General features: G+C 42.3%; 5 protein-coding genes and 1 long non-coding RNA gene across 18 annotated transcripts; 5 read left to right on the top strand and 1 right to left on the bottom strand.

Annotated features, from left to right (window-relative positions):
* Window positions 1–12661: 12661 nt before the first annotated feature.
* Window positions 12662–21078, top strand: nsfl1c (NSFL1 (p97) cofactor (p47)). The gene is made up of 10 exons (XM_072713087.1): window positions 12662–12727; window positions 12973–13110; window positions 14067–14164; window positions 14369–14443; window positions 16503–16668; window positions 16914–17009; window positions 18834–18943; window positions 19143–19280; window positions 19643–19819; window positions 20262–21078. The coding sequence occupies exons 1-10, from the start codon at window positions 12677–12679 to the stop codon at window positions 20422–20424; spliced, it is 1212 nt and encodes a 403-aa protein (XP_072569188.1). The 5' UTR covers window positions 12662–12676; the 3' UTR covers window positions 20425–21078.
* Window positions 21079–24728: 3650 nt separating this feature from the next.
* On the top strand, window positions 24729–41032 carry LOC111839605 (sodium-dependent lysophosphatidylcholine symporter 1-like). Of its 2 annotated transcripts, XM_023803665.2 has the most exons (14): window positions 24731–25087; window positions 25652–25771; window positions 26392–26516; window positions 28232–28364; window positions 28911–28989; window positions 29599–29762; window positions 30372–30462; window positions 31606–31727; window positions 32056–32139; window positions 35107–35190; window positions 35366–35478; window positions 38382–38525; window positions 39382–39558; window positions 39911–41032. In XM_023803665.2, exons 1-14 carry the CDS (start codon window positions 24995–24997, stop codon window positions 39981–39983), a joined length of 1602 nt encoding a protein of 533 aa, XP_023659433.1. In that variant the 5' UTR covers window positions 24731–24994; the 3' UTR covers window positions 39984–41032. The 2 variants fall into 2 exon arrangements, with proteins under 2 accessions (XP_023659434.1, XP_023659433.1); XM_023803666.2 differs by lacking the exon at window positions 25652–25771 and having other exon boundaries at window positions 24729–25087.
* Window positions 41033–41265: 233 nt separating this feature from the next.
* LOC140591697 (peptidyl-prolyl cis-trans isomerase FKBP1A-like) lies at window positions 41266–48996 on the top strand. 2 transcript variants are annotated; one of them, XM_072713086.1, is made up of 5 exons: window positions 41266–41553; window positions 41691–41738; window positions 43287–43399; window positions 43707–43867; window positions 46216–48996. In XM_072713086.1, the coding sequence occupies exons 1-4, from the start codon at window positions 41517–41519 to the stop codon at window positions 43833–43835; spliced, it is 327 nt and encodes a 108-aa protein (XP_072569187.1). In that variant the 5' UTR covers window positions 41266–41516; the 3' UTR covers window positions 43836–43867; window positions 46216–48996. The 2 variants fall into 2 exon arrangements, with proteins under 2 accessions (XP_072569187.1, XP_072569186.1); XM_072713085.1 differs by lacking the exon at window positions 46216–48996 and adding an exon at window positions 44538–45318 and having other exon boundaries at window positions 41275–41553.
* Window positions 48997–51457: 2461 nt separating this feature from the next.
* Window positions 51458–81129, top strand: sdcbp2 (syndecan binding protein (syntenin) 2). 3 transcript variants are annotated; one of them, XM_023803659.2, is made up of 9 exons: window positions 51458–51616; window positions 72673–72724; window positions 73114–73210; window positions 76244–76344; window positions 76605–76769; window positions 77138–77313; window positions 77819–77990; window positions 79839–79930; window positions 80303–81129. In XM_023803659.2, the coding sequence occupies exons 2-9, from the start codon at window positions 72674–72676 to the stop codon at window positions 80355–80357; spliced, it is 909 nt and encodes a 302-aa protein (XP_023659427.1). In that variant the 5' UTR covers window positions 51458–51616; window position 72673; the 3' UTR covers window positions 80358–81129. The 3 variants fall into 3 exon arrangements, with proteins under 3 accessions (XP_023659427.1, XP_023659426.1, XP_023659425.2); XM_023803658.2 differs by lacking the exon at window positions 51458–51616 and adding an exon at window positions 61766–61831 and having other exon boundaries at window positions 76608–76769; XM_023803657.2 differs by lacking the exon at window positions 51458–51616 and adding an exon at window positions 61809–61831.
* snphb (syntaphilin b) lies at window positions 80612–109247 on the bottom strand. 7 transcript variants are annotated; one of them, XR_002837131.2, is made up of 8 exons: window positions 108426–108641; window positions 94729–94828; window positions 91543–91608; window positions 89765–89872; window positions 89248–89349; window positions 88839–88988; window positions 83973–87968; window positions 80612–83364 (listed from the first exon to the last, which is right to left on the bottom strand). XR_002837131.2 is itself a non-coding variant. In XM_023803653.2 (7 exons), the coding sequence occupies exons 2-7, from the start codon at window positions 94770–94772 to the stop codon at window positions 86675–86677; spliced, it is 1764 nt and encodes a 587-aa protein (XP_023659421.2). In that variant the 5' UTR covers window positions 94773–94828; window positions 108689–109247; the 3' UTR covers window positions 83832–86674. The 7 variants fall into 7 exon arrangements, 5 of the variants coding, with proteins under 5 accessions (XP_023659421.2, XP_023659420.2, XP_023659422.1 ...); XR_011991985.1 differs by lacking the exon at window positions 80612–83364 and adding an exon at window positions 83382–83687; XM_023803653.2 differs by lacking the exons at window positions 80612–83364; window positions 108426–108641 and adding an exon at window positions 108689–109247 and having other exon boundaries at window positions 83832–87968.
* A 3275-nt stretch (window positions 109248–112522) lies between these two features.
* On the top strand, window positions 112523–126626 carry LOC111839602 (uncharacterized). 3 transcript variants are annotated; one of them, XR_002837132.2, is made up of 4 exons: window positions 112523–113166; window positions 119587–122509; window positions 123078–125750; window positions 125851–126626. It is a non-coding gene; the product is annotated as an uncharacterized lncRNA (long non-coding RNA). The 3 variants fall into 3 exon arrangements; XR_011991984.1 differs by having other exon boundaries at window positions 119587–125353; window positions 125446–125750; XR_011991983.1 differs by having other exon boundaries at window positions 119587–125750.
* The last annotated feature ends 5318 nt before the right edge of the window (window positions 126627–131944 follow it).

Here is a 131944-nt window from a genome sequence, read left to right as displayed (position 1 = left end):
TTCTTGATGTTTCTCTTCCTGCTCACACATGTGCTATGGTGGCAAACAGGCCCCACATGTACACAGCCCTATGACTGGCATATGCCTCTGCACATGGCCGTTTGAATCAGGCTGCCCCACGCCAGCCGCTAATTTTTATCGCACTTATGAATTATGGTTATTTTTATATACACAAAAAGAGATATCAATCAATAGACCAGAAAGCAGGCAGGGGCCTGGGTGACTGTGGCATATGAGGCATGGAGATTCTTCCTGCCTGCCTTTTAATTATCATGAAAGATCAAATAACTGAAGTGTATGAAAAAAATGTTACCCTGCCCCTCCCCCACCTCCAGATCATCAGCTTGTAAGTCAAAAGCACTGCATTTTGAGTGGAATTATTCAGTATTGATGAACGTCCATCTATCCCGTGATCAAGGCCCTATCAGACTGCTTGGAAGCCTATGGCAAAAATCAGGTGAGTGCAGCCCACAGGGGAAGGCTGACGTCACACCCTGCAAAGATGACACTTGTGCATCTGTGCTCAAATGTCACCTTATAGACTACTTCATGGTAACAGCTTTTTCAGGTCAGGTTTCATTGCATCTTTAAGGACCTGTGCAAAAAATATGCCATTTTCAGGCCTGAGAAGGAACGTAAATAAGTTTTTGGGCTATTTTGTTGGTTCTTTAAAGGTACATGCCACATTGTGGTTTTCTCTGTGGTGACATTCTTCTTTCTTATTCTGATGTGTGAGAGAAGGGCTGTGGCAGATATTCCTTGGACATGAGACCAGAACCAGTACTCCAAGTGAGACACCAACCCAACTTAGTCCATTATATTCTGCCTTGGATGAGAAACGCTAGCTGTCATATTTATTGCACTCAGTAATAAATGGACGCTGCCAGTGGGACTGTTGATCCATGACAAACAGTTCTCTCCATTGTAGAGGATGGCATGCAGTCCACATAGTTTTACTGACATGTCCTACGAGGTACAGTAATGATGTGCAATGCAGAGCAGATGGCTGTGTAATTTGCACAACTGCATTTGGGATGAAGACAACATTTTGCCGTCATCAGCTGCAGAACAGAGCATGAGAAAGGGGTAGGGCTGCAATCTGTGAGAGAGGAAACATCGGCCCAATTCACAGTCTTCACATACACCACCTCTCTGTCTTCCACAATGAATAGTTGGCACTCATAATTACAATTTGACACTAGAGGTCGCAAAATTTTGTCTGATTAGAACAAAAGCTGACACAACTGAAATCCTGTTATGTAAAGTTTACCCAAAAGTGAAAGTGAAAATGCTTAACAGGGCAGAGCAGATAAATTAACAGGAACTAGACAGTCAATAGGGCACTAAGAACAAGCTGTTAGGTTCACCATAGGAGCCCTGCGGGTGTTTTCTATATATAGAACAATAAAGTTTCCATCCAACCATTTTCTGTACCTGCTCGTCCTATTCAGGACTGGAGGGAGTCTGGAGCCTATCCTGGAAGCTACAGGTACAAGGCAGGGAAAAACCCAGGATGGGCACCAACCCATTACAGGGCATACTCATATAAATATAAATATATATACAGTAAATCATTCATATAACGGGGTAATTTAGAACTCTGATTAATCTCTGCATGTTTTTGGACTTTGGAGGGAAACTGGTGTACCTGGAGGAAACCCCACAATGACATGGGGAGAACATGCAAACTCCACACACGGAGCCATGGTGGAGACTCAAACCCTGGTCCCAGAGGTGTACGGCAACAGGGCTAACCACCACACATTCGTCCTGCCCTCAATGAAATTTTTCCCCCTACATTTGATTTCCTGTATGTTCTCATTTTTGAACATTCCGCATTTTGAATATTCTGCAGATCAGTCTCTCACGGAATTTTGGCCTGTGCACAATTTGTACTATCAAATGGCTTTTATGAGCATGAAACACTCATTTCAGGTCACCTCTCAGTGAGGTTTAGGTATGAACTGTTGAATAAAGCTAGTTTGATTTTCTACAATTTTAATACAGACTTGATATTGTGGCTTTGGATCATTGTCGACCTGCATGATGCAGCTAGTCTTCAGCTCCAGCTCACCAATGGATGGTCTTGCACCAAGTTACAGTTCTTTACTGAAAGTAAGTCATCCACATCCTAGTGCACAAAAGCATCCCCAGTTCTTGACACTACAATCACCTTGCCTGACCATTGGTATGAGCTTCTTACTGTGGAATACACTACACTGTTTGGTTTTCTTTAGGTAAAATGTTCCACTTTTAACATCCATCCATTGACTATAGTTTCAGCACTTCAAAGGTTCATGTAAAGATTATGACACAAACATTTTTACTGAGCAGTGCTAGGCTCATTTGTCTACTTGCTATGATTATTAACCAAAAAAAACACATGGAAAAAAAGTGTGAAAACTGTAAATGCTAGTGCAAATATTTTAAATCTGAACCAACACAATATTTTTAAATTCAGAATTAAATATAAAGTACAAATCCGGGTAATGTTTATACCAGGGGTGGCCAATCTTATACGCAAAGGGCCGGTGTGTATGCGGGTTTTCGCTGCAACTCCCTAATTAGATTACTAATTAGAGGACTGATTGGCTGAAGAGTCCTCACACCTGGGTTTGAGCAGCTGACCTACAGGTTATCCGAAAAACTTGCATACACACCGGCCCTTTCCGGATAAGATTGGCCACCACTGGTTTATACAGTGTTTGTCTCCATCTGGCGGTTAAAAATTGTGATAAACAGTTACTCAAATGCATAATAAACATCTTTTTAAAATGTAATTTGCATTTAATATCTTAAATGTACAAAAAAATTATGGCGATAATGCTTATTTTTGCTTGATTATATCGGATACACACACACTCACATCGGGTAAACATATCTTTATGGGGACCGCTCATTCATTTCTATGGGAAAAATGCTAACGGGAAACACGGGTATTCATCACGTTGTGGGGACATTGTATCCCCATAAGGTAAGATATACCCGCTCACAAACACACAAACACACACACTCGGGTAATATGCGATTATTATTTTTTTGCTGGTGTATGCACCATCCATCCATCATCTGCCGCTTGTCCGGGGTTCGGGTCGCGGGGGCAGCAGCTTCAGGAGAGGCACCCAGACCTCCCTCTCCCCAGCTACCTCCACCAGCTCCTCAGGGGGGACACCGAGGCGTTCCCAGGCCAGTCGAGAGATATAATCCCTCCAGCGAGTCCTGAGCCTGCCCCCGGGCCTCCTCCCTGTAGGACATACACGGAAAACCTCTCCGGGTAGCCGCCCAGGAGGCATCCGCACCAGATGTCCAAACCACCTCAACTGGCTCCTTTCAACATGAAGAAGCAGCGGTTCTACTCTGAGGCCCTCCCGGATATCCGAACTTCTCACCCTATCCCTAAGGGAGAGCCCAGACAACCTGTGGAGAAACCTCATTTCGGCCGCCTGTATTCGCGATCTCATTCTTTCGGTCATTATCCATAGCTCATGACCATAGGTGAGGGTAGGGACAAAGATGGACCAATAGATCGAGAGCTTTGCTTTTTGGCTCAGTTGTTTCTTAGCCACGACGGACCGGTTAAGCGCCTGCAAAACTGTAGACGCCGCTCCGATTCGTCTATCCAGCTCCCGATCTCGCCTACCCTCACTCGTGAACAAGACCCCGAGATACTTAAACTCCTCCACTTGAGGCAGTACGTCTTCCCCGACCCGAAGAGGGCAAGCCACCCGTTTCCGGCTGAGAACCATGGTCTCGGACTTGGAGGTGCTAATCCTCATCCCTGCCGCTTCGCATTCGGCTGCGAACCGCCCCAGTGCATGCTGGAGATCCCCAGCAGATGAAACCAACAGGACGACATCGTCTGCAAAAAGCAGGGAGGCAATCCTGAGCCCACCAAACTGGACACCCTCAACACCCTGGCTGCGCCTAGAAATCCTGTCCATAAATATTATAAACAGGACCGATGACAAAGGGCAGACCTGGCGGAGCCCAACACGCACCGGGAACACGTCCGACTTATTACCAGCAGTGCGGTACAGGGACCGAATCGCCCACAACAGCGGACCCCGGACCCCATACTCTCGAAGCACCCCCCACAGAGCACCTCGGGGAACCCGGTCGTAAGCCTTTTCCAAATCCACAAAACACATGTAGACTGGATAGGCAAACTCCCAGGCCCCCTCCAGTACCCTTGCAAGGGTATAAAGCTGGTCCAGTGTTCCACGGCCAGGACGAAAACCGCATTGTTCCTCCTGAATCCGAGATTCGACTATCGATCTCACCCTCCTCTCCAGTACCCCGGAATAGACTTTCCCAGGGAGGCTGAGAAGTGTGATCCCCCTGTAGTTGGAACACACCCTCCGGTCCCCTTTCTTAAATAAGGGGACCACCACCCCGGTCTGCCAATTAAGCGACACCGTCCCTGACCTCCACGTACTGTTGAGAAGGCGTGTCAGCCACGACAGCCCCACAGCATCCAGAGCCTTCAGGTACTCCGGGCGGATCTCGTCCACCCCCGGGGCCCGGCCACCACGGAGCTCTTTAACCACCCTGGCCACCTCAGCCCCAGTGATGTGCAAGCCCCCCCCAGCACCCTCGGGCTCTGTGCCCTCAGATGTCTCAAAGGCAGTGTGCGTAGATGTATCTGAGGCAGGGTTGAGGAGGTCCTCAAAGTACTCCTTCCACCTCCGGGTGATGTCCCCAGGTGAGGTCAACAGCACCCCTGCCCCCACTATAAATAGTAGGAACCAGGAGCTGCTTCCCCCTCCTGATACTCCGGATGGTTTGCCAGAACCTTTTTGAGGCCGACTGAAAGTCACTTTCCATGGCCTCACCGAACTCCTCCCACGCCCGGGTTTCTGCTTCTGCGACTGCCTGAGCTGTATTCCGCCTGGCCCGCCGGTACCCGTCAGCTGCCTCCGGAGACCCCCGGGCTAATAATTCCCGGTAAGCCTCCTTCTTCAGCTTCACGGCCCCCCTCACCTCTGGTGTCCACCATCGGGTACGGGGGTTACCGCCACGACTGGCACCGACCACCCTGCAGCCACAGCTCCGTACGGCCGCTTCCACAATGGAGGTCCGGAACAGTGTCCATTCAGACTCAATGTCCCCAACCTCCCCCGGCATGCAGTTGGAATTCTGCCGGAGGCACAAGTTAAAGCTCCAGCGAACAGGAGCCTCTGCCAGACGTTCCCAGCATACCCTCACTATGCGCTTGGGTCTACCAGGTCTGACCGGCTTCCTTCCCCGCCACCTGAGCCAACTCATCACCAGGTGGTGATCAGTTGACAGCTCTGCCCCTCTCTTTACCCGAGTGTCCACGAGTGTATGCACGAACCTACAATTCCCACAAGGTGATCTAGTGGCAGTTGTAAACGTTCCTCTGGCCGTAGTTCCACGATTTATATGTAGGTCTAGTAACGGGTCATTAATATGTATTGCCCTTCAATGTAGTGAGGGAATAATTAATAAAATAAAGGGAATGATTCTATAAGGCTGTAACTAATCAAAACAAGAACTGACTGGCGCGCCGGCAAGGCAAGGCTACCTAATCGGAACAGATAGGGGGGGCGACAGAGAATATCAGCGGCCCCTACTTATCCTTTAGCCTTCCAGAAGGACAACTACTGTACGAGCCGGCTAGAATCACACATGTGGTTGTCACGTAGACGGAAGGTACTGAGAAAGGGGGGGAGATGCCCAAAGGGCTTTAAAAGGGATACAGCTGATACATATGGCAGAGCCTCCTCCTGTACATGCTGAATGTATGTCAGACGGCCGCTCCCGGATTGCAATCTGTCAGACAATAAACCGGTGATTTGCAACTTCTCCCCGTGTCAGCTGTGAATCTCTTCTCATCCACGGACCCGGTGGAGACGCCGTGCTCCAAGAATTTGGGGGCTCGTCCGGGATCCCCAGGAGATTCGCAAGATTCGGCTAAGGGTTGACGCGGCCTACTTGGACACAGAGAACTGCAGGGCCCAACCAGAAGAGGTAAGCAGAGCCTGTTATATCAAAATCTGCACATTGGATATGCCAAATCGGTAAATTAAGACAGAGGAGAGGTTACACGCACTGTGTTTATACAGTATACTGTGTTGTCTATGTATTGTGTATGCATTGTGTCCAGGTATCGTGCGCAGAGAAATAGAACCTTAAGGAGCGGAGGGTACGGGACCCACGCAGGGAAATAGAATTTTAAGGAGCGGAGGGTACGGGACCCCTGCAGGGAAATAGAATTTTAGGGAGCAGAGGGTACGGGACCCCCGCAGGGAAATAGAATTTTAGGGAGCAGAGGGTACGGGACCCCCGCAGGGAAATAGAATTTTAGGGAGCAGAGGGTACGGGACCCCCGCAGGGAAATAGAATTTTAGGGAGCAGAGGGTACGGGACCCCCGCGTTGTCCTTGGTGTGGCAACCCCACTATTTGCTGACGAGCGGTAGAAAAGCTGGGTGGGAGACCCGGGGAATTCAGGACCCCGAACTCTAGATTGGGAGGAGGGAATAAGGTCCCCCTCTATAACAAAAAAAGAAAAAAAAAAAGGGGTGAATCAAAGCACCAGCTTGGGTGCAGTTGGACTGGTTTAGTCAGGACAGATTAAAAATGGACCGTGAGTTTGATCGGGAGCTAAATGACGGGGGATGGCCGCCCCCGGAAAATGCAGTGTGGAAGCCACTAGTAAAGCAGATCCAGGTGGTGAAGGAAGCTATAGAAGGGGCAAGTGGTGAAGAAGATAAGGATAAGGAGGTAGCTGACGCCTGGGGGCGTATGTGTGCAGTGGTCCGGGGTGCTGGACAACAGATAGGAGACAGGCACTCATTGGGAGAGCTATTGTGGAAAACGGAGAGAGAGCATGCTAGGCAGAGGGACGAAGCAGCACGCCAGAGAACGAGCGCTAATTTGATGCAGAAGTGGGGAAAATAATTACGTACGCAGTTTTGGGCTAAATCGGGGGAAGCCCACGTATATGTTCAACAGATAAGTTGCAAGTAAAGATGTATAAAGCAGAAATAAGTACAAAGTAGAAGAGATCAAGTTAGCAGGGGTCTGGATAGAGCATTTGTGCATTTCCATAAAACGTCATTGACAGTAGTGGAAGTGCGGGTTGGTAAATTTAGAACTTTGATAAATCTTAAAATAATGTAGTTGAATAAAATATTGTGATTAATAGATTTTATGGATTATAGAGACTAAGTTTAGAGATAAAGGGTATTAAAGCACATCTTTGGGAGAAAAATAACAGTTTATAGACAAGAGGTTTTAGTATATGTGTGCCCGTAGATAATTGGGTGCAGTGTTAGGGATTTTAGTTAGGAGAGAAAATAAGTAGAAAATAAATAATAATAATAATAATAATAATAATAATAATAATAATAAATAATAATAAATAATTTAGAGCCACACATAAAGGTGAAGTAGCTACAGTCAGAGAGAGAATTCAAAAAAAAAAAAAAAAAGGAATAGAGCACGGGTTGACTGTGAGAAAATTTTTAGACAGGAAAACAGTTCAAGTGACAGTAGAGTGCAGAAAAGCATTAAAATGCAGGCCCCGGTAAAGGCAGCAGAAACACCAGTACAGCAGTTGGGGAGAGAGCACCCCCTGCTTAAAGCGAGGATAGAAAAGATGTCTAAAAAGTGGGGGAATAGAACAAAGGCCCTGGTAACTAAGTGGCCTAAAGGGGGCACATGGGATGTGGCAGTGTGTGAGGAGATGGAGACTCTGATAAAGTATCATAAGGCTAATAAGAACACAGAAAGGCATAAATTGAAAAGGAGTGAGGAAATGGAGGTACTGAGGTTATTTAAAGCAAAGGGAGAGGCCTGGAGAAGGGAGCAGAAAGCCATGAGAAAGGCACTAAATGAGAAGAAGGGGGGTGAGAAAGAAGAGATGAGGCAGGAAGAAATATGGCCACTGTCATATCAAAGTCAGTGTCCGTTAGTGGAAGCCCCCCTCCTTCATACAAGGGTCAGTTTCCAGTAATAGAGGGGAAGGTAGAATTCAGAGGTGAGGTGACACAGAAGGATGAAGGAAGTAGGGAGCAGAACGGAACGGCAAGTTGTTTAGATGGATACAGGGAAGTGAGTGCATTGCTGCGGCAGGCAGTGCAGGAAGGACTGCGAGGGAGTGAGAGAAGAACAGAAGGCCAGGCATGTGGGCCTGAGAAACAAGGGAGTGAGATAAAGGTGGGGTACGGAGCAAGTGGTAGTAATGCAGAAGGGCTGGTGCATCTGCTGGACACCCCTAACCCTCCATCTAAAGGATGGAGTCAGTTTCAGGAGAAGGAGAAAGAAACAGAGAGTGAGGAAGGAGTAGAGGAGGATAATGCAGATCATAGAATAGTGAGAAGCAGGGGGGCTGTGAAGCCCCCCACCATGGACACTCCGATGCTTCCGCTGAGGGTGAACGGAGCACAGACACAGTATGTGCCGTGGGCAGGACAGGATCTGGAGGGCCTGATTCTCAGACTCCCAGTTCTGGCAGAAGGGGCCGGAAAATGGATAAAAGCATTTGAGGAGGAAACTATGGGTCGGCTCCTGGTGATAGGGGACATAAAGGTGGTTCTGGCTTGCGTTTTGGGGGTAGACGGAATGGAGAGACTGCTGCGAAGCAGTGGCCTGGCAGCGGCGACAGGGACTCCTGTGAATGATGCATGTCACTTTGACGGTTACCGTGCTAACTGCTGGCATCAGCTGCGACTAATGTTTCCTCCACGGCTGAGTGTGGTTGAAATGAAGGTGGAGCCCATCAAGGAGGGGGAGAGCCCAGCTGCCTATCTGCAAGCTCAAGAAAAGCGGTGGCGCACTGAGACGGAGCAGGACCTGCAGAATTCGGCATTCAGAGAGAGGAGGAGGACTTTGCTAAAGAGCGTGAGAGGGAACTGACAAAGAAATGGAATCAGATGCAGCTGGAGGAGCTGACCGCTAAAAAGAAAAAAGTCCAGGCACCAGTGGTCTCTCCGGACCCAAGTCCCGGGGGCAGCCTGTGGACAGCCAACAGTCTCCTGTCGCTGGGGCCCCCCATGATACTAATTGGCCTCAGGTCCCTAATTGGAACAGAGTGAGTAGATACAATGGATGGGGGTTTCCTCAAAGGGCACCCATTTACCCACAAATTTGATGATCCCAGACTCTGGAGAGATTGGGGAACAGGCTGGTTCAGCTGGTGTGCTGGAGCTGTGATCAGCCAGGACACACCTGTATGTTCCAAAATCTTGTTTAGTGGAAGTTCAGATAGGTTACAAACATGTAAATATGCCCATACTAATATTAGAGCATATCCCAGTGAATTTGTCAGGCAGAGATGCTTTGTGTCAGCTGCAGATAGACATAAAATGTACAGAGGGGGGCGTAGAGGTGCTACGTACAGCCTTCTGCGACAAAATTTGTTGTTCAATAGGGGACAGCATAGTTCATACGGGATTGAAGATGTTACTGATAAAGTTGGGGAAATTCTAGAACAGTGGGGCCCATTTATACAGGAACAATATAGCAATAGGCTGAATTGGACATAGAACAAACATACTTGTTTGTTGCGATGGAGAGATTTCAGTGTGAGGGAATGCAGGCTGCTACCGAAGGTGAGTTGGTGAGAGTCAGTGGAGTGAGCAGAGTATGTAGGAGACTTAAGAGGTTTGTGGCTGTGGAGCATGATAGGAGTGCAGTGTGAAGGGAAATAAAGTGTAGAGGAATGTTGGCAGGAGACAAAATGTGGAGGTTAGTTTATGATTTGTGTGCAGCGAAATAGTTAGTGGGGGATCAATCAGTGGGAGATTCCAGTCCTCACACCCTGCTAACAGATGTGCCACCCAGTGCAGAGTGGTTCACAGTTGTGGATTTGTAGATGGCATTTTTCAGTGTGTCCCTAACACAACAGTCACAGTTTTTGTTTGCGATCACCTATAGGGGTCAGCAGTTAATCCACGCGAGGATACTGCAAGGATGTGAACACATGCTTAGGGCAGATTTGGATGGATTGAATTTAAGAAGCACATTGCTACAGTATGTGGGTGATCTGCTCTGTGTTATATGCACAGGCACTGAAGCTGCCGTTGCTGAAGGTCTTAGCGAAAGGGGGGCTTGAGGTGCACAAAGCTAAGCTGCAATACTGATAAGAACAGGCTGCATGCTTGGGGGGTGAGTTCAGCCACGGGAGGGGCCCTTATGAGGCCTCTGTGTGGACACAAAGGGGATGCTAAGGACTCTGATGGTTGACACCTTAATAATGCATGCGCATGGTCTTGACCATTGCGCAAGGGGGGAGTGCTATGAAAAGAAAAGAAAAAAAAACAAAGTTTATGAGTTGAAGTTGTACATGGGGTGTCTAACTCAAATATACAAAGTTATTTTCAAGCAGGAAGAGGGGAAAGCAAGAAGGCAAGAGAAGAACAGACACAGGAGGTTTGCAGGCAGGGTATGCAGTGGTGGCCAGACAAGGCCAGGATTATGTAACCTTGAAGGCAGACAGACTGGGGGGAGCCCAGTCAGCCCAGAGAGCCGAGGTGATAGCGGTTATCGAGGCCCTGAAATTAGCAGAAGGGAAAGAAGTTACCATAGACTCAGACTCAGCATATGCTGTAGGCGCAGTGCATGTGGAACTCAGCCAATGGCTGAGGGCAGGATTCTTGACCGCGGGAAACAAGCCAATAAAACACGAAGCAGAAATGAGGGAATTAGCAAAGCCCTTGATGCTTCCCAAAAAAGTGGCAGTGGTCAAGTGCAAGGGACATGAAGGGTTAGGAACAATGGTAGCGAAAGGAAATCAGGCTGCAGATGAGGAAGCAAAGAGGGTCACAGGGTATGTGGTGTCCAAACAGATGATCACGGTAGAGGAGGAAGTTCACCCGAATTACAGACTGACCCTAGAGAAAGCGTTGGGATTGAGACATGCGTTTGGAATTGTGTATCATCCGCAGTCCCAGGGAAAAGTGGAGCGAATGAACCATACCATAAAACAAAAATTGGCAAAAATCTGCGCGCAGACCAAAATGAATTGGGTTGACGCTTTACCACTGGCAACGATGTCAGTGAGGTGTTCCATAAACAGGGGGACCGGGTTCACCCCCTTTGAGCTCCAGACAGGCAGGCAGTTCCTAGGACCCCAGAAAGGGTTAATCTGGACCCCCGACGAGGAGGGGGAGCAAAATCCTAGAGCATATTATGATTGTTTGCAAGGTCTCGTTGCAGATTTCTCTAAACAGATCCAGGAGGCGAGACCAGAGAACCAGCCAGCCAAACCACACACGGCGGAGTGGGTCCTCCTGAAAGTCATCAAACGGAAGTGGTCAGAGCCCAGGTGGACGGGCCCCTTCCAGGTTACGGAGAGGACGTCACACGCGGTTCGTCTGAAAGGCAAAGGCGACACGTGGTTTCACTGGAGCCAGTGCGCGGCTGCAGAGGACCCAGGGAGAACCACAGCAGAGATCCAGGAGGCCCTGAGGGAAGGAACCTAGAGCGTCAGTTCGGCTGAACTAGACGCAACTCAGGTCTCAACAGAAGGGGCAGAATAATCCCCTGACCTGAGCAACCAGAGCAGGGTAGTCCACCCCTGCTCCAACGACCAGAAAGAACAAAAGCACCTCATCCACTGCCAGACAACACTAGGACCAGGATGAAGATCAAGATAAAGAGGGGAATGTTGGGGGAAACAAGTGTGTTATGTGTGATGCTTAAAATGCTTAAAGTGTTAATGATTAGTGGTTTGTGAGCCATGCCAGCCATGGACCCCGAAGGGGGGGCGCGCCTGTGGCGGGCTGGGAGTGGAATTTCCCTGAAGCTCAGGGTTTTTGCCCTCCTTCCTAGGCTGGATGGACAGGATTGTGTGTGGAACTCTTTGGAGTCCTAAAGGGGGGAGTGTGCGCTATGTTTGGGGAAGTATGCTGTACTTACATTCCCAACAACACAGCACCAGACGGCTCAGTGACCAGGGCACTCGAGGGTCTCCGGACCCTCTCCAAAACAATGCATGCACACTCCGGGATCAATAACATTTGGGATGCTTGGCTGACCTCAGCGTTCGGACAGTGGAAAGGCTTAATGGGCTCGCTTTTATTATCCTTTGCTATTTTTGCTGCGATTTTAGTTACTTGCGGGTGTTGTTGTATTCCCTGCCTGCGCGCACTGTCAGTTTGTTTCATCACTACCGTGATAGAGAAGCGGGATGGCACCTATGCGCAGATGATGCCTCTCCTGCCTGTCGGGCCGGAGAGGGGCAAAGGTCATTTGGACAGCTTTGAACTACAACTCCCCCGCCAATAGGGTGATCTCCTTGCGGAGATCAAAAGGGGGAATGCAAAATTTCATAAATAAGGGAAAATATTACTAATCAGCATAATCAGGGTGATCTCCTTGCGGAGATCAAAAGGGGGAATTGAGGGAATAATTAATAAAATAAAGGGAATGATTCTATAAGGCTGTAACTAATCAAAACAAGAACTGACTGGCGCGCCGGCAAGGCAAGGCTACCTAATCGGAACAGATAGGGGGGGCGACAGAGAATATCAGCGGCCCCTACTTATCTTTTAGCCTTCCAGAAGGACAACTACTGTACGAACCGGCTAGAATCACACATGTGGTTGTCACGTAGACGGAAGGTACTGAGAAAGGGGGGGGAGATGCCCAAAGGGCTTTAAAAGGGATACAGCTGATACATATGGCAGAGCCTCCTCCTGTACATGCTGAATGTATGTCAGACGGCCGCTCCCGGATTGCAATCTGTCAGACAATAAACCGGTGATTTGCAACTTCTCCCCGTGTCAGCTGTGAATCTCTTCTCATCCACGGACCCGGTGGAGACGCCGTGCTCCAACAGTAGTAATGAAGAACATTACTATGTTGTTTTTGATGTAAAGTGTTTTATCCTATAATTAAGATTCAAATTAGTTTAAGCGTGTACATAAAGTCTGATTAGACTTACAATGATCGAATGACAAAATGACTGAAGCGGAACTAAGAAGCGAATCGTCGTTTCCCTTTAGGAGCGGCGGACCGTTTTTGCGATAACCATTTCCAAGATGGCGGACCAAGAGGAAGCTGTGAGGGAATTTGTTGCGGTGACTGATGTAGATGAAGAGAGGGCCCGCTTCTTTTTAGAGTCTGCAGGCTGGGATTTGCAGGTACGGCATTTAATGTGCGAGAGAACAGTAGGACACTGAATGCACGAAGACGTTGTTTGGATGCCAGGAAAATACGATTTACTGTATCCTGCTTTATTTTGCTTTGTAACTCGCTAATGTTACCTGTCATTGTTGCAGCACTGGAGTGTTTGATATCTTCGGTTAAACGTTATAGATATTCTACTTGTTTTATTTTTATAAACATTAACGATTGTAGTTTACCTTTGTGTCACTGATGACTAAAGTGCAAGTCACAGGTATACCGATTAAAAATAGGTAACTATTTTAATCGTCACTAGTTATGCGGGAAACGAAACTGACAATAAGCCAAGCATGCCGTTTAACGCGTTTAATATATGTATTAGTCAACAAAAAATATGAAACTAACTACAAGGACTAGATAAATAAGAGGTGTGTTTATTCTTGTGTAGCAACAGTAGTTCGAGTAGCCAGTTATTCAAATGATTAAGTTTACCGACAGTGAAAAATGGCAGCAACGGAAAATGACAAGGGCAAGCAAGGCATGGATACAGTTTTAAGGACAGTCACTCATGTTTTCCATTACAGTTTCTGAAAACTTTATACGATCAGAGTCGGGAAGGTATTTCACATTTAAGTATGCTCCTTCTTAGCGCTGTTTTAGTTCTTTAAATAGACTCAAAAGTCGTTGTATATACGATTGATAAATTTCAATAATAGTAATGACAATAATGCTGATGATGATGATGATGATAATTTTGGATTCTTATATTGTGAACCGCTGCCATTTAAGACTGTTGTGCGTCTGTCTTTAATTTTTCTGTGCTGTGTACGGCGGTTTGTTTACCACATGAAGATGCTTTTATTTTCCCTAGCATATTACTGCTAATTTCGCCAATTTTATCTCACAATCTGATAATCTTAACAGCACGTCCGAGGACTTTAGGGTGCTGATTGCATCTCTGTCCCCCTTTTAGCTCGCTTTGGGCAGTTTTTATGAGGATGGTGCTGAGGATGACATTGTAACCTTACCGCAGCCAGATGGGGGATCTGTTTCTCGCTCTGCAGGACCAAGGTTCACCCTCTGCTTACACTGTTTTTTCTTTAAAATAAGGATTTGTATGTTCATCAGTTCAAATTGTAGTACAAAATACAAACAACTTCTGCTAACTGCATGTACAGTGGTTTGGTTATTATGTTTGCAGATTATTGTAATAGCGTTATACTTTAGCAATTTTTGTTGCTGGTAAGTTTCATCACACCCCTCACCCCTTGTCAGTGAACACAGAGTAACCTCCTTCAGAGATCTGATGCACACCGAGGAAGAGGAGAGTGATGAAGAGGAAGGACAGAGGTGAGCCACAACAAAATCAATACTAGCGTTTGTCTCTCTCTGACCTCGACTGTGTTTCCAATTCTTCAGCTTGGTCTCTGTATACCTTAAGCTAACAATGCTTTTCGCAATTTTATAAATATGTTTAATATATGGCTGACATAAATTATAAACCTATCCAATCCAACGTTGTGCTTTTAGGACAGAAAGATAAGTGACAGTGGTGAGTAGTAATGCACACATTTAACTAGTAAAGTACTAATTAACAGGAAATTGCTATAAAACATCATGGTGGAAGGAGAATTGTGTTGTTAATTTCAGCTAGAGGACAAAACGGCAGACTCCACATAAGTGGTTGTCTCTCTATGAGCTCTATTCATTCCTGCCCACCTTCTGCACACTGGGAGAGTTTGGCTCTACTGGCAAGGGAGGAAAATCAGATAAAATTGGCCACATGATTGACTGTGCTACTACACACACACACACAATTTAAAGCATCCCATTGTGGATTTCCATTTTGTTTTCATTGAAAAAAAAAACACAGAAACAGAAAAGTGGAACAGTGGCATCAGCTTACTTCAGAACTGTTCTGTTCCTGTAATGACTCTACATTTTCAATGCTCATCTCGCTTGCTGCCCCCTAAATGGCTTCTTAGTCTACATTTTTCTTGCTCACTGTGCAGAGTCCATGTATTCATATCTTTATGGAGACTCTCCATTCATTTTTTATGGGCATAACCCTAATTCCAGCTCTGACGACCTTAACCCCTACCCAGCCCTAATCTTACCCATAAGTAACCAAACAAATTACTAGACTTTCGGCATTTTCAGTTTTTTGATTGCATTAAAATATTGATGTTATCCTTGTGGGGACCGGAAAAAAGAATATCCCCACAAGTTAAAAAGTTACTCGTTTTTATCACATTGTAGAGAAATCTGGTCCCCACAATGTAATAATTGCAAAAATACACACACTCTCATGGCCCCTTATTAGGGTTATTATAGCTGATATTCTTTGACAAATGTTTTGACTGGATACAGCAGAGGTTCCTAAAAGGGGTCATCTGTCTATGACCAAAATCCAAAATACCATTACATAACCGTTACATATTATTGGTATAAAAAGATAAACACAAAGAACCAAAATTTGAAGTATACAAACAATATTTATTCTTCAGTAAAGTATTTTCTTTTTAAAAATTGGATTTAATTTTATAATTTGTATTGCTCTTGAATACAATTAATGCTCCCCTTTACAACCCCCTACTTCATCTTTCAGAAAACAAAACAGATACAGTGGAACATCTGACATAACAATGAAAATACTATTTAATTCAAGACAAAACTTTGACAGCATCAAATAATATTATCATTGTGTAAGTTTCTTCACGTTCCATCCCACCCCTACTAATAGCTGAACTCTCCAACTGTATGTTTAACTGCTATTGACATTATCAGTAAGACACACAAACATACACAGTTAATATACCCTTGACACTAACTTAACCCCGAACTTCCACCATCAAAGCATTGTCTCTTGAAGTTCTCCTCTTTTAAACGGAAAACCTCTTGCCTTGTCCTTAAGCTGAGGGTGCCTTGTTTTGAAGTTGTTGATCTAATTTTGCTCATTTTAAAACTCTTTACTTAGTACCTCTCCACACAGAACACATTGAAGATGTTACAATGAAACCAGCTGAAATAAATTTTATATTTCTTTATATTTACATTTGGACGACTATTAAACACTAGCTATTCTGACTGTTTACACACATTGAATTAAAATGAGGACTTGAAACAGACCACTCTGATTGGATAGAAAGTATCCAATACGATGAGGTTTCAACATGACAATGACAAATTGACCAATCATTGACGCGTTCACAGGCTTGTTGACAGGAAGAGAAGTGTTGGTTAACGGGTGCGTGGAAAGACCCACCACACCGTATATACTGATATATTGTTAATTAGATTTCTTATGGTCAATCAGTAAATCCCATAGTTTGAGAACCCCTGAGATACAGTAATTCTGTTGTCTGAGGAACACCTTTGGAGTCTGAGCTCTGTCACTATCTGCCTTAAGGTTCTATGCAGGAGGCTCGGAGCGCAGCGGCCAGCAGATTGTGGGTCCCCCCAGGAAGCGGAGCCCCAATGAGGTGGTGGAGGAGCTGTTTAAGGGAGCCAAGGAGCATGGTGCTGTGCCGGTGGACCGCCCTGGCCGGGGCCCCGGGGAGTCCAGCAGGGCACAGGTTCGAGGGCCATTTACTGTACTAACTTTATGGACTGGCTTAATTGATTTTAAACACCCGTTTGCTGTTGATCTCAGTAGGCTCCTTGTTAAGTCTGTATTACAGTGATGTCAGACCATTGGGCTCACATGCCCTCAGACGGGATATTGAGTGCCATGTTCTGACTGTGTGGACCCTGGAGGAGTAGGTCAGCATTTTCACCATGATCGCTTTTTCTTGTGCTCCTCTGGCTGACTGGCATACAGGCCTTTGTTGGGGGTGGCTATCGGCTGGGGACAGCGCCTGAGGAGCAGTCTGCTTATGTGGCTGGAGAGAGACGGCCCTCTGACAGCACACAGGACGTGAGACTTTTTCCTTTACATAAGAACATAAGAAATTTACAAACGAGAGGAGACCATTCGGCCCAACAAACTCGTTTGGGGAGAACTTAACTAATAGCTCAGAGTTGTTAAAATCTTATCTAGCTCTGATTTAAAGGAACCCATGGTTTTAGCTTCCGCTACACTAGCAGGAAGACTATTCCATACTCTGACTACACGCTGTGTAAAGAAGTGCTTTCTCACATTCATTTTAAAATGTTCTCCCGCTAATTTCCGCTTATGGCCACGAGTTCTAGTATTTAAACTAATATTGAAATAGCCATTTGGCTGAATGGCATCCAGACCTGTTAGAATCTTATATACCTGGATCATGTCCCCCCTTAGTCTCCTTTGCTCGAGGCTAAACAGATTCAGCTCAGCTAACATCTCCTCATAAGACATTCCTCTAAGACCAGGAATCATTCTTGTAGCCCTACGTTGCACCCTTTCCAAGGCAGCAATGTCCTCCTTAAGGTATGGTGACCAAACCTACACACAATATTCTAGGTGGGGTCTTACCAAGGAATTGTATAATTGTAGCATCACCTCCCTTGACTTAAACTCTACATACCTAGAGATGTAACCCAACATCCTATTGGCCTTTTTATGGCTTCCCCACACTGGTGAGAGTGGGACATGGAAGCATCAACATACACACCGAGGTCTTTCTCATAATCAGCTACCTTTATTTCAGTGGAGCCCATAAAATATCTGTACTTTATATTTCTGCTCCCTGTATGGATTCCCTTACATTTATCTATGTTAGATTTCATCTGCCAGGTATCAGCCCAGTCACTAATTAAATCAAGATCCCGTTGTAGCCTCTGTGCTGCTAGATCAGTATCTGCTACACCACCCACCTTGGTGTCGTCTGCAAATTTAACCAGTTTACTGTATGTATTGGTGTCAATATCAATGTAAATTGGAACAATAGTGGTCCTAAAATGGAACCCTGCAGTACCCCACTATGAACGCAGGTCCACTGCGACATTGTGCCTTTGCTTCCTCACGGACTCTTAGTTGTAGTTCCTTCCAGGTTTGTTTTCTGTTCTTGCAGAACCTAAAACCTGTGTAAACACAAGTCTTTTGTCAGATGTTTCTATTTTGAGGGGCGACATGGTGCAGTGGATCCCACTGCTGCCTCATACCTCTAGAACCAGGGTTTGAGTCTCTGCCTTGGCTCCTTGTGTGTGGAGTTTCCATGATCTTCCCGTGTTGTGTTGGGGTTCCCTCTGGGTCCTCTGGTTTCCCAGCACAGTTGAAAAACATGCTAAGATAAATTTGAGTTGCCGGATTTCCCATAGGTGTGCATGTGTGAGTGAATGGTGTGTGAGTGTGCCCTGTGATGGGTTGGGATAGGCTCCAGACCCCTTGCGATCCTGCATAGGACATGCAGTTACAAATGATGGATGGATGGGTGTCTGTTTTTAAGAAATTCACATTGTGCATGCCCTTTAGATGTAATAGGGGAAGTTTGTTTCTTAACTTCCTTAATTTTGAGTTTGAAATATTCCTTTGAAATGTTTCAGGGAGTTTTTCAGGATTACAGTTAAAGCACTAGGTACTGTTTTCATATATAGGTGGCACAGATGCTCAGTGGGCAGCACGTTTGCCTCGCATCAACAGCATAGAAGGGTTTGGATTTGACTTCTTCCAGTGTGTAACATAGCCCCGCGCTGCCTGGCATAGGCTCCATGTCCCCCTACGGCTCTGACCAGGATAAGCGCTTGGAGGCTAGATGGATGTTTTCTCTTGGAGGTCACTGTTAGGGAAGGTAATGTAATGTGGATCTGTGTCTGGATGCAGGTGCATGTGGTGCTGAAGCTGTGGAAAACTGGGTTCAGCCTGGATGACGGGGACCTCAGGAACTACTCTGATCCCAGCAACGCTCTCTTTCTGGAGTCCATTCGCAGGGGGTAAGGCTGTAGCTCTGGAGAGGGCCACAGTGTTTTTTTCCCTTTTCTTTACTCTTTACTTTCATAGGCCTAGTGGCAAGTGTGTAGCTCTCTGACCAGCCTTGAGGACACATGGTGCTGTCCAGGACTGACCACTGGCAACATGCAGTTGCTCCGATAGACCACTAGATGGCGAACATGTTTTACTTCCTGCTTTTAGGGAGATTCCTCTTGAGCTGAGGCAGCGGTCCAGAGGTGGCCAGGTCAACTTGGATATGGAGGACCACAGAGATGAGGACTTCTCCAAGCCCAAGGTAGCCTTCAAGGCCTTTGCAGGTGAAGGCCAGAAACTGGGCAGGTGAGTGAGCAATTTTGTACTGTGATTTGTGTTTATGAACTCAAAAGCTTTCCTTTTAATATGTATTTTAAGGAAAGTAATTCTCAGTAACCCAACAGTTGCAGAGGACAGTGTTGTTCTGTCATTCTAATAATAATAATAATAATTATAATAATTGGTACTGGAGCTGGGGGTTAAGGACTTTGCTCAAGGACCCGCGAATGTGCTGAAATGTATGACATAACGCATCTTGTAGAGCAATAGTAATAAAGTGCAAGTAAACATGCTAACAGACTTGGAAAAAATCATTCCAAAGAACCAGAAATGGCAGACAGGCGGTGTAATGAGTCTCACATTGGTTTCCTCCCTTTCCTTGGGCCCAGTGCAACCCCTGAGCTGGTGTCAGCCCCTGCAGCGATGGGCGGGCAGCGGGACCAGGAGGTTACGGAGGCCGAGGCCAGCGCCTCCGTGGCCCTCGACTCTGCTCAGCCAGTGACCAGCATTCAGATCCGGCTGGCTGATGGAGGCCGGCTGGTGCAGAAGTTCAATCACACACACAGGTGAGCTCTGCCCAGCCAGCCCTCCCTCCTGCCCGCCTGCATGCTTGTCTTGCCTTCTGCTGCTGGTTTGATCACCTCAAATGCCCCCCCCCCCCCGGCTGGGTGCTGTGACCTCAGTTTGCTCAGAGCTTGTGTGAGCAAAAGGTGTTCTTTATAAGAAGGTTGCATTTAAAAAAGATTTTGGCCCGAAATATTAAAATAACAAATAACATGAATCCTTATGCTTTATTACATTGGCTACCTCCCAAAACAGGAAATGGATCATATTAATCCAGTTTGCCATGCATCTCTCTCTCCCTCTTTATCCCATATCTCCTTCCATCTCTCCATCTCTTTTTCCCTTTCTCTTTCTCCCTCTCACTCTCCCTCCCTACCCCTCTTTCTCCCTATATGTCACTCTCCCACCCCCATCCATACTGCACCTGTCCCTTGCTGCTCCCAGGGTGTCTGACGTGCGCCAGTTTGTGGTGGGGGCGCGTCCAGCCATGGCAGCCCGGGAGTTTGTTCTCATGACTACCTTCCCCAACAAGGAGCTCATGGACGAAAGCCAAACGCTGCGAGAGGCCAACCTGCTGAACGCTGTCATCGTACAGAGGTTGAAGTGACCCCGGCACCACGCAAGGACTGGAGCTTTTATAGTTTTTGTTTAGTGACATATTTTCCCTCCGGAAGTGTCTGACCTCCACATCAGGGAGCGGCAGTGCTGTCCGTTACTGGCCTTCAGTGGTGAGGGGGAGTATGAGGAAGGAAGCTGGGTTTGATTTAACAGACTGCTCTGCAGTAATAAGGGAATAAAATCATTTTTAGGAAAATAACGCCCTGACTTCAAGGCTTATTCTGCAGTTTTCCATAGTTTTTGCTGTTCTTTGACTGATAATATGCTGCCCTCCCCACACACTACTACTGTCACTGAAGTGCGATGTCCAGCACAGACCAATTGCAGACGAACCCCCACTCCACAGGAAGTGGAGGTTTATCTTCTTAAATCTGCTGCAAACATGCGATCAAATTAACCTTTTAGAAGAATTGTCTGTCCTCAGGTGTGGGCTGAAAAAATTCCACATGATGGATGAATAGAGTGTTTCCCTCCTAAAAATGCCCACACAGCACCTTGAAATGTTAGTGTATAGTAACACAGTTTACATTGAAGAAGATTTACATAAGTGCATCTATAACCTTGGATCTGTAATCCTACTCACTGTGTTACTATTTGAGGTTGTGTATGAACTGGAAACCGATTAAAACCTGACTTTGTCTGATGTTCTGAGTTTTGAATTCTTTCACTCTTCTGTGTGCTGAAGTTGGTTGCGTGACTCATGTTTTAGCGTTCTTTCAAAATCATACGTGTGCTGCAGTGCACAAGGCTGTTTGCCATCTAATGTTCAAACTGTCACTGTATTTCTCAACGTTTTATGACGCTCGTGCCTTGCTAACATGCAAAGTTGGGAGCACTGTTGTCTCGCCCAGTTTTGTGGGTTTAAATTCCGCCGTCGCTCTTTGTACGTAGTTTGTATGTTGTGCTGCTTTCTTTTGGGTACTCCAGTTTAGGTGAATAGCCTCTATTTTGCCTGTAGTGTATGAGTTTGTGTGTGTCCTGCAATGGACTGACATTCCGCCTTGGATGGACCCTGCTTTGTCCCGTATGTGACCTGGGACAGGCTCCAGGCCCATATGAATATACCTTAGTAAAATGTCATTCATGTTAATGTTTTTTCCAAAAAAATTATGCCCACTTTTTCAGAAAAACATTATCCATACTGAGACTGGCAGAAATATAACTACGCATAAAAATGTCATTATTTTAAGTGCAACATATTTGATGTCACAGGTACATCTGAAAATCTGTAGAAGATTTTAAAGTTTTTCTGCCTTACACTAGAAAAAATTCAAAAATCTATAAATATCTTTCACTTAATCCTTTGAAATTTGCTTTAGTCTCTGAGTCAACAATACAAAGTTTTGTATTTTTATGTGAAATACCCAGAATAACACAAATCACAAAGCACAGAAAATATATATTATCAATTAAAAACTTAAAAAAAAGCCTGCCAAGATATTTGAAATGAACAAACTGGCTGAACTTCCATATGACAGAAAGAGAGAGAGAGAGAGAGAGAAATGACTCTTATGCAACACACATAGAGAACATGGGTTTTACTGTGCAACATAGTTGAACTATATAATGTTGTATGATTGCAATAATACAATCCATCACTTATACCTTAAGTGCAGTGCAATAAAACCGTACAGTGTAATTGTGCAATTTAATGTGAAGTGTTACCCAACCAACTATTGTATTATCAATTTATCCTATTCTTTTGCTGACAGCAGCATGAAATCACGAAAACAACACATTTCTCTTATTCTAGCAAGTCTTTCCTGCCTAGCAACTGGATCTTTTGTCTGTTCCATTCAGCCCTCTCCTTATTAGACAACATGCTTTGAAAAACTTAAAAATAAAACATAAAATGGTTTCAAATATCACTAAATATGAATATGTGATATAGTAAAAGTGAATTGCAGTGTTGTAAAATATAGGACAACAAAGCTACTGCCATTCAGCAGAATAGGTGGCATTGTGGTATAACATGAAACTGTTGTGCTGAATGACAAAAGTGTGATGCTTAAGGACGGATTTCATAAATAATCATATTTAACATGCAGTTCCTTGGTCACCTATATAATGTGATGACCTTGACATATTAAGATTATCCTAACTTAATACATAATATAAAATATACAAGTCAATAAATTAAATTAAGATCCCACTGTAGCTGCTGAGCCGCTAGTTCAGTATCTGCTACACCACCCACCTTGGTGTCATCTGCAAATTTCACCAGTTTACTGTATATATTGGTGTCTATATCAATATATACAGTAAACTGGTGAAATTTGCAGATGACACCAAGGTGGGTGGTGTAGCAGATACTGAACTAGCGGCTCAGCAGCTACAGCGGGATCTTAATTTAATTAGTGACTGGGCTGACACCTGGCAGATGAAATTTAACATAAACAAATGTAAGGTACTCCATGTAGGGAGCAGAAATATAAAGTACAGGTATTTTATGGGACCTACTGAAATAAAGGTAGCTGATTATGAGAAAGACCTTGGTGTGTATGTTGATGCTTCCATGTCTCATTCTCGCCAGTGCGGGGAAGCAGTAAAAAAGGCCAATAGGATGTTGGGGTATATCTCCAGGTGTGTGGAGTTTAAGTCAAGGGAGGTAATGCTAAGATTATACAATTCCTTGGTGAGACCTCACCTAGAATATTGTGTACAGGTTTGGTCACCATATCTTAAAAAGGACATAGCGGCCTTAGAAAAGGTGCAGCGTAGGGCCACAAGAATGATTCCTGGTCTTAGAGGAATGTCATACGAGGAAAGGTTATTTGAGCTAAATCTGTTCAGCCTCGAGCAAAGGAGACTGAGGGGGGACATGATCCAGGTCTATAAGATTCTAACAGGTTTGGATGCTGTTCAACCGAATAGTTACTTCAGCATTAGTTCAAATACAAGAACTCGTGGCCATAGGTGGAAATTAGCGGGAGAACATTTCAAACTGGATTTAAGGAAGCACTTCTTTACACAGCGTGTACTGTAGTCAGAGTATGGAATAGTCTTCCTGATAACGTAGTGCAAGCTGAATCCTTGGGTTCCTTTAAATCAGAGCTAGATAAGATTTTAACAACTCTGAGCTATTAGTTAAGTTCTCCCCAAGCGAGCTCGATGGGCCGAATGGCCTCCTCTCGTTTGTATAGTTCTTATGTTCTTATAATTAGGATCAGAAAATGAGAATAAGCCAACTTGTACATCCATGCACTAGCTCTAGTTTACTCAAGTTTAGTACAGGTTTCAAGATCCTGATACCTATAGGCACTGGGCAAGTGCCACCATATTTAACTGAATTTATGAATACTTACAAGCCCAGCAGTACTCTGCACAATATAAAGAAACAAAACTATTGTAGGTTTTAGAACCTTCTCCTACTGGCCCAACACTGTGAAATAGTTGCAAATGTGGTGCATCCATGGTCTTAGTCTTAAAATATTGACGTAGACCCATTTCTTTGGCCTAGTATACAATGCTAATGTTGTTGATGCTACATGTTGTGGCCCAGGTGCTGTTTGCATAGCTTTATTGTCACTGTATTAATTTCCTGGCCTTTCCACTCCTCTGCTTTCTACGGGCATCTGGTGCCTTAGTTCCACTATACTGAGCCTATGGGAGCTTAAAATAAAACCTTGGTCTTCACTGCAGTGTTTCCTTACCTCTTGATGGAAAGCCTTAGTTAGGAAGAGCAATGGAGAACTGGAACAGATAGCAGTAGACTGGAACTAAACAGCTTGGTCATCTAATTGCAATTGTATGGTTTGTCAGTCAATCGACCGTTGACCCTCAGAGGTTTTTTTCCATGGGTGTTTCTCAATACCAAGAACGCAAACACCATACTTGTGGTCTTGGCAAAATTGGTCTTGCTAACTTGCCTTCTAAAAACAAACTCGGGACGCAATGAATCATGGGATTGGTCTCGTTTGGTGAGGATGTATCTGATGTATCCAAGTGGGATGGGGCAAGACGACATCACGGGATTTTATTACCGTCCTCTGTACTTCTGTCCTGGAGTATTGGAACTGGTCTTCAGCAATGGAAGATGACGTAAAACACAAGTACGGTCAATTGTGTCATTACCAATATTGAGAAAACCCTCATATCTAAATAGCCTTATCTAAGAAGTTTTAACCCAGATCCTGATGGAACATTAATAAAAAGAAGTACTTCAGATAAAATTGTCCATTGAGTTAAAGTTTTCTTCACAACCGTCATAGAATTATATTATCCAATCAGCACTGCTCCCCGGGCGCTGAATAAGATGCCCCCTGCTATGTCACGATGTCACATATGGGTTAAATGCAGAGGACACATTTCCTTGTTGTGCATTGTGTGCTGTGGTGTGTCAGCAATGACCACTAATCGCTAAATTCCCCATGCTTGCCTGCGCTATTCGTTAATAGCAGTGCAAAGATGCACATAACTAAAACATAAAGTATAAGCGGCGCTCAGCTCCACAGCTATTGGAACAACGAAGGCAGGCGTACGCCTACGTTTTGGAGGCACGCCTCACACCATACACTTTTGCTTTTAGTCGCTAAAAGTTATTCAGTAATCAAGAGGACATGGCTCAGGACTCGGTGGATACTTCAGCTGCAATAACAGCGGAAGAGTTGAAAAAGTGCATCGCCGAAGGCACGGATTGCAATGCGTCTCCCGTAAGATTAAAAATTTTTATGCAAGATACCGGGTCGATTTGTAAAAGATGCGATAAGGGAACAGAAGTAATGTTATCTTGTGAAAATATTTAATAGCTGTCTTGTATGTGTCTGCGTTTAACAAAACAGTTATCAGTAAGGTAATTTAGTATTTGCAGTTGACAATAAAATGTCACTCAGTATAGCGCACCGTCTTGGACTATAACCGTTAATTATTCAGGTGGAAGTGTAAAAGCAGGGTAGCTCAGCTGCGCACCTCCACGATTGAGGGTTAGAATCCCACCTCCTCTGTGTGTGCCTGTATACAGGTTGTAATGTGACGCCCCATTAGCTATCATGCTTATTTTGCAATCCTAGTAGAATTCGAGTTTATTTGAATACCAGCCGTCCCCTGGGAGGGTCTTAGAATGTTTCATGTTCAAACTTTAACTTACCAACTTGGAGTTCCAGGGCAGTATGGTGTCCGTTAAATAATACATGCATCCATTCCTCGGCTTCTGTACTTTGTGCCCAGTACAGGTCTTAGTAAAAAAAATGTAGGAAGTTTGCCTTCATTAATTGCAGAAGCCGTCAGGATTACCTCTGTCCAGGAAAATATGTTATGCGGTTGGAGGTGCCCCATATCAGATGACAATCAACACTAAGGGTTTCTTTTTGCAAATTTTTCTGCTGGATGTCGTTCAGGTGAGCACTACTCCTCAGTGACACAGCAACTTCATTTGTCTTGTAAGCTGATGCACTTGTGAGCTTTGGGGAATTGGTGTGATGTTTGTCTCTGACACATTTTCTGACCCAAAGTGCATATTAGTGCAAGATACATTTCCCAAATGGTATAACTTACAGAATTTGCAATGTTTACCTGTTTCTATAATTTTTGCAGCCTCTATTGCTCCTTTCACTCATCTTTCACGTTTTTCCTTTTACAGGGTCTTGGTGAGTGAAATAGTGCTTTTGAATGTTAAAAAAAACATAATAGTAACTTGATGACCTTAGTAAGATTTCAATAAGAGTAAAAAGAGAAGGAAGTGATGGTTTTGTGGCACTTTGTGAAACTTGTTCTTCAAATCTATGGCAATCAGTCTGTTGGAGTGTGATAGCAGAGTACTGTGCAACAGATCTTGTCTAAAATGGGGTTTGCATTGTCCCATGATATGAGGTTATCTAACTGTAAAGATGGACAAATATTCATTTATTGCTACATATAAAAAACAACAATTTTATTGGCATTCACGTTGTTGGGTAAAGCTAAAAAAAATGGATTCCACATGCTTTTCATATTCAGATATTTTGGGTCTCATCTCCAGATGGGGGCATTCTCCACCTCTATGATCCTGTTCCTTGGTCGAGCCTGGGATGCCATTTCTGACCCCCTGGTGGGATACATTGTCAGCAAAAGTCACAAGACTCGTATTGGAAAACTTATTCCCTGGTAAATGACCTGCCATTTCTTCCATTTTTATAACCTTCTCCTTCTCCTCCCACCCACATCTGATATAAACAAACACATATATAAAGTAAACATAAATAATTGTGTATATTTTATGTATAAGATATCACTTTCATATTATCCTCTGTTGCTTTTTGCTGGAACAAATTTTCAACAATGTATGGAATCTACCTGATTGACTGCAATTTTGCACAGAACCTTCTCAATACTGTAATCACTGTTGCACTTTGCATCACTGTGTCCTTGTTCAACTGCCCAGTGTACCTTAATTGCCCCTCGGGGACAAATAAAGTTTTTTTAATTGAATTGAATTGGAACATTGAAATGCTTATTGTCCTGTCTAACTCAGCGGCATTTGCCCAGAGGTGATTATTGAGGTGCCTCTTTTAAACATGATGATCCTATGCACAAAAATGTAAGGAAATGCATGCAAAAAAGCAAGTTTTTACACAGGGTTTGTCATTCTAAAATGCCAAATGCAAAACATTTAATGGCCCAGCATAGTTTCCTACATAGCACAAGTTCATTGCATTGGTTAAGCAAATCTCCAGTGCTGCTTCTCATCCATGTGCTTTATTTGTTAAAGATTATTTTTGTGTGTAGCATGTTTCATGTAAATACAGTTGTCTATGTTATTAACAAGTTATTACAACATTTCATGAAATTTATGCAGTATGACACGTGACTTGAACCTGGTCTTGGACCTGTGGAAATATGTCCACCCAACATGCGGTCAGCCTCTCTAGGAGCATTGTGATATCAGAGCATCCCTGTGGAATCTAATTCAGGCAATTTGTTAAATCTTCCAGAACTTCTGCATGTTAAATTTGTTCAGCATTTACAGAACCTACAATTGTAGTTTCTGGAAGCACATAAACTTGTGGTAACAAAGTGGTAACACAACAATGGTTTACTCTTTAATTTTAGTTTTCAAAATGCAGTATACACTGTCCTCAACTTATGACTGGGTTCTGTTCTGACAGACAGCTTCTGCGTCGAAATGGACGTATGTCAGAATAGGATCATCACACTGACTTTTAGGTGTGAGAATTAGACTGGAAGATGTGTATGACGCTGGCTTGGCCATGCTGCAATACAGTATAGTATTTTCCATGGCAACTGTCATACAGCGCTGCTGGGTGTACTGCTGGGCCATCCAAAATGTATTTTTGAAAACATTTACATATATTTTTTTAGTCGTATGTTAAGTCATTGTAAATTGCATAGGATGTAAGCTGGGAAAGTCTGTGTATGTTTTTTCCAGCTTGGAAGTGGGAGATCTGTGATAAGTTTCCCTGTATCCAAGTCATGGACGGAATCATAACATGATGTGATAACATAGCACAGCACAGCAAGGAATGTGGAGGATAAAACAATGTGACTGATAGTCAAGATTCCATCCTTATTTTCACACGAAGTCTTGAGGAAACAGATGTTTCCTTTAAATCAGAGCTAGGCAAGCTCTGATTTAAGCTATTAGCTATTAGTTAAGTTCTCCCCAAACGAGCTTGATGGGCCAAATGGCCTCCTCTCGTTTGTAAATTTCTTATGTTTCAGTGACTGCAGTTATATATCTTAAAGACCTAGTAGCTTTTTGTTTATGCAGCCAAAAACCCAGAATTTAGCTTTATCTTAGAGCAGAGCTTCTGTATGGATGGGACATAGTTTTAATTTGGTTTTATTGTGGTTGCTTCCAGGATAGTGTTCTCCACACCCCTTGGGATTGTCTCCTACGTTATGCTCTGGTACACACCTCAGCAAACCATGTCTCCAACATTCAGCTTCATCTGGTATTTCACCATGTGCTGCCTCTTCGATACCTTTATGAGTGTGAGGCAATCACCGTCCATCGTCTTCTGTTTTCCACATGTCCCTATGTAGAAGACACTTAGCCCTATTTATCAGTTACTGACTCAATAGATATCCTTCATAAAGCTGAAAAATACAGTTTTAGTGATACAACCACTTCTTCTTTAGCGACTACCTTGGTTAGTGACCATTCACAAACATGGTGGTAATAAAAAAAATATTCCAACCCGTGCACACATTTATGACCAAATTTTGTATGGCTTCCAACAATGCAAATCGGAGTGAGAGAGGTCTTTGAATTAGTTTGTACAAAAGGTTAAAAATGTCCAATTTATAAAGAATAAAAGAAATTAAGTATGGAAGGCTGAAGTCGTAAGCACAATCATGGTCACAGCTAGGCTACCGTAATTTTCACTTAGTGATCATTTCGCTTAATCAAGGAGTGGTTGTATTCCAATGGTTACCACATTGTTTTGCATCCTAATTTACAAATGGTATGTTATTATGTGTATACATTTTGTTGGTTTTACACTGTCAGTCTATTGTGTTTTACTCTTATCTTCACAGTGTTACCATGTCCCTTACTCGTCCCTCAACATGTTCCTAGGGGGGAGCCAGAAAGACCGAGACTCAGCCACGGGATACAGTATAATGCTTTTGCTTTCTTTTCATTTCACTGTTACTTTTTGGGACGCCTCCATAAAATAAGAGCATTAATCCACATCTGTGCAATGTGAGAATTACGATAGAGGCTGACAGATGTTTGACTGGCCTGATTTAATGTTTATTCTTTGGATAGCCTATACCTTACTCCACCCCTGAGACTAAGGTTAGTTTTGAATTTTTGCATACGTTCCTTTAATTGTGTTCTACCTTTATGGAGCCCCTAGTTTTTCAGGACCTACTTGCCAATTTTTTGCTTAGTTCATTGTATCATCTTTGAACGTTTTATGCTAAAATGGAGTAATGCAAACATAAAGCTGTAATTATGCGCTGTTTGCCTTGTTATCAGGAGACAGTCCTATGTTTGCCGGGCCCCGTCCTCAGAGTCTCTTCCCATTCGCATTACCTTATCATGGGAAGGTGGGCCAGCTCCTGTTCACGAAGTGAGAGGAACAGAGCCATCAGTTGTGAATGATCCTGCATTAGCCTGCATTTCTGCAATATACCTGAAAGTCTGTTTTTATTGAATTCACATTATATTTATTGACTGTTACTTTCCTTTTCGAAAAGAGTATTTTCTTTTACCCAACAGGAATGGGTGTGGAAGTGTTGTCCGCGTTAGCTGGAGCAGGCATTCAGGGTCAAATTGTGGGGGTTTATCACGCCAAGAAGGCTCACGCTTGCAGCCAGCTGAACCACAGCGAACCTTCACAGCACAACATATCTTCAGGCATCAGTGATACTCTGCAGGAAACAGTGAGGGGCCACCATCTTGGTCTGAGTGAAGGTTTCCAACAAATCCACACAAAGAATCAAAGCGACGCATAAATGTTATCTGATATCAGACCTAATGATTTTCTGTTTTGTTTGGCTAAATGTTGTAACAAACAAATGACAGATACTAACACAAATGGCTTAACACTAATTGTAAATAATACATGCCATCTTTCTCTTTATAAAAAAATATACTAATGGAGTTGGTCGTTCAGTTATGACTGTATTAAGATGTTAAATTGGTTGGTGCAATATTGAATTTGCTGTAAAGATCATTAGTGATTTTAATGGCTAATTTGCTGGGGCTGGGACGGGGACGGGGGGGGCTTTGTAGTTGTTGCTTCACAGGATGTTGGAACTCCCAGAAAGGGATTGATAATTGATGATTTTTATATGATAAGACCCATAGTTCTCACCAGTTGTACTTTTTTCTAGTGTCAAACAGTTTCAAAATGACACTGTAGCAGCCAAGTGTAAACTATTTGCATTTATCGCAAGCATGTGGGTTGTTTTTAGATTTGAATTTTAAATTTGACTTTGAATTACATACCAATTTCCATTTTGTTTTATTCTTGCCCCTGTGACATTCAGAGGAGGGCCTATGTGATTGCTGCTGTAATCATGGGGATGCTCTACCTCCTGTGCTGCATGGTGCTATTCCTGGGTGTCAAAGAGCAGCTTGGTAAGTCTGGGGGGTGGGTGATAGGAAAAGGGTATGAGGGGCTGCTTGTGCCTTTGGGGGAAGGAGTTAAATGAGGCACGTTTGCTTACGAGGTGCAGGACAATGCTGGGTTTCCTAACAGCCAGCTCGGCCTTCACAGTGTTAGAGTGCAGACCTGTTCGAAAATTGAAATGAGTGCATCTGATTCTGCTAGTCAGTCACATTGCTTTGCTCAGATGTGCTGCTGGAGCATTAGAAATGTGGACTGATCTGGGAGGGATATTTTATCGGAAACTGTAAACAAAATCTAGTGTAGTCAAGTATGTCCCATAAATCAAGCAAAATAAAGTGCAATAAGGTAAAAATAAAAACTTTGGATGGATGTAGATTAACATGGTGAATAATTTTTATTTTGAATCAAGTCTTCTCCAGACAAATACAAAAGTGTAACAAAAAGTATGTCCAAAACTGTCATGACCTGCTCGTATGACCCTCTCATGTGCTAGAGGCTTCTTACTTGGTCCAGCTCCCCTATTCATTTTTATACCCTTTCTTAAGTTTAGTAGAAATAAATTGGAGGCTAACTAGGCGACTCGGTAGCTTGCAGCAGCTGGCGCGGTTGAACGCGTCATCCATCCTCTATTTTTTTATGCCATACGATCTACCCACACTACCTTTGCGATCGACCAGTAGATCGCAATCGATGTATTGGGCACCCCTGGTGTAAACCATGTATACGTCGGAGTGGAACATGAAAACAATACTGGAACAGGCCAGAAAAGAAAAATGCATGTATTTATGCGGTCACATCGATGCATCGGATCGTTTGCCGTTGAATCGATATATCGATACAAATCGATGTATTGTTACACCCCTAGTCAATATCCAGGTATTTTAACAGGTAGTCAATGGATATGCACATTATTTTACTCAGTATTAATAAAATCGTGTTTTTTAAAAAGTCATGTTTTTCCTTGGGCAACTTATATTACCTTATAAAGGTAAGAAAAATAACAGTTTTGTTTATTTCTATTTTTATTGCTGCTTATTTGTTTTTTCTTCAATATTTCTCTCACCTCACGCCAAGTTGTGTGACCTTCAGTTCTAGCGCAGTCGAAATTTAATACTGCAAGTCAGTATGAAATCTGAATTCTGTTGCTGCAGCTCCTCTCAGCACCCTGGGCCGACTTCGTATGCCATACTTGACCTGCTTGAAAATGGTGGTGAATCACACCCCCTACACCTGGCTTATTTTTGGGTTCCTTTTTTCGTCCCTGGCTTTTCAGGTAATTTCGTACGAAGGAATCAGGTGTGTAAATAGAGCCTCTGTTAAATCCTGATAGTTAATACAGAAGGAGGTATTAACACAGGTAGGAAATTGTAATAAGAGTCAAGTTGGTTTCCAGGTGTAGTCAGTGGATTTCGTTAATGGATGTCTTACATGTTTAAATCTCTATTTTGTCCAAAATAAACCATAAAAACACCTTACCCTGTACTATATCACAGTATGGTGATGAGTGTGACATGCTAATGATGAGTAACATAATGATCAACATGATAACAGCATCCTATAATCTTCCTCTGCCTGCTTTTAACACTGTGGCCCCTTTACAGATGGCTCAGGGGAATTTTGCTTTGTTCAATACCCATGTTGCTGGTCTGGGGGCCTATTTCCAGCACCTTGTCCTCATCCTGCTGGTAAGTACTCTCCAACCACAGTGGTGTTATCTGAGATAGCTTTTAGCCAAAACTGCATTGTGGTCACCCTTCATGTGTACTGTGCTTTAGGCCTGCTGCTGGAGCATTGCTTTTACTTGTAGGACCAGTATTCTGCTTTATGTTGCATGGTGGTGATGGCTTAATGGAAGGCTCTTCAAATAATCAAAGTTAATGGATAATTTAAAAGCGATTGAAAATGACTCAACTCCTATCTCTCAGTTTGACTTCCCAGAAGTTATTGTACTATGACAGTTATAAAAAGCTTATTTCTGTGAATTTGCTTAGCATATCCACCGACACCTAATGGCACGTCATTGAGGGAGGTGGTATAATACAGAGCTTGTTGTGTGTAGGACATGATATGAAAATTGAGTGGCCTTACCGTCACTCATTCCTGGTACAGTACTTCACGGAAGGTGCAATGTAAGGCAAAAATTGTCAGACACTTATAACACTGGCCTATGGTCTTTTTGTATAGCTTTCTCTCCTTAGAAAATACATTACTGCAAATTTATCTAAAATAATTGAGAGTATTCATTGTTTTAGGTTAGCTAAACAACAACAGGTACTAAAACTCTTCAGCCTTGAGTAACAAGAGAGAGAAATATATTAATTGCTTAGCAAAAATGATTCGGTGACGTTACCTTGAAATATGAAGCTAATATGTATTTTGGCAGGTGTTGGACTGGAGGAATCCCATTAATGTGAAGCATAGGTACAGGAGAGTGGTTTTATATAAAACGAATCATATAATGTTGTCTTGGCCCCCACAGAACAACAAAAAATATGTCCAGAAAATCAATGGTTATTGGTCTCAAAGAACCCTCTACTAGAACTCTGCATGAAGGAATTAGACCTGGAGATAAACAGACTTTTTGTGTGCGTGTGCATGAGCTCCAGCTGGAGGCTGGAAGCCCACACGGGTACCCCCAGTATCGGTAGGCCTGGGCTAATTTCCCCTCCGAAGATATACCAGTCTAGACAACATCAAAACATACAGTCACACTCACACTTACATGCACACTTACATCCACTTTACATGGGCAAAGTAATTGAAGAAGGCCTACAGGAAGAGACTGGAATAGAGACCTGACAGGGTATGTGAACTCATATGATTTCCCTCATCTCATGTGCCAGTAAACTTGTGTTAAAGATCGTCCAGTGCAGATTACCACCCTACATAGGAAGTGAATTGTCCAGTGCAGATTACCGCCCTACATACAGTAGGAAGTGAATTCTCCCGTGCACATTACCACCCTACATAGAAAGTGAATTGTCCAGTGCAGATTACAGCCCAACATAGGAAGTGAATTGCCTGATGTATGATTCAGGAAAAGCTGAGGAACGAGTGTGTCAGTACCTGATGGATAATCAAAAAACAAAGGAATAGTGGGAAGATGTCAAAATTTTATTAGTTGCAACAAATCCTATAACTCTTTTAGTTTAAGGAATGTTCATAGGGAAATGGGTGTACAAGGGCATCTTACTGTCTTTATTAAGAATTTCTACACTGGACAAGAAGCTACAGTTGGAATGGAATATTAAGAAACTGATTGGTTTCAGATCAGTGAAAGAGATATAGAAGCATGCATGCTATTGCTATGCTCCATTTAAATTTGTATACAGAACATATAAGGAAAGAAGGGAAAGAAAATTGTGTATCACAGAAGAGAAAGAGGATCTGAAGATACTCAAAATAAAAGTTACAAGATGAAACTACAGCAAGATACAGCAGGAAGAAAACAAAGGTCATGACCCATGGGATCAGCAGCTAATAGTACTAATATTCCCAGAATTTGTTGTGTAAGACCTGTTGGTACATCCTTATTGTGAAAGTGGATTGAGTGGCAGGGAATGGTTTGTTTCAGATATTCATACACTGTATGGGCAACTGTATGCGAATACCAGCTTTTGAAACGTCTTATTCCAAAATCAACGGTATTAATATGAAGTTGGTCAACCCTTTGTTGTTGTAATAGCCTTTCCATTAGATTTGCCATTCAGGTTAGGGTGACCAGACAATCCATGTCAGGGAGGACACTTTGAGCTACTTCGGGTTTTACAAACTACTTTCTAATTGAAAGGCTCCTGTGCTCGGCTAAATAGTTTAGGTCTTCTTGTGCTTTGACTGGTTTGTTTCCTTGACTGAAAGACTCATCCAGCTGTTTCACATTAGCATTAGTGACACATGCATGATTATAGGAGACTGACCAATCAGCACACAGCAAGAGCTGAGTGCTCAAGTGAAATCCAGGTCCGCTTAATTGAAATGGTAATTTACAATTCCTGTCCTAGCTCAGAGTGTCCTCCCTGACATGGATTATCTGGTCACCCTAATTCAGGTTGAGTATTAATATTGGCCTATCAGGTCCCTTTCTGGGAGGTTTTGTGGCTGCCACTTTGCAACTGAACTTGCTCCCAGATATTACGACTTCATAATCACTTAACTTACGGTTGAGCAGAACTAGCAGGACAGAAATGTGGTAAACTGACTTGCTGGAAAAATGGCGTCTTAGGATGGTGCCAAGTGGAAATTCCTCTTCTGTACAACCACCCATTCTGCTCTTTATATTTCTTGGAGGCATTGCGTGTTAGTGTGCTTAATAATAAATATTACACCTCTGTCAACAATAGGTGTAGCTTAATTAGGCAATTCCTCCAACGAATACGAATGTCCACATACATGCAGTCTGTGTATCAACAACATGTATTTCACGCTAGGCCAAATAGGCTGTATAATCAAATACAAGGACGTGGGGCTTGTGCCAAAACATCTATTAATATCACAATAACTGTGACTGATCCATTTTTTGAAAGGAACAAAAAAAAGTCCTTTCCAGAAACATGCAATTTTTTTTTTTAAATTTTTAAAAAAATGTGTATATTTAGGTTCAGATAGTTGTACTGTTTGATTGTAGCCCGTTTCCACTGTTCTTTTGTATGCAGAGTGCCTCTACACTGTCTATTCCAGTATGGCAGATGCTTCTTCTGAGACTTGGCAAGAAGACCACTATCTTTATTGGGCTGTCGGTCAGTTAGTCTTTTCTATAGCATGAGATCTTTATAGAGTTATTCTATTACACTCAAAAATTTTAAGATATTTAAGATACTTAATTCAATAAAGCATGATTAAACTTATTTCCATGCTGGAACTTCAGATATTCTCAGCCACCATTCCAAGCTTAAGCCTTGATATATTCTGTAGATATACATCCCAACTCTGATCATCATTGCCTCTGTGAAGACCCACCTCCCAACCTACATCCTCATGTCCACCCTAGCTGGATCCAGTCTTGCAGCATTATACTTGCTTCCCTGGTGAGTTCTTCCTCTTCAGCATTCACTGTCACTGAGACACTCCTCCTGTCTGGGCTACATGAAAATGACCTGGGAATTTCCCCACATCTGATATTTACATTCACAGTCACTTATTCAGATTATGGTTTACCCATTTATGTTGCTAGCAGTTTGCATTCCTTGCCTAAAAACATAATTGAAGTTTCCTTATTACATTTTTGGATTTTGATTCTTTTTATTCTTAAGTTTATTTTGCTTTATTCTCTAAAGTATGTTAAAAATTCTAGTAGTGTGTTTCAAGGTTGGGTTATGGATTCATCAATCCATTTTCTGTACCCCCATGTCCAATTCAGGGTCACGGGGCTTCCAGAGTCTATGGGTAAACCCAGGAAGGGTGCCAACCCATTGTAGAGTACACTCACATACCATTCTCATCTAAGGGCAATTTGGTAACTCCAATTTAACATACCATCACAACACGGGGAGAACATGCAAACTCCACCTTAGTCCCAGAGGTGTGAGGCAACAGTGCTAAACACTGCGTCCCCAAACCACCCCTGTTATGGATTGAAATAACACAAATACTTGAAGTAATTAAGCGGGAAGAATTGGTTGGATTGAAAGGAGTCAGATATGCTTTTAAAATTTTAGAAACATTGGGCCTCATTCACCAAACGTTCTTATGAACAAATTTGTTCTTAAACCCCACGTATGCACTTTTTAACGAAGATTCTGACATTCACCAATGTTTTCTTATATGAATTTGTTCTTAGCTAAGAACAGAATCTAAGCACACTCAAGACCATTCGTACGCACATTTGAGTAATGATAGTTTGTTCAAAATAATCGGTTATAGCAGTTTTGTTCATTCTTCAGTTGATAAAATTATAGTATTTGAATAATTTATAAAAGTAAAATATAAAAAATAATTTTAAAGTGTAAAAATTATTTTCATGGTAGTAACGGCAATCATGCGGATTTTAAATAGGCCTGTTTCTGCGCATTGGCCTTGCTATCAAAATAGCATTTCTGTTACTTCTTGAAGAGCTTGACAATCGTGCTCTGAGAAGGGAACGCATGTTATTTAGATTTATTTGGTACACAGCATTCACAGAGAAGGTGATATCTTTCCATGTGTCAGCTTTCTTGGGGGCTTTATATCCATTGGTTAGGCTACTAAATAACGTGTGTCTATTTGCATTTACCTCCTGTACAGTAAAATCCAGTTATAACGGACTTCAAGTGACCTGGCAAAACAGTCCATTATATCCAAGGTCCGTTATATCCATAGTTGCTGTATGCCCAGAACACAAATAAAGGACATCATTTAATCATGCCACACCCCAGCAGACATACTTATGATATAGACTATTATATTGTACATGTAGTAATCCAACTTTACCTGATCAGATGCGTGACTATTAATAATCCCGACTCCGTATCTGCGCTGGATATCACCGGCACGCCACGCGCCTTGTCGGCGGAGCTGCATGTCCGTTATAGCCGAACAAAACTACAGCTAAAAGCGGCGCTGGGGACTAAATTGTTTGTCCGTTATAAGCGAAATTCCGTTAAATGCGAGTCCGCTATATCCGATACTTTTTCTGCATGTTCTTAAATACGCACGGCCGGGACCAGCGGACCTCGTCCGTTATAGATGAGATTCCGTTATAAGCGAGTCTACTATATTGGGATTTTACTGTATTAATACTTCTACTTCAGCATTACTGAAGTTTTTTTTCCCCTCTTATTGCCAAGCGGCTCACAACCTGCGTGCCTCTTCGCCATTCCTTGCACACGCTGCCTACAGTCTCATGCCCTTTTATGGGAAATTGCAGGGCGTTTCCCTATTTAATTAGGGCAAATTGGTACGCGCTTTCAGTTACGAAGACGTGGGATTCACCATTCTTAAGAACAAAGGTGTGAACAATTCTGCTACTTAAGAACACGTCATGAATCCGACGTAGGTTGTTCTTAACAAATTTCGCAGGAACAAATTTAAGAGAATTCTTAAGAAAATATTGGTGAATGAGGCCCATTGTTACTTGGTTCATTTAGTTTTAATAAATAGTTAAAAATATCGTAATTTAGTACTTTGCAAATTTGTTTTATTTCATGGTTATCAGGCTTCTGATGTTAGAGCCATTTACCAAATAATTTACCAGATTTGTTCATAAATATTCACCTTCTGTTTTGAGAGCAATGTCATAAACAGAGAAAAAAGTGTTGGTGGACATAGTGGTGTGAAAGTTGTTTGAGTCATGTTCAAAAGAAATTACATATTAATAAACATTAAGAAGTACTTTCCTTATTGCAGAAAAAAAGAGGTTGAAAAATAAATATATTTTTAAAAATGGTAGTGTCATAACCATTGCAGGCGTAGAGGAAACTACACCAGTTCCCGTAACATCTAAAAACCAATAAAATGGGGAAGTTTGTGCATTTTATATTTAGTCATTTACAAACAAGTAATGTGTGGAAATCTAGATGTTACTTAAAGAGGAACTCGAAACAATGCAGCTTCAACTTGCGCATTTTCAAGACTATGGGAAGTTTTAAGCCATATACAGTTTTACACATCTTACAACAACCCTGCAGTACAGCCTATTCCTTTTAGTTGTTGAATCTGGGTTATGGAGGCCCCTAAAATCTGGGTGCTCTGGTTCTGTCTAAGCTCCATGCATTAGTGGATCATTTATGTGGTAGTTATGGACAACTGGGAAACCTGCAGGGCTGCTGTTATTAAGGGCCAGGTCTTATGCTTAGGCATTTATGTAACAGATGTCTGACTCACCATGATGATGTAATGGACGTGTGCTGCTTTTTTTTAAAGCACTGACTCATTTCAACTTAAGGATTGAAGACCCAGCCTCCAGGCATCTAATTCAAGAACCCTTCTGATTTAGAGTGTCTCTGCCTTTCAGGTCAATGCTACCAGATGTGGTTGATGACTTCAAAGTGAAGCACCCAACCTGCAAGGACCTGGAGGCCATGTTCTATTCCTGCTTTGTGTTCGGCAATAAGTTTGGAGGGGGCATGTCAGTTGGGATTTCCACCCTGGCTTTATAGTGAGTTGAAATTTTTCTTTTCATTTACATCAGTCACATTTCCTCAGCTGTTTTGAGTATGACCGAAAAGAACACTGAGGCTTCAAGGCACAAGGCCATCAATGTTAATTCAGCATAATAATTGCTCCAATTTAGCTTCGAGTAGAACTTGGAAAAACCTCAAGGCATCTCAGATCAGCATCTTAGGTTACAGTTGTTCTACACAGTAATCCCACCTTTTGTGTTATTATTATTAGGGTGGTATTCTACAGTGTAGTGCAACAAATTAGTTGTACACTGTTTACTATACTTTATATAACATGGTATTCACTATGCAGCCAAAGTACTCACAGTCAATGTACTTTTACATTATAGTAAAAATCCATCTTAAGTTTTGCATCATTTCACATGCCATCTACAGTCACCAACACAATTGGTGAATTTATAGTACAACAGTTAATTATTGGGAGTGCAGAAATAAACTGAAATTCACAAATTACTGAAGAACTTAAGAAATATCCATCCCATATGGCTGAAAAGCCCTGTAGGTATTGGTGTGTAAATGTTTCATTCACAATACAACACAAGACATAAGGTGGTAAGCAATCGAGGCTTTGTTCAATTTGTATAAAACAACTGATGAAAACAGACAACATGAAGCCCAGCTGTGGTTCACTGAAGTTTATGATATGAGAAATTAAGACATTGGGAAATGAAGAAGATTATTAGTAAAGCCAAGCTACTAATAAGATACTATAATGATTAGTAAAGCCAAGCTACTAATAAGATACTATAATGATGAACCAAATGGAACTGCTCTGCTGCACTTCTGTGCGCATGTTTTTTTAACACGACTACTGCTTTGCTGTTTGCAAAGTTTTGTCGGGTACGAGCCGGGTGCCTGCAAGCACAACGACAGGGTGATCACCACATTGCGGGTGCTTTTTGCTCCGGTGCCCATTGTGCTTTTGCTGGTTGGGATGCTGCTCTTTTACTTCTACCCCATCAATGAGGAGAGGCGCCAGCAGATTCAGAGGGAGCTGGAAGAAGCAGTGTGAGTCCACTTTTACTAAGACTTAACCTGCAAATACTGAACAGAAGCATATTATTTAGTTACAGCAACCATCACCTGTATAGTAGGAGCATGGATGAATGAACTGAATCAACTTACCTGTTCAAATATTTTACAACATCAAAGATCAGTGTTACACATTCTTAAGTATGAAGTTGTTTTGCAAGATAGAAAGGACGAGAGTAGTATTTTCTAATATCTTTGTAGGGTCATGGATTTTAAAAGATTTATTGTATGAACTGGTCTGGATCTGACTGGGAGGTATGATCTGTGTGTTTTACCATACCAATCTGTACCGATGTTCTATGCTTTTGTGCACCATCTTCCCCAACAGAAAGGTGAATGCAAACTTGGATCAAATCAGCATTGAGGCCACCCCAGACCCATCCAAATCAAGTCCCAACTAGAAGCCTTTCTGCTTTGTTTTATGAAAAGCAGACCTCTGTAAGCCTCTGTCTTTGAAAAGCCAAATGGATGAAACGTACCTTAGACAAAATATGTATGTCTCTCTGTATGTATTACATAGTACAGTAAATATCTGTTTGTTTAATATAACATGATAAATGATTTTGTATGGTATTTCCCATATACAGTCGTGGAAAAAATTAAGATACCACAGCACAATTTTTTGTTTCACTCATTTCTTAATTTATGGGTGTCCGTCTGTGAATAATATATATTTTTCTGCAAACTGCTGTCTGGTTCTACCCTGTTTCTCATTAACGAATGGCTTCTTCCTTGCTCTATGGGACCTCAGTCCTGCTCCTAGGAGCCTGATACAAACTATCCTAGCAGTGCACCTCACATCTTCACTTGATGTCATCCTTTGATTTATGAGAAACTGTCAGATAAGTCAACGATCATCTCTGGCATTAGAATGTCGCTTCCGCCTTTTACCTGGCTGGTTTCTGGTCGTTCCCAGTTTCTCCTGCTTCACCTTATTTTTCTGTACTGCTGTCTTAGAAATTTTGAACCTGAAAGCATCCTGCTGTTTAGCGTAGCCTTCTGCCAGCAGAACCACAATTGAACCAGATTTGTTTAAAAATTGGTCTCCTAATTATTTCCACAACTGTATGTATTATGACCTGGGACACACGGTTACTAAGTGATTAGCATTATTGCCTCACACCTCAAAGACTGGAGTTGAATCCTGTGTGTACACGGATCCTTTGCGTATTCTGGGTTCCTCCAATGTCACGCAGTTAGGTCAGTTGGTTGTTGATAGTGTATGATAGCCCATGTGTGCTTTGTCCTTTGCTGCCTGAGCTCCCTTTGACCCTGTGATGTAAGACAAATGGGTGGATGCTGTTACATGTAACTTTTTTTGCAAAGAAAACAATGAACAGGTGTTTAATACAGACCTGAACCTTTTAAAGTGCATAGACACGCTAATGATGCCATTTTGAGTAACATTTTTTTATGTAACTTCAGCAATAAAATTAAAATTTAAATAGTGTTATTGGTTTCTTATTGTGAACTTAGCAATAAATAAATGACGCAGTATCAGAATACAATACAGCATATGGAATCTGTACTTGCCTAACGGTAACATTGCTATGCAGTTAAAAAAAAAAAAAAAAGGAGGATAGTGCCATCTAATGGCTACGGACGTTTTGTGCAGCCTGTTAACTTCAGATAAAAGGAAGACTAAACAGAATTTCTCTTCTATATAACACATCTTCCTTTTTCTAATATCGACAACTGCTTTTAGATCTATGGTTATGTTAGTACTCGTTGGACACCACATGTCCCAGGATTTTTACATCGGTTGAAAATCGTAATACTTTTCCGATGAACCTTCGCTACGCCGCAAGCAGCGGGGTCGCGGAAGGAGTCGCGGCCGATCACGTGGGAGACTCTGCAAAGAGCTGGAAGCAGCTGCATTTCAGTGCTACGTTGCAGGAAGCGTGTGCTGACGGAAGGCTAGATCCGCAAACGATATGGGCGTCGAGATCGAGACAATAACCCCCGGCGACGGTAAAGTGATTTTACGTCTCCCCTTTATGTTTTTCAAGCTTAGACGAATATTGAAATTTTATGTTTGCATTTTAGAGCGCCTGTTATTAACAGGTTTTCTTGTCCGGTCTTGGCGTTGATTGCGCATTTTTTTTCAGGACGGACTTTTCCAAAAAAGGGGCAGACGTGCGTGGTGCATTATGTCGGTAAGTTTAGTTTATGATTTTAATGCTTGCAGTATTGCTTCAAATCAAGTTAATCGGGGCCTTACTGAGATATATTTCTAAAGGTTTCGCACCTGTGTTTTGATAACATCGATGGAAAACCTTGTATCTTTTAGAGGGACGATGCGCGGTGGTTTTCTAGGTTTGCATCCGTGTATGAAAACACATTCTGACAGATCTGCTATTAAAACTTAACATTAGGAGCTCTACAGCATTATATAGCAATACTCCCTTTTGAATGACCATTCTGTTAACCTATACTATATTGTGTTAAGAAACACAATATACAAGGGAAATATTTCAGATGAAGGCTGCGCAGCTATCTGACTACTCTTAGTACTGAGTTGGTTTTCTAACTGGTTAGTAGGAATCAATTAATGTTTGGACGTGGGTCACATAGAGCTCAACCCTTGCATTTGTTCTGAGCCACATGGCTACTCCGACGCTATAGCGGTAATGAAGAATAATTGAAACTGGACGGATACCTGTCACTGGCCAAATGGAACATCATATTATCCTGTTTGAGTTTCATTTAGTTTAATATACTGCATTCCGCGTGTTTAGTTGCTAAATAACCTAGTGGAAATTTTATTCTGGACAGCCATCTCAAAGTTGGCAGCATCGATGTAATTTTTAAATATCAAGCGCTGGCTTCTATGCATAGAATTAGTTCCAACTTTTTGTGCTTGGACGTCTATCCATCCATCCGTCCGTCCTTCCATCCATTCATTTTCTATATTTGCTTAATTAATGCTGTTGGCACTTTTAAAATACCAAATTATGAAAACGACAGCGTTTCCCTTGGGTACGCGTTCTTGAACTGCAGACTGCTACATGTGCATTACCATTTTTACGGCTAACCTCGGTACGGAGCAAGACACACAGACCTGTCATGTATTACAATGCGAGAAGCTTTTTTTTTTTAACTTAAAATGTAATTGATTTCTAACGTATGATTTTTTTATTGCGCTATTTTTTGTATGCAGCAGTGCATCTTAGACATTGAATGGTAGTCGAATAAAAACTGTTTACGCCACGAGATATATGTAATATATGATTAAGACGTCCCGTGGCTCTGTTGTGTAATGTAGGCATGATAATCAGATGTACAACATAAGATCACATTTAAAGTGCAATCAGATAGCCCCCATGACAAGATGACAATGCATTGACTGCTTTTTTTCCCAATAGTTTTTATTACAAGATGGAGGAGTTTTCTTGCATCTGAGGTTGCTGTCGGTCATGTTTTTCATATTTTGCATCGAGAATCAGTTATCACAATGGCTAAAATGTCTTAATTTCATTGAGTCTTTGGCCAGCTGGGCTCCTATGAATAAAGACACAGGTAAAATCTGACATTTTGTGTGACTTTGACCTGTTTGACACTGTACTGTTTGTGAGCACGCTTACATTGCCCCAGTTTGGAAACACAGTTAGCAGGAGCATGATTTGCTTTGACAATATCTTACAACAGCAGAGGATTTTGGAGAAAAATTACAGATTTAAAATCTTTCCATTTCCATATCACAGGTTCTCTTACTGATGGACGCAAGTTTGACTCATCCCGGGATAGAGACAAACCCTTCAAGTTCATGATCGGGAAGCATGAAGTTATCCGTGGTTGGGAAGAGGGAGTAGGGCAGGTACAGTTATTTTAGGAAACACACAAGCTCTGGGGTGAAACAGATTTTTGAACAAACCTTTGGTGTTGAAAACAAAAACTTCCTGCATCTGCTTTGAACAGTCCTAGTTCATCAGTTGCCAGTGGTTAGTATTAATATCCAACACTGTATGCATTGTGGCTGTGAGGCTGAGTTGCAGTCATCTTTTGCTAGCAATACTTCTTGCTTTGAGTTTTAACTGACACGATACACGACAGCAGGATTTTGGTGGTCCTAATGTGATTTTGGATGCATAAACTCTAACTTCCCCTCCACTTTGTCCTTGCAGATGAGTGTAGGCCAGAGGGCTAAACTGACTTGCTCCCCTGACTATGCCTATGGACATAAGGGCCACCCAGGAATCATTCCGCCCAATGCCACTCTCATCTTTGATGTGGAGCTGCTTGGCCTCGAGTGATCCTACCCCACAGCAGTGCTTCTTTGTTTTTGGTAAGTATTGCTCTATAAATGCTGGATGTCTTATTGCTTGTGCCAAATATGATTGTAACATGGTCATACAAGCAGGATTTCAGGTTCATGCTGAAGAATTAAAACTACTTCTGCATTCTCTTTAGGAATTATATAAGAAGCACATTCAGAAAAGTATTTGCACTGCCAGTGGTTGGTGGACTATATGTTAAAATTTCCAAAAAGCTCATTGGTGATGGGCTGTGCGCCTCTAGAGCACTGTGTGTGGAATTCTATTCTCTCCCTGTTCACATGGGTCTTATAAGGGTACCTTGCACACAAGCAGTCTGCTTAGATAAAATGGACACTGTACATTTGTCTGACTAAATTCTCAGCTAGGGAACACAAGCCATTTCTAAATTTAAGTGAATCAATATCAGATTATTTTTACTGTCACTGCAAGTAACAGCCCATTTTTGTTCATTATGAGGCTGTAACAGTAGCATAAGACAGCAATTGTCTGTGGGCAGAGGTCCAGGTAATGTTCTCAGTCCATATTTTAACCTCAGGCATTATTAGTGAAAATTTGAAGCTGGCAGTGGACCAGCCTTTAAAGCAGATTCCACCTCCACCGTAAATGTGTGTCACCGATGTGAGTAATGTGAGTTCTCTGTAAATGTATTTCGGATGTGTCTCTCTCTCTTTCTGGCAGGTTGCCTCCTGTCTTGGGAACATGAGAGATAGGAGTTTGTGCTCTTGATTCTGTTACAGACTTCAGTCTATAGCTCCATTCTGGTCACATTTACTCACATAAAGTATGTATTTGCAAACAAATTTTGTTTTCCAAACATTCTTAATTTTTACGTATTTTGTGCCATAACTTCATTCACCTCAAAATTCTTGATCTTGAATTTAAAGTTCTTTTCTTCTTGCTTTGTTTTGTGAAATTAAGTTTTGTGTGATTAGGTGTATACCAGTTACAGTGATAAAAGGAAAAAGTAGATTGTAAACGCTTCTAGTGAAATTTTAAAACAATGAAAAGCACCGTTATTTTGCTTGTAGGAAAATGAGAGATTAGTTGTGTTTTTGAAAACAGAAATATGATCTGTGATTATTATTTTCATACACTTATGATATGAGGAACAAATTTGGGTCGAGGATATTGATATCTTGTCCTCCCCCCATTATTTTAAATAAACATGCCATTTTCTCAAATGCCAATGTTTATCTCTGAAATACTTATGTAATGAAAAATCTGTGTCACTAGAGGCACATCATCGTGTGCTTTCGGAGTTGCTGTGCGATGAGGCTGATGAATGTTTTATATTGTGTTTGAAAGAACCTCAAGTCAGTCATGAGATGCTGGTCATCGCTGCTCCCTGTTCTTCTGGTCTGGCATGAATGGCGTGTTATTGAGCTGTATATGTGTGTGCTAAATTAAACTGACGATAGAAATCAAAATATGTGGTTGTAATAAAGTGCTTTCTACCATATTTGGAGTAAAATGTTTTCAGTGTTTTTGTATATGGGCACATTTTTCATTTTAGGACATGAATACAATTGTTTAATTTCTGATAGCTGAGGTGGAAATATAAGATAAATATGAAATCAAATACATCTTCCAAATGCTTAGTATGGTCTGGCTTATCTGGAGCTTACGCCAAGCAACATAGCTATACCCTGGATCTCCTGTCATACCCAAACAGCAAATTGATAGACATCTAATTACAAAATACATAAAACAGATCATTCAATTTTATGCTTAACATATTCTGGGAGTGTGGCAAGATTTTGAATGGGTTAAGTAAAATTTGACCAGTTAAATCAAGGGTACCCAGAAAAATACAAACAATATAACAATACTGAAAGAACTATTCAAACAACACTGTCATTAGTGATCAATGGTAAATTTCACTCTGAATCATCTGAATCCTACCTCCACTGTCTGCATATGTAATTTGCACGTTCTCCTGTGTTTCATTGGTTTTTGCTCATGCTCTAATAGGATCAGCTAATTTGTACTGCCTGTATGCCTAGGTGCCCTGAAATGCACTGACATGCTGTCCAGGGTTTACCTGTGCGGTCCAAGATAAGCACTAGTTAGTATTTTGCCAGTAAAGGACACTTTGTTGTCTTACTTTGCATATTTCACCATGGATTCGTTACTGTATACATACTGTACATTAGTAGTATATATGTAAAACGACATTACTTTTAGTTTAATACAATCCAGCCGTCCATCTTCCATCCGCTTACCCTGGACCACCTGTATCGCTCTGAAATACTTCCTGTTCCTTATACAAACACGCACAAACCAAGGTGGCTCTTTAAAAGCGATAAGATCTTGTTATGCAAATTATGCAGTGTGTTACCTTTTTTCTTTTTTTTAGCTTCAGCCATATTATAAACGAAACCAGCGATGGAAACTTGTGATCCACCCCTTTGCCATACATGTCTGCTGCCTACAAGACACTTACCTCCACCACCGGCAACTACCCTCCAACCTGCCTGCCCTTGGCTCAACACGATGCCTCGCCATCCTTCCCTGCGGCTGTGCCTCTATTAATCCTGCCATCGTGCATCAAGCACCACGTGCCTGCACCGGTCGGCCGCTGCATTGAGACATATATTTCAACCCCTGTATTAGCTTAGTCATTTCATCTTGTTTGTTTGACTTATCTGCCGGCCCCTGGAGGATGGGCTCCCCCTTTGGGTCTGGTTCCTCCCAAGGTTTCTTCCTCTTAGGGAGTTTTTCCTTGCCACCGTTGCCTTTGGCTTACTCAATGGGGGGTCCTTACGAGGCAGAAATGTAAAGCGCATTGAGACAATGTAATGTTGTGATAATGCGCTATATAAATAAAATTGAATTGAATTGAATTGAATGTGACACTACCAACGTCATGAAACAGCATGACAATGAGATTCTACACTGCATGCATAATAAAGTGTAAACAAATAAACACGAACATACACTGACCTAAAGGATTATTAGGAACACCATACTAATACGGTGTTTGACCCCCTTTCGCCTTCAGAACTGCCTTAATTCTACATGGCATTGATTCAACAAGGTGCTGAAAGCATTCTTTAGAAATGTTGGCCCATATTGATAGGATAGCATCTTGCAGTTGATGGAGATTTGTGGGATGCACATCCAGGGCACGAAGCTCCCATTCCACCACATCCCAAGGATGCTCTATTGGGTTGAGATCTGGTGACTGTGGGGGCCATTTTAGTACAGTGAACTCATTGTCATGTTCAAGAAACCAATTTGAAATGATTCGAGCTTTGTGACATGGTGCATTATCCTGCTGGAAGTAGCCATCAGAGGATGGGTACATGGTGGTCATAAAGGGATGGACATGGTCAGAAACAATGCTCAGGTAGGCCGTGGCATTTAAACGATGCCCAATTGGCACTAAGGGACCTAAAGTGTGCCAAGAAAACATCCCCCACACCATTACACCACCACCACCAGCCTGCACAGTGGTAACAAGGCATGATGGATCCATGTTCTCATTCTGTTTACGCCAAATTCTGACTCTACCATTTGAATGTCTCAACAGAAATCGAGACTCATCAGACCAGGCAACATTTTTCCAGTCTTCAACTGTCCAATTTTGGTGAGCTCGTGCAAATTGTAGCCTCTTTTTCCTATTTGTAGTGGAGATGAGTGGTACCCGGTGGGGTCTTCTGCTGTTGTAGCCCATCCGCCTCAAGGTTGTGCGTGTTGTGGCTTCACAAATGCTTTGCTGCATACCTCGGTTGTAACGAGTGGTTATTTCAGTCAAAGTTGCTCTTCTATCAGCTTGAATCAGTCGGCCCATTCTCCTCTGACCTCTAGCATCAACAAGGCATTTTCGCCCACAGGACTGCCGCATACTGGATGTTTTTCCCTTTGCACACCATTCTTTGTAAACCCTAGAAATGGTTGTGCGTGAAAATCCCAGTAACTGAGCAGATTGTGAAATACTCAGACCGGCCCGTCTGGCACCAACAACCATGCCACGCTCAAAATTGCTTAAATCACCTTTCTTTCCCATTCTGACATTCAGTTTGGAGTTCAGGAGATTGTCTTGACCAGGACCACACCCCTAAATGCATTGAAGCAACTGCCATGTGATTGGTTGATTAGATAATTGCATTAATGAGAAATTGAACAGGTGTTCCTAATAATCCTTTAGGTGAGTATATATTATTCGTCAGTGGTATACTAACACGAATACAATGTTGTTATGCATTGGTTGGCTACTGTGACGCTATAGCAATAATGAAGAATAATTTAATTGAGACTTGACGGATACCTGTCACTGTCATTTAGGATCATCATATTACCCTTGAGTTTTCGTTTATAGTTGCTAATTAATGTAAATGTTATTCTGGACAGGCATCTCAAATTTGCCAGCATTGCTGTCAATTTTAAATATTAAGCGGTGGCTTCTATGCATAGAATTAGTTCCAACTCTTTGCTTTTTGTGCTTGAACATTCTTCCATCCATCCAGCCATGCGTCCATCCATCCGTCCGTCCGTCCTTCCATCCGTTCATTTTCTATACTTGCGTGTTGGCCTGTTGGCACTGTTAAAATACCAAATTATGAAAATGACCGCGTTTCCCTTGGGTACGCGTTCCTGAACTGCAGACTGGTATAATATTCCCATTACGATTTTTACAACCTCCGTACGGGGCAGGACACATAGTCAGACCTGTCATGTATTACAAAGCGAGTAGCTTTTTTGTAATTTAAAATGTAATTGATTTCTAACGTACAATTTTTTATTGCCCTTTTTTTTGTATGTGGCTGTAGTGTATCTTAGAGAAAGCGAATGGTAGTCGAATAAAAAGTGTGTTTCCATTTTCAGCATGAGAGCTTCGTAATGTATGATCAAGACGTCCCGTGACTTCAGGTGCACGTCACAAGATCGGGTTTAAAGTGCAATCGGATATTTCCCATGACAAGATGACAATTGCTTACTTTTCCAATAGTTTTTATGGCAAGTTGGAGGCGTTTTTCTGTCATGTATTTTACATCTGACGTTGCTGTCAGTCATGTTTTTCACATTTTGCATCGATATGTCAGATAAACACAGTTATCATAATGGCAAAATGTCATAGTTTCATCGTGTCTGTGGCCAGCTGGACTCCTATGAATAAAGACGCAGGTAAAATCTGCCATTGTTTTGTGTGACTTTGACCTGTTTGACACTGTACTGTTTGTGAGCACGCCTACACAGCAAGTTTACCAGTGTTAAATTAACACTGCATGGTGTTTATATTATTCTCACCAATCAATGTTACATTTAACACTTTACAGAGTGCAATGAGTGTTGTTGTATAGTGTTAAATTTTATTAGCTCTTATAGTGTTCATTTGACACCATAGAGTGTTAAATCACTGTAACTCCACCTCTTCTCAGATTCCAAGCCTATATAGGTGGCACACAGGTGCATAACAGTGGCCCCTATCTGGCTCATTTTAATGTGCACACAAGAACTCATATGAGCCACCCCAATTTACCAACCATCATGAGAAAGACTGACCAAAAAGGACCTCTCAGCCTTTTCTCATTATATACTAAAGTCTTCTTGGCTCAGTGCTGATTGTTCTTGAAGATCAGAGAACTGTGTGTTAATAAGTTAAACAAAGCCTTGCTTTTCATGGTTTTTACTTGCATATGATTTTTCTGTTAGCTATAAATGAGAAAAAAGCTGTAATTATACAGTATATATATATTAATGGTGGGTGTGGTGTATTAGTTGATGTAAGCCCATTTTGGTTACCCATTCTGACCTTCGTTGATGGATTTTATATGTGGAAACATGTTACAAGAGTTGTGACAGCCTTTGCTATGCAGCTCCTCCCTGAAAACCAATGCTACTGGATGTTTATTTGCATACCATGATATGGTGCAGCCTTTGATTTTACAGCTTTCTGTTTTTTTTTATCCACCATGATGGTGTTGAATAAGGCAAGTGTAAGAAACCATAGTAAAATAAGCCACAGGATTGGATTTTGTTGCGGTCTGCTTTTGTAGGCTACTGAGTGATTGGTGCCTTCTGTGATCGCTCCCTAGAGCTGGAGAGAGACGCCATGATAAGACAAATGTTAAGGGATGACAAATCAGAGCTTAACTCTCTTCCATGAAAAATGTCAGCATTGTATATATTTGCCACATGGAACAGAACCAATGTAAATTTCCTTGGGATTACATAACTATCATAGCTACAATACAACTCAGACCACCTGGCATACATCAACTCAAGCATAGGAAAAGGCCTGGATTCATAGTGTGAAAATGTGGTAGAGACTAATATCCATGGCATATCATCCTAGAACACGGTGTGTTCTAAAATCTAAGCCCAATAACAATCTGAATATTAAATGAGCAAAATAATTTGATTTGTTTATCTGTCCCAAGTTGTGGTCTAAAAGCAATACGGCCACCACCCATTAAATCTGCTTTAGGGAAAATGCACTCCTGTAGCCACTAGGGGAGCTCTCACCTTCTCTGAGCCCTGATAAATAATTATGTTATGCAGTCTAACAAGCTTTATTATCTGTGTCAATAAGCACTGCTTTTGCACTAACACTCCTGCTGAGAGGCTAGTTTGATTACCAGTCTTGGCCTTAGGAACACATGACAATTTGTATAGTACTGTTTCACAGTGGGTTCTCACTGGTTTTCCCCAAGACTTGTACCATACATTTAATTCATTTTCATACCACAGGCGAGTGCAAGGGGGCTCAATTGGTTTTCTCTTATACTGGTGCAAGGAAACTATTTTATTCATGCTCAAAAAAGAAACTAATAATGAAAAATTTAAATATTCCTTCTCTAACTCAATCCGGGATAATCTCGGGATAGAGACAAACCCTTCAAGTTCAAGAAAGGTACACATGAAGTTATCTGTGGTTGGGAAGAGGGAGTATGGCAGGTACAGTTATTTTAGGAAACACACAAGCTTTGGGCTGGGAGCTGGAATAGAAATGGAGATTTTTGAACAAAAATTCCCTGCATCTGCTTTGAACAGTCCTAGTTCATCAGTTGCCAGTGGTTAGTATTAATATCCAACACTATGCATTGTGGCTGTGAGGCTGAGTTGCAGTCATCTTTTGCTAGCTACGCTTCTTGCTTTGAGTTTTAACTGACACGATACACGACAGCAGGATTTTGGTGGTCCTAATGTGATTTTGGATGCATAAACTATAACTTCCCCTCCACTTTGTCCTTGCAGATGAGTGTAGGCCAGAGGGCTAAACTGACTTGCTCCCCTGACTATATGCCTGTGGAAATAAGCGCCACCCAGGAATCATTCCGCCCAATGCCACTCTCATCTGTGTAGCAGCTTGACCTCAAATGATCCTACCCCACGTTAGTGCTTGGTATTCGTTGGTTGCTAAGTGAGATGTGTATTTTTTATACCAAAAAGTGATTTTAGGCTACATAAAAAGTAATATATAATTGCTTGCCCTCAACCCAAAATGGCTGTTGACATTTTCCACTGTCTTTATCTGGCACATTACGTATCCCGATGCCCATGATCGGTTAACTTAGGGCTTTATATGAATATTTCATTCTGTTTTCTGGGAACTTTCTTGTTGGAAGAAATGCATTGTGCGCGATGCCGGAGCGCGTCACCGCCTTGGGGCAGGAAACACCCGGTTACTTTTCTGGCGGAAAGGAGGGGCGTAGAGTTGCTGTTTTACTTGCCTCTGCGTACACCAGCCTTAGTTAGGTTTCACCTTTACTTCACGGAGTTTTCTATTCGGGCACATCGAGAAGTTTTAAGAGGTAGGCTTGTAAGAAACAATTTACGATATCCTATCTTTCAGACACAAGCCCCGCTATCTTTTTCTCTTGTATTAGGCAGGATGTTTTTTTTCTTTTCTTAAGAACAAAGGCGAAAGTAAAACGAATCGATCTCTCGATAGTTTTCGTGTGGAAAAAATGTTGATTAAGCATTGTACTTTAATTTTCGATCTGAATAAACCAGAAAAAAATGCCAGCTGGGTTTGGGTAAAACTGTAGCTAATATATTTCCACTGCAAACTGCTGTTTGTTTAGCCAGCTGGCAGTGTTGCGCCGTTGTTGTCGTAGTTACTGTTTTTTTCGCTAGTTAAACCGCTCAGGCTAATCAATACGCTTCTTCTGTTAGACGTCCCCAGTCTATGAAAATACGACTGCAAACAGCTAACTGACTTTTCGAGATAGCTAATTGTTGTAGGCGTCAGTAAGTAAGCAGCGATTTTTGTTAATGGGACATAAATAATTTTTAGTTGCATTAGTAGCCGACGGAATTACTCGCACGTAAATGTCATATAATTGCGAATGTCGGCTACTCCATTCGCTGTATTGCAAGGTGGCCTAAAGTATGTGTAAGTATAAAAAGTAATGAGTGTATGCCAGCTAATAAAGTTAGCCGAGGGTCTGCTTCCTTTCGTTTCCGGATTTGTAATTATTTGGTTAATATCACATGATTGCTGTTGTGAAAAACTGTCATTAGTACTATTTAAGATTATATTTTTGTTAGTTTTTGCTGTTGTTAGTACAGCAGGTTGAGCATTATTGAGGATTACTGTCTTATATAGTTTTTTTAGTCTATAAAAACAGCCGAGCAAAAGGAATCCCATCATGTGACGGGTTTAACAAGTTGGCGTACACATTTACTGAGGAATACATTTTGTGAATTTCTACAAATATCTAAAGAGTAACAGGGGGGCCCTTTCAGTGCTGCATGTCATGTGTCTTATTATCCTGTTCAATAATTAAGAGGAAAAAGTTTCACAAAATGCTTGTTTTATGCTGATGACTGAATACTATGATCTCATTCAGAATGGTTTGAGTGAGACATTATTTCCTGGAAAGCATACGTAATATTAAGGTGGATGGAAACAAACATATGTTAAACACTATTAAAATGAGCATTTATCAGTGTAAGCCCAAATGTAATTTATTTTACATATTTTTGATATTGGTAATCCTGATCCAAATAATATTTGTGTCTGTTTCCGGTTGCTGTAGCTAAGGGGACATATATTTATATGCGTAAAAATAATTCTGCCTCTTCCAGAAACTGCCATCGTGTTCTATTTGTGTGTCAGTTTTGTGTGTTGTGTGGTAGGAGCAGAACCTTCCCTCTGACAGTGGGGTCCTTCAACAGGGTCATTAGAAATCCATTAAACAAACACTGTCCTGTCCTTTGATACTACCAGTTAATGCAAAGTTAAAGTACCTAAAATCATCCAAACATTGGCTCATTGCCTCATCTGTACAGTAGGAAATTATAAGTCCATTTCTCAAAGCACTAGTGTATCAGATCAGTCAGTTCTGGCAATCCAGGAATTTCTGGTAGAATATTCCAGACTGATTTCTCAAGTTTATATGTGGCTGATTTGGCTGTTGGTTTTGAAGTAGTATCTGTACTATAACAGTAGGTTTATTTGTAGGTCTCCTGGTGAAGGAAGCTGATCTGTTTATAATATGACAGCAGTTGATGAGATCTGCTGTTCTCATCAGGGGAGAATCAAAACTAACATCCTCAATGCCCAATATTTAGAGTGATCACCTACAGTGCAAACATCTGTCTGGTATTGCTACACTATGCTAATAGAGTTAGTTTTTATTGTCATTGCTAAATGTGTTGCTGTAATATCAGTACCTGCTTAAATTCCTATATGGTACTTACTACCCAATGTTTGATTAGTATTTGTGCTAAGGGATTTTGGAAATGGAACAAACATTATATAATGATGATAAGTATATTATTATTATTATTATTATTATTATGAAGATATAACACAAGCTTTTCCTTTGTACCTGCTTAAGCAAATGAATAGATTCACAGAACTGAAGAATACTTCCATTTTCTAACAGTCTTGCACTCCTAAGACCCAAAAGACAAAACATCTGTATTGTTGCATTTATTTGTATATTATTTATAATACAAAGACATTTCAGATTAAACAGCTGTCAGAAGAATAGGTCTATATGTGAGTGTAGAAATAGACTTTAGTTGCTGTGTACACATCCTGTAGCTGCATTCTGATACTCTTGAGTAACAGAATGCCCAGCTTTGGGTGTCATGTGATACTGACTCATATCGGGAGCGCTGTGTTTTTATGATCTAAAGTTCAGATATGTCTTTCCCTTGATTTTATGATTTCAGACAACCTTTGAAACCTTTTGCTAGTATTTTTTATGCATTTTAAGAATTGCAGATTAACCTTTTATTATTCACACAAGTGTATGTGTAATGTACAGTACCCGTCAAATTTTTGCACACCACAGGTTTTTACCACTTATCCATTTATTTCCTAAATTGTAGATTTTTTTTTTCTTGTTAAGCATTGGGAATTGAGTGAACAACTATAAATGAAAATGTAAGTCAAATAAAACAAGATTCCTTTGTAACATGGAAAGAGTATGTAAGTGCATGTCTGACATCTTATTAACTGGTTGTTTGGTGATGGCATAGGCAAATTCTAGGCTGTCCTTAAGACTTTAAATGCACTACTTAACTGTTTCACCACATAAAACAGCGGTATTTAATATCCCTTTTAGAAAGAATGCCTCAAATTTTCTTTGCTGTTATAACTGCTAGAGGAGGCTACTCCTATGAATCAAAGATATGACATTTTTTGCAAATAAAGGTACTGAAATGGTCAACATACTGCAAGTTTATTTGATAGCAAAGAACACTATTCTATTTTTAGTAAATGTTGAGTAACATGCAAATGTAGGAAATCTGTGTGTGCAAAAAATTTGACTGTTAGTGTGTTTAATAATAATCAAATTCTATTCCTGTATAGAATGGATAATCCCTTCTAAGATATTGAACATTGCATTAGACATCTTCATAATTTATGATGCCTTTGAAATGTTTGTGTTGCATCTCATCCCCTGATTTTATAGGTGCTTCCTGTTGTCTTTGATGCATACACCGAGATGCTATTTAGGAGATTTCTCCATGCATCCATGTCAGAAATTTAAATGGCCACATTCTGGATGGAAACTTCAGGAAGGGTTGTGCTCTTAATTTGAAATCGAGGCAGTGTTTGCTTTCTGAAATATAGGAAGGTAGTCAGGTGAAACTAGATGTACTTAAACAAAAAAAGCTTTACCACATTTTGTTGTTTCAGTTGATATTATCCATTAACAAAAAAGGTGCTATGTGTCCTATTCTAAATAAAAAAAAAATTGTAGCAGAAAAGTACTTGCAGCAATAATATGCTTATATGTTGAGAGCCACTTTGCCTTTGGCTTACAGCTGTTCCTAATTTTGCTTGTTTGCTGAATTGAAATTTCAGAACTATGAACCCAAAACCGAGGTTTGTACCAACCATGCATTTTGCACTGTTGCGCCCCTAATTTATTCATAAAAACTGAAAATGTTAGCCATCAGTAAACTAATATTGCTGTTATGAAAGCAGACTGTGGTCTGCTCTTGATGTGTGTAAAGACATTAACCCGATTGGCTTTTCTTCCTTTCACACACACATTGTTGAAACTCTCACTTTTATACTGTCGATTTGTATCATAGAACACAATCTCAATGGCATTATCCAGCAAAGCCTGCAGTTTTTCTCACCAAAGAAAACCCAACTGGTTTAGAAAATTCATCTATCTTGCTTGTCTAGTACTGGGACACAGTATAGTTTAGGAAATGCATAGGGTACCTATTTACAATTAGTATGCACATCTTTTGCATGTCTTTGAAAAGCTGTTCATGGATATATTAGTGCCCATGCGTAGCAGAGCTATTTGATGCACCAAATTCATGATCAAATCTCTTTGTAATTATGTATCTTGCTGTCTAATGTATTTTTGTATCTGTTTTTAAGCCATTTTGCTTCTTCATTTCCCATTACTTTTGGCTTTGTTTGTCAATGTAGTTGACCCAAATGCAAGCTAAAAATATGGGTGTAAGTTGTTGTTCATGAGTGGATGGTAGAGTCATATCTAGCAGAACAGTAATAAAAGCTTTGGAGCAAAGAGAAACTCCAAAGTTTCAAAAGCCATTTAATTTCTCTGTTGCTCTGCCATCCAGTATTATCCTCTTAACATCATCACACTGTACATGGTATTGTGAGTGGATTTGCTTACTAAAACCAAGATGTAAGCTGTGATTAAGGATCAAGACAAAGTCCATGAATGAGTCTCTTATCCACGTTGACCTGTGTAGGGTGGCCAATGTCCATCAATCAGTCTGTTTTCCCCGCTGGCCCGTGTAGGGTGGCATTGAAGACTGCACCCACGATGATACAGTTTGTAGGTCTCATTCGTGATGTCACCCCTCCATGGGACTGAACTAGGAATCCAGTTGAGATGGTGTCCACCCCAGGCTCCACCCGGACATGTGGGAACCTGCATTCTGTGACATGAGTAGACGACTCGGCTTGTAAACTTGAAGTAATTCTGTCAGGTAGGCAGGAGCTAGACTTTTAAGTGCCTTATATGTAAGTAGGTGAACTTTGAAGTCAGCTTTAAACTTAACAGGAAGCCAGTGTAGGTAACTAAGAATGGGGTTATGTGTTTAAATTTCCTGCTCCTGGTGACAATTTCATTTGCTGTGTTTTGAATATGCTGCAAGGTATTTAATGTGCAGGGTGTGCCCCCAGATAACAGAGCATTACAGTAGTCTAACCTACTGTATACAAATGCATTTATAAGTTTCTCTGTGTCTTGAATAGTACGAAATTGTTGCAGTTTGGCAATGTTGCATAGCTGTAGGAAGCATACCTTCAGTACTGCATCCACATGTGATTTGAATGCGGCTTGTATCTAAGATGATGCCTAGGTTACAGGCTGAGCTGCTGAGAGAAAAGTTCAACCCGTTGGAGTGCGGAGATTATAAATTTCCTATTTGCCGACTTGCCTCCAAACAACAGAACCTCGGTTTTCTGAATGTTTAGTGATAAAAAGTTTTCAGCCATCCAGATCTTGACTTCGTTAAAGCAATTAGCTAAAGTGGCAATAGATGTGGTGTCATCAGGAGTAACCAAAATGTATATTTGGGTGTTGTCGACATAGGAGTGATGGTTAACATTCTGTTTTCTCATTATGTTTCCTAATGGCAGCATGTAGAGAGAAAACAATAAAGGACCAAGCACTGAACCCTGTGGTACTCCATATTTGACAGGTGACATTGATAATGGAGTACAAGTATTTGACACTTGAACATATTGATAACAATTAGTCAAATACGATTTTAGCCACTTTAACACCCTTCCACACAACCCAACCTCAAATTCAAGTCTTTGTAATAGGATAGAATGGTCAACCGTGACAAAAGCCGTACTAAGGTCCAGAAGCATTAGCACAGTCACACTGTCAGTGTCAGTTGCCATTGTTATATCATTTATGACTTTAGTCAAGGCAGTCATAGTGCTGTGTCCTGGGCGGAAGCCCGACTGGAAACTAGCTAGTATGTTGTCTCTCCAAGAATGAGTTCTCCAGAAAAGTTCCCCAGAACTTTTGACAATAATGGTATGTTAGAGAGGTCTGTAGTTGCTGAGCTCCTGTGGACCCAAACTTGGCTTCTTCAAAAGTGGCCTGATTACTGTTACTTTAGATTTGCCTGGAACATCACCTGATGACAGGGACGCATTCATTATGGCAGTTATAGGTCTTGCCAGAACTCCCAGGGATCTTTTAAGAAGCTTAGTAGGGATTGGGTCCAGTGGACAAGTGGTTGGTTTGATCTTAATCATACAGTAAGACCTCGGACATTCGCGAGGTTGTGTTCCAGAACCCGTCACGAATGAGGATGATTCGCGGATGTGTGGTAGTCACTAAAAATGGTAATATGTGCTTATTTCTATAGTTTAAACCCTAAATATGCTCCCAAAATAATTTGTCACACTAGCTAGCACATTTACAGTACAGTATACTAATATTGCCCCTACTAATTCATAGAACATGGCATTGGCTGGCGTTTTCTTTTGCATTCACAGTAAGGTAAAATGAGTAAACGAACGGGACTGTAAACTTATTGACAGAAGTCATATACGTAACCAAGGTACAGTTTTAATAAAATGAGTAAAGGAAACATACTGTACGTACAGGGTACAGGTATTCAATAGGGATGGCACGGTTCATGAAAAAAAAAAACCGAACCGTTCGGTTCGCTTGTCTCGGTTCGGAGCATGCATGGGTCGCACGGTTCGACGGTTCATGACATGCGCAATGTAGCCTCGTGCCCCGTATGTGACGTCAGTGTGTTTTCCTTTCGCGCGAAAGAATAGGCTATATGCACAGAGCGGTGTGACGTAGTTCCGGTAAAAGTTCAGCCAGCTAAGTAATTTCCGGTAGCCTTACGTTTGCTGCGTTTAGCTCGTGTTTTCGGCGTTACCACCCTGTCTCTGAAGAAAACATTTAAATTTCAGCCAACCGATAGCACAACATCTGAACACTGTTGTGCGCCTTTGTTGTGTGACTTTATTTAATGTGCGGTTAGGCACTTTGTTAAAGAAAATTAAGTTATCTGTGACAAAGCACTCCAGTGAGTGTCATGCCTCGATCGTCCGCTCTTTCCGTGTGCCACGCCCCCTCGTTAACCCTGTGTGGATTCCCCGTGTTTACCAGCTGTTCATGATTGTTGTCAAATTTGTCATTACTCCATTGTATTTAGTCCGCGTTTCCGTTTCTTTCTCCAGTCCGGTCATTACATTGTAATTCTGCTTTACTGCTCGTCTGTGTTCCTTTTGCTCATTAAACCCCGCATTCCCCCGATCCTAGGTCTCCTCGCCTCTGCTTCCCCGGTCAGCTTTGTAACAGTGAGCCTGCTTCCATGCTGCAATGTGAACATTTGCCATGTTCCTAAAAATTCTGTTTATTGCACAGTGTCTGACCACACAGACCTACAGGCTATTGCCAGATGATCATACTAGACATATCAACTGGACATATTTTGCACTATTACAGATTGATGTCTTGTACATACACAGAAACTGATTTTATCGATTACTCAAGAACATTCAATATAATTAATACCAATTTTTTTCACGTTAACGAACCGAATCAGGCTTAATCAAGATAGGTGATCTATCATTTTAACCATCCCCATTTAAATTAACCCCGTGGACCGGACAAATACAAAACGAATGATTAAACATTATATGCGTCTCTTTTTGTATGTTTTCTAAATAAGACCGCGTGCCCATACCCAACTGTAATAGCGATTAAAGCGATCTATTCTTTTAGCATTTATGTTAAGGCAAGACTTTTATTTTATTACTGTTCTGGGATTAATAATGTTTAATAATTTTAATAATGTGCTTTAAGTCAAGTCAAATTCAGTTTATGCATGATTACATGATATAACTTTTTTAATACTGTATCCTAAATTGTGGATAATTAAGCTATATATCATATGCTGAAGTACATTTCTGGAGTGTTAAAGATTAAAAGAAAAAATAACAAGAACCGTACAGAACCGAAAACCGTGACCCTAAAACCGTGATACAAACCGAACCGTGGGTTTTGTGAACCGTGCCACCCCTAGTATTCAATCAATTAAAAATTACGTAAAGACGTACAGAAATAAAAAGTTGTAAAAATACTATCTATGCGCTGACCATTAAAAAGAGAGGGAGAACAAAAAAATATACAAATATTAAAATATTTAATGAAAAACAGTAGTATGGGTACTCACCAATGATGAATATTGATTCAAGATAATGATGATTATGAATTAGCTTTGCAGTATGGTGAAAATATGAAAATGTTATGTACTACCAGGGCACGGATCGAGGAAGCGGGGAAGCAGCATAGGAGCCAGGGAGTTGGGTGAACACGGGATTTAATATGGGTAAAACACTCAGGAATGATGAATCGCGAATCAGTTAAAAATCGATGTAAATGTATGATGATTTAAACCGGCTGATGTGTAAAATGAATTGCTACTTTAGCAGTACTTCACAGTACTTTAACAGAAAAACTGGTGTAATATTACGTTTGATTTCACGACATCAGTTCAACGTCCAATGTCACTGCGTATTCATGTCGATGTTGTACATCAGTTTTTGGTTTTGACGAAACGTGAGATTGCGAGCGAATTTGAAATTGAGGACGCACCGCTGGGCAGTGGTTAGCTCTGCTGCCTCACAGTAAAAAGGTCCTGGCTTCAGTCCCGGGTCCTTTCTGTGTGGAGTTTGCACACTCTCCCCGTGTTCGCCGTGGTCTCCGGTTTCCTCCCATGGTCCAAAAGCGTCCAGGGTAGGTTGATTGGTGAGTCTAAATTGGTCCTGTAGTTGTGTGAGTGTGTGCACCCTGCGGTGTGTTGGCGACTGCCCGGGGTTGGTTCCCGTCTGTGGCCATTGTTCCTGTGATAGGTTCCGGTCCCCCCTGTGACCCTAATTGGGATTAAGCAGTTTCAGAAAATGGATGGATGGACGCAGTGCTCGATCTTAAATCGACAGTGTGGCAGCATTTTAGCTTTCCGGTAATCACAAACGAAAATGGTGAGAAAAGCACAAAGACAAAAACTGCATGCAAACATTGTAAAAGACTGATACAAATAGCACAATGAACATGCTTCAGTAACTGATTCGTGAGCTGAGCGAAGATTATTAAAAGGGCAAACCATGCTAAAAAGCTGCACATGCAAGCCTTAGTTTATTTATTTGAAGAATTTTTTATTTACTGATTTTGGGATTTTTTATTTTATTCAATTTCAGTTGCACTGCTAAGAGGACACGTTTTGCACAGTTTAGAAAGATAAAGGAATAATTTCGCAGATGTGCAAAAAAATCGCGGATGCAAATAAATTTGGTTCCAATGAAAATTTTGTGGATCTGTAAATTCACGAATCATGAAGTGCAAATGCATGAGGGCTTACTGTAATAGTTTTTAGCTGTTCATTAAAAAAAATAAAAAATACTCAAAACAAATGCCATGGATTTTGTGTAATGAAAACATGGTTGATATCATTTCTGAGCCCTGAGCAGATCTTATGTCACTATTTGATCAAACAGTCATTTCATCATGTTTCTTATTTTATTCTTTTGTTTGCAGTCCAGACTTTAGGATATAGTTTAACTCCTTAGGGTTATATTTAGGATTATCAGGATTAAATTTACCTGCTTTGGAGGTGATGCTATGGAGGTCTCATTTGCATAGAACTAACGTCCTTTCTTGTAGGTGAAAGGTAAAAGATGGTGGCAGAGGTGAAAAGTTGAGGTTCAGAAAGTACAAATCCAGATGAACATTTTGTTTCAATCAGCCGGTTCAGCATAAATAGTCAGTCACAGTGCTTAATCGGTTGGTTGAAACTAAACCTTGTTCTGGTCCCCACTAAGCTTCTTAAGGGATCCCTGGGAGTTCTGGCAAGCCCTATAACTGCCATGATGAATGCGTCATCAAGTGATGTTCCTGACCAATTTGAAGTAACAGCAATCAGGATGCCAAGTTTGGATCCACAGGAGCTCAGCAACTACAGACCTATCTCTTAAGTACCATTTTTTTTCTCCCTACTCCCTCCCTAGTTTTTGGTTCCTCTCCTCCGTTGTCATCTAGCTGTCTTTATTTAATTTCTTAGTTCTATTTTATTAAGAAATGCTCGTAACTTAGAAATACATGAACAGTACAGTACCACTTACATGTGTACACATACAAACTACATGATATTAATGAGGTGCAAGGCTTGTAATAGGATGTTATTTCAGTCTGAGTTAGCGAATCATCCCGTTTTATTCTTGTAGTGGTCATCCAGTTTTTAACCAGCATCAAGTGAGCTGGATGATTTCTTCTTTACTCTTCTAAATATTGCCTACTGTAGACTTAGTCAATCCAAAATGGTTTGCAACAAAGTTGATTTTCCTTTTTGTATCTGTAATGATATCGAGCTTCTTTTGGAGGGACATGACACTTTTACACGCTGCTGTAAGTTCAGCTCTACCCACAGTCTCGCCCTCTAGCTCACTCTCCATTTCGACATTCGCTCCGTCTCAACATGCAGACCCCGCCCACAACTCTCTGTATGCGGCATTCGTCACTTCTGTCACTTAGGTAAGTTAGCTTTGGGTTGCGTTTGGAAGCTGTTTTTTTTAAAAATTGTTTTAACTATAGTCACTCCTGAGTGTTTTTTGCACCAGGTTTATTTGTTCTGTGTCCGTGGCGTGTCAATAAAAACAGATCATAAAAAAAAAATACCCCTTTGTCCACGTGTGTTCCCTTGTCCATTGCACCCTGACTTTCCCTTACTCCACGTCCCCTTTCCCTTTCACTCTGTTATGCCCCAACCCTAGACTGGGCCTCGTAACAACAGCTGCTGGTTGTGTAAAATTAATTTGCGCAGGCGCGTACCTAGTAGTGTTGTAGTCAAGACCGCCTAAACCGAGACCAAGACATTGCAGAGACTGGAGGGTATCAAGACCAAGACACTGCCGAGACTTGAGGGTACCAAGACCAAGACCGAAAACAGACTAGGGCTAGAATCAACATCACATTACTCAGATCAACAGTACAGAAAAAGGCATTGCTGTAAAGTGTCATTACTCGTTAAATCAAATTTATGTTTTCAATTATATTGTCCATATATCTCATTTAAAATCTCCCAGATTTGTCATAGTTATGAGGTCTGATGGAAAATAATATTCTCAGCAATCCTCTCCTATAACCATTTTATCAGACCTCGTCAAGGGAAAGAGATGGGATGTACGAGAAAGATGTTCATATTAAGTCTCTCATACCAGGGACAGAGGCCTCAGGTAAGCTATGAATACAGCTATGTAATGGTCCTTTGTTTTGAATTGAAGAGAATGAGCCTCCAGATTGACTTGCACCTCCAAGACCGTGCTTTCTAATCAATGTAAAATACCTATTACATTATACCTATTTATTTGAATTATAACTATGCTATAGACTTCGCGGACATTTTCGGATATTTTTTTGCTGACTTCGCTGTGATGCGATGTGTATGATGTGTGTGGACTGTGAAGCACTGGCAGTGTCCATTGAGAAAATGTATAAAATGTAACGTTTTTAAAATAGATGCATCTGACTGGTTGCATTTGAATTGAGGCGCGTAATAATGATACTGTTCTGTGAGGATGTGCTATTTTCTCTTTTTTTCCCCATCCCATCGAGACCGCTATGTCCGTGACCAAGACAAGACCGAGACCACAAAAAATTGGTCTCGAGACCGGTCTCGAGAACTACAGCACTAGTACCTAGAGCTGCCCGGTAGAGGGAGGTGTCCGGATAAGGGAGGTTTGACTGTGTGTGTTTTTATATATATCCGGAAACGTGCTCGTAATCCAAAGCACTCGTATATCAAAGCGAATTTTCCCATTAGAAATAATGGAAACTCAGATGATTCGTTCCACAACCCAAAAATATTCATAGAAAAATTATTAATACAAAATACAGTAAAAATACATAACAAATTAACCTGCACTTTACCTTTGAAAAGAATCGTGACGAGAGAGAGGAGGAGAGTTATTTTGTAGGACGACTTTCACTATGACTAACGGAATCACTGCTATCTGTTGGAATCTTTTTCTTTTTGTGCTACTTTAACAAGGAATCTATCCAATGACGACCGCTTTTGCCTCCTTTTCGATTTCGCGGAAATGTGGACATTGCATTGTCGTTAAACAGCATCGCTGTTATATACACACACACACACACACACACACACGTGTACACACACACACACACACACAGTGGTACCTCAGAACTTGAACTTAATCCGTTCAGAACTCCGGATCGAATCCTAAAAAGTTTGAGTTCTGATTGAATTTTCCCCATAAGAATGAATAGAAAACCAATTAATTGGTTCCCGGTCCCAAAAAATTACACCTAAATATGTTTTCTGTAGCATTTAAACACAAAATGAACTGGATAAAACAAGAAGAGCATATACTGTACTAAACACATCTAAGCACATTTATCAAAACAGCAATGTGTAAAGCAAGAAAATAAATGTATCCAAACAAAGTGTAAAGTTAAAAAAAAAAAAAAAGTGTCCTGCCCCGATCGTCCGCTCCTTCCGTGTGCCACTCCCCCTCATTAATCCTGTGTGGAATACCCATGTGATCAGCTGTTTCTGGTTGTTGTCATTAGTAATCTGTATTTAGTCCGGTCATTGTATTGTCCGTCTGCGTTTTACCTGCCTTACCTGTAATTAAACTCCGTATTCCCCGATACCCTGACGTCTGCGCCTTTGTCTCCGTTCCGTCCCCGCTCGGCACGACAATATTATAATTAAATGTATTAATGGTTTATTATCATCATTAAAATAATTAATAAGAAATCTTTATTTTTAAATGTATTTTATTATATAATTACTGTTACTGTCTATCATTGACTAAATGTATTTTTACTGTCTAAATATTTGTATTCAGCTAGTGTAAACATGCACGATGCTATCACAGCGAATTCGAGGCTGACTGAAGCGTTACCCTTTGTTTCCGCTGTGAGATGTGCCACGTGACTCATTTCACCGCACATGCAAGTTCTTTTAGGTCGGCATTCATGGTTTGAATTCTGAGATTCAGATCGTGCTCTAAGTTATTTTTTTTTTTCTAACTGGTTGGTTCGACTTTTAAGAAATTCGAGTTCTAATGACCTAGTGCTGGGCGATAAAACGATCTCGATTTTTTATCGATAAAAAATTAGGACGATCACGAAGATACACACAGGGTGTGGTGTGTATGTAGTGCGCGATATTAGGGCGTAGTGCGTTCACACTGACAACTAAGCTAAAATTCAGTGCACTGAAAGTACCCGGATGGTGCACTGAAAACGGCCAGAAAACGCATTGCAGAATGATGGACACTACTCGCACTAAACGGACACCATTTTGACTACGTAGCGGAAGGGGAGGGACTTTCGGCAAGTTTTCAGAGTTGAATTAAGGCAGACAATAACAGACACGTAAGCCTAAGCGGAGGCAACTGCTTCATATAAATCTAACGTTAATAAAATAATTTTACTGATGTATACTGCGGTGTGTAGCCTGTCACCTTCTGATAAAAGTAATAGATAATTTGAGTTTGCGATTATATCGACTTAGAAGAGTTTGCACACGTAAATGTTAGCAGTTTTTTAGGCAGTTAGGTGGTTGTAGATAGATTATATACACGCAAATAAAACCACAAGGAAATTCATTGTAGACTAAACACGGCAGATATTTTGGTGCGCTGGAGAATCGCGATCAAATGCTAGTCCGTCACTTCCGGTAAGTGCAAAACATTAGTGTTCTATTTAGGACAGCACTTACCCATGTAGTGTGCACTACAAAAGGAAGTTTACTGAACGCCAGCACAACAGCCAATCACCGACGACAGCCCCGAAATTAGACGCTACGAATAAGAAGCTAAATGAATCGGAAGCTGTAGCTAGTAGCTAACTTAAGCCGCGTGTGACTTTGCCATTAGTTTGGTCGACACGGGCAAGAAACACAAGAAGAAAGGAATCGGCAAACGCACTGAGAAGCGCAGCAGTGATCAGTAGCTCCGCCCACCGCCCGCTCCGATTAACATATATTTGCATGTAGTGAACTTGAAAATGAAAAGCCAAAGTAGGAAATGAAAAGTCAAATTGGAAAATGAAAAGACAAAAAGGGTTTTTAATTTTATTTTTCAATTTTTCACATCTGACTCATACATGATTGGAAAATTAAAATGCAAATAGTGCTATTTCATTTGAATTTTAATATGTGCAGGATTTTTACGCACAGACTTTGGGAAGTAAATGGCAAAGTGGAGATTGTATTTTCTTTTTATCATTTTAATTTTAATTTTATTTTTTGCAGAAAATACCTCCCATACTGATACAAACTGCAAGCAGTTAAAAAAAACTATTGTGCATAGTGGCTCTGTGTAAAAAGATAACTGCCAGGAAAAAGATCAAATACATGTATTTCAAGGATTCAAAGTTTTTATTGTCATGTACAGAGTACAATGCAATTCTTACTTGAATGCCTTCACAGACTGGACGATTAAACAAATAAAGCAGCGCAACATTACAGTAACTAACAATAAATAAACCACTAACTTACGTGTACTGTTACAGTTCAATTCAATTCAATTCAATTTTATTTATATAGCGCATTATCACAACATTACATTGTCTCAATGCGCTTTACATTTCTGCCTCGTAAGGACCCCCCATTGAGTAAGCCAAAGGCAACGGTGGCAAGGAAAAACTCCCTAAGAGGAAGAAACCTTGGGAGGAACCAGACCCAAAGGGGGAGCCCATCCTCCAGGGGCCGGCAGAGGAGTCAAACAAACAAGATGATATGACTAAGCTAATACAGACAAGATGAAATGACTAAGCTAATACAGGGGTTGAAATATATGTCTCAATGCAGCGGCCGACCGGTGCAGGCACGTGGTGCTTGATGCACGATGGCAGGATTAATGGACACACAGCCGCAGGATGGATGGCGAGGCATCGTGTTGAGCCAAGGGCAGGCAGGTTGGAGGGTAGTTGCCGGAGGTGGAGGTTGTTGTCTTGCAGGCCGCAGAGGCATAAACTCTTCTTGTTACAACATTTAAGTAATTTATTTAAATATTATTTTACCAGGTAAATGAACTGAAAACCAGATCTCACTGCTTTACGTGCTTTTTGGGAGAAATAGCAGATAACGCTTTGGAAGTTCTAACCATGTTATAACCATGTTAAGTTCTAGTTTGTGCTCCACGGTCTGTCAACTTCTCAAGTCGTCTTGCTCTCTCGAGGATTTTGTACCATGTGACATTGTGACGCGTGGTGACGTTTTGCAGTGCCGGACAAAAAAATCTAACCATGATTTGGCATTTTTTTGAATGTGTTTTTTTTTTTTTTGGTTTAGATACTTTTCTACCTCAGAATTTTAAAAACTTTTTAAGAGACCAAGAATAGAGGAAGATACTTGTTGCAGTCAGTTCTGTCCTGCTTTATTTTATGTTTGCCCATTAACATATTTGCAATATTATACAGTTTTGCACATTGTTACATTATTATATGGTTTTGTTCATTTGAGCTATGTTTCTTTGAATACTTGAAAATCAATAACCTTCGATAATGTTACGGGAATTTTGTATGTAAACAGTAAAATTTGTTGGAAAATAAGTATTTGTTTACTAATATTGTTTATTTCAATGTATTCATTCTATTTGTCAGAATATGGGGTGGCATGGTGGTGCAGTGGTTAGCACTGTTGCCTCGCACCTCTGGGACCTGGGTTCAAGTGTGTGTGGAGTTTGCATGTTCTCCCCGTGTCATCGTGGGGTTTCCTCCGGGTACTCCGGTTTCCCCCCACAGTCCAAAGACATGCTGAGGCTAATTGGCGTTGCTAAATTGCCCTTAGGTGTGCATGTGTGAGTGAATGGTGTGCGAGTGTGCCCTGCGATGGGCTGGCCCCCCGTCCAGGGTTGTTCCCTGCCTCGTACCGTTGCTTCCGGGATAGGCTCCGGACCCCCCGCGACCCAGTAGGATAAGCGGGTTGGACAATGGGTGGATGGATGGATGGTTATTTTTATTATTATTTTGATTATTACATTATTACATGGAACAGCATTGTGAAACTATAATATTGAAAATTATCGATATAGGTCAATACAAGAAAAAATATCGTGATAATTTTTTTGCCATATCGCCCAGCTCTAATATGACCTATCTAATCACCTATCAAAATATGCAGGAAAAATCTGTTGCTTTTTATGCCAATTTATTCCATTAAAATCATTAAAACAAAAGGTCACAACCCTGTACCTAGCAGAAGCAAGCTCCCCTTATATGGTCATGAACCTCAATATGTTCTTATGTACTGTACTTACATTATCATATCAGAGCCCTGTCTGACAATACCATGTAGAGTGTGATGATGTTAAGAGGATAATACTGGATGGCAGAGCAACAAGGAAATTAAATGGCTTTTGAAACTTTGGAGTTTCTCTTTGCTCCAAAGCTTTTATCACTGTTCTGCTAGATATGACTCCACCATCCACTCATGAACAACATCTTACACCCATGGTCCATGGTGGTATTTTCTGAAATACTCCCCGTGCCACGCGCAAGTCAGGCTAAGTTAGCTGAGATAAGGAGATTAAATGCGTGGCTAAAAGGATGGTGTAGGAAAGAGGGGTTTAGGTTTATGGGGCACTGGAGGACCTTCTGGAACAGGTGGGACCTGTTCAAGCCGGATGGGTTGCATCTGAACCGGAGGGGAACCAGTGTACTGGGAAGGCGTATTTGTAGAGTAGTTGAGGAATGTTTAAACTAGGGACTGGGGGGGCAGGGAGGTTAATTAAGTATGTAACTGGGGGGAAACGGAAAGCCCCAAAAAATCATATTATATGTAGGCACTGTAATAGGCCTACCCTTTGTTGTCTGTATTTAAACGCCAGGAGTATTAGGAATAAAATTCATGATTTAGAGGCTCTTATCTCATCTGACTCTTATGATATTATAGCAATAACTGAAACGTGGTTGAGTGATAAGGATGGACAAGAATATAATATGGATGGTTACACATTGTTCCGTAAAGACCGTATAGGTAAGAAGGGAGGTGGTGTTGCAGTATATGTAAAGGAAAACTTGCAGGCAAGGGAGCTTACTGATATAAGTAAAACTACGGAAGCTATATGGGTAAAATTAGATGCTAAAAACTCAAATAGCCTAATTGTCGGTGTTTGTTACACAGCACCTAATGTAGCTGCTGAGGAAAGCAGATTGTTATACAGTGATATTAGGATTATGAGCAATAAAAATGATGTGGTAGTTATGGGTGATTTTAATCTACCGGGGATGCAGTGGGACATTGTTGCTGGCTCTTCTGAAAATTAACTTGTGATGGTGGAATTAGTACAGGATTGTTTTTTTACTCAGTTTAACACCCCTACCAGGGGAGATGCCATTCTTGATCTTGTTTTGTCTAATAACCAGGACAGGATTGGTAAATTACATGTTTTAGAACCACTTGACAGTAGCGATCATAACATGGTTAAATTTGAGGTTAAGTTTAGTGCCTGAAGAGCAAAGTCCAAATCAAAAATATATAATGTTAGGAAGGCTAACTTCAATTGTATGAGATTAAAACTAGAAACTGTGAACTGGATGGAGTTAATTAACAAAACTGTTGAAGAGGCATGGGAATTTTTTAAAAGCACATTATTGCAAGTACAAGAGGACTTCATACCTGTTTCTAGCAAGAATAAATCTAGGAAATTGCAACCTAGGTGGTTTAATAGGGACATAAAGTATAAAGTAAGGAGGAAAAGGGCTTTGTTCCAGAGATGGAAAATAACTGATGATGACATAATAAAGCAAGAGTATCTAAATCTACAGGCTGAATTAAAAAATGACATTAGACGAGCTAAAAGGAATGTCGAAAGGAAGATCGCATTGGAAGCTAAGGATGACGTTAAAAGTTTCTTCCAGTATTTTAACTCTAAAAGAGCTCTAAAAGCTGAAATTACTAATCTGCAGGATAGTAAGGGTCTTATAATTGAAAACGACATTGACATAGTAAATGAGTTCAATGATAGTTTTGCACGGGTATTCACTGTCGAGGACACTAGTAACTTACCAGTTCTTATTACTAATCCAACATCGTCTATAACTAATATATATATATAACTGAAGCTGATGTTTTGCAAAGCCTAGCTAAGCTCAAAATAAATAAATCACAGGGCCCTGATGGCATCTTACCTATAGTGTTAAAAGAGATGAGGGATATTATTTGCCGACCCTTAACATTACTGTTTCAAAAATCCTTATCTGAAGGTGTGGTACCTTCTGATTGGAAGCATGCCAACATAACGCCCATTTTCAAAAAAGGGGATAGAAGTAATTTGTCAAACTATAGGCCAATCAGTCTAACTTGTATAACTGGTAAAGTTATGGAGGCTATAATCAAAGAGAAAATGGTAGATTACCTGGACTCAAATAACATTTTGAGGGATAGCCAGCATGGATTTAGGAGAGGTAGATCCTGTTTAACAAATCTGTTGGAGTTTTTTGAGGAAGCTACTCAGGAAGTTGATGATAAGAAGGCCTATGATGTCATCTATTTAGATTTCCAAAAGGCTTTTGATGTTGTTCCCCACAAGAGGCTCTCACTTAAACTCAAAGCGACAGGTATTTTAGGAACTGTAGCGACTTGGATTGATAACTGGTTAACGGATAGGAAGCAGCGAGTAGTTATAAGAGGCTCGATGTCACAGTGGGCCTGCGTTCATAGTGGGGTACCGCAGGGTTCAATTTTAGGACCACTTTTGTTCCTAATTTACATAAATGATATAGACACCAATATATACAGTAAACTGGTGAAATTTGCAGATGACACCAAGGTGGGGGGTGTAGCAGATACTGAACTAGCGGCTCAGCAGCTACAGCGGGATCTTGATTTAATTAGTGACTGGGCTGACACCTGGCAGATGAAATTTAACATAGACAAATGTAAGGTACTCCATGTAGGGAGCAGAAATATAAAGTACAGGTATTTTATGGGACCTACTGAAATAAAGGTAGCTGATTATGAGAAAGACCTTGGTGTGTATGTTGATGCTTCCATGTCTCATTCTCGCCAGTGCGGGGAAGCAATAAAAAAGGCCAATAGGATGTTGGGGTATATCTCCAGGTGTGTGGAGTTTAAGTCAAGGGAGGTAATGCTAAGATTATACAATTCCTTGGTGAGACCTCACCTAGAATATTGTGTACAGGTTTGGTCACCATATCTTAAAAAGGACATAGCGGCCTTAGAAAAGGTGCAGCGTAGGGCCACAAGAATGGTTCCTGGTCTTAGAGGAATGTCATACGAGGAAAGGTTATTTGAGCTAAATCTGTTCAGCCTCAAGCAAAGGAGACTGAGGGGGGACATGATCCAGGTCTATAAGATTCTAACAGGTTTGGATGCTGTTAAACTGAATAGTTACTTCAGCATTAGTTCAAATACAAGAACTCGTGGCCATAGGTGGAAATTAGCGGGAGAACATTTCAAACTGGATTTAAGGAAGCACTTCTTTACACAGCGTGTAGTCAGAGTATGGAATAGTCTTCCTGATAACGTAGTGCAAGCTGAATCCTTGGGTTCCTTTAAATCAGAGCTAGATAAGATTTTAACAACTCTGAGCTATTAGTTAAGTTCTCCCCAAGCGAGCTCAATGGGCCGAATGGCCTCCTCTCGTTTGTATAGTTCTTATGTTCTTATATTTTTAGCTTGCATTTGGGTCAACTACATTTTGTGGTTGACTTACAAAGCCAAAAGTAATGGGAAATGAAGAAGCAAAATATTTAAAAACAGATACAAAAATACATTACACAGCAAGATACACAACGATTACATAGAGATTTGATGAATTCAGTGCATCAAAAAGCTCTGCCTTTTTCTTCATTTATCCATAAACATATATAGCTGTTCATATATCAATGAACATATTTTCAAAGACGTGCAAAAGCAGTCATACTAATTGTAAATAGGTACCATATGTATTTCCTAAACTGTGTTCCAGTATTAGACAAGCAAGATGAATTTCCTAAACTAGTTGGGTCTTCTTTGGTGAGAAAACTGCAGGCTTTGCTAGATAATGCCATTAAGACCGTGTTCCATCGAAATCAATCAAATATATAAAAGTGAGAGTTTCAACAATGTGTGTTGTCTTGATTTGTACTTTTTGGACCTCAACTTTCCACCTCTGGATGGTGGTTGATAAACAACATGGAAAGTTCCATTCTAAGTCCCTGGCATTGTTTTATGTGAACGTTCAGATTGGTGCATTATGTCTGCCATATTCACTGATTGACATCTGTGCTGTACTCAGAGAAGGGTCCTCGAGCCTGGAGCCATAAGAGTAAACCCAGAGAGACATCATGTTATACTGCAGCTAATGTATTTGTTTTTTTTCCCCCCTGCTTGGCGTGCTTGTCAGCATAGTTCTCACGGGCTTGGCACTCAGTGTCACGTGCTCACTACTGATTTACAGGAACACGTTGGTGATCTGCACTGCCTGCCTTTCTGGAAGCAGCCTTCTGATAAACATTTACACTTCTGCCTCTTTCGGGAAGGATGTCATTTTGTTGCTCAGTCAGTTGTTGTGTACATTTGCTGCAACTTTTTTTTCCCCTACTCAGTCAGATTTCAGTGTCATAGTGATTCAGATGCTATGCAGTGCTTTAAAAATGTAACCACATGACGAAAAAGGCCAGGGCTCATCCCAGTCACACGAGTATTTTGGGTTTATCTCTGGGCTGTAGTTCATTAAGTTGTTGTTCTCAAATAATGGTTCCGTTTTTTTCCTACCACAAAAATGTGCTGAAATTCCATAAAAATATTAGTGCTTACCAGATGAGTGGCATTGGAGGCAGGCCTGTGCCGTGGGCTCAGACTTACATAATGCTCTTTGATAACAGATGATGTGCGTGGGGGGGGGGGGTGCCTGTGTGAATCACTACCGGCAAAGGATGTGTTTGCCGCTCTTGTCCATCTCTGCACTGCCACCCCCACGGATTTGCCTGTTATCAGTTAACAGGATGGTACTGAGTGCGCAGGGGGCTGTGTAAAGTGAGGGAAGCACAGCGGCAGTGGGGGAGGGAGGGCAGTCTAAAAAGGAAATGTCACGCTTACCTCTCCATTTCTGGGTTTTTTTTTTTTCTTTCTTTTTTTTTTTTGGAGAGTGCTTGTTTTAAAGGACATGTTTCTTATGTATTTGAGTATGGAGTGGTTGTGTAATATGATACATGTTTTAAAGGGTTTTGAAGCTCATACTTCTCATTTTCCAGTGCCTCCTCCTTCCTCGATTTCCCGTACACAGAAAGGGATTATTGGCATCATTGTTCCGGCACTTAAATGTTGTATTATTTAAGCTCTTATGGTTGATTAGTCATATATTTATTTTAATAATTATTATTATTATTTACAGGATGTCTCTCTATCCATCCCTGGAAGACCTTAAAGTTGATAAAGTCTTGAAGGTAAGGAAAACATAAAAATTATTCAGCTTCATTTTCTGCTACTTTTGAAATTCAGAAGTCAAAAGATGGTGTAAAAATCTGATTCTTAATTTAAATTCTGTTTACATGGGTATATATTTTTGGGTTGAACATTAGGGGGTTGATGTCCCCACCCATTTTGTGATTATTTGTTGTATTGGCCAGTCTTGATTATTGGCAGGAATATAACACCCCCCTCCTATAATTTATAAATTATAAATTTAAATTATAAATTGGGGTAGCACGTGGCTCAGTGGGCTAAGCCTGTGTGTCAGTGATTAGAAGGTTGCTGGTTCAATCCTGAATTTAGTAAGGAGAATTTTTAGTTATTCAATCCAAATAACAACAATGAGTGTTGTGTTTTCATCCAGGCCCAGTCTCATTTTGTACAGAGTACCTCCTCTACCCCTGCCATCACAGAGGAGACTTACCAAGCCCCATCTGCTAGCAATGGGACGTCAGGATCAGGTAAACCCCAGGCTGTGTGAGGCCTGTACTCTGTCCCTATCAAAACCTGATATATCTTAATGCCTGTCTTTTCATTGCTCTTGACTTTTGTGGCCCGTTCAGGTATTGCTACGCTGCTGTGATGCGTTTTGGCTGAGCCCTTTTCTCCCAGAGACCTTGAGAGGTTCTGATTGCTATAGCGTAATTGTCAGAGGATGGATAGGGGGAGGGGGTGTGAGATGAAAAGGTTGCCATTTGTCTGCCAGACTGCACTTGCATCTTAGGGTGCTTTTCCATTTCACCAAGTAGCATACTTTTGGTACGGTACTTTCGCTTTGACTTCCAGTCAAGTACCAGTACCTAAAGTTCTAGTACTGAAAGTGCCAAAGCAGCTGGGGTACTTCTTTGGTACTTCAGTTCTTTGGGGTGGGACGCGATTTGATCGTAAGAATATATACAATAAAAAGATCTGGATGGCATGACAAGAAATTTAAAAGTTTTTTGTTGAATATACTACAGTACTATACTATGCATATAGCATGCTGTCCTAATGATATGATTTTGTTATAAATATAGCAATGTGATTTTTTTTTTAAATAATAGATATTGGGGAATTTATAAAACGAAAGAAGTTTATAAATTTCTCACAAACCCACCTTCAAGTGATTTTAAATGACAAGGATGAAAATGGTTATGAAGCGCTCATGCGAAAGCAGCAGAGGTAGGCCTAAAACTCTAAACTGGTTTTTAAACCTTTAAGAATCTATAAAAGGAATAATAATTAATATTGCAAAGTTTGCTTAGTTTTTTTCCAGAACTGTTTCCAGTAACAGAGTACAAACATTTTTGCAAAACTTTAACCCCCCTGCGCTATAATGTCCATACAGAATGGAAAGAAAGAAAAAGCCTTATTTTAATATAGTTAACTAGCAATGTAAGAATTGTATGTGCATAACATGTGATGTTGGTATTATTATTGCACATTTCCAAGCTGTATAATATGCTACAGTCATTTTTAGAATTCAGTACAAAAAAAAACCCCGCCTCGCGTTTGTCATTTGACACCGGTACTAGGTTTTATGCCAGTGGAAAACTGACACCTTGAAGTACTTTACTTTTGGTACTTTGAGAAAGTACCAAAAGTATGGTACCTGGTACGGTGGAAAAATACCCTTAGCTTTGTGGGTTTGTGAGACAGGGAAACTGCCAGAGGGAGAACCGATCTCCTATTATGGTGTGCTGCTGATGTGCAGTGGAGCTTTTAAGAAATAAATATGGTGAAAGGCAAGGGAAGTGAGAGAGAGAGAACGAGAGAGAGTTGAGAGCGAGCTGGAAAAAAATGTGGTTGGGAAACACATTGGTGAAATGTGAAGAAAAGGGGATAGTGGGGAATGCCCCCCTCCCCTCCCTGGGTCTTGCTTCGGCCTCATTGAGAGGCCTGATGCCTTTGTGTCCTTCCATAGAACAAGCTTAAGGTTTCCATAGAGACTGTGGTCCTGTTTTGGCCCATGAGTGATAGGAGGGAAGGGGGTGTTGGGACACAGTTTATTTTTCATGTCCCTCCATTGTGGTTTTTAAGCCTAACTGCATGAATATAGCCTGTGCGTGCTCATCTGTACATCTGTTGTCCATAAAATGGATTTCGTGTGTCTTGTACAAGAATTCTCACCCTCCTTGCGATGCTGCCTGTGGAGGCATTGCAAAATGATGCGCAGGCTTCTCAGTCTGAACAGTGTTTGCTAAGGATGGGGGAAAGGAAACTGTGAGGTCCAAGTATTTATTAAGTACCTCACCACTGCAAATTTGTTGGGATCATCCAGGACTTACCATGTTTGGTTCATACAAGCCTTGGGGACTTCCCAGTCCTTCAGATTCTTGGCAGATTTACTTATGAACTGTTGACAGAAATCTGGTTTGCTTTGGCTGGGCCGCTGGACTGCACGCTTCTTATTCTTACATCACTTCATGGGACCTTTGTCTGTGTGCTTAGTGCATAAGTATGATATTGTCCCAAATGTTGAAGCAAAGTATGATGTAGTAGTGGTATTCCACTCCATCTTACTTTAAACCAAACAAGTTTTCAGCTTTGTTAGATATGGATCTGTCTAAAGAAAATACAGACACAACAGATGATCAATGAGCATTTTCTGTCATCCTCTTTTCTTGCTGCACATGGTTTCAGGGAGTTTTAGGAGTGTTTGACTTCCTGCTGTTTTATTCGTTTGATGACAGATGGGTTTATTGTGAGAATATACAATGGGCTCCATTACCAATTTATCAGTGTTTGGAAGGAGTCCTGATGGATATTGCAAGTTGGTAAAGTGCAATTAAAATCAACCTACAGGTCTATTTCAGAGCAAGATGGCGAGGGACTGAAGGGGAAAGAAAGATGGGGAGGGATTGGAGAGTAGAGGCAAGATAGTGGGGGCGGGGCCAGATGGTGAGGGTGCACATAAGTATGCATTTGTGGTGTTACAACAATTGATTGCCACACATCACTTTTAAAGATGAATGCATATATGCGTGACAGTTATGTGCATGCCTGCGTAGTAGCATGCATGACTTATAGGCTGATTCATCCATGAATGCATCTCTGATTGCAGGACACTTTTGAATGAACTGTTTTGTGTTAAATGTAAGCATTTGCAGTAAATTCAAAAAAGTCTTGCGTTCAACGCATCTCGCATGGTCCTCCATTTTTGTCTTCACTTCTGAAATGGTACCCCTCCCACAGCAACATTTACACACTGACGTCCTCGTTCTATCCTTTTTCCACTAAATGCAGTGTGAATGCAAGATGGAAGGGGTGTGTGTGTGTGTGTGTGAGTGTGTGAGTGAGTGAGTGAGTGATGTCATGTCATGTCACTTGGTTGACCCATTAAGGCTGAGTTGTACCAAAATAACAGCTAAGATTCTGTGAGAACCTGTCCTTCTAAACAGTACAGATTACTACAGTTTCATGATGACCCAAGCTGCAGCAGTTTGTAACTTCGCATTAAGTGATTGGAAGTGAAGATGTCTGATTGGCCCTGTTTGCCCCCCCCCCCCCCCCAGCCCTATACCCCAACCTGCAGGAGCTGGCAGACTACATGGGCCTGAGCCTGAACAGCGATGAGGTGCAGAGGAACCTGGCCCTGATTCCTGCCATGGACAATGTAAGTGCCACTGACCTTCTTGACCTGTCCCACTTGGTGCTCTTAGCACTTCTGGAAAAGGACACCCTCTTGGAATGACTTGTTGAGAATATGATTTTAATTATGCCTTATGATAATGATGCAAAGATACACACTAGGGACTATTTTGCTCTGTGTTCTTTAGACATAAAATGGCTAGGAAAAGGGACAGATCTCCATCCAGAGGGCAGGCCTGTTTCTCTCTTTCTGGACATCCCTGATCCTCATCCCTGAATCTACAGCAGGTAGCACTGCCCTTCAACAGTGGACTCGGGGGCATGGTGCGGCCCGTGACGGGGAATGATACTGGGCTGCGTCGGGCTGAAATCCGGCCTGGGGTTCGTGAGGTCATCCTCTGCAAGGACGAGAGCGGCAAGGTTGGCCTGAGGCTGCGCACCATCGACAATGTAAGTTTGGGGGGGGGGTCCCCCTGCTTTTTTCTGAAAATGGGAGAGACCAGGTGTGACGACTGTGACCGAGTGTACTAAACGGTTCATTTGAGCATGAAGACCCGTAGCAGGGTTAGACAAGACATCTGTTAGATATGGGTTAAATATAGGTGTCACTGCCTATGGGAAAATAGTCAAGATGTAAACCACAGGCATCCTGTATGCAAGTCACTCCAGTGTCCAGAGTGCATTTTCCTACTTGATTAAATTTTATACGTTCTCAGCTGCCTGTGGGGTTTTTTACTCTGCTTGTGTACAAACAGTGCTCTTGCACTTCCCTTCCCCCTCCTGCTTATTTCATCTGTGTTTCTCCTACTATCGTCTAGGGGGTGTTCATCCAGCTGGTGCAGGCTAACTCCCCGGCCTCACTGGCAGGCCTCCGGTTTGGAGACCAGGTCCTGCAGATCAATGGGCAGAACTGTGCTGGCTGGAGCCTGGACAAGGCCCACAAGGCCCTGAAGGTGGCAGCAGAGCATCGCATTGAGCTCATAGTTCGTGACAGGTATGGGGAAGGGGGGGCTGGGCCTTAGAATCCAGGAAGTGACACTAAGATGCTGTCAAAAATTGGTCTTGTTTCTTTTTCTATTCACAGCATTTTTGGGGCTGTGTCATAAACCTTGCGGATATTAGTCTGAACACTAAAAAGTTTAAGCGTTTCCAGTGAACAGGGAAACTGTTCTGAATTATACATAGCTGCGAAATGGGAGGAATGACCTTGCAGTTTTTTTTTTTTTTTTATGAGCTGTTCAAACTTGGCTGTCTGGCTCCCCCTGCTGATACATCCAGCATACAGTGCACACTAAGCGGCACAAAACACCGCACTGGAAAGAACTCCTGAAGTGATGTGTGTCTTTCCCAACCAATAGCTTTCAAGTAAATTGTCTGGGGAAAAAAAAAAACCTGGCAATGTAGGGTTTAAGGCAGCTGCTGAGGGTCTGGGTTCATTTTCATCCTCTGATCCACTATGCTGAGTGATTGTAGCAGTGTTCTCTCATTCTCCTGCTCAGGCCTTTCCAGCGCACTGTCACCATGCACAAGGATAGTGCAGGGCACGTGGGCTTCATCTTCAAGTCAGGCTGCATCACCTCGCTGGTGAAGGACGGCTCGGCAGCCCGCAATGGCCTGCTGACGGACCACTACATCTGCGAGATCAACGGCCAGAACGTCATTGGACTCAAAGTGGGTGCTGTTAGCCGAGATGGGGGTCGGGAAAGAAGCTGATGGTGTGATGGGGCAGGGAGTGGGATGGGGGTGGGGTAGAGGGATATAGAAAGGGGGTTCTTCACAAGACAGCCAAAGGAAGCTTCATGGTGAGGTCTTTAAGTGAGAAGTCCTCTTAGATGCATCAGCGTTCTCTTCAGGAGTGCAGGCCAGCAAGTAGATGCTGTCCTCTCCTGCGTAAATCTCTAACACAAGCAAGTTGGAGTCGGGCTGCACGATTCTGAAAAAAATTGAATTGTGATTCTTTGGCTTAGAATTGAGGTCGCGATTCTCTAACATTTTATTTCTTAAATTTAAACATTTATTGCACTCAAACTGTAAAAGGAAGCACAAGAAAAAAATGACTGTGCCAAACATATGATTGATCCAGGACCAGCATATCAAATTCTGACAACAGAAAGGAAAAGCTCAATTGGCCATTCAATTAGGGTAACCAAAACAGACGTACCAAAAGTTCCAGTACCAAAGGTGCCAGCGGGCCAGACTTTCTTCGTACCTTTATACTTTGGGATGGGACTTGAATTGTCGATCGTTTATACAAATAGCCTGTCTCTGAAACGCAATACAACTGGCGTCTTGAAAACAGTTGCAAACTCAGAAAACAATGATAAATGATGTAAAATAATGATGATTATAATAATAAAAAAAATAATGGATGCGTGATGCCTGGACAAATAAATGACCCAAGATCAGGATAGCATACAAAGAAATAAAGTTTTTTGTATAATATCCTAAGACACCACGGTATTGGAAAATTTCTAAGTATTGCAATGTGGTTTTGTTGTAATTAATATTGGGGTATATATGAAACACAAATGAGTTCAACATAAATTTCACAAAACCCCATCTAGGAAAGATTTAAACGACAAGGATGAAAATAAATATGATTGTCTCGAACACATGCAGCGCTCATGCAAAAGCGGCGAAGGTAATCTAAATTTAAACTGATTTTTAAACATATACTAGATAATCTCGAAAAGGAATAATAATTAAAATTGCAAAGCTTGCGAATTTTTTTTTTCCTATGACAGGGTAACAGTAAAAATATTTTAGTGAAACTTTAACCTCCTGCACTGTAATGTTCATACAGAATTCAGAGTAAGAAAGTCTTATTTTAACCCTCTGGGGATGAGGGAATCATTGGCAATGCCGTGTATCTTTCTCATGTATTTCAGTATCTCGCTGAAATCTTTATGTAGAATCATGAAGAAGAAAAAAAACCGTAAATCCGTAATCTGTCTTCTTTCAAAACGTCCTTTGTAGGAAGTAATTAAAGTTTTTAAAATTAGGTTAAATAGGCAAAAAAGTAAACCATGTAACCTTACTTTCTTTTACCTGCATCGGGGGCGTGTAGTACCACTCTCACCCGAAAAATTCTGAATCTCATTCTGAATAGCCACATTAGCGCGTATTCAAATTGCATTTGCATGGTAATTTGATGAACAATGCCACGGTGAAACACGATCCAGATACTTCCCCATCAGCACCATAAAAGGGGGTGGGGGGGATGTGGCCAGGTGTGAATGGCTCATGCATACACATGAGAGCTCCTACATATTCAATGGAAGGAGGCCAGACATAGTGACATGAGTTAGGTTTTTCTTATTTTATTTATCCAACTGAATGTTGCGACTACACCATTTAGTCATCTTCATGTAGCCAAGACTTTGGTGATCAGATATCTTGGATCAAAACAAACTGGCACCACTGCTTACTAGTGCAACTGGTGGCTTAGGCACTTGGCTGTTGGCCTTTGAGACAGCAAATATGCAAACCATAATAAAAATGAAAATTGTTGGCACGCAGGATTCACAGATTAAAGACATCCTGACCACATCTCCAAATACGATGACCATCACTGTGATGCCCAAGTTCATCTATGAGTACATGGTGAAGAGGTAAGCTCATATGCCTGGTATCGTCAATGTGTTAATGGGTGTGTCTGGATTACTGATATCCTAACCCTTATAATTGTCTTTAGAAGTAAAACGGCCGGTTTTCACTGGACTGTGTACATGCTGTTTGGACACGGTGTGGGTGATAAGGTTTCATTTTGTGCCGTTTGTCATAATTGGGGGTTTTTACAGTCCAGTTGTATGGGTTCATTTTTACTAAACTCTATAAATTTGTCCCTGTTTAATTTTGGGTATAATGGTTTAAAGAGAATTTCTGCCACTGTGTGCTACTGTCATTCAGTATCTGTGTTGTGCTGTGAAATGCGGTAACTTTAGCATGACCAAATGACAGTTTCTGAACCTTCTGTTCTGTAGAATGTCCAGTGGCCTCCTGCGGTCCTCCATGGATCACTCTGTGCCTGAGGTGTGAATCTCCAAAGAGACTCCCGGCTGCCTTTTCAGCATTCCCACGGATCTCTCTCTCACACATATTCAGAGTTTGCTGTTAGTTGTTCAGAGGACATGTTAATCTTTCTTCTTTTATATAAGGGATTATTGTAGGCAAATATTAGTATTTTTTCCTGTTCCACAATACACTGCACCTTTTTGTTAAATCACATGACCAACTGTAGCTTGGTTCTTCCATGCTGAATTTTATTATGGTTTAGTTCTGTAATTCAACCAATGCTGTAAAATCATCCAGGTCTTGGTTAACTGTTTGTTTGTCACCTGTTTCGTTATAAATGCTATAAGTGCTTTTCTTGACCCTTACCATATCACAAGTCTGAGGCTGGCCAGTTTCTACAGATTGAAGGCAGTGAAGATAGTGTTCTGCGTTTTATTAATACCCGTATATCTATGTAATGTCTGTAAGTAATTAGAGCCTCGATTTTCATTATTACTCGGGGGATAATGTTACAGATGCATCCAGTGTACTTGTTCATTACATAACCAGCACACAGTAGGCTTTTGCTGCAGTGCCTGATAATTTCAACCAAATCTAAATGTTTTCGCTGAAGGTCAGTTATTCATTTGTCTTTTCATTTAACAGCCAAATTAATGTATATCGTGCTGATTTTGAAGTGCATTTTAGAAATGTAGTCTTTTACATCTATTGCAGTTATCAGCAAACTACAGATTTATTTACAAAATGTAACCTGGTCATTACAAGAATAAAGACACCTGCTGGTCATAACTGTGAATTGCACAATTTTCACTGCACAATTTTGTTGGATTTATTTTCTAGAAAATACTGGTTGTAGGGTTTTCATTGTAACATTTTTAGCTTTACAGAAGGGTAATAACTGCATACAATAATGGAATTGGTTAGTTCTGGTTCTAAAAAAAGTAATGTTATTGATCATATGATCAGAGATGGAGAAAATGGAAATTCTGGTTACATTTTAAATGTACAAAAACTTTATACAGTATGGCTGTAGTGATCTCTGTATAAAGTAGTATCAGTGTTATATGTTTGCATTAATAGTTATGGTGGGTGATCTTGGCTACCCATAAGTCCCAAGGAAAAGCTACGGAATCCCTTTCGCTTCACGTGTCATTGCTGGTAACCTCTTCATTCCCTTGTTGATACTCAGGAGCCAATATGTGCTACACTTCCATCATAATAGTAATTGCTTTAAACACATTTCACACACACAATACTAAACTTCTAAAAATAAATAAAATGGACAATTTTAGGTTTTCCTGAACACTCCATATACTCATTGCTGAGAGAGCTGTTATGAAACCCTCCCAGAAGGCCTTGAAATTTATCCATGGTCACAAAGCACAAAATATCCTGATGCTCCTGGCTTTGGTGAAGCCAAAGGATCGGAAAATGAAGTTGCAATGGAATGGAGACTGCCACTCAGACAGTGTGGAAACATAAGATAAGCTTTATGACCTTTTACATAGTAAGATCTGGTGTGGGATTGTGACAGATAAGGGGTGGGGCTTGTATGTGACACAGATGCATCCCAACCCCATTGTCATAGTAACACTGCGCACAAAGGAATGTGTACACACACACAACCACAGATGACAGTCACAGGAAAAATTTTCAGTTCCACCAGCTTGGCAACATAACCAGGACTGGAAATTCTCACCTGAGGCAAGAAAACTGAACACTAGCCCAATAGCTAGTAAAACTGTATGTCACACTATTTTTTTTTATTGTACTAACCCAGTTGGCTAGTAGCAAAAAGTTTCACTCCTGTACTTAACCTCACACACTTCTCTGCTGAGGTGAGGTTCCTGGCTGTCCTTGAATATGGACAGGAAGAAGAATTGGTATTTGTTGTTGTACAAAGAGCTAAATCCTTGGGATAGAAATTCATGTAATGGTTCAATATTAATACTCCAAAAGCTGATTAAAGATCAGCAACGCTTTCTGACCATACTTGACTTGTCACCCTGCATGTGAATTTGTGTTTTTAATGTAATACAATACAGGTAAATGACTCTAAGGAATAGCAGTAGTTACACATTTTAGTTTAAAATGATCAGGAACAGGCTAATTGTTCTAAGTAGTTATATTAATTTGATGGTTATATAACATTATAGGATTAAAGTGTTTGGCATAGCCCTCCCAGATTAAACCATTTAATGCTGGAAAGTTGCACCTGCTGTGTCGTTGTTATTCTTGATTGCAGGTTATAATTATCAGAACTGTCACTAATAGTTAGCGACAAACACTTTGCTGCATGAAGCGAACATCTAAAGGGAGGGATCCTGGTTTGACACCCTATTCCAGACCACAGCTGCCGAGGATGGAGAGCACCATCAACGCTTGATGCGTGTCCTGCTAACCAAAGAGCCAGAACCTCAAAACCCTTACTAAACACTTGTTACGCCTTGTTAGCAGTGTTTTCAAGATCAGTGAAGTACACACTGGATGGTCTACTGTCTCGATTCAGAGAGGGAAAGGCACATCCAAGTGCAATAGCTTGAGCTCTCCGCATCCAAGTTCATCCATCTTGAAAGGGGGGTGAGAGCAGCGTGTTGATGGTTACTGTCACCAGAGAGATGGGACAGAACAAATGATGTCACCAAGGGCTGCAGGGCATGACACTGTTGCTGGGGATCCCGCAGTGAGGGCTTTCACAGTTGAGGGCTGTGGTCCAAACCCCACGCTTCCTGCTCCTCAGCAGCACTGCAAGGGCACATGTGGCCAACAACTCACTGTGCCGAGAGACTGGAGCTGCTTAGTCATTGAGGCCCTGCCCAGTACCAGTGATCTGCTAAGGAACTACAAATGCATCCAATGCACTGCTTACCGATGTCATGGTCACGGGGGAGGCAGAGCCTGTCCCAAGGCGGGGAATCCGGCTTCCTAGGATTGGCCCCAAGGTTGTCTGCTAACGAGCTTGCTTGCCAGAGCAGCATTTTGGCTGAGTCGCTCTCACACTGACATCCTGTCCTCCAGTCCTGCAGTAGCGCTACATTTATTACAGGCAAAAACATGCACAACTGAATTATTCTGCAATGGGCAGAAACATCCATCTTCCGATACCACTTGTCCTATTCAGGGTCACAGGGAGTCCAGAGCCAAAAGGCAGGAAACAACCCAGGATGGTGCACCAAAGCATCACAGGGCACATTCACACCAATCAGCAATTTGGTAATAGCATGTTTTGGACTGTGGGAGGGGGGAACCAGAGTACCCAGAGAAAAATCAACAATTACACAGGGAAAACACGTAAACCCATGGAGCCAGAGTAGAGACTTGAACCCAGATCCCACTGCACCACCATGCTGCCCCCTGCAGAAACATCCACAAGGAAAACTGTAATGGATTTTCTTTGGTCCAATAACATTACAATGACAAAACCCAGGGCTTGGTTTATTAAGTTGTGTTCTGGTTTTCGTAAGTAAAGATTAAAAAGATAGTTTCATCAGCCACGACTTATTACTTGTATTACCATATTTATTTATTACAGGTTGCCAGGCTTATTAGACACCAGTTGTTTTTTAGCCTTAAATCAATGTCCTCAGACTGCATATCTTCATTTCATATCAGTCCCTCTCCACCTCCATCTGAGCTCACCTGTTGCATTCTGCTTGAAAGCCCCACGAGTCATGAATGCTCCAAGGGACCTTCAGTATGCCGGTGAGATGCCCAGCAGAGCAGTGTGACTCCACAGAAGCGGCCAGACACAGAGGGCTGCAAAGGTGACGAGGGTCAGAACCAACACCCAAGTCCGACGTACGCAACCAAGTCATGGTCTGGCACTGACTGTACCACAAACATCTATGTTAGAATATGGCTTTCAAAAAAAATATGTGAACCTCACATATCAGTTTAAGAGACATTTCATGGGTCACATTAAATGGCACACTCACAAACCAATAATGCAAGATAAACATACTTTCAGCCCATAAAAAGGATACAGATCATTTAAAGGTTTTAAACATTTCTCTTTTGGAGAGAACTGCTCCATATTTGTTTATCAGTTCATTCATTTGTACTGTTTATTATACTTTTCATAGTTTCATTGTAAGTGCTTGCGATTTGAGTTTGAGATGTTTGCTACACCTGACAGACTGTGCTGTATTATTGTTTCCCAAAGCTCTAAAGGATTGTCAAGCCAAAACATGACACTGCCACACTCACAATGAAAAAAAGGTTGAAAGGCAACTTATTTTGCGTTCAGAGGGAAAAAACAAAACTATCATAAATCATGAAGCTGGCGAAATGTCCAGTGCAATATTAACTAGGACACAGCCATCTAGTAAATTCTTCTATTGCAGATAAATTCAATAATCTAAAAACTCAGGTATTGGAGAAAATTTTTCCTTGCAGATGTGCATCCCTGTAAAACTGAACTTCCCTGCCTTCTTTAAAAATTATTACACAAGAATGCATTTATCCCCTTATCACTGAGGGGTCCTCTTAGAGACATGCAATGTAACTTCAAGTAGTAGCTAATTTCATAAAGTGATTTATAGTGCGATTACAAGGACTGAACAACCACACACATAAAACAATATACTCTTTTCGATTATAGGTTTCCAGTGAAAAGTACTTGGTCTTGAACAATGTTTTCCCCCCCAAGTGGTGTCTGATTAGATGATAATAAATGCTTTGGTATGTGATTTGTCTTATGAAAATTTCTAATGAGCCCCCCGCCCCCCAAATCCACAAGTGATAGTTTAACAGTTTAAATAATAAGTTAAAAACGCATAATAATTCTAGGGCAATAAGAAAGAGTGATGGTTAAAGGGAAATCTGTCAGAATTGTCTGTAAAGCATCACTGATAAGAACAATTTCACATTTCAGTTGTGACACGAGACCTTCATAACATCATAAACTGCGTCACGCATTCATAAGGCCTACAGGGACAAATGAGAAAGCACACACAGCACACCTGCCAGTATTAGGTTGTGATAATTAGGGAGATTTTAGTACAGTAAGCAGATCTGCCTCAGAACGACTTCATAGGATGAAAGAACTTATGCTTGTATTGCCCTGTCTGTGATTAGCTGTGTTTTGTGTGATGAACCACATCGGTTTTACCTTCATGTTCAGTGCTGAAGTTGGTCCAATGCAGCTTACAAAAGATGTGATGTTTGGCTCTCAAATTAAAATATCTGATTTACAATGCTATTTTTTCTTTTTTATCAGACATGTCTGATAAAAAAGAAAAAATAGCATTGTCATAATTACTTTAAGACATAATGAATATAATTGAAAGATCTGATTTACAACTTACAACTTACAGGAGAACCTGTTCTTTTTGGTCTCACTCATCTCACTCATTTTAGCTTGCTGTTCTCTGACGTTTGCGCGCTAACTGGAAGTGTAAATGTAGGAAAGAAGAGGGAATGCACACACAAACACATTCTTTTTGTATTCATTTGCTGGTGCATGCTACACTTATATGTGCATTGTCGCCCCCTGCTGTGCTGGGTCTGCTCACGATCATAAAAATGTGGATGCGTAAAATCGGGAGAAATTGTATAACAGGAGTACAGCAGAAAGAGGGGCGAAAAGAGAGACCCGGGGAAATGAGGGGTGCTGGCTTGTAGGATACACAGTTTATATAGGTATTATGAAGGTCTTATGTAGGGCTCTTCGATATAAAGCGTTACCATTTTCACATAAAAAAATTAAAAGCAAGCTAACAAACATAAAACATAACACTGTCATTCAGCATACCTGGAATAAACACAAATATTTAACATTTCTTGTCCCTTTGAACCTCTTCAATATTAGGCACCAGGAAGGATGCATGTACTATTTTGTTCAAGGTGTTTCCATCATGTGTTATAATATATAAATATGGACTAGGACACCACCAATTCTACGACCACAAGGCTGAGATATCTATTACTAAAACTCACAGCTGCAGCAGCTTATGGTTTTTTATGTGATATTTTGCCCAAGGCAGCTGTTCACTCAGTTTCCCCATGATGATGACGGTCAAGGAGAAAAAAGGAAAAAAATCACGCGGACTCATGGACACAGAGTAGTGGGTGGGGCAGGGGAACCCGGCCACCAGAACCATCACCTTCCAAAGACAGGCAGACGGAAAGAGTGAGAAAGAGAGAAGCGGAGACCTGTCCTTCGGCACTCCGGCTGGGTATTACAATCAGCGTCGATCCAAAGAATCTCTGGTGTCTCTCTTTAATCCAATACGGCGAGGGAAGTGATATTAGAGATCAGTTTATGGCTGGAGGAGGTCATACGGTGAGTAGTGCGCTTCTTTCAGGTGACATAACTCGTTGGACTGAGGGTACGGGCTGGTTCAAATGGGAATGCCCCCAAGCCCACCGCCGCCCCCTGCTGGGTAGTGCCTTGTGCCCCCCCCTCGGCGCAGGGAGTGCAGTGCGACGGTGCAGCAACCCCGCAGCAGCGAGCCGATCTGGTAGACGGGCTGGCCGTCCCTGCGAGGGCCTCGGCACAGCCAGGCCACTGCCGGAACCACTGGCATAGCCACTGCCAGTAGATCCACGAGGAAGTGCCGGCTCCAGTAGCTCTTCTGGGGAGGCGCTGAGGATGGCACCGCAGCTCCCATGCCACCACCCTCATCTTGCTCTTCCACCACCACCACCGTCACTCCTGGGGGGGACGTGCTTTTGGGCTGGCAGGTCTGGGGTGGTAGGGGCTGCAAGGGCACCTCTTCGTCCTCTATGGGGGGTAGGTCCAGGGGGCAGGAGGGGGACCGGGGCAGTGGCAGCGGAGTGGGATCGGCGGCCGTGGTGGTTGTGGTCACCGAGGTGATGGTGTCAAAGTCCTCGCCCTCCTCCGACAGCCAGATGGAGGTAGGGCTGCAGGCCTGGGACTTGCAGGCCTTCTCCGTGATGGTGTCCAGGTCGCAGTTGTAAGGGGCACCGCAGTCTGTCTGGATGCCCTGCTCCCTGAGGTGGTGCAAGTAGAGGTGGTGGTGGGACAGGCACGGGTGGCTGCGGCAGGTGCGACTGCACCGTAGCGGCAGTGCCCTCTCACTGCTGTAGAGCTTCTCATAGGTGGAGGAGTGTGGCAGGCGGGAGCAGACGCTCAGCAGCGATGACGTCTCCTCCGACAGCAGCGTGGCCTCCAGCAGGAGGTCAGCCCGACTGGCCCGGCTATCCCCGCAGACGCAGCCGCTGTCCTGCGTCTCCTCCCCCGACAGGCTCGGGAAGTCAGGCCCGTTGCCATTCTTGTCGGCCAGCCCCTGGTCGCTCAGCTTGGTGTAGGTGGAGCTGCGGGTGAGGGATCGCGCTGGTGAGCCCTCGCAGGACGCAGACAGAGGCAGTCCGGGTCCCGCTCCGGCCTCATCCTCGCCCTCGTGGCCCGAGCCGTTCTGAGCCAGCTCCATGTTGTAGAGCAGCGTCTCCAGCTTACGGTTCTGGATGTTGATGTCCTGGAAGTACTTCTGCACGCCCGTGTCTGCCTGGCCCAGGTTGGTCCGCACAACGTCGATCACCTGCTTTAGCTGCTGGATCTCCTTGCGCGCCTCCTTCAGTGCCAGCTGTGCCTCCACGCGGTGGCACTCCTCCTCGATCCAGTCCTCCTGCATACGCGACAGCTGGGTCTTTAGCTCATCAATCTCAGTGTCCCTGGGAGCAGGAGAAACAGGGGCACAAGACAGATGGAGAGTCCAAAAGGATCAGCTTCAGCTTCAACTGGGGAAACATCCAGCTTATTTAGCAGAGAACCAGATATTTTACACCTTAATCATGCAGCTTTCATAACTATTTCAGACACAATATCTGGAACTGCAAACAATATTAAACTTCGCTTGTTGCTACAAGGGCAGTTAGATATAAAATCAGACAACACATCTGGCAATACAATCCAATATACTGGCATATGTCATTATTTCTTAACATAATTGTACATCTGGTGTGAAATTCAGCAACATGAATATGTTCAATTAACTGTCCAATGTGTCCAATGGACAGCAATTTTGTGGATGGTAGGTTTTCCAAGGGCACATGAGGGCAAGCCTTGAAGGTAGGAAGACATAAATGGATAAAATTCCCCACAAGTGACAGAACACCCAGCAGAGCCACACCCAACAGAGACATGGCCTGCAGAGACTCGAGCTTCAGAGCCACTCCGGGCAGAGCCACACCCAGCAGAGACATGGCCTGCAGAGACACGTCCTGCAGAGCCACGCCCGGCAGAGACACAGCCTGCAGAGACACGAGCTTCAGAGCCACTCCGGCCAGAGCCACACCCAGCAGAGACATGGCCTGCAGAGACACATCCTGCAGAGCCACGCCCGGCAGAGCCACGCACGGCAGAGACACAACCTGCAGAGACATGCTCTGCAGAGCCACACCTGGCATAGACACACCCTGCAGACATGTCCAGCAGAGCCACGCCCAGTGGAGATATGCCTTGCAGACACGCTTGGCAGAGCCATGCCCGTCAGAGACTTGTCCTACAGAGACACGCTCTGCAAAGATACACCCATTGCTCACCTGTCCTGCAGCCTCTCAATGGTCTCCTTGAGCTTGGCCCGCAGGTGCCGGATGCACACCTCCTTCTGCTGCAGAGGGGTGAGGTACTGCTCCGGGGGTGGTGGACGGATGCCATGGTTGTCACTGCAGGAGGTGTACTTCACCTGACGCCTGAAACAGAGGAGGGTTTAGACAACAGCATGAAGATCAGAGCCAGTTTTGACGTAGAAATTCTCTGTCTAGATCTCAGCCTCAGACTATATCAGGAAAACCCTTCCTTTTCATTTAAATTTTATGACACTAACCTACGCTTATGAGGGTCCCACCTGGTTTTGATGTAAAAGTTACCCATGTTTGCACTGTGGAGCACATAGAGCAGGAGTAAGCTAGGTCTAGTAGGCATCTCGTTTGCGTGCATGGTCTCTGTTACCTTGGCACAGGGCTCCCGTCGCTGCCCTTGCAGGATCCAGAGCTACTGCTGAGTGAGGAGGTGCCATAGGGGTCCCTGGTGCTGACCGGGGCCGCAGGCCGTCTGAGGGGAACAGGACACAGAAGATCTCAGTGCTCCAATACAGTGCATGGTGTCTAGCCCACAAAGACACTGACGACACAGCAGGCCATACATCTCCCAGAGCAAGATATCCAGAGCAATTCCACAAGACGTGAACAAGACACCAGACTTATCTTAAACACGGCCTCACTACCAGGACAGGAATAAAACAATTACACAGAAAAAATGAAAATCAAAGGCTAAAACAGAACACTGTCATTTGAATTCTCTAGAGGAAATATAGCACTCAGGAAAACAACGTATGGCACTTCATACAATCAACAATCAAAAAACAAACAAAGTGAAAATGAAAGTAAACAAAATGGGACTGCTTTTTATGTGTAATGGTGGATGTCTAACTAGGAGATGGAGCTGTGGAGAAAGGGGAGGTGCTGACCGATTGTGCCGCTCCGGGTACAGAAATCCACGACTTTGCCGCATTGAAACCATTAAGCCTGCCTCCATTGGAATGTAGTCTAGCTCTATGAACCTGCAATAGTCAAAACTGGCCAGAAATAAGAGGCTATTACAGACAGTGAATACAGGTGACCAGTAAGCTTGAGGTTCAGCCATTTCCAGAAGGCTCCTCAACTTCCAATCAATACATAAAATAAAAAAGCAGCACATTACATGAAAACACAGCTGACACTTGAACTGTGCTTTGGCTTAAATACAAACTTGCTTTCATTCTTTGATCCTAGCACCACAGAAAAAGAACCAGGAATTGATGCTGAGTGGGGCACCTCACAGCACCTTCTTAATCCTGGCTCATTACTGATTAATTCACTGCTTAGTTACTCTCTCTCCATGTAAGTCAGCACATAAAATAGCGAGTTTTGCAGAAAGCAGTACTAATCTTAACCTGATTATGTCCCTGTTGCTTTACATGCCTTACAAAATCTTATTATTTTTGTGTGCTCTTCTATCTTCATTCATATTAAATACTGACCAGTTAGCAATGACTGGAAAGGATATCAGGAAACATGACTTTCTTTTTGAGCAAGAAAAGAATGTATGTGCAATAACAGCATGCAGTTAGTCAAATGACAGTTCCAAGAGATAAAGAGATGTAAGTGGAACTGCACAAATGGTGGCTTTAATATACCAAAAGTTCTCTCTGACCAGTGGAAACACTCAGCGTATGGAGTATCTCCATTTTCCAGGTGTGAGGTCATGAGACTTCAATTAAGCAATGAAAACTGGCCTCTGGTCCAGGTGGACCTGAGCTTATCCAATCATCGGGCCCTAGCACTGGATGGAGGGGACCCAGAGGAAGGCTGAACTTCTATAGGTACATATGAAGGAAGGGGAAAGGAGATAGAGGAATGATAAGGGGCAGTCAAGCTACTGAAAAGACTGGTGAAAGCAGCAGAAGCAAACCTAGAAAGCAAAGAAAGCAATTTAAAGTTCACAGATGGAAACCAAGCAAGCCAGAGGGACTTGGCAGCACACGTTCTGCTGGCACATCTCCTCGCCTTGGTTTATGTGACTAATAGGCCGGCTGGTATTATGGTAGGTGGTAAGGTTGGTGGGGTTGTCTGCTTTACTTGAGTTGGATGAAGTCTTTTCTGATTCAGAAGATACCCCTCAGTTGTGTTGAGGTGCTTTACCAAATCAACTCTGGATGACATTAACGGCAAAATTTAACTAATTGTCAATTTAGGAATTTTACTTCTATATAGATTCTACAGAGATATTAAATAATTTGGCACATCAAAAAAGGCACATGCACTATAATTACTGAAAAAATGGGTGATTAGCAGTATAAAGTGATAATTCCTTCTCAATTGAATAAACTGAGAACATGAGATTGAGCTAACCAGCTTAGCTTGTACTCATGTACAGGTTCCCTGTGATGCTGTCTGGGATCAACCACGATGGATAGACTTCTGAACACAATTAGATTTTGGTACTAATGTCACCTCATAACAACAGACTTTACACACCAAGCAAGCTGCCATGAATGATGGCTGCGTGGAAACGTTAAACTGGTGTATGTGTGTATCATTATGGTCACATGCATTTGTCTCTTTTCAGGTGATCTTCCTCAGAATTCACGGACTGATGCACACATGTGCGTGCAGCTGTGTGTGCGTGTCTGGACTAATGCTACAATTTACATGAGTGTGCATGCGTGTGTGTGTGCCATGACGCAGTGAAAGAAGCGTCTCTCACGCAGTAGGGGAGGACAACATTTGCTGCAAACGCCGTTTTGGCTGCAGAGCCTTCAGGGGGTTGAATCTGGAGAAAGAAACAAGAGAAGGACAGGCATGGATGGAGCGTTCAGGCATGGGCGCCATGCTACCTACACATTCTCAAGAACAAGGCAAAATGGATGGAAACTCAAAGCTCTACGTAAAACAATGATCCTGCAAAAATTTGGGTGGATGGACATCGCTATTAACATAAGCCATGTCCACAGATTGTCAAGGTCCTAAACTAACAAACCTTATTAACAGTGTCCTTTGAATACATGAAATATTGGCTTATTCATTAAATCAGCATTAAACATCAAGCTTTCCCTGACAAAAGCCAAAATAGGCACGTTCAGCATAGTAATTTGTGCTTTGGGACAAGTGTGAATCTTAGGTTGTGTCAGTGATGTGACGAAAAGAGCCTTTCAAGCAGGAAATCAAATTTTCGAGGCTCAAACTATTTATGTAAATGCAATTCCATAAACTTCTGTACTTAGCATCAACAAGTTCAAGTTCCCATGACCTTCACGACAGCCATGTAAGCATTTAACTGGCACAATGAAGTCAGTTGAGAGGGACAGCAGTATGTTCTTTTTTCATATTGCTTTATAACTAGAATTTATCCTCTTTTTTTGGGTACTTTGGGGTTAAATTATTCTTCGAGGGAAATGGAGAACCACATAAGAGGTCACCTAATGATGACTGCAGAAGTACGTCATCGGGGATTTGGGAGACATATTTCACAAGTCAGAGAGCGTAGAAAACACAAGAGGAGCTGGAAGGTGGTGCTGGAAGGGTGAAGAGTTTATTTCACTGCAAGGTGCTGTCATACCTAAAAATAAGCAGAAAGATCTGTGCCTATGGGGAAAGGCAGGGGTCAGCCACTAAAAACTTTCTCTAAATTCTAATCGGAGAATAGAGGGATGGAGTGAGAGAAAGAGAAGCAAATACAAGGGATGAGTGATACGAGGACGACTAAGGCAGTGGCGACTGCAAGGGAAGCTCCGCTTTCTCTAATATCGTATTTATATTGGTTTTAATAAAAGTGCACCAGAATGCGTTCAACTTCATGATGAGCTTGTTCAGAATCAGCTATTTACTGTAGATTGTTTGGCACGATTTTCTTCTCAAACATTTCCTGGCAGCACAGTGCATGAAAACCTCCTGAAGCACAGCCTCACTGGACCTCTGTGGCCTGGCACAGAAGAGCTTTTTTCACTGCAGAAAAGCTGGACGGTTATTGGATTAATGCACCAGAATCGTCACTTCCAGGGAAGCTCAGCGTCTCTAGGAGTGAATGGAGCAGTGGGCGGGCCAGGATGCTGGGCTGCTGCTTGATGATTGGAGGAGCTGTCTAAAGGGCAGAACCCCTTTTTGATTGACAGCATGTTTTAAGTATACACCGGCACTACAGAGATTCGAGTTCAGTCCCATGCGGATTTGCAGGTGAAGTCGTAAGACAAACTGCTGCACTCTGTTGTTTGCTGGTGATATAAGCCATTTTTGTTTGTACAAATCATTCTTTAAATTAAAAAAATAAAAACAATATTATAGCGTTCTTGACTTTGCTCCTTGTTTCAGCATTGTAAAGTTAGTTCATTCATATAATTAAAGGAGCTCGTGGAGGGGGAAACTAGCCAGCTAGCAAGCTGTGCATAATGGCAGACGGTGCTAATATTGTTGACCTGCTTTCAGCAAAGCCATTTTATAGTCTTCCTTATGTGGAAAGACCCAGAATTAAACAGTAGGGCAGACCAACGCCCAAGATTGATTTGGTGCAAAAATCAGGGAAAAATAACAGGTCTTTTCAGCTCTCCTGGAATGAGAAGGTGAACTGGCTGACTGGAAGTGCTGTGACAAAGAAAATGTACTGTTGGCCATGCCTCTTGATGAAACCTTATCAGGGAATGGGATGTGTTGTTTGGTCAAACGTGGGTTTGGGGGATCTTCAAGATTGCCCAGAAATGCTCCTGCTCGATGGAATTTCACATCACGGATAGTGAGCACTGTGGCAAAAAATTATGATGGCCTCCTGCAGACTTTTGACAAGATTACCCAGGATGAGAGCACGGATGATGACACATTAGATGTTGCCAAAGGCTTCATAATGAAACTGGAGGATTTTGAGTTTGTGTTGATGTTGTACACATATGAACAAATCTTCTCTGAGACAGATGTTGTCTTTGATATTGTCCAGCAAATGTCTATGGATATTCTTCAAAAAGAGAATTGAGGTCAGAGAAGGCTTATCAAGCAGTTTATGCAAAAACAGCAAATCTCAAATCAGACCCTCAAGATGAACCAATGATAAAGCACCATCTGTCACAACTGCAGGATCCCCAGGACCGCTACAGAAATCTGTACATGGCCATCCTAGACAATCTCATGGAGCAGATTTCTTAGCGTTTTTCAAATTTGGAAAGCATGAGCTTCTTAGAACTAGTCAATCCAGGGAAATTTGATGAAATGAGACAAGTGTTTCCAGAGGAGGCATTTGAAAGTGTCCTGAAAAGTTATGGGCATTTCTTTGACTCAGGGAGACTGAGATCTGAACTTCAAGTGCCATATTCAGACCTTGACTTACATGGGAGCAGGGCTAAGTTGTGTGATTTTTAAAGACATGGAGTTCAATGCCTCAGCTATACAAGCTGTTATTGTTATTGGCAACAATTGGTGCTACATCAGCAGGTGTAGAAAGGAGCTTCTCCTGTTTAAAATGGGTCAAGTCATACACCCACAACACGATGGGCCAAGATCGTTTGAGCAACCTTTCTCTCCTGTCCATTGAGAGGAAACTGGTTAAGTCCCTGGAATAAACAGCTAATTGGTACGACAGGGTCCACTTTCTGCAAAAGGAATGGAGGGCAGAATTCATGTAAAAATAACATAGTGAATTTTATGATGTAGGCCTAATATGAGCTTTCTCTGTTTGAAAGACCAGCAGCCGCCACTGGACTAAGGGTGTACTCCAAGAGCTGAAATATGTATACACTTAGAGGGTGGAGAGTCGAGGGAGCTGGAGGGAGACGAAGATAAGTCAGGTGGAGGAACAGGGAAGGAGACGTGACAGAGGAAGATGCAAGGGAGAAACTGATGGGATGGTATAAATCAAGGAAAGTGATGGAATTATGAGAGATGAGGAAGACAACAACATGCTGGGGGTTACCTGCGTGATCCTGAGGAGGACTTCCGGTTAGCTGGGGCAGACATAGGGGCAGGTAGCCTCTCTCTCAATGTGGATAAAGAACTCTGTGCAGGCGACAGGCCTATAGGCGTGAAACGCACATAAACACAGACAGACAGACAGAGACAGACATGTGCGGAGTCATATGACATGCCAAACATAACATAAAAGATGGAGGCTCAATTAAAGAGTGATACCTTGTCTCTTACTAACTAAATACACAGATATATGTAAAGATAAACAGAACACACCCATCACAGTCTGGCTTAAAATCCAGTCTTTCATTTAATTTTAGTAATCACTCATCCAGGTATAGTCACAGAGACTAAGGGTAATATCACTTTTTATGAATTTCATAGATTTCGAATTATTTAAGTGAGGCCCAGAATGTATTATTTATTTATTTAGTCACTATTCATTCTAGGACATTGGTTCATAAACCACTGCTTGAATACCCAAACTATTCAATATATTTGTTAAAGCTAGTTGCAATAAACTAAACAAGCAAATTTCAAGTGTATAATTAGAAGATTCAGATGTGGCTGAATTACACCAAACTACATGGAGTATTTTTGGTAGTATTTTACCAGTTTGTAACTATCAATTTTTTTATTGGACTTTGTTATTTGTAACCCACAGACGACAATCCACAAATATGTACCATAATCCACAAATATTTCACTATCTACAAATATGTATTTTTAAAATTTCTTCACATTCTATATGTGGATCGTGTTCCTATTTATTTATGGATTTTTGTCCACTTCGTACTGCAGCTGATTTGTAGAAAAAAAATCACAAATGCATCACTATCCACAAATACGTATTTTTATTTGTGTTATGTAAAATTATATCCACAAAAATATGGAGCATTAATTTGTATACCTGAAATGGGTTTTGCACATTTGTGGATCATTTCCCGTGTATTTGTAGATCACGCAACATTTGTGACTCTGCTCCTATTTATTTGTGGATTTCTGTCCAATTTGTACTGCAGCTGATCTATAGAAAAAAAAATCCACAAATAAGGTGCAGTTATCATATTGGAAGAAGCGTAAAATAAAAATCACTAGTTAAGGTCTGTGAAGCTGGCCCTGGCTGCTGTCCTGGTCACATATGCACCAGTGAGATGCACACGAACAATTAGTCCTCTTTTAAACTCTGAAGTGCCTCCTATTATGTTGTGTGGATTGTAATATTTTATGTACAGCTGTGCTATTGCTCTGCTAATTCAACCTTCACACTCTGCTGTTACTGATGGAATGTGCAATCAGTGAAGATTGGCCAGTAGACTGCGCATATATAGAGTCAAATGTAATAAACAATAAGGAAAGCCTAGAGGTCAAAGGTCAGGATCAGCCAGTATTCAACAACCCAGGAGCAGATGGGTTCCAGCTCAGGAGCCCAGTAGTTATAAGATTGCTGCACCAACCCACGGGATTCAAACCCACGACCTTCCAGACAAGAGCACAACCCTATCAAGCAACACACTCCAAATGGGTATCAGGCATGTGCAGCAAAAGTAGGCTGACACTGACACCAGGCACCATTGCTTTTAACATTTGCCCAGTGAGACACTGAGACAATAATAAGCTAATAAGCACTAATAAGCTAATAAGCACTAATAAGCACTAAGACAGCTTCAGTGTAAGTGTCTGCGTTGTCATGGTGCCTAAGTCTGGGTGCTGGCCACCTGGTCCACGAGAAGACATTTACATTTTATTTATTCAAAACAAGTTACCTGTTAGGCAAATAGCACATTACAAATATAATTGAACCGGTGCAGACCACACCCCCTGGCTAACGCTCCAGCAGCCTCTCTGATGTCTGGCTGAAGGGCACTGTCTAGTGGCACGTTGAGCTCACACAATCCTGCTTTGCATTAAATATGCCAATAACTGACTGCTAAGTATTCATTTATATACACTCACCTAAAGGATTATTAGGAACACCTGTTCAATTTCTCATTAATGCAATTATCTAATCAACCAATCACATGGCAGTTGCTTCAATGCATTTAGGGGTGTGGTCCTGGTCAAGACAATCTCCTGAACTCCAAACTGAATGTCAGAATGGGAAAGAAAGGTGATTTAAGCAATTTTGAGCGTGGCATGGTTGTTGGTGCCAGACGGGCCGGTCTGAGTATTTCACAATCTGCTCAGTTACTGGGATTTTCACGCACAACCATTTCTAGGGTTTACAAAGAATGGTGTGCAAAGGGAAAAACATCCAGTATGCGGCAGTCCTGTGGGCGAAAATGCCTTGTTGATGCTAGAGGTCAGAGGAGAATGGGCCGACTGATTCAAGCTGATAGAAGAGCAACTTTGACTGAAATAACCACTCGTTACAACCGAGGTATGCAGCAAAGCATTTGTGAAGCCACAACACGCACAACCTTGAGGCGGATGGGCTACAACAGCAGAAGACCCCACCGGGTACCACTCATCTCCACTACAAATAGGAAAAAGAGGCTACAATTTGCACGAGCTCACCAAAATTGGACAGTTGAAGACTGGAAAAATATTGCCTGGTCTCATGAGTCTCGATTTCTGTTGAGACATTCAAATGGTAGTCATAATTTGGCGTAAACAGAATGAGAACATGGATCCATCATGCCTTGTTACCACTGTGCAGGCTGGTGGTGGTGGTGTAATGGTGTGGGGGATGTTTTCTTGGCACACTTTAGGTCCCTTAGTGCCAATTGGGCATCGTTTAAATGCCACGGCCTACCTGAGCATTGTTTCTGACCATGTCCATCCCTTTATGACCACCATGTACCCATCCTCTGATGGCTACTTCCAGCAGGATAATGCACCATGTCACAAAGCTCGAATCATTTCAAATTGGTTTCTTGAACATGACAATGAGTTCACTGTACTTAAATGGCCCCCACAGTCACCAGATCTCAACCCAATAGAGCATCTTTGGGATGTGGTGGAACGGGAGCTTCGTGCCCTGGATGTGCATCCCACAAATCTCCATCAACTGCAAGATGCTATCCTATCAATATGGGCCAACATTTCTAAAGAATGCTTTCAGCACCTTGTTGAATCAATGCCACGTAGAATTAAGGCAGTTCTGAAGGCGAAAGGGGGTCAAACACAGTATTAGTATGGTGTTCCTAATAATCCTTTAGGTGAGTGTATATATAAAACTTTTCAATTAAACAAGATTAGAAATGATTCCTGTCGTGGAAGAACCTAACAATCAGCTGCAAGAAATATAATGGTGTTTATAATATTAAACATTAAAAATTAATGATGACCATACTATTATCCCACAAATTAACAGAAGGGTATTTATTCATCCAGTTGGATGCTACCACAGGGAAATGGAGGGAGAAGTCAATTCAACAGTTCAGCTGATTCTTCCAGTGTTCAATCCCCCCTAAGGGGGAGGCTGGACATTTAATGCCATATTCTGATTCAGCTCAGATAGTGCGCATAGGTAGCTACAGCAAAGGGGGCATAAACACGCCATGACACCATGAGATCATCCTCTGAAAGGCCCAAGCTACAAATCGTTCTCTTCAGTTCCTCTAGATGTGTGGTTGGCTAATCTATCGGAAGGGCCAAGTCTGAGTCTCCCTCATGGGAGATCACATATCAAGCCTTTTTCATTAAATACGAGACAAGACAAATTACAACTTTCAGTTTTGCAGCCTGAATAATTTTAGTATGCGATGTGTTGGCGAGCCATCCTGGCTTGTTCCCTGCCTTGCGCTCATAGCCTCTGGGATATGCACTGGACTCCTGCGACCCTAAATAGAAGAAACAGCTACAGAAATCGATGGTTAAATGGATGGATTGATAACTGGTTAACAGATAGGAAGCAGCGAGTAGTTAAAAGAGGCACAATGTCACGGTGGGCCTGCGCTCATAGTGGGGTACCGCAGGGTTCAATTTTAGGACCACTATTGTTCCTAATTTACATAAATGATATAGACACCAATATATACAGTAAACTGGTGAAATTTGCAGATGACACCAAGGTGGGGGGTGTAGCAGATACTGAACTAGCGGCTCAGCAGCTACAGCGGGATCTTGATTTAATTAGTGACTGGGCCGATACCTGGCAGTTGAAATTTAACATAGACAAATGTAAGGTACTCCATGTAGGGAGCAGAAATATAAAGTACAGGTATTTTATGGGACCTACTGAAATAAAGGTAGCTGATTATGAGAAAGACCTTGGTGTGTATGTTGATGCTTCCATGTCTCATTCTCGCCAGTGCGGGGAAGCAATAAAAAAGGCCAATAGGATGTTGGGGTATATCTCCAGGTGTGTGGAGTTTAAGTCAAGGGAGGTAATGCTAAGATTATACAATTCCTTGGTGAGACCTCACCTAGAATATTGTGTGCAGATTTGGTCACCATATCTTAAAAAGGACATTGCGGCCTTAGAAAAGGTGCAGCGTAGGGCCACAAGAATGATTCCTGGTCTTAGAGGAATGTCATACGAGGAAAGGTTAGTTGAGCTAAATCTGTTCAGCCTCAAGCAAAGGAGACTGAGGGGGGACATGATCCAGGTCTATAAGATTCTAACAGGTTTGGATGCTGTTAAACTGAATAGTTACTTCAGCATTAGTTCAAATACAAGAACTCGTGGCCATAGGTGGAAATTAGCGGGAGAACATTTCAAACTGGATTTAAGGAAGCACTTCTTTACATAGCGTGTAGTCAGAGTATGGAATAGTCTTCCTGATAACATAGTGCAAGCTGAATCCTTGGGTTCCTTTAAATCAGAGCTAGATAAGATTTTAACAACTCTGAGCTATTAGTTAAGTTCTCCCCAAACAAGCTCGATGGGCCGAATGGCCTCCTCTCGTTTGTATAGTTCTTATGTTCTTATATGTTCTTATGGATGGATGGATGGATGGATGTAACAATTTTAGCTGGCATCCCATGCATGGTGTAGTGACTATCCAACATCGTCCACGCCACTGCAAAGGCAGCTAGATCCTGTTGATTACTCGCCATGGTAATAACTATACAAAAGTAACTTGAGATCCACATCCATTTAACCTTTGGGTCAAGTTCCCTTTTAATAATGATAATATAAAGGTTACAATTATCACAATGTGAGGGTTACTATAGTTTATGGCATATTAGAGGTAAAACCGTATGATCTCCTTGCCACCTCACTTTACGCCCCCTGACCCCCTCCTTTTAAGGCTTTTCTCTCCCCGCTTGCACCGTGACCTGTAGCTTACTCAGCCCACACTGCCACCTAGTGTCAACCACCACCACCACAACAAATAACGAATGGCTCCCACACATGCTGTCCCCCAGCTTTGTGCCCTATCCTGACCCTGAGTCAGGTCCCTGTCCAGAGTACGCGGATAAGAAATGGGTGACACCCCCCCCCCCCCCAGCCACATGCAGCAAGGTGGACCAGTGCCTGAGACTTGCCCATCCACCACATCCTCTGCCTCTGGCCTCCAGGCTCCATGGCCCTATTATGGATAGACAGCATGTACAATAAAAGGACAGACACACTGGGTCTCTGCAGTTGCAGTGGTCTACAGCACCAATCTTTCAAAATACTTTTTTAATGGGTCCAGATTTGACTGAGGCGAGTATGAGTGTTTGTCAGGATGGGAGGGTGACCAGTCATTATTGGCTGGGGGTGGGTCTGCGCTCCTACAGGAGCCTAAGTGAAGATGGGTTCATACAAAGAGCAGCAGATTGCTTTGTCCTGGGTATGATGTTAACCTACATTTAGCCTTGCAAGTAGGTTCTCCCACTTTCAAGGAAAATTTGGGGGTTGGTGGCAGGATTGGCACTCCAGCCACCGCAAAAAACTTCACGCTGTTCCATTTCATTCAATTTAGTGTGATGCTGAGTTATCACCGACCCCACAGCTGCACTTGAGTTCTCATCCCTGAGGTGGTTCGTTGTGTAGTGGCAATCAGTGCAATCTCCTTACCTCTCTCTCTCTTTGCTAAACAGACCCTTCCATCCAAAGTCTTTAGTTATTTTATTTTAATCAAGCATCACCAAAATTAATCACAGACATTTCCAATACAAAAACTGTTACATACAGATGTGAGCCTCTGATGTCCTCTAATACTCTTATTGCCATAAGTCGATTTAAGGTAAGTGTTTCTCAGTGGCTGCGGTTGCTAGTAACACACCTGTACCTGTCCTTGGATTATAATCTGCAGGATTTTGGCTCAATGAAGTCAGCTGAGATGGACAGGCAATTGGACACCACCCACTTCAAATCCTAAGACCTACAGAGTGAAATCACCAATAGACCCTTGAGCAAGGTCTGTAAACCCCAAAGCTCCAGGGACAAGGGCTGAGCCTCACCTCTAACCTTAACTTGTATGTCATGTTAGATGAAAGCATCTAGTAAAAATAAAATACAAAAATACTGAATATTTGTGAATTAGTTTTCACTTTGCATAAGCCTCCAACAGAAAATCTAAGTGAAACATCACCTGGCAATGTCAGAGGGGTTCACATTAGATGTAATTAAGTTTTTCTTTCATTTTCATTTTACTATTTAATGAGAAACAGGACAAGCTTAATGCCTCTTGTTCCCTGTAGTGTCTCTCGAAGCAGTCGCTTAAAAAGAGCCAATTATACACTGAAAGTAATGTAATGGCCCAGGAGGAGGGAAATACCAAGGCAGCAGAAGTCCAGGTGCCATATTAAAGACTTAACCATCACCCCGTACAAACTGTGCAAAATCCCAGGGTCTTTTCCTGCACTCCCCCTGCACAGCTAGCCTGGTGTTAAAGCTCCGTCTGCCTGACAGAATGGTACACTTCTCTCCATTTGATGTAACACGTGATGTCAGGCGGTCACTACTAATTCTCTGACATGGCTGCAAGGCCCTCCACAAACAAAGCCTCTTTCAGCTCAGGCCTAAAAAAACACAGCTTGTCAGTTTGCACCCCCCCCCCCACCCTGTGACCTCCAAAATACCCACCCTCCTTCCGTTTGGCACCAAAAGCTCCACGCCACAGGAACAAATGGGTTCGCTGCTCCAGATGGAGTTCAGCTACTGTACTACTGTACTGTGTGCAGCTACTGTACTACTGTACTGTGTGCAGCTACTGTACTGCCGAATAATTTTTAACTTGTTGGACACAAAATAAAATAAAGGTGACTAGCCACTATCAATGAGTCATTATTTTTAACTGTATGGTCAGCTTTAAATCTGTCCTAGCTACCTTATCTAGGCCAAGGCGGCTGATTAAATAAATAACAAAAATTATAAAGTTAATAATAAGCACAATAATGCAGCAAAATCCATCCATCCATCCATATTCTATATTCACTTGTCCCAGAGGCTGTTGTTGGGGTCAATCCCAGAAGCTATATAGACACAAGGCTAGGGTATAGGGTGAATACAGCAAAACTGGCATAAATAACAAATATCCATTTCCCACAGTTTCTTTTAGCTGACTATCATCTCTGCTGGTAGCTGCCAGGAAAGTCCAGTGCTTAACATTTAGCTAAATAACCATGTAACTGTACAGGTTTAGGAAACCGAAAGCTCCACAAACGAGCCACAAAAAAGTCTAACAGATACCCTTAAGTAAAAGGCATGGTGCCACAAAAAAACTCTCTCTCTCCCATTTCTCCCATTTCCTCCGATGCATGCAGAAGCCTTTGCCTGCACCCAGGAGAACCGCTACCATGATTTCAAGAGCCCCTGAGTGACAGGGACCCTAAAAAAATTTTGGAACATAACTGGACTGGTCTGGTTTCAGGGCCCAGTATGATACGCTTTCATTGGGCCCAGAATCTCTAGTGGTACCTCTGGCAGCACAATCAATAGCCAGGTACTCCAATGTAAAAAACGTAACACGCACACACACACACACACAGGTTTGTAATTATATCATTGTGGGGACTCTCCATTCATTTCTAAGGGGAAAACTCTAATCCCAACATGACGACTTTAACCCTTACCCAGCCCAAACCTTAACCATAAGTAAAGAAAATACTTTTGACTTTTGGCATTTTTATTTTTTTATTTTTTTAATTTTTTTTATTTTTTTTTTTCCCTGTCGTGTCCAGCAGTTTAGCAAGCAGGATGTTAGTCTGGGTGCTTTATTGTGCCAACACTTTTATTTTGCCAAGTGGAGCTTCGGATTTAAGCTCCTCTTGTTACTTGAGGTATACTCTTTATTAATCGGTTGTATGTCATTGCGCCACAAAGCCGGAGCTGACAGGGGGGGTTAGTGGGAAAGAGATAGAGAGAGAAAGTGAGAAAGGAGAGAAAGGGGTGAGAGACAGAAGAAGTAGAAAAATAAATAAATGCATAATAAAAATAAAAATAAAATAAGGAGGGAGGTCAGAGAGAAAGACAGGGAAAGAGAAATAATACATAAACAGTAGAACAAAAAAGAAAGAGTAATAAGAGGACAGCTTCTGCATCTTACTGCTTTACACCGTATCATCACACCAGCTGCTGTATCTGAAAGATAAGATCCAGGGACACACACAAACAGTATACACACAAAGAAACCAGTGGTACTATTATGACATGGGAATGTGCTTGTGTCAGTATCTGCTCCTGGAATTAAATACGTTAATACCAACGAAAGAAAATAAATATATATGCATAAGCAGACCACCATTTTTATTTTTTGATTGCATCTACAAACATTTGTGGGGACCTGAAAAATGGTCCCCACAATGTAAAAAAAAATAGGTTTTTATTACATTATGGGAAACATTTGGTCCCCACAATGTAATATATAATATAAACCTAATTCACAAACACAATGACACGTGTGCCTGCTGCATCATCTTTTGTCATTGGTATTCCTGCCTTGCCCCCCCCCCCCCCACCACCATCCTTTTATCAGCGGAATGACTGCAGCCTCCCCCTGGTTTACCCCGGATACAGACTGTATTTCCGTTGTCAAGGTGACCTTGACTTTGCTCTCTGGGAAACATGAAGCTTCTCCTCATCCTATGGCCTAGGTTCTACAAGTACTGGTGAGTAACTGACCAGTGCCTTGTACGTGTATATATATATATATATATATACACACACACACACACACACACACACACATCATACATGCAAAATGATAGTACTAAAATTCATGAATTTTCACTTTCTGTATAACGTGCCTGCGCTGCTGTACCATGCTCATGAACGAACCTGCGTGCTTGCTCGTGCACATTTCCATGTGCACGCCTGCATGTGCACATGGAGCTCCCTGTCCCAGTCCCCTGCAGAGTGCACCAGAACAAGGCGGCGCTCTGCATGACCCACAGCATGCCACCGAGAGAATGAGTCATAGACATATTCAGTATGAATGTGGTGACATGCTCTAATTTACCCAGCATGCATGGGGCCAAGGACGCAGACATGCTCAGGGACCTGTCAGTGAACCTAGCACTCATGCTACAATAAACACCAAAATAAGTAAACAATTCTGACGCCTTTCCAAGGAATCGCTCACCCCTCCCCAAATTCTACAAAGATGATTAAACAATCTTTCGGTGAGCTCAGCTTCTGTTGGAAAAACGGCAACCCCTCCCCCCCCTCCCCACTGCAGCTTCTACATCACCCACGAACAGCTGCCATTGTCACTGTCACAACAGGAGACCCTGTGGCGTGAGCTTGGGGGCGATGAGCTCTGGCCAAACGTCACAGCTCATGTTTACCTCTGATTATTATCCCAGCTATCTCACTGGTACAGGCCTTATAAAAAGCTACACACACAATCCTGCCACTGAGTCAGTGATTTTTTTACAGCAGTAACAGAGAAACATGCTGGTTCCTGAAGGTTAGCACAGCGTTAAATGCATTATGCAGTAGGGAGCGTGTCTCCGAGACACCAGCTTAGGGTATAAGCCTCAGGGGTAAAACCTCAGCCCAGCACAAAACCACTCCCTCTGTGTGCCCTCCCTCTAATTAATAATTAAATATTTTGGGGCTTTACAGTGATACTACAGGCTGTTGGCATATTGACACTAGGTGGCAGTTTAAGGTCTGTGGTTTCTATCCTTAACAATTAGTGTTGCAGAAGAAAAAAGCCATCCCAATGATATAGTATTTGCTTCTTCAATTATTACAGTAGGGCACTTTTATGCAACTAAAGATAACAGAATGAAAATAGAGGAAAACAATGCTTTTGTTTGCTGAACAGTAGGAAATTGCTCAGAGAATCTTGGGAACAGCAGGGCACAGAAGAATGAGGCATCTTCACAGTAGGATTAGATTCAACTTGCCAAGTCCAAAGCACATTTTCTCCCATGAGATCTAGGGTTAAATTATCTAAATATGTGCAAAATCTACTGCACCGATGGATACAGGGGATAGCGTCAGTGTCACAGCACCATGACTGCAGAATCGAATCCAAAAGGATTCCCAGGTTTCTTCAGGCTAAAGAAAGGTGATTCAGGTGAATTTGTGAATGCATTCTGATCCCACCAACATGACTAAAAGTGTGTGATCGTCATACTGATGCCAAACTAACTGCACAAGTGGTTACTGAAATAGGATGGATGTGATATACAGGATGAGTTCTAATAATCAGTGGTCATATTGACTGATGATGACCTTAAACAACTGTCCCGTCCTTGGCACTCCAATAGTTGTGTACCATCTAAACTGATGACAATATGAAAGCATTTTACAACAATCCATGTTGGAAAATAACTAGTTAAATTCTCTTATTAAGGACTTTGAATATTCACTGACTTACAGGCCCATATGCAATGTTTTCTACCACTTATGGATATAATCCTGATGACTTTTTGCTTTAGATATGTGTCTGGCAACCCAATGAATATACAGGTTTTAAAAACACACAAAACACACCCATCACCTCTTGAAGGACCAACATCTCATGGATGCTTCTTCCATTGGAATACATCAAAATATCCCACCTGCTGCCTTCCTTTCAAAACTAATCTTGCGTCTGACACATCCAGTAAGGAGCCTTAAACTTTGGAGCACAATTTATTGTAACTCATGTATTTTTCCAAAGTTGATTTTGTGTGATCCATCCATGCATTGCGTTATATTGCCAAGTTAAGAAACACGCTATCCTTTCAAGATGCAGAGAAAGTGGTACATGCGTTTATTACCTCCAGGCTTGATTACTGTAATGTCTTATTCTCCGGCTGTCCAAATAGGTCATTAAATAAACTCCAGCTAGTCCAGAATGCAGCAGCCAGAGTCCTCACCAAAACTAAAAAATATGATCATATTATCCCAATTTTATCTTCACTACACTGGCTGCCAGTTAGATTTCGTGTTGACTACAAAATACTACTCTTAACTTATAAAGCTGTAAATGGTCTTGCACCGTAGTATATGAGTGACCTCATTTGCAACTACATTCTGAATCTTATGTTTCAATCGCAAGATGTAGGTCTTCTATTCATACCCAGAATAAAGAATGTAACTTTTGGGGGAAGAGTATTTGCTCATTAAGCACCAATATTATGGAATAAACGTCCTATTAGTGTTCGGAACTCAGACACAATCTCCACTTTTAAGTCAAGGCTTAAGACATACCTCTTTAGTCAGTCTTTTGGATAGTAAAATCCCCTTTGCTAAGGTGAATGGGAAATCTGAAGGTTCATGGTCATTTGAGATTAAAGGTGAAAGGGGGGGATTGGTGCTGTCGTCCTGCCACTCTCGCCGATGACTTAAACTGTTGACGGTAGTTTGACTTAACGGCAAAACCCCTGGAAACCCTCATGTCTGTGCTTCCTTCCAGGTTGCTCTTTTAGCCAGGCTGCCATAGTTACTTTAGTACTGCCGGAGGTTAGGTTAGGTGTAGGGCAATAACTCTTCTCCATCTTCTCTTTTCCGAGCTGATCCCAAGCCGACACTACACCGCTTGAACCCTCACCTGGACTCCTTGGAGATAATTACATGAAACCAACTGGGACTTTTAAAACTATATGGACTGAAATTAATGTCAATGCAGTTTCATGCTCCCCGGTCGCCCAGAGGAGGATGGGGTCCCCTTCCGAGTCTAGGTTCCTCTCAAGGTTTCTTCCTGCTAGAGGGAGTTTTTCCTTGCCACTGTCGCCTCAGGCTTGCTTGGTAGGGTTCTGGCCGGTTAAATGTAAAGTGCTTTGTGACAATGACTGTTGTTAAAAGCACTATATAAATAAAATTGAATTGAATTGAATTGAATGCAGAAACCAGCTCCAGAGAAATGTGGTCCACTTAGGTCTTTAATTGCACTGATCTGATTAAACCACGACTGCAAAAAAAAAAAATCTGCAAAACCAGATGACCAAAGGATTAAAAACCTTGACCAAAGGATTCATCAGCTGTTCTGCCAAGCTTTACATTACTTGCTACATTCTTGATTGCTACGACTATATTCTTGATTGCTATGATTAACTGCACAATAACAGTTTCAATTTTCTCAAAAAGCCTCACAGAATTTAAACAGAGTAAGAAAAAAAAAACAATTATCATAATAGACTAACGAGAAGCCAAAATTCATTTACTACATCACTGGTGTTTCTATTGTTAGAATTCACTGACTAAAAGAGGGGCTCAGCCTTCATCTGACATATTTTTGATGGAGGTCCACCAAAAAATAGCGTCTGCGGCAATCACTAATACTAAAGCTAGAAAAGTACCATGTAGTTTTGGAACAACAAAAAATTTTAAACAAGGTAACAAGATTGATTCTGTCATCTAGCAACATGTCACACAGAATGTTTGTCTAGACAACTACAGTTTTAGGTAGAAATTCCTACTAGTGAATCCACATCTTAAACATCAAGGAAAACTGGTAAATAATTTATACCAGATCACTATTTCCCAGTCTTATTATGCTTCTTAATTCCTTGTTAAGTTCCTCTCGACCTGAAGACATTGGTATTGTAGTTTGCGACTAGGCCAGTATTTCTAAACAAAAACAAAGCAACAGAATGTGTACAAATGACAAGTAGTTAATCAGAACTGGAAGAGTGAGCGCGTAATCATTCTGGTAATAAAAAGCATCTAACTACTATAATGGAACATGCTTAAAAACCGGCAATTTGTAGGTGGCAGTTATAAGTTTCACTGGAAACAATTATAATCAAAGATACAGCTAATTATTAGCATTATGTAATACGGATTATTGTACAATATTGGAAATATATAAATAGTAATATCGCCCTTTACATTTTCTCAAGTAAGCCGTCCACCCAGTAAAAAGAATATAGCGTATGTGTGTTCTTGTTAAGATAATATTATACAGCTTCTATTGTATTGCACGCATTTATTCATTGCCCATAAGTACTACCAGGTAATAACAAACATTTCAAGTCTTCAGGATTTTCAAGAATCAAACAATATGTTATCTCTACTGATGCAGTAAAAAAAGTTATAGAATGTAAACACCGAACCGGCTACTGAACGACCGTCGAATCACAAATGTTCCAGAATAAACTATACACATCTTTCTATAGTCATAATGGGCAGTACATCGGAAAAGGCTACGTAATGCCGTTCCACCTTATACAGTGCTTAAACTTGAAATATGAAAAATACGCAAACGTCCATAAATTTTAGAAGCGACGGAAGTAAGCCGTTTTCATGGACAACGCTGATAAAGAGGACGACACACGCACACTAGGAGACACGCATATGCCGGGCGCTGCATCACCACTGCAGCACCCAATACTCAGCACAAAAAGGTTTACAAACTTAAGAAAAGAACGTGCCCATGCACATTTTACCTTTATGCACCATATATCTGCAAAAAATACGCACGCATTTCCCATTCTGTATCCAGTGTTGAAAACCTCTACCCTCACTCTACGCCCTATTCATAAAACACTACGCATGCATACTGATCACAGTCCTTGGTGTGTCCTATATACATAAATAGCAACCAGAGGTGGAACCCTGCATCTTTCACAATCAAATTGAATCGGCTTTGCAGATGGAATTAATTGTAAAACTGATATAATAAACGCAAGAGGACAGCGTAGATCTTTACCTGTATGCCACTCCGGTATTGGTTCAACGATCCATGACCACGTACCCAGTTTCAGCACCCATTGATTCTCACTCCAGACTTGCGCAGCCGCTCGCGTGGAAGGCGCAGGTGAAGGAGAGGGGCACTGCGGCGTGAGTCTTCCGGAGCGCCGAGGGCCAGCGGGCAGCGCACAGACAGAGGCAGCTGCGTAACGTCTTCTTAAAGCGATACTCTTCTTCCTAAAAGCGCTCACTGATGATCTCGAGTGTTACAGTAGTACTAGAGTTACCATAATATCACTCAGTGTATGACTGTTGTATCGTGAAATCTGACGCGTATATTAAGTGATAAACAAATGAAAAGAACAGTTGCATTTTGATGGCAAATATCAGCGACTAGGTAGAGCATTGTGACCTTGGTAACGAAATATTTTAACTAAATTTATGGACGGTAAAATAACCCCCAAAAATAAAATTATTCCCCACTGTGGTACCCTCATTTCCCTTAAGCCTAAATAGAGGAAGGACATGGTACACAGTGCTGGTGAAATCAATTTCATTAAAAACGAATTCGTTCCGTATGCGGACGAATTGACCCTGGGCGTGGGGGGGGGGGGGGGTTTGGCCACTGGGAGGTGCCTCCATGGGGCATCTGGTGTGGCGTCGATGCCGTGGGTGGTTGCCTTTAAAAATCTAAATGAAGAAAGGTGGAAATACAAAGCACAAATAATTAATAATTAAATATTTTGGGGCTTTACAGTGATACTACAGGCTGTTGGCAAATAGGAAATATGCTACTCAAGCATGCTAAACTGTGGATTCCTATCCTACGGGCGAACAGACCTGTAGATAGTATGGTATACCAGAAGAATCTGGAAAATTATTGTAACCTTCTTTCTTTGTTTACCAACCCCCCCTATTCTTCCAACATTCCTTTGTGGTCCTTATCTGATCTGAAGTTTTCTTTGTTCTAACATGCTATGTTAAAAGAACTGAATTAAGGTGTACATTATCCATTTTGGAGAAGATCAATTGGGATAAGCCACACCAATCAAGATATGTTGTGTCCAGATGTGCAACTTATATTGATATTACCACAAACTAACGGCTACACCTATCTAGGATAAGATGTGCTGCTGTTAATGTGAATATGTCATGTAATATAACCCCCAAACAAAGCGTAACATCTGTTGAGGTGCAACCCAAAACACCTGTATCGTATACTGATGTGAATCAGTGACATACATAATATAAGTAATTATTAATCAATTAACACAGATGGTATGAGGTGTGAACCTGTGAAGCTGGTATGGCATGTTTGGTGTCAAACTGATGGACAATCACTCCTGATTCCAAATCTGATCAGTGGTTACCATGAAAGTGGATGTATGAAAAGTTATACTAGCTTAATGAAAATCATCAGTAAAGGGAGAATCAGTCGGGCCATAAATCCCAAAAGGACTGATACAGACCCCCTTCCGAAAGCCCGCCAAATGGATGGCCAGCCATTGGGCCAGGAGTCGAATTCCTGGTCATCCCTATTCATGGACTTTAGACCATAAAAACCTGGCACCTCAGAAAGAGGGGGCAGAGAAAGATCATCAGGAGCAGAAAGACCATCAGCCCAAGAACCAAGAAAAGCCCATCAGCCCGAAGAGAGGCAGAGAACATCAGCCCAGGAGAAGAGAAGCCCTCCGGTGAAGGCTCAGCTGGACAGAGAACTGCAACCAAGACAAAGCTTCACCAGGAGAGAGAATCAAAAGGGCTCCACTCCACTGCTCCAAACGCCGCGCCTTCCTGAGTGCCATCATCCCATCAGCACTGCAACCAACTGCAAAGACCCCCCCACTCTGCAACCAAGTAAACCATCTTCCTTTCATTCTAACAACCTAAGCTGTTCTGTTAACCTGCTATATGATTTTAGGGTCGTGTTTCCACAAATTGGGTTTGCTTTGCAGAACAGTATTTCCCTTTTAAGGTTACTCATTTAAATCCGATCATTGCATTTCCGTAATTACATTCTTTGTTTCTATTCCGTTATTTCGTGTTTGTTGTTTGTCTTAAGTGTAATGTTTGTCGTATGTTAGTTGTAGTGTTATTTAGGAATAAATTCATGTCTTTTACACAACTTCAGCCTCCGCTCCTTGAGTGCTCACAATAGTCCCTGCCTCTGTGCGATCTTGCTACATGTTCTGAAACCTCAAACTCGCCTGAAATATCGCGAGACTCTCTCATCGGCCGTGAGAGGAGCTTCGCTACCAATCATTTACATTACCTGGTGATGCAGCTCGCTGGACGAGCCTTCTATATGGAGTCAGAATAGTGCCATATGTACTTGTATGTGTACTTTCCAATTTGCACCCGTAAAAAGAAATTTGCTCACACTGAACACAATTTTCATTCGCAAAAAAAATATTTTGCAAATACAAGTCAATATTTTTTGTAAATGCGAAACCAAACATCTTCATAAAAATATTTTTTACAAAGATAGAATGATTTTCAAGTACAAAACCTGTATTGCAAATCCAAGTCCTCTTGCAAATACCAACCTGCGAGTGCAAATTCACATTTGCGCATATAAATAATTTTGGCACTAATTTGCCTAGCGCTTTGCAGATTCCTGGTCTAACACCTTCATCTTCTTCAGCATGTTTTTTTACTGGAAGGCCAGGATTGGTTGTTACCTTACCTGCAGTTTTATGATTGGCTAGAAAATGAATTAATTTGATTGGTGGATATGCGAGCAAATATTTATCTGCAAAGCGCTAGGCAAATTAGTGCCAAAATTATTTATATGCGCAAGTGTGAATTTGCACTCGCAGGTTGGTATTTGCAAGAGGACTTGGATTTGCAATACAGGTTTTGTACTTGAAAATCATTCTATCTTTGTAAAAAATATTTTTATGAAGATGTTTGGTTTCGCATTTACAAAAAATATTGACTTGTATTTGCAAAATATTTTTTTTTGGCGAATGAAAATTGTGTTCAGTGTGAGCAAATTTCTTTTTACGGGTGCAAATTGGAAAGTACACATACAAGTACATATGGCACTATTCTGACTCCATACTTCTAACCCAGGTTACTAAGCGATATTGGTAATGAGTGAATCCCATTTAAGTCTCACATTAACAGACTTACGGAGATACCTCAATTGAGTTTGGAGGAGCCGACCATTCGGCATAACAATTGGTTAATAATCAGCATTAAATAATAATTAATTAAACTTTAATTTCAAACATATTGGTGGAGAATATAAAAATTTACTTGAGCTAATAATTCCTACATATTTCTCCAGCGAAATTGTTGCAAAGACTAGACTCAATGCAATCAACAATGTAAAAACAGACCATACATAAACAAGGCATAGCCTATGTCCTGTAATAAATATTTTATTCGTGCTATTGTTATTATTATTGTTATTATTATTATTGTTGTTGTTGTTATTATTATACCTGTGGTTCAGTCACTTATACTAGTGCACAATATGCTTGCAAATATTTTAAAAGCAAATTATCGCAAGTAGCCTATAGGCCTATATTTTTATATTAACATAATAAAGTAATACCAAACAATAACACAAACCGACAAATAAAACACTTTTAAATTCAAATGTCTTCCAATTTATTTACACGTTTTTTCTGCAGAAATGTGGGTTAAAGACTCCGGTTGCTGTATGAGTCTATTGACATATAGCCTACGCTCTCAGCAACTCCCCGATAGCCTGTTCGATGAAGGTTTTCGGACACTCGGTCGGTGAATCAAACTTACGGTTCGCAAACCGATCCCAAGAGCCCTCGCGGCATTTCTGTTAAAAGGAATAAAATAAACGCAGCTCTTCATCATTTATCATGCGGGATTCAATAGAATTATAAAGAACATACAATGAATAGAGGAAAAGGAGAATATAGCTTAAAGCAGGGCATGATGAAATTGAGGGGTTAATTATACAATAATGCCAATACTAATTTACTAATGTTTAATAACACAGTGTCTAATATAATGCAGACACTAAAAACGGGAACTGGTAGACAAGAGAGCAGGTCAGGAGGACCTTGTTCCCGACAGTAAGAGAACAGGAACCGATCATGTAGCTGACACTTATTTTTACTCTTTTCTGGGAACAGGCACACACACTAACTAGAGTAAATATCAATGTATGTGGTAGTCACGTAGATGGAAAAGTACAGAAAAGGGGGGCCACACCCCAAAAGGCCTATAAAGATCTAGAGCCGACCCATATGGGTCGAGCATCTTCTTGTACATGCTGAATGTATGTCGGATGTTTGCTCCCAGATTGTGCAATCTGTCAGAGAATAAACTGGTGACTTGCAACCACTCCTCAACTGTGCAGTGAATCTCTTCTCATCAACGGACCCGGCGGAGTTCTGACTCCAACAATTTGGGGGCTCGTCCGGGATGAGCAGGAGATCCGCAAGATTCGGCTAAGTGTTGACGAAGCCTACTTGGACACAGAGAACTGCGAGGCGCCGATTAGAAGAGGTAAGCAGAGCCTGTTATATCAAAATCTGCGTATTGGTTATGTCAAATTGAGCAGTTTGAAGTGTCCAGTGGCCCGTCTGTAAATTAGCACAAAGAGGAGGCTGCGGGTACCAGGCGTATATGGGGTTTATGTACTGTGTTTTGTGTTGTTTATGCCTTGTGTATAAGGAGTGAGTATGCCCAGTGTGTCAGCGGAGAAATAGGAGTTATAAAAAAGAAAAAAAGTAATAAGAAGAGATATAAAAAATAAAAAAAAATAATAAGAGATAGCAAAAAAAAAAAAAAAAAAAGGGGAACGGAGGGTCCGGGACCCTGCCGAAAAGTAAGTAAATAAAAAGAGGGTCCGGGACCCATTTTAAGGAACGGAGGGTCTGGGACCCCGCATAGTCTTGGGTGTGGCGACCTCCCTATTGGTTGACGAGCTGGTAGGCGAGCTGGGTTTGGAACCCGGGGAATTGAAGACCCCCAAACAAAAGGTGGGATGAGGGAGTAAGATCCCTCTCTGAAAGGGTTGTGAGCCCCGAGGCTCGGAGTCTCAAAAATACTAGGTGATGTGTGAATGTGTTGATTTTGCTGGGATTGAGAGTGTGAGGCGCGCCCTACTCAGGGGAAGCGCAGCAGTGAGTGTGAATGCAGAATTATTGTTTGTAAGGCTGTTTTATGTATTGGTGGTGTTTAATAGAAGGACATTCCACTACAATAAAAAAAAAGGTGGAGTAAGTGTGGTTGGGTGAACCCACACCCAGAGGCAAAAACACTCCTAGGAGATAACATAATAATAAAAAATAATAATAAAAATAAATAAATAAAATAAAGCAGTAAAAGTACTGAATAATATACCATAATAATAAGTACCAAGAATAATAATAATAAAATAACCGTAATATAGGCGGTCCAATTAAAATGGATCACGAGTTTGACCGAGAGTTAGATGACGGAGGATGGGCACCTCCTAAAAATACAGTGTGGAAGTCCCTGTTAAGGCAGATTCAAGTGGTGAAGGAAGCAGTGGCAGGGGCAAGCAGGGAGAATAATAAGGAGAAAGAGGTCACGGAGGCATGGCAGCGCATGTGTGAGGAAGTGGAGGAGGAATCAGACGGGGGCTCAGACGTCGAGGCTGAGTCCTCATCTCAAGGGACAAAAGACAGGTGAGACTTGCAGCGCTGTGCACGGCCACCAGACCAGCCAGCGTTCCGTAACAGAATAGTGCGGGAGCAAGCAGAGGAGTTTGGGGAGAATGGCATGTTTAAACCCGCCACCCTAGGAAGAGGGATGAGATTCAGGGGTAGGAAGCAAAAGCAAGTAGAGGTGGTGGGAAAATTAGTGGGGATGTGTGAGGAGACTGAGGAGGACCCACTGTTCGAGGACTGTGAGGAAGAGCCTTTAGGGGAAAACCAGGCAGACGCACTTGGTTCAGAGTATATAGAAGGAGCGCTGGGGCCATCCGGAAATGTATACAGCTTGTGCTCCAAAGGGACAAAGATAATCGCACCTTTATTGCGAGGAACAGGTGGCAGGGAAAGATACAAACCTTTCTCAATAGGAGATGTGCAGGCTTTGGCAGATAAGCTGCCTCCCCCAGCCGAGGGGGGAGGACAGTGGCTGGATAAGCTGGATCAACTCACTCAGGGTCTGACGCTGGCCCTGGGGGACTTTCGGGCAGTGGCAGCCTGATGTATGACTAAGCATGCTTTACAGGATCTAGAGGCCAGAGCAGAGGTTACTTCTTTTGCAAATAGTGTGCGTCTGACAGGGATGATAATGGACCTGGGTGACGCCATGCGAGAGATGTTCCCCGCCCCGAGCGGAGCAGTGATCCCAAAGTTTACATGGGATCCTAAGCTCCACCCCAGAGCATATTTTGATAAATGTAAAGAGGATTGGACCCGTTGCACTGGCTGCCATCCAGGGCAGGATGGGGCGCAGCGGGAATGGTTCAGGCGGGCAGTAATGGAGGGAGTCCCAGCGGGAGTGAAGGGGGCTATATTAGACAACCCAGACCTCCAAGGAGCAGACTCTCATATGTGGGACAGGCATGTCGTCCATCATTTGCAGAGGGCAAAAGAGGAAACACAGAAAGAGGAAGGCGACCTTAAGGAACTGCAGTCGCAGCTGCTGAAGTTGCAGCTGGGTGAAGCGAGAAAAAAGGCTATTCAAGACAAAAAGGCAGGGCAGGGAAAGCAGATGGTGGCGGGGGTCTCCCCAGAGGGACCAACACCTGAACCACCTGGTCCCTGGAATGGGACACCCACCTACCAACAGGGAGGGTGGGGCCAACAGTGGGGAAGGGGCCGAGGCGGTTGGGGTCGGGGATACAGGGGCCGGGGCTGGGGAAGGGGCGGCCCGCAAAGGGGACCGCCGTCAGGTGTCTGTTTCAGGTGCGGGGCAGAAGACCACTGGGCAAGGGATTGTCCAGCACCCGCTCCTAGCAGTGCACGCGGCAGGGGAGGACCTCCTAGAGTCCAAGTGCAGGCACCCAAGACACAGGTGATGGTACCACACCCACAGGCAGTTCCCCCAGCAGGACACTACCCGGTGATGGACGGGGGGAAGTGGGATTGGTCTCCCTCTCCCCAGTGACGGTGCCCACGAGCGGCCCGGGAGGCAGGGGAGGCAGACCCCATGCTCTCCCTCATGGTCATGGATAAGGTACTGCTGTTCTTGGTGGACACGGGAGCCACGTACTCCACTCTTAACGTGGTCCTAGAGAAACATCACTTGTCTGCCTCAACAGTGACCGTGGTGGGCTTCTCGGGGGAGGAACAGAGACTGCCAATAACGAAACCTGTGAAAGTTGCGGTGGGGAAACAGACCTTCCTCCACCCTTTTGTTGTGTCTTCTTCAGTTCCAGTGAATCTCCTAGGCAGGGACATGCTGGTGAAGTTGGGCGCCTCAATTTTGTGCAGTGCGGATGGACTGGTGGTTACCCTGCTGGAAGGCACTCGCCTGCGTTGTGACGCCCGGACCACGGGGGCGGGACAGTGGTTGGTCCAGCCCGTCCAGATCCAGGCCGTGGCAGACATCTATTGGGGCCTACTGGAGCCCAGCCTGACTGGCATCCTGGCGGCCTACTCTGCGTGGCGGCCCTGGATCTCGCTCCTAGAGCCCTATGTACCCCCACCTGACCCTCCTCATGTGACCCTTTTCTATGATAGGGCAAGTACTGAATGGTGTGATGAACTGTTTGCTGAGCAACTGGAAGGCCAACAGTGGCAAGTTGCCTCTGAAAACATTTATGTGGGACCCGAAGGGGTAGCCTCAGCCACCATGCTAACCCCAGAACAGCTGCCCTGGTTTATGATGGGACAGGAGGCTGTCCCACACATTTCTCTGGCTCTCCATCCCAAACATCAGGCCAAAGATTTGGGCCCGATGGTTAAACGGGCCAGAGAAACTGAGGACTGGATACAGACCCAGATCTCACAGATCTCCTTCTCGCCCTCCTGCAGTACTTATTGCATACAGGTCACAGCACAGGATACAGCTCTCCTGCAGCATGAGCAGATAGCCAGAGAACACGGCCGTGAAAAGATGGACCACCCGAAGGCGGCGGCCCTTCTGGCATCTTTACCAGACTCTCTGTGGTCCACTAGCCTTACAGATGTGGGTTTCATATCTTGTGCACCAGTGCAGTTTCAACTTCAGCCAGGGGAAGGCCCACTCTGGATTAGACAGTATCCACATAAGCAGGCAGCAGAGGAAGGAATAGCCGAGACAATAGACGGCCTCTTACAGGCTGGGGTGTTGGAGCCTTCCACGTCTCCGTGGAACACCCCTATCCTCCCGGTGGAAAAAGCTGGGACAGGGAAGTATCGAATAGCCCATGACCTGCGTACTATAAATAACCTTCTGCTGACCCCCACTGTTCCGGTCCCAAACCCATATGTTGCCCTGACGAATTTGACCCCACAACAGAAATGGTTTACCTGTATTGACTTGGCAAATGCTTTTTTCTGTCTGCCTCTAGCAGAAGAGTGCAGAGACATATTCTCTTTCACGTACAAGGGCTGTCAGCTGAGGTACACCCGCCTGCCCCAAGGGTTTGCTCTTTCTCCAGGTATTTTTAACCAGGTTTTGAAGCAGGCTTTACAGGGATGTCCTCTCCCGGACGGTGTCACCCTCGTCCAATACGTAGATGATCTCCTGATCGCTGCCCCAACATCAGAAGCGGCCCTACAGGCTACTCAGTCAGTACTGCTCCGACTGTCGGAACAAGGGTTCAAGGTCAGTAAAAATAAACTACAGGTTGTGCGGACAGTGGTGTCCTTTTTAGGTCGAGTGTTGTCCAGCACAGGGACAGGTCTCTCCCCAGCTCATCGTTCAGCTATCCTGCATCACCCAAAACCCACTACGGTAAAAGACATGTTGTCCTTTTTAGGTCTCACCGGCTACAGTCGCACGTACATTCCAGATTACACGGGGCTCACACAGCCCCTGAGGGCCCTGGTCCGAGAGCACGGCCTACGTCGCCCCAGTGCATCCCTCAATTGGGACCAGGCGTCGGAGGGGGCTTTCATCATTTTAAAGCAGAGATTAGCCCAGGCCGCAGACCTAGCCCTCCCAGATTACTTGATCCCGTTCCATTTGGATGTTTCTGAAACAGGTGACGTTGTCAACGCCATCCTGTTTCAGAAAAAAGGGGGAGAAAGGAGAGTGCTGATGTACATCAGTGGAAAACTTGACACTACAAAAAAAAGACACCCTGCATGCACAAGGCACGCAGCAGGAGTGGTCAAAATTATTCAGAAAACAGCACACATAGTGATGGGACACCAACTGCATATTCTGACTTCACACAGCGTGGTGGCCTACAGTATGTAAACTCACACACCTTTACCATGACGTCGCTTAGGCAGCAGAGACTTTGCAAAATACTAGAGGCACCCAATTTGAATTTTTCACACGAAGGGATTAACATGGCCGATTGGATGAGCGTGGGAGAACCACATATGTGTGAGTCCAGAGTTCAGAAAGAGGAAAAGGTTAGACTAGATTTGGAAGCAGAGAAAATAGAAGGGACAGAAGATTGGTTCACAGATGGGTGTTGTTTCAGAACAGGCACAGGAGGTTTGCAGGCAGGATATGCAGTCGTGGCCAGACAAGGCCAAGAATATGTGACCTTGAAGGCAGAAAGGCTGGAAGGAGCCCAGTCAGCTCAAAGGGCCGAAGTAATAGCCGTGATTGAGGCGCTAAAATTAGCAGACGGAAAAGAAGTCACCATATACTCAGACTCAGCATACGCGGTAGGCGCAGTGCATGTGGAACTCAGCCAATGGCTCAGAGCAGGATTTTTGACTGCGGGAAACAAGCCAATAAAACACGAAGCAGAGATGAAAGAGCTGGCAGAAGCACTAATGCTTCCTAAATAAGTAGCAGTAGTAAAATGCAAGGGCCACGAAGGATCAGGAACAAGGGTAGCACAGGGAAATCAGGTAGCAGATGAAGAAGCAAAAAGGGCAGCAGGATACCATGTGACCAAACAGATGGTCACGGTTGAGGAGGAAGTTAGGCTGAGTGACAGACTAACCCTAGAGAAAGTCCAGCAAGAGCAGGACAAAGCCTCTCCAGAGGAGAAAACTATGTGGTTGGAAAAAGGGGGATGCAAAGAAGGGGGGCTATGGCAGAATAAAGAAGGGAAACCAGCCCTCCCTCCTGGTATTCGCCAGACGATTCTGACAGAGGCTCATGGGGTTGGTCATGTAGGGGTCAGACAGATGTTAGAAAACTTGGCTGTGTGGTGGCACCCGTTTATGAAAGAGATGGTGCAGGGACACGTCCATGGCTGTGCGACCTGTACCCTTCATAACCCGCGACCCACAGTCAAGTCAAAAAGAGGGAAGTTTCCAACAGGAACAAGTGCAGGGGAAGAAATCATTATCGATTACACTGATATGATTATTCCAGTAAGAGGGTTCAGATATGTGTTGATGTGTGTGGATGCATTCTCAGGGTGGCCGGAAGCATGGCCCACAAAAAGGGAGGATGGGGCATCTGTGATAAAGTTTCTGATCAATCAGTATATACCGAGACACGGGTTTCCCCACAAGATTCGGTCGGACAATGGGACCCATTTTAAGAATGAGGACCTCCAGACGGTGGAGAAAGCGTTGGGATTGAGACATGCGTTTGGAACTGTCTATCATCCACAGTCCCAGGGAAAGGTGGAGCGAATGAACCAAACAATAAAACAAAAATTGGCAAAAATCTGTGCACAGACTAAAATAAATTGGGTTGACGCTTTACCGCTGGCACTGATGTCAGTAAGGTGTTCCATAAACAGGGGGACCGGGTTCACTCCCTTCAAGCTCCAGACAGGCAGGCAGTTCCCAGGACCCCAAAGAGGACTGTCCTGGACTCCTGATCAAAAGGGGGAGCGAACTCCTAAGGCATATTATGATGATTTGCAAGTTCTCGTTGCAGATTTCTCCAAACAGATCCAGGAGGCGAGACCTGGGAATCAGGCACCCGAACCACACACGGCAGAGTGGGTCCTCCTGAAAGTCATCAAACGGAAGTGGTCAGAACCCAGGTGGACCGGCCCCTTCCGAGTTACTGAAAGGACATCACACGCAGTTCGTCTAAAAGGGAAATGGTGACACGTGGTTCCATTGGAGCCAGTGTGCAGCTGCAGAGGAGCCAGGCAGGACCACAGCAGAGATCCAGAATGACCTCGGAGAAGACACACAGAGCGTCAGTTCGGCTGAACCAGACGCAACTCAGGTCTCTACAGAAGGGCAGAATAATCCCTTGACCTGAGCAGATCAGCAGGGTAGTCCACCCCTGACTGATTGAAGAAGGCAACATCTCATCCATCGCAGATCAGCAGGACAACGATGCAGAGAGTCAGGATGAACAGGGGAATTAAGGGGGGAACTAATGTATTGTGTGTAATGCTTAAATTGTTAATGATTATGTTGTTTTCCATTGTCCAGACCGGAGAAGCCACCCATCCCGAGTGCGTAGGATCAGGGGGAAGCAAAACTTTCATAACATTATTTGCCTATAATCAGGGTGATCTCCTATCGGAGATCAAAAGGGGGAATTGCGGGATTCAATAGAATTATAAAGAACATACAATGAATAGAGGAAAAGGAGAATATAGCTTAAAGCAGGGCATGATGAAATTGAGGGGTTAATTATACAATAATGCCAATACTAATTTACTAATGTTTAATAACACAGTGTCTAATATAATGCAGACACTAAAAACGGGAACTGGTAGACAAGAGAGCAGGTCAGGAGGACCTTGTTCCCGACAATAACAGGAACCGATCATGTAGCTGACACTTATTTTTACTCTTTTCTGGGAACAGGCACACACACTAACTAGAGTAAATATCAACGTATGTGGTAGTCACGTAGGTGGAAAAGTACAGAAAAGGGGGGCCACACCCCAAAAGGCCTATAAAGATCTAGAGCCGACCCATATGGGTCGAGCATCTTCTTGTACATGCTGAATGTATGTCGGATGTTTGCTCCCAGATTGCGCAATCTGTCAGATTATAAACTGGTGACTTGCAACCACTCCTCGACTGTGCAGTGAATCTCTTCTCATCAACGGACCCGGCGGAGTTCTGACTCCAACAATCACAACAGTAAATTATTGCATTTCTGTATTCTGTATAATAAAACTATATGTCTTTCATCAAAGAACAAACTAAGATATTTATTAACTTTGACGTTTACACAACAACCTATGCAAGTTTACTTAAGCTCATTGTATGGGTATTTGTGTTGTATTGGTAATATTGCAGTTGTTGTTAACTGTGATGTAGTCCTTGATACTCATACACATGAATTTGGCTTAAGTAAATAAGAACTATATATACACATATATTATTCAGCATCGACACCCTTTCTGCTTTTTTATATATTGTTTTTTTTATTGTGAATAGTCAAGCTGAACATTTTTGTTGAACACCAGCGCTATCTTTGTCAAACAACGTAACCTTAATTGAGACAGATTTATTATCCGATCCCACGCGATTCCTTGAGTCATACGGTCAGGCGCAAAAAAAAGACGAAAAAAAGACTAATAGAATCGGTTTTAAAATCGATTCATTACAATGGACAGTTCGAAAGAATCGAATCAGTTAATTGAGCCGAACTTCCCATCACTAGTGTGCTCACCTGTGTGTGCGCGCACGTGTCTGTGCACGCGCATTGGGGCGGAACTCTACGCGCGATACAGAGAGCAGAAGATAATTGTAAACGCGCGACCGTGTAGAGACAAAAATGACAAGCTGTTGTGTAAATAAGATAAATAACATAAGGCTATTTAGTTTGTTTAATAAAAGGACCATGTATAGACCTGTTCTATAGGAAAGGTAACCTTAAATGACTTCTGTTGTGATCTGGCGCTACATAGAGAATAAATTTAAATAAAATTAACTTAACCTTCAAGGGGAGGCGCCCCCCTAATATAATGGTAGGGGAAACTGGCGTTTATGGTGTGTATGATTACTTTATTGTTTTGCAGTGCAAAGGGAAAAATGTCACTGTTATATTTTCATTATCCATTGTGATGTTGGGAGGGATGTGGAGGGCAAACATTTCTAGCCATCAAGGATACGCACTTAGACTGTGTTAACAAGTTCATTTTTCTATGAACTGTGAGCTGAGCTTAACACATTTACTAAAGGACTTGAACTGGTTAGGATTTTTGTGGCATTGTGAATTACTCTTTAGGTCCAGACAAAGTCTTAGTAATACAGGATTACTGCCTTAGTTGAAACTAGAGCTGGTCCGAATACCATTTTTTGAGCTTCGAGTATTCGGCAGTGGTGGAGGTAACGAATTACAACTACTCAAGTTACCCCAAAAATGTACTTAATTACAGTATTTGTACTTTCATGAGTATAATTTTAAGTCTGTAATTGTACTTGAGTACAAATTAAGCTAAGTAATTTACTTCGTTATTTTTAAAATCACGATTCGCTACGGAGTACTGTAATTTGAATTAATGTTTCAACCACTGACCGGCATTTCGGTAGCCAATAAAAATATCTCATCTTAACGGATCAATGAAAAGCCTGGTACGTTATTTGAACCGAAAAACAAGTTCCGGATACTGTAGATTTACGTGAGCTGACCGTCATCGTACAATCAAGAAATATATCGATTGACACATGGAGATTCAAGACAGCAATAATGAATCTGAAGAATGCAGAAAGGAGGAAGAAATAGCAGAGGATGAGTGCCTATGGCCACACCTAGAGGAGCTGTTCACCTACAGAGGGAGGAAAGGGGACAGCTTGTGCTCATGCAGTGTAAACAATGTCTGCCGTCTGCTGTGATTTCGTCTTACAAGACTTCAGCCTCTAATCTAAAAAAACACATTATGGTAAGAAGACTTATAACTCTATTTGTGTGATATTTTATTTATTTATTTATTTATTAATATGTTTAGGCACTAGGCAGTGATGTTCTGTGGTTTCTGACGGTTCGCTTCCCTTCGCGCGATTAGATTAATAGCAAAGTTTCTCCATAATTTGTAAGTGATTTTAATCCCCTCAAGTCGGCAAAGGCGTTGGCGCGTTTTGCTGCATTTATTTGAATCATTTGAAACTGTAAAGAGTCTATTTTTATTTATGTATATTTCTGTAGTCTTTATACTCACAAGAGCAAAATTTTGTTTTTGTAAAATAATTGCAAAGCGCTATTGATAAGATAATCATCACTAGAACATGTAAATCCATCATCATTTTAATACAGACTATATTAATTAATTAATTCCTAGTTTGTTTATTTATTCTTATTTAATTGCTTACTGTGTACTTGTTTTAATATCTTAAATAGTAAGGCATACTGTTTTTTCCTTATTGAAAGTGTTATGTAATGAATGGAATATATATATAGGCTGATTGACCTGTAATTTAATTTGTATAATTCCTCTGTGATTTTTTCCCAAGAGGAAACATCCATCTAAGATTGATCAGTACCATGACATCATGACAGCAACACGTAGTCACCGGAAGCCCATGACTAGCAAACTCTCAGCAAGTAAGCAAGCCAAGTTACCAGATGTGATGTTAGCAGCTACAAGCAAACGTGTCCCTCAAGCAACTGTCGACAAGCTTGTCATCAATTTCATATGTGAAAGTCTACAGCCATTTGCAGTAGTAGAACAGCCAGCTTTCAAAGAACTGATTACAACTTTGCAACCGCAAGCTAAAGTCATCTCCAGATCCACTGTCTGTGGCAGAATCTCTGATGCTGCTGATGACCTAAAGAAAACTATAATTACAGAATTGGCTAAGGTAAAATTTGTTGCAACCACCACAGATTGTTGGTCGGCTCATCAGAAAAGTTACCTTGGTGTAACTTGCCATTGGATTGAGGAAGACTCTTTAGAAAGAAGATCTGCAGCACTGGCATGCAAAAGATTGAGAGGGTCACATACATTTGACATGATTGCTTCTGCTCTTGATGATGTCCATTGCCAGTACAAGATTAGAGACAAAGTTGTAAGAACCACAACTGATAGTGGATCCAACTTTGTCAAAGCTTTCCATGTGTTTGGGGCACAAAATAATACAGATGTAGAAGAAAATGAAGTAGTCATGGATGCTCTTGATGAAAGTGACCACATTGAATACCATGATGCAAGTGAAATCCTTGATGAAGACACTGCTATGGAATATCAACTACCCCCTCATCAGCGATGTGCATGTCACCTGCTAAATCTTGTGGCAACAACAGATGCTGCCCTTGCAGAAGGCATGAATGATACCTACAAAAGGCTTTTCCGTTCAAGCTTTGCAAAATGCCAGGGCATTCAGGGCTAGACATAAGGATTTAGGAGGGCACAGCCACTTTGGCCTTGGCTATTCATATTTTTTCTAGGGCACACGGCCATTAAGCCTGGGCACAAGGCCAAAATCTGGAGTAAAAATGTTTTTTTCATTTATTTAAATTTCATAGGACACCTCGGGCCTTGTGGAGGAATTTTATTTCCATAAAGGATGCATTTTTTTTATTTTCAAAAAAGCAGAAACTTTCCAAGAAGGCATTGGGCCAATACTGAGTCACTAATTACCAATTACTGTAATTACCAAGTTTAGACAACCTACGCAATACGACCTTCGATTTGAGACAGAATATATATATATATATATATATATATATATATATATATATATTTATAGATATATATAGCTTTATTTCAAAAAACAAAATCCAACAATAAAGGAGCCGTCAATATTTTTGTATTTGTTTGCTCAGAACACCCGTATTCTTTTAGTGTACATGACAATTGACTTGACGTTCGTTTTTTGCACACTGCATGCTACCAGTCCTATATCCTCCCAGCAGAGCTTGGTACTTCTCTGAGTCAAATCTGCTCTGCCTCGGCAAATGTTTTTTTACAACACCATCTGACACTTACCTGAACAAAGTAGATAATTTGCAACATTTTGCGGCAGTAGCCGCGAGTTCAGCTTGCTTTCTTTTACGTTCTCGATCTTTGCGAGGCATGGTGACAGCATAAGCAGCAGACGACAACTACACGATGATTACCGAAGAGGACACCTATCTGTTATTCGGAAACCGTCGGATGGCTTTTCCAATCAAAAACGTAACCCCCGATGATGCACCATTGTCATTGCTGTGGCTCCATAGTAGGCTGGACGATACATACCGTACCAGCCAATCATGCGACGAACACATGATCGTATTAGTCCAGAATTCATTGCGGTTCATTCAGTAGTTGGGAATTACGAGATGTGCGGGTCGACCTCGTTTCTCGTATCGAAGGTTGGGTTCGGGTTCAGTACAGATGCATCGATTGTTGACGAGGTAAAGTGGACCGTGTCGTGCGCAAGTCTTTTGTGTAATGAACGTTACTTTCGGTAAAAAGGGGGCATACGGCCAGACAAACATTAAAGGCAGGCCAATCTTGGCCGTAAGGTACTTCAATTTTGAGGAGGCGTGCGGCCAATTTTGAAAGGCACGACGGCCATTGGCCGCGGTGCCGCGGCTTATGTCTAGCCCTGGGCATTTGGAACAAAACTGGGCGATCTCATTTGGCTAGTGAAGTGATAGAGGACAAGTGTGAGCTACAGATCTTTCGCCCTGTTGCAACACGGTGGAATTCAACCTGTCTCGCTACTGAAAGAATAATACGCATTATTGATGAAAAGGGGGAAGATGCCATCAAGAGCGTATGTGATGAAATCAAGGTGAAAATGTGAGTAATATTAAATACCAGCAATATTTAATTTCCTTTTCCTGTTGTCATGATTTGGCCTAGTTGTTTATCATACACATTTTGCCTGCCAGGTTGAATCCTGCAGAAGTGGGATTTCTCAGAGAGTATTGCATCACTATGAAACCACTGCTAAAAGCTTCAAACATTCTCCAGTCAGAGTCCAGCGTCTACTTGGGATGGCTGCTGCCAGTAATCCACCAGCTTCAGTCCAAACTCAACCGGCTGGAGACATGCATGCCACTTATCAGAGCCCTGCAAAATGGCCTGCAGAAGCGTTTTGGACAGATGATGGAGGATCCAGAGCTGGCTGCTGCTGCAGTCCTCTTACCCAAGTTCAAAACCTCCTGGACTGACAAACCTGATGTAATAGAGGCTGGTAAGTGCAATGTACATTACAGTATCCAACTAATTATCCAAATAAGTGTGGGTATTTGAAAATATTCATATAATTAAAAGTATGTGTGTTCCAATTTCAGCCTTGACATACGTGAAAAATCATCTTGAAACCACGGAGCAGGAAAGTCAGCATCAGCAAATAGAGTCATCTGATGATGATAATTTTTTCTCCAGACCACTCTCCACAAAGTTGCAAAGTCCAGTTGAGCTTGATGGTTACCTTGCATGTGCCTCGGACAGCATGGATCTGCTTCACTCCTTCCCAGCCATCAAGAAGCTGTCTATGAAATTAAATACAGCTCTGCCTGCCTCAGCTGCATGTGAACGGCTTTTTAGCTGTGCTGGTCTACTGTTCACATCTAAAAGAAGCCGGATAGACTCTGTGAACTTTGAAAATCAGCTTCTGCTGAAACTGAACAAAAGGTTCAGAAGGTAAACTGGTATAGTATGATATGTTAGTATGCAAGGTCCGTGTAGTAAGGGCCTTGCCCAGCTGTTTGTTATCCCACGGCACTGGGATAAGTTAATACTGTTTACAAAGCTATAAAAGTGTTTTCATTATAAAACACATAATGGTAAGAGAACTTTCAACAGTTTTGTGACGTTTTATTTATTTTCATTTTATATATATATATATATATATGTGCGTGTGTGTGTATATATATATATGTTTAGGGGTGTTGTTCTGTGATTCGTATATAAACCACACCTGACAGTTCAGTTAATGCTGTTTACAAAGTTTCAAAAGTGTTTATAGTATCTTTAAATGTGTTTTGTAAAATGTGCTTTATTGTCTGGATCTTGTCTGATTCAGCAATTATGGATAATTCAATAAATACCACCAGCTAAAAAGTAATTAGTACTCTGAGTAGTTTTTATGAAGAGTAATTTGTATTTTTACTTAAGTACTTTTTAACACCAGTACTTTTACTTGTAATTGAGTATAATTTCAGCAATGTAATAGTACTTGTAATTAAGTATAAATTTTCAGTACTCTTTCCACCGCTGGTATTCGGTAGTGATCAACAGGATAATTTACCTTAGGGCCCTAAACCTAAACACATCTGTGATGCCTAACCCTAAGGATAATTTACCTTAGGGCCCTAAGCCTAAACACCTAACCCTAAGGATAATTGACCTTAGGGCCCTAAACCTAAATACACCATTAACCCTAAGGATAATTTACCTTAGGGCCCTAAACCTAAACTACACCCCTGATCATAACCCTAAGGATAATTTACTTTGGGGTCCAAACCCTAAGCTATTCCTAACCCTAAGGGCAACTGTACTTGGGGCTTTGAACCTATACACCCCTGACTGTAACCCAACTGGGTTATAACCCTTGGAGGGGATTAATTATTGACCTAATTAATAGTCTGGAAAAGTTTGATAATGATGGAGGGCTAAATAACTCCCATTATAAATGTATAAATGTCTAAAGTGACTTTGAAAATGATGGAGGGTCAAATAACCCCCACATGTAAATGTATTAACGTCTAAAATGACTTTTAAAATGTTGAATGGTTAAATAACCACTAAATATAAATGCACAAACGTCTAGAATGACTTTTAAAATTGTGGAGGGTCAAATAACCTCCATATATAAAAACTACTTTTCATTGTGCTCCCCTCATTTCCCTTAAGCCTCTACAGAGGAAGGATGTGGGATGGATCAATTTTGCTGAGGTTGTATTGCATTCTATCACTGTGTCACCCTCATTCTCCTTTTTTTTTTTTTTTAATATTCCCTCCTCCACCTCCCCTCTGCGGGGGACTGTATCTATTTTTATTTTTTTTTATTTTTATTTTTTTTAATTATTATTTTTTTATTTATTTTTTATTTTATTTTATATTTTTATTTACTTCCTCAAAAGAAGGAGAGGGAGGGGGGGGCCAAAGGAGAAGGAGGGAAGAGAGAGAGAGGGAGAGAGAGGAATGGAAAGAAAACAGAAAAAAAAAAAAAACAAAAGAAAAACAAAAAAAAACAAAAAAACCAAGAAAAAAACAAAACAGATTATCTGCTTCCATGTCTGTTGAAAAGAGAAAGACAACATACAACATCTGTACTAATCACAACGACCATCAAACGTTAAATGTTGTTGAACAGCACACACAACCAGCCTTACAACCCATGCCCAGAAACAACAGCCGATCAAGACAGTGTGTGTCCGTGAGCACGTGTCCGTGAGCACCTGTGTGTCAGCGCGCTGGTGTTCCTAAGGTTTCTCCAAGTAATTGTCTAGTAGTGTGTGTGGGGAGCCACAGCCCCGCCCACCCAGGACATGAAGTCGACACGGGGGAGACCCGGGCCCCAGATATCCAGAGGCCCCCCAGGGCACGGGAACCCCAGGAGGACCAACGCAGGGACAATTGCAGCCCCCACCGAGAAAAGGGCAGAGGAGCGCTCCGGAGGGGGGCCATCCGGCAGCCACATCACAGGAGCCCCAGGGGGCCGTGGCGACGAGCACGCAGGCCCCGCCGGCGGCCGGCCACACCAGGGCAGACCGGACCCCGGGCCCAGAGATCCAAGGGACCCCCCACCCCCCAGCCAGGGCCCCGACAGAGCCGGAAGGGCCAGGCCCCGGCAGGCAACCGCCGAGAGTGAGCCAGCACACACCAGAGCATCCAGCCCCAGACATCGAGAACCACCAACGCATCGGCGGCCGGGGGCCTCATCCACCAGCAGGGAGTGTGGCGGGGGGTAATAGAGCCTGAGATGTTATTTCAGGTGGAGTCTAAGACCCAACCTGACACATACGTATAGACAGACAGGCACACACATACACAAGCATACGTTCCCACCCTCATGCACACATAAACAAATATTCACCCATTCGCCCAACATGAAGACACAGAAATGAACGCCGTACACACACTCACACTCCCCATATATACTCTATACTCCGAGATCTAGGCACCACCGCCCCCAGAGGGGCAATCCGCCACCAGACCTCGGAGATGGATCCCTTTTTTCCTCTGGCATGGGGACAAGAAGACCACCCCGGACCCCACAGCAGCCGAGAAGCCCACCAGCCCAGACCCCGACCGGACGGCCAGCTCCTCCCAGCCCCCGGCCCCAGATGGTGAACAGAGAATGGGGGTGTGAAAAGACCCCATGCTTCCCTCCGCCCGCTCATATGTGGTGTTGGTGCGTGTTGTTCTAAAGTGCTTTAAAACAGGGGAAGGGCATGGTGCTAACCACCCTCTGCCAATCAGCAGCTGGTGTCAGCTCGGCCCCTCCCCAGAACCCTCAATGTCTATATGCAACTTAAAATTGAGAAGTGGGCACTGGCACCAGAGGTAAGGCTGAATGAACAGACCGCCCTCTGGACGCCATTCCTTGTGCCCACCCCCAAGGCCCTAAATGTATGTGTCATGAGAGAGTAAGTAATGAGAGTGTCTAAGTTGTGATGTGAGATTGAGACACAGGTGGCCACGGGAGGACAGAGGAGGAATCCCCTGCATCCCAGCGACGCACCTGCACCTCAAAGCCCTATATGTGTGTTGGGGTGACGGAGCGGGAGGAGGGAAGCATTTAGGGATGGGGAGGAAAGGATCGGGGGGGGCAAAGTACCCCCCCTCTGGAGCCAGCCCCCCCGCTGACCCCCATAAGCACCCCCGTTCCCCGAAATCCACCCAGGGCGGGAGAGCCGAGGCCCATCCAGTCCGGGGGCCCAGAGCAGCGGCACCACCGGGCACCACAGAGCCCGGGGCAGCCAACCAGACCCCACCACAGAGGGAAAAACTACACCCACCCCACCATTCAGTCAACTCCCAGACTACATAAGACAACAGACACCCAGGTTTGGTCCATTCTCCTACTCTATTGGATTCCCCCCCACCCCCGCAGAGTGGATACCCCTAAGGCAGGGACCACCTGCGGGCAGATGGTAACAACCTCCCCACCAGCTAAAGAGGCCCCCAGCCCCTCCAATGCGCCGAAGGTCCCCGCGCCGGGGCCGGGCCCCAGTGCACGCGCCAGCCCACACCCCGGCGACCCACCCACCAGGACCCAAGCCCCCCCAGCCCAGCCGGAACCCCAGCCCGGAGGCAGAGCGCCCCCAGAACCCCAAGCCCGCCCCGGACCCACCCAGGAGCAGCACGGCCTAGGTGAAACATATTCATAATTTTGCCAGCCTAGGTGAAACATTAATACCTATAATCACTATAGCCTGTCTAATTGCTGCTGCTAGTGGTTCAATAAAAATTGCAAACAGTGAGGGGGAGAGAGGGCATCCCTGCCTGGTGCCCCTCTTGAGACAGAAGCTAGAGGATGTTTGGTCATTTGTCCTAACACATGCTGTTGGGAAACTATATAATATTTTTAACCAGTTTATGAAAGAGGTTCCAAAACCAAATTTGTGTAATGTTGCAAATAAAAAACTCTACTCGAATATGTTGTTTATTCTTTCAGGGTCATAACTAACTCTATCGAATGCTTTTTCTGCATCTAGAGACAATATTATGATTTGAAGGTTTTTATTGCACGAATAGTCTATCAGATTGAGTAATCTACGTGTGTTTGTTGATGAGTGCCTCCCTTTTATGAAACCAGTTTGGTCAGGATGAATTATGTGAGGGGTTATCTTTATTCTTTTTGAGAGAGCTTTGCAGATTATTTTAAGGTCAACATTAATAAGTGATATTGGACGATAGCTGGTAGGCAATATAGGGTCTTTGCCTGGTTTTAGCAAGAGACTAATGTTGGCAGAATTCATATTTGGTGGTAGTCTACCATTTTCCTTGGTTTCCTGCAACATTCTGTAGAATGTTGGTGACAGAATTGTCCAGAATTCTTTATAGAATTCTACTGGAAATCCATCTGGGCCTGGAGCCTTATTATTGGGCATACTGTTCAAAGCTTCCTGGAGTTCACCTGGTGTCAGCAGATAATCCAGTGCCATCGTTTGATTATCTGATAATTTCGGAAGGGTTATACTATCAAGAAACTGATCAATTTCGTCTTTAGATGGGTTTATCTGTGGTAAGTATAAAGATTTGTAAAAGTCCCTGAAAGTGTTGTTTATTCTTTCAGGGTCATATACTGTATCCCCAGTTGAGTCTTTAACAGCACATATAGTTGTTTTTTCTTTATTTATTTTTAACTGGTTAGCTAAAAATCTACCTGATTTATTACCATATTCATAATTTTGCCAGCGAAGTCTTTGTGCTAAGAATTGTGTTTTTTTATGAATAATTTCATTTAATTCTAATTTTGCTTTACGTATTTTATTCAGCATTTCCTGTTCCTGGGATGATACATAAGCTTCTTCTAAGGATTTGATGTTTTCTTCTAATTCCTGAATATACTTGTTTTCTCTTTTCTTTTTATGTGATGAGAATGAGATTATTTTACCTCTCATCACAGCTTTGCCTGCTTCCCAGAGAACAGATGCTGATGTTCCAGGCAGGTCATTATAGTCTAAATATAAAGCCCACTCTTTTTTGAAATAGTTAATAAAATCTCCATCTTTAAGCAATGATGTATTAAATCTCCAGTTTCTAATTGGTGGAATGGCTTTCTTATTTATTAGGGTTAAAGATACAGGAGCATGATCGCTGACAGCTATAGGGTGTATCTCAGTGTCTGAAATGTCACTCAGCAGTGAGCTACTGATTAGGAAATAATCCAGACGAGAGTAAGAGTGATGGACGTGTGAGAAGAAAGTATATTCCCTACGGTTGGGGTGAAGAGAACGCCATGCATCACGAAGACCATAGTCACTCATGTACTGCTTAACTATATTATGGATTCCCAATTGCGCTGAGCAGCTGTACTGAGCCTATCCATTTCTTTATTTAGTGCGAAATTGAGATCGCCCCCAAGAACGAGTGCGCTATCTAGGTGTTCAGAGAGTGCGGTAAAGAAAACGTGGAAGAATGAAGGGTTATCAACATTTGGACCATATATACTAACAATACATAACTTCTTGTTAAGTATAGACAATTTAATGATTATAAATCTACCTTCTGGATCTATAATTGTGTTGAGTAATGTGAAATTAACATTTTTATGTATTAAAATTGCTACTCCCCTTTGCCTAGAGTTATAACAGGCTGAGAACACATTAGGAAACTCAGGTGTTTTAAGTTCATCTGTAGCTGTGGCAGGTCTATGAGTCTCTTGTAATAAAACAACGTCTGCCTGTAGTTTTTTAAGCTGGCTAAATATTT

This window comes from Paramormyrops kingsleyae, chromosome 6 (assembly GCF_048594095.1).
Source record: "Paramormyrops kingsleyae isolate MSU_618 chromosome 6, PKINGS_0.4, whole genome shotgun sequence".
Lineage (NCBI taxonomy): Eukaryota > Metazoa > Chordata > Actinopteri > Osteoglossiformes > Mormyridae > Paramormyrops > Paramormyrops kingsleyae.
This window is presented reverse-complemented; position numbering and strand designations above follow the sequence as displayed.

Coding starts and splice junctions, on each gene's coding strand:
- nsfl1c (XM_072713087.1), top strand. CDS start 12,677: ATGTATGTCAGACGGCCGCTCCCGGATTGCAATCTGTCAGACAATAAA. Junction 12,728..12,972: donor ATCTGTCAGACAATAAACCG/GTGATTTGCAAC, acceptor GTTTCCCTTTAG/GAGCGGCGGACCGTTTTTGC. Junction 13,111..14,066: donor CTGCAGGCTGGGATTTGCAG/GTACGGCATTTA, acceptor TCCCCCTTTTAG/CTCGCTTTGGGCAGTTTTTA.
- LOC111839605 (XM_023803665.2), top strand. CDS start 24,995: ATGGCTCAGGACTCGGTGGATACTTCAGCTGCAATAACAGCGGAAGAG. Junction 28,990..29,598: donor AGACTCAGCCACGGGATACA/GTATAATGCTTT, acceptor TTTACCCAACAG/GAATGGGTGTGGAAGTGTTG. Junction 38,526..39,381: donor ATTTCCACCCTGGCTTTATA/GTGAGTTGAAAT, acceptor CTGTTTGCAAAG/TTTTGTCGGGTACGAGCCGG.
- LOC140591697 (XM_072713086.1), top strand. CDS start 41,517: ATGGGCGTCGAGATCGAGACAATAACCCCCGGCGACG. Junction 41,739..43,286: donor GTGCGTGGTGCATTATGTCG/GTAAGTTTAGTT, acceptor TCCATATCACAG/GTTCTCTTACTGATGGACGC. Junction 43,400..43,706: donor GGGAAGAGGGAGTAGGGCAG/GTACAGTTATTT, acceptor TTGTCCTTGCAG/ATGAGTGTAGGCCAGAGGGC.
- sdcbp2 (XM_023803658.2), top strand. CDS start 61,776: ATGCAGACCCCGCCCACAACTCTCTGTATGCGGCATTCGTCACTTCTG. Junction 76,770..77,137: donor GGCTGCGCACCATCGACAAT/GTAAGTTTGGGG, acceptor ACTATCGTCTAG/GGGGTGTTCATCCAGCTGGT. Junction 77,314..77,818: donor GAGCTCATAGTTCGTGACAG/GTATGGGGAAGG, acceptor TCTCCTGCTCAG/GCCTTTCCAGCGCACTGTCA.
- snphb (XM_023803652.2), bottom strand. Junction 89,350..89,764: donor TACCCGGAGCGGCACAATCG/GTCAGCACCTCC, acceptor TGTTCCCCTCAG/ACGGCCTGCGGCCCCGGTCA. Junction 87,969..88,838: donor ATTGAGAGGCTGCAGGACAG/GTGAGCAATGGG, acceptor TCCTGCTCCCAG/GGACACTGAGATTGATGAGC.